The sequence below is a fragment of the Anomaloglossus baeobatrachus genome, chromosome 1 (genome assembly GCF_048569485.1).
Source record: "Anomaloglossus baeobatrachus isolate aAnoBae1 chromosome 1, aAnoBae1.hap1, whole genome shotgun sequence".
Classification (NCBI taxonomy): Eukaryota; Metazoa; Chordata; class Amphibia; order Anura; family Aromobatidae; genus Anomaloglossus; species Anomaloglossus baeobatrachus.
In genome coordinates, this window is record NC_134353.1 from 930,275,108 (window position 1) to 930,419,286 (window position 144,179).

The following is a 144,179-nucleotide window of genomic DNA, read 5'->3' on the forward strand; positions in this document are numbered from 1 at the left end:
AGTCGGTCACCAGAAACTGGCAAACTGGTTAAGCACTTTTTGGACGCAGAATCTGCTTTCCATTCCCTTAACCACAAGGCTCTGCGTAAAACCACGGAGTTGGCGGATGCCACTGCCGTACGGCTCGTAGAGTCCATCCAGAACCGCATTAATCGCGTAAGACGCAAATGCAGACATTTGAGAGGTTAAGGATGCCACCTGCGGAACAGATGTACGTGTGACCGTGTCAATCTGTGTAAGACAAGCTGAAATAGCTTGGAGTGCCCATACGGCTGCGAATGCTGGAGCAAACGACGCGCCGATAGCTTCATAGATGGATTTCAACCAGAGCTCCATCTGTCTGTCAGTGGCATCTTTAAGTGCAGCCCCATCCTCCACTGCAACTATGGATCTAGCCGCAAGCCTGGAGATTGGGGGATCCACCTTGGGACACTGGGTCCAGCTCTTGATCACGTCAGGAGGAAAGGGATAACGTGTATCCTTAAGCCGTTTGGAGAAACGCTTATCTGGATAAGCGTGGTGTTTCTGGATTGACTCTCTAAAGTCAGAGTGGTCCAGAAAAGTACTTAATTTACGCTTGGGATACCTGAAATGGAATTTCTCCTGCTGTGAAGCTGACTCCTCCACTGGAGGAGCTGGGGGAGAAATATCCAACATTTTATTGATGGACGCGATAAGATCATTCACTATGGCGTCACCATCAGGTGTATCCAGATTGAGAGCGGTCTCAGGATCAGAATCCTGATCAGCTACCTCCGCCTCATCACACAGAGAATCCTCCTGCTGGGACCCTGACCAGTGTGATGAAGTAGAGGGCCGCTCATAGCGAGCTCGCTTAGGCTGTCTGGGACTGTCGTCCGTGTCAGAGCAGTCACCCTGGGATGCATGGGACACCCCCGGAGCCCGGAGCTGTTCCAACTGAGGGGGGCCAGGGAGCAATGAATCAACAGTGCTCATGGTCTGAGTTACTGGTCTAGACTGCAAAGTTTCTAGAATCTTAGTCATAGTCACAGACAATCTATCAGCAAAGATTGCAAACTCTGTCCCCGTCACCTGGCCAGTATTCACAGGTGGTTCTCCCTGGGACACCTCCAGCAGGGGCCCCGGCCGAGCAAGTGGCACAGGGGCCGAGCACTGCACACAATGGGGGTCAGTGGAACCTGCCGGTAGAACAGCCTCACAAGCGGTACAAGCAGCATAGAAAGCCTGTGCCTTGGCACCCTTGTTTTTTGCGGACGACATGCTGTAGTCTCCACTGAGCAATCTAGGAGGGTATATAGCCAAGAATCACCAGCGACCGTTTAGTGCAATGTATAGCATGCAAGCATAAAAATACAATTGTACACTTCGGCACTAGTGGGGTCAGCACCGGAGGTGCCGCTTACCGCCCGCTAAAAGCGGGTGTGTGGTCGCCAGAATCCCGTGCCTGGGTCTCCCAGAACTTGTCTCCCCTCTCCAGCTCAGACTGCATTCAGGAATGGCCGCCGGCGTTCTGTGAAGAGGGGCGGACCGTGGGCGTGCCTCAGACAAAGTGCGGGAAACTGGCGTCCCACTGTGCTCAATGTGAGGGCTGGAGTATGTAAAGCAGACTCCAGCCCTTGGCGCTGACGTTCTGTACCGCGTCCCGCCCTTCCCCTGACTGGCAGGCCTGGGGGCGGGAACGAAACGAAACTAGGCCGCAAAAGCCGGGGACTCTAGTAATAAGCGCGGCCGTCAAATATGCACGGCCAGCGCGGAAGTCCCCGGCGCACCACAAGTGCCAGCCGCGCCGCAGTGTAAACTGCCAGCAGCGGCCGGCGCGGCAGTTCCCAACACAACAACTCTCTCAGCAAGCTGTGAAAGTGTGGCACAAGCGCGCAGCGCTGTTGTCCCCGGCGCACTAACACACCCAGCAATGCTGCAGTGTGCGCGCGGTCTGTACGGGGACACAGAGTACCTCAACGTAGCAGGGCCATGTCCCTGACGATACTCCGCTCCATATCCAGCAGATTCCCCAGGGGCTGTGGATGGAGCACGGTCCCTTGTGCCTGGAGACCGGTAAAATCCCACTTCACCCAGAGCCCTAAGGGGGATGGGGAAGGATGCAGCATGTGGGCTCCAGCCTCCGTACCCGCAATGGGTACCTCAACCTTAACAAACACCGCCGACAAAAGTGGGGTGAGAAGGGAGCATGCTGGGGACCCTAGTATGGGTCCTCTTTTCTTCCATCCGACATAGTCAGCAGCTGCTGCTGACTAAACAGTGGAGCTATGCGTGGATGTCTGACCTCCTTCGCACAAAGCTTGAAAACTGAGGAGCCCGTGATCCCACGGGGGGTGTATAGGCAGAAGGGGAGGGGCCTTACACTTTTAAGTGTAATGCTTTGTGTGGCCTCCGGAGGCAGTAGCTATACACCCAATTGTCTGGGTCTCCCAATTATGAGCGCTAAAGAAACACACGTGTGCCAAAATCACGGCACACAGATGGACCATACACATCTTCACGACGGACCATCAAAAACATGTGTTTTTATCACGGACGTATGAAGGGGGCCTCAATTTGCTGTCTATACACATCCAGTGATTTGGCTAACTTCAGAGCAGCCCTTACAAGGTCTACAGCAAAGAGCTTGTAAATCCTGCATTCCTTGCCTATGCAACGAGCAGTAAACAATAGAATTAAGCAACCCTCTGTCCCTTAAGAATGAAGAGGATTTTTAATAAAAGATTATTTACAAAGTAGTTTTTTTTACAAGCATTTTGTAATATTAACCACTTTAACGTTAAAGCTGACGATTGGCACTGGTGTTCTCCATTTTTGTTAGAAAACTGTTATTCTTAAGAATTAATACTGTATTCGTCCAAAGAATAAAACCAATATAACAAACAAATATATTCAGTATGTATTTCTGTGAGCACACTTATAAATACCAGAAAGAATTCAGTATAAAATATATATATATATATATATATATAAAGTAGGCGATAATACAATAATGATTATCGCTATAATGTAACACTGAGCGCTCTGCTACGTCTGCAGACCCGGCTGATCCTCTTCCTTCTTCTTCAGGTCACAGTCTCCTACGAGCTCCTTGAGACGGGACAGATGGTGCAGAGCCCTGGAGAGGATAGAGGAAAACAGAGGCGACGTTACACCCCTGGAAGGAATCTGAACCTAACAGATCCAAAGTACCAGGCCCCAGATAAACAGCGTGGCCGCTCTGCGTTACTAGGACTGTACCCCTCTCCGGGGGATGTAAAATACTGACCGAACACCTATGTGTGAACATGGCCTTAGAAGAGAGCATTGCACATGTTCAATCACCCCCCTCCCGTCCATTATGTTATGGGTTACACCCTGATTTCTCCAGCAGTCCCATACAGCATGAATGGAGCAGGTGGTGGAGTGTGCCCTGTTCTACAAATCAGTGGGTGTCACGGGGTCCTTCTCCGATATCACACAATCAACAGAGCGAGATATGGGTGAAGAATCCAAAAAAACATTTATTCCAAGCAAATCAGAAGATCCATTATATAGTCCACAAAACAGAGGGTAAAATAGTCCAGTAATGGCATAAATGTCCAGGTCTCTCTGGGGAGCCGCAGCTACTGCCCCCGAGGATGACTCGTCCTGCGTCTCTTGAAGTTCTCAAATAGACTGACTCATTCTTCAGGTAAGCAGAGAGTTTAGGTGGATCCCAGGCCCCCCTCCCCCAGACTTAGGGACAGAAACACTACAGGGGGTGATTACCTACAGAGAATACAATGTACACACAAGTAATACAGAGAATGGACAGTGAACCACGCCTAAAATACCAACCTACACAACATGATACATAACCCCCATATTCCACCATCACAGTGGGGTTACCCACGGATCGGACCCACACAGACCTAAGAGGTCATCTATTCAAATAATTTAAAAAAAAGCAGCATCCGATTCCTTTCATTTTGATACGCAGCCAAGATAAGCGCACGGCTGGGGGCTGCAGCCTGTGGCCATGGCTTTATCTGTGTTGGTATTACTATAGGGGGGATCATACGCCATTTTTATGATTTATTTCTTTTACACTCCAGTATAAGCACACAGACTGCGCCTCTGTTTCCTACCAATCACAGTCTGTGTGCTTATACTGGAGTGTAAGCTGCTGACCAGCTCGGGCTGCTCAGCACAACGACACGCCATTATGACTAGTCAAACTGATAATTCTATGCAGGAATAAAAGATTAAAATGCAGATCTTACGTTTATACAAGCAACTTTCCCTTAACATTGGGGTTGCTTGAAAGCATTTAATGACAAATGAAGCCCTCTAATTAGTTATTAGGGGTAAACCCTGCTGTCGGGTTGCCTTTAAATGCCGCTAGCAGAGACTGACAGAGGCAGTTAACTGATTAACACATTGGCAATCCAACCAATTAAATCAGTTGTCAGGTGTTGGGAAAGATCTGGGCATGGCGTGCAAGCTCGCATCAAATGAGGGGGCACGGCATACAAGTCTGCATCAAAGGTGGGGCACAGAATGCGAGCCTGCATCAAAGGCAGGGGCACGGTATGCGAGCCTGCATCAAAGGCAGGGGCACAGTATGCGAGCCTGCATCGAAGGCAGGGGCACGGCACACAATCCTGCATCAAAGGCAGGGGCACTGTATGTAAGCCTGCATCAAAGGCAGGGGCACAGTATTTAAGCCTGCATCAAAGGCAGGGGCACAGTATGCAAGCCTGCATCAAAGGCAGGGGCACGGTATGCGAGCCTGCATCAAAGGAGGGGCACGGCATACAAGCCTGCATCAAAGGCAGGGGCACGGCATACAAGCCTGCATCAAAGGAAGGGACTTGATATGCAAGTCTGCATCAAAGGCAGGGGCACGGCATACAAGCCCGCATCAAAGGCAGGGGCACGGCATGCGAGCCTGCATCAAAGGCAGGGGCACGGTACGCAAGCCTGCATCAAAGGGAGGGGCACGGCATACAATCCTGCATCAAAGGCAGAGGCACAGTATGCAAGCCTGCATCAAAGGCAGGGGCACGGTATGCGAGCCTGCATCAAAGGCAGGGGCTTGATATGCGAGTCTGCATCAAAGGCAGGGGCACAGCATACAATCCCGCATCAAAGGCAGGGGCACAGTATGCGAGTCTGCATCAAAGGCAGGGGCACGGCATACAATCCCGCATCAAAGGCAGGGGCACAGTATGCGAGCCTGCATCAAAGGCAGGGGCACGGTATATTTACTCCTCTTCTTCTTCCAAGAGCCATAACTTTTTATTTTTCCGTCAATATAGCCATATGAGGGCTTATTTTTGCAGGATGAGTTGTACTTTTGAATGACACCATTCATTTTAACATATAGTGTACTGGGAAGTGGGAAACAAATTCCAAATTTGGAAAAATAGTGAAAAAAGTGAAATTCAACAATGGTTTTGGGGGTCTTTTATTCACCCTGATTGCTGTATGGTAAAACTAAGATGTCCGTATGATGCCTCAGGTTGGTGCGAGTTTGTAGACACCAAACATGTAAAGTTTTACTTTTATATAAGGGGTAAAAAAACCTCAGAAGTTTGTCCAAAAAAAGAATTGCGCTTTTGTCGCCATTTTCCAAGACCCCGTAGTGTTCTCATTTTTCGAGCTCTGGGGCTCAGTGATGGCTTATTTTTTCCGTCTTGTGCTGACATTTTTAATTATACCGTCTTTGTGTAGCTGTAATGTTTTGATTGACTCCTATTGCATTTTAAATAAATGTTGCGGCAACCAAAAAACGTAATTTTGGCGTTTGCAATTTTTTTTCCCGCCACACGGTGTACCAATCAGATTAATTGATTTTATATTTTGATAGATCGGGCATTTCTGAACGCGGCGATACCAAATATGTGCGTATTTTTTAGTTTTTTAACCCTTTAATTTTCAATGTGGCAAGAGGGGGATGATTTGAACTTTTAGGTTTTTTTATTTTTTAAAACTTTTTTGAAACTTTTTATTTTACTAGGTCCCCTAGGGAACTATAAGGATCAGCAGTTTGATATTTCTCAACTCAGCGATACCAAATATGTGTATGCCTCAGCAGTTAGCACTGCACTCTTATGGTGGCTGAGTGGTCAGCACTGCACTCTTATGGTGGCTCAGTGGTCAGCACTGCAGTCTTATGGTGGCTCAGTGGTCAGCACTGCAGTCTTATGGTGGCTCAGTGGTTAGCACTGAAGTCTTATGGTGGCTCAGTGGTTAGCACTGCAGTCTTATGGTGGCTCAGTGGTTAGCACTGCAGTCTTATGGTGGCTCAGTGGTTAGCACTGCAGTCTTATGGTGGCTCAGTGGTTAGCACTACAGTCTTGCAGCGCTGGGGTCCTGGGTTCAAATCCCACCAAGGACAACATCTGCAAGGAGTTTGTATGTTCTCCCCGTGTTTGCGTGGGCTTTCTCCCACACTCCAAAAACATACTAATAGGGAACCTAGATTGTGAGCCCCACCGGGCACAGTGATGCTGATGTATGTAAAGTGCTGTGGAATTAATAGTGCTATGTAAATGAATACATATATTATTATATTTTTTTTAACTGTATTTTTGTCAATGGGGTGTGATTTGAACTTTTAGGGTTTTTTTTATTTTTTGATATTTTTTTTTAATTTATTTTACCAGTCACCCTGTGCATTTCTGCTGATCTGAGCAGCATAGCTCTGATCAGCAGAAATGCTCATCTCCTGTGAGTGGCAGCGGTCTATTCGGCTCTCACAGGAAGTGAATGATGGCAGCGTCAGGAGTCATCAGCTGACCCCGGGTTACCACTGCAACACATTGGCGCCCCGTCATCGTGCCACCCCACTTGGAATTTTCCCGTTTTTCAGGACATTATACGGTAAAGTGAATGGCGTCATTCCAACCTACAACTCGTCCCGCAAATGAACAAGCCGTCGCACGGGTCTATCCACAGAGTTAAAAAAGTTATGGCTCTTGGAAGAAGAGGGCGGAAAACCAGGAATCTGTCTCCACCAGGGTGGGGGACTCGGGGACCGAAACTTACTTTTGTAGTGACTTATTGACTGGGAAGACCTCTTGGTCCACCTTCTGGATCTCAGACTGCACTTCTGTAGAAACCTAAAAATAAAATAAAAAAAAAAAAAGCTTATTTGAAGTCAATAAATGATCTCATTACTGTGATTTTATCAGTGGTGACTAAATTGATACCTTACAGCTATAAAACTGCTGGGTCTATTATGGGAGATAACGTCAGGTCTGTTTCCTCATTCCGATTAGTGATAAGGACACAGTCCAGCCTTTAAAGGGAATCTGTCAGCAGGATTTTCCTATGTACTCTGGCAGCAGCATCATGTAAAGGCAGAGACCCTGATTCCAGTGATGTGTCACTTAGTTTACTGGGTGCAGCAGTTGTGATACAATCACAGTTTTCTCTGCTGCAGATGAAGCAGAGCTCAAACTGCTAAGCTGTGTATACCACTTCCACACCACTAATTTGCAGCTGTGTATAACCCCCACCCACACCACTGATTGGCATCTTTCTGTGTATAACCCCCACCCACACCACTGATTGGCAGCTTTCTGTGTATGACCTCGCCCATACCACTGATTGGCAGCTTTCTGTGTATGACCTCGCCCATACCATTGATTGGCAGCTTTCTGTGTATGACCTCGCCCATACCACTGATTGGCAGCTTTCTGTGTATGACCTCGCCCATATCACTGATTGGCAGCTTTCTGTGTAGAAACCCTTCCATACAACTGATTGGCAGATTTGTGTATAACCCCGCCTACACTACTGAATGGCAGCTTTGTGTATAACCTCACCCATACCATTGAGTGGCAGCTTCCTGTGTATAACCCCGCCCACACTACTGATTGGCAGCTTTGTGTATAGCCCCTCCCACACCACTGATTGGCAGATTTGTGTATAATCCCGCCCACACTACTGAATGGCAGCTTTCTATGTATAACCTCCCCCATACCATTGATTGGCAGCTTTGTGTATACCCCCCCCACACCACTGATTGGCAGCTTTCTGTGTACATTGTACATTGATTGAAATCTGCTAATCAGTGGTCGAGATGTGGCTGGACCAGGAGGCACGAGACACCTAGTCCTGTAGTAATAATCTCCTGCTGATAAAACAGGGATTGTATTGAAATAGCAAAACACAGCCCAATAAGTGACATCACTGGAATTAGGGTCTGTGCCCCTATATCATGGTGCTGTCAGAATACACAGCAAAAATCTGCTTACATATTCCCTATAACAAGTACCTCTTCAATACAGGGGTTGACACATTATACTAAGGTCGGTAAAACAGGCCAATTTCAAGGGGATATGTCTTTGGGGGTGTTAGTGTACAAAATGCTGGCGACGAGCTAGCAAAGCGCGCACGGTCAGTGAGCACTGTAATGAAAAGACGTGGCAAGCAGAGATCAGCTCCATACCCAAAAGTGATTTCTGTTTGGGGGTTGGTGCTTGTTTCCTGTTTTCTTGTTCTCTTACAATGCACAGTGACAGTGCACTCCCATCACTTCTCATTAGAACTGGTGAGGGAGTGCACTGACACTGTGCATCCAAAGTAATATCTCACAGTGAGAACGCATCTGGTACTGAGTATACATTGGAATTGACAACCAATGCGTAGTCAGTAGAGCAGGGACAAGCTCAGCCCCTAAAACACGTCACTGATGACGCTTCATTTCAGGGAGGGGACAAAGGCTGAGTCAGTGCCCGCAGCCTCTGCCCCCTGATGTCTCATTTGAGTATCCCAGCATGCATTGGGTTATCAAAACAGAAGTAGGTAAAATAAAGAAATAAAACACTTACAATAGTTTAGAGAGGGAACGGTAGGGACTTTGTAATTAAAGTTTATTAGAAAATTGATTAGATTATTGCAATAAATAGACAAGACATTTAAGATTAAAATCAATATTAGTTTCGGAACACCCCTTTAAGGCTCATTCTGGCCTGGTCATTATGGGTTTAAAATGAAAAAGTCTTCAGACCCTGCTGACTTTAGTGGGACCAACTGCACAGCGCATGTGTATAGGGGAAGGGGGGGTCTCCCGACTCTCCACTGATAGATGATGTCGGGAAAGAGAAAGATCGACCCAAGGGATTTCATGGGGACATAGAAGGAGTCTGACCATGACTTACACATGAACACTCGGCCGACCTGAGCACTCGTGTGTATGGGGAGTCGGGAGAGATAGAGGACTGCAGAATGAATGTGTAACCTACAGCTCTGATGTGTATAGCCAGCTATAGACTAGACTAAAGGACGTTGTGGTGTCAGGTGACCAGGAGGACCCTCCTGAAGATCACAAAGCCGACACTCACTTTCTGGATCTCCTTCAGGTGCTCGGTGCTGGTCTCCTGGCTGATGTTTTGCTGGAAGGCTTGCAGATTGAAGAGCATGTGCTTCAGAGCCTCCACCGGGCCGTGGTGATTCCCCCCTGAAAAAGGATTGGCCTGGAAGATAAAAAGCGGAACGCGCTGTCTTCAAGGAGATAGTGAAAGGTTTCCCAAAGGTTTGTCAGCTTTGGACAATCGCTGTTTGCTAGAAGGGTCCCCAGAAAATAATGAGACCCCCACCAATCAATCATTCTCCTGCAGCGCCACCACTCGGGAGCCCCGACAGCGCCACCACTCGGGAGCCCCGACAGCGCCACCACTCGGGAGCCCCGACAGCGCGACCACAGGGGAGCCCCGACAGAGCCACCACAGGGGAGCCCCGACAGCGCCACCACAGGGGAGCCCCGACAGCGCCACCACAGGGGATCCCCGACAGCTCCACCACAGGGGAGCCCCGACAGCTCCACCACAGGGGAGCCCGACAGCGCCACCACAGGGGAGCCCCGACAGCGCCACCACAGGGGAGCCCCGACAGCGCCACCACAGGGGAGCCCCGACAGCGCCACCACAGGGGAGCCCCGACAGCGCCACCACAGGGGAGCCCCGACTGCGCCACCACAGGGAAGCCCCGACTGCGCCACCACAGGGAAGCCCCGACAGCGCCACCACAGGGGAGCCCCGACAGCGCCACCACAGGGGAGCCCCGACTGCGCCACCACAGGGGAGCCCCGACTGCGCCACCACAGGGGAGCCCCGACAGCTCCACCACAGGGGAGCCTCGACAGCAGCACAATAATGCCTTTGGTCCGGACTGTCCATCAAACAAAAGTACACAGCAGGAGGGGTGCCTTTCTGGAGAAGATATCAAGAATACCCGTTTTAAGAACCATAGCTGTGACAGTAGTGTAAACAGAGCCAAATTCTGGAAGAAAAAAAAAATCTATGAAAAATGGCTGCAGCAGGAGCCTCCCCCCTCTGTCTTTTTCAGCCACTGGACAGCCCCATATCTAAAGCATGGAACAAAAGGGTAATTCAACAGGTCAAATCCCTCTCTTCCCCAACACCATCTTTTGGGAAGCGTCAGGAGGCCCCCCATACACAGTAGATGGGAGGCTGGTGGCGCTGATAAGGACAACTTTGGCCGAATTTTATCTAATATATAAGGAGCCTTAAGAGTAGAGATGAGCGAACCAGTCGCGGTTCGGCTCGAGTTCGGTTCGCCGAACGGAGGTTCCGTTCGAGTTCGGTTCGGCGAACGTTCGACGAACCAAACTCGAACCAATAGGCTATAATGGGAGGCAATCACAAACACATAAAAATGCATGATAAATGTACACAAACAGTTAATAAACATTGCCATAACACTTACCGGTCCCCGCGATCCCTCCTGCACTCTGTCTCCTGCCGCTATTCCATCCGATGATCGCTGAATCCTCCCGGTGACGGCACTGCCAGCAGTGATGCAGGACCTATCGTGACGTCAAAATAGCCATGTGACCAGTCACGTGGCTATTATCTCATTGGCTACAGACTGGTCACATGACTATGACGCGTCATGTAGGACCTGTCATTGCACTCTCCGGTACACGGTGCACATTTGTGTATCGCCGTGTACCGGCGACATGCTCTAGCACACGGTCGACTCCCCGTTCCGTTAGGGACCGGCTGACACAGCCGGTCATTAACGGAGATCACCGTTGCCATAGCAACGCAGTTAGCGGTGACGTCACCGCTAACCGCGGCTCCGAGAGCACCCTTGCTATGGTAACGCTGTTACCGCTGACAGCCAGCAGCACTGATCTCTCACGGAGTGAAGGCTGCACGCTGCTTCCCGATTGTAGTGAGGATGAGGTGCCCCAGCCCATCAAGTGATGAGCTGGGGCACCTCATCCTCACTACAATCCTGAAGTGCAGTTTTTTCAAATTCATTTAAAGGCACTTGGAACGATGAAATTGCTGCTTATAATTTAAGCCTCTATTAAAAACCTTTTTGCTTATGGATTGAAAAAAACTCTCCAGGTATCTGAAAAATCATATTGCAGTGATAGTTTCAATTGGCATTAAATATCATATGCCTTGAAGCATCACTTAATATACTATACTAGATTTAATAATTGCTCTACTACCGGCCGGGGTACTGCAACCAGACACCTGGTATCTGTTTGCTGCACTATCAATTACTTATTCTTTATTTTTACTTTTATTTTTATTTCTACCATATGTGGTTTATTCTTTCTTTTTCCTTGTTCTATTGTGTGAATTGTTTTGAATAAATTTGTGTCTAAAACAAGGATAGCAATAAAAAGTATAAAATATTAATAAAAAAACTTCTTATCAGCGCTGGTTTATTGGGGATTTATTGGGCTGACAGGGGGTAATAAAGATGGAGTCTCTAATGTGTCTGTGTATTTATTTCTATTAAAGTATTTTTTCTCTGTGTGGTGTCTTTTTTTTAACCCTTTATTGGAGATTCTTAATGGCCGGGTCAAACGTGCCTGACATTAAGAATCTCTGGCTTAATACTGGCTAGTAAAACAAAGCCAGTATTAACTCATGATTACCCAACAAGCCACCCGGCTCCAGGGCTGTTGGAAGAGTTGGATACAGCGCCAGATGATGGCGCTTCTATGAGCGTCATTTTCTGGGGCGGCTGCGGACTGAAATTCGCAGCAGAGGCGCCCAGAAACCTCGGGCTAACCTGTGCTGCGGATTCCAATCCCCAGCTGCCTAGTTGTACCTGGCTGGACACAAAAATGGGGCGAAGCCCACGTCATTTGTTTTTTAATTATTTCATGAAATAAGTGAAATAATTAAAAAAAACGGGCTTCCCTATATTTTTGGTTCCCAGCCGGGTACAAATAGGCAACTGGGGGTTGGAGGCAGCCCGTGGCTGCCTGCTGGACCTGGCTAGCATACAAAAATATGGCGAAGCCCACGTCATTTTTTTGGTGGGCAAAAAACTTCTGCATACAGTCCTGGATGGAGTATGCTGAGCCTTGTAGTTCTGCAACTGCTGTCTGCTCTTCTCCATACAGACAGACAGCAGCTGCAGAACTACAAGGCTCAGCATACTCCATCCAGGACTGTATGCAGAAGTTTTTTGCCCCCTGAAAAAATTATGTGGGCTTCGCCATATTTTTGTATGCTAGCCAGGTACAGCAGGCAGGTACGGCTGCCCCCAACCCCCAGTTGCCTATTTGTACCCGGCTGGGAACCAAAAATAAAGGGAAGCCCTTTTTTTATTATTTCATGAATTTCATGAAATAATTAGAAAACAAATGACGTAGCGCTCCGCGGTATTTTTGATTCTCAGCGCAGATAAAGCAGACAGCTATAGGTTGCCACCCCCATCTGCCTGCCGTTACCTTGGTTGGCAATCAAAATACAGGGAAGCCCATTAATTTTTTCTATTTAAAAAATAGTTAAAAAAAAAAATTACGTTGGGTCCCCCCATTTTTGATAGCCAGCTAGGGTAAAGCAGACGGCTGTAGCCTGAAAACCACAGCTGACAGCTTTACCGTGGTTGGGGATCCAATGTGGAGGTCCCCTCAGGCTCTTTTTTTATAATTATTTTATAAATATTAATAATTACACAATAAAAGTAGGGTCCCCCCCACCAGCCAAGGTAAAGCGGACAGCTGTGGTCTGGTATTCTCAGGGTGGGAAGGTCCATAGTTATTGGGCCTTCACAGCCTAAAAATAGCAGGCCGCAGGCACCCCAGACGTGGGGCATCCACTAGATGCGCCAATCCTGGCGCTTCACCCCAGCTCATCCCGTGCCCTGGTGCAGTGGCAAACGGGGTAATAAATCGGGTTGATACTAGCTGTAAAGTCACCTGAGATCAAGCCCAGCAGTTTGTGATGTCATGGCGTCTATTAGATACCCAACATCATAAACTGTCAGTACTAACAAAAAAAAAAAAAAATCGACAAAAGAAATTTATTTGAAAAAACAGTCCCCAAAACATTTCCTCTTTCACCAATTTATTGTAAGAAAAAAAATAAAGGGGTCCCACGACGACTCTGGACCGTCTAGAATATGGGGGGGGGAGACACTCAGGGAACGTATCCCCCATTTTCTAGGAGTGCAGACCCTTCATGTGAGGAGTGTGGGTGCAATGAATCTGCACTCACTCTTCTCGGGTCCACAGCAGCAGAGTCCATGTCGTAATGGTTTCTACCAAAGCTGCAATGCCCTGCTCATGAGGTAAGGGCATGCCTAATCAGGAGAACTACTGTAGAGGAAGCTCTGCTCACTGGTATATAGGTGCTCAGAGGTAATAATAGATAAAATTAGTGAGTAGCCTCGGCACTCTAAATCTCCCAGACTAAGTCAGTAAGTCACAACGGATAGTAATGCAAAATCACTCTTTATTGGCCCGTATTAAGAAAAAATATTTTTTCATAAGCATATATGTTTTTGTCCAAAACAAGTTACAAATGACGTTTCGGCCTGAGCCTTCGTCAGATTGGACTTATCTGCATGTAATCATGAAAAATGACAATAATCAGTATCACATAAGAGTGAGAGAACAATAACATAAACTCGAACAATGTAGAGGTACAATTGGGATGCAGCAAAAAAATTGCAACACAGCAAGAAATGAAACACATGATACAAATGTCATAATACAGTACAAGGACAATATAGTAATGACAAATATGGGGTCAGAGTAGGCTTAGACAGCTCTGGTACGAAAGAGATGTCAATCATAAAGTAACATGTGCAGTAGGTGTAGAGCTACAGTATGCATGGCAGAGCTAATGGGTAGACTGACCATAGAAAAAGAACGGAGAAAAAGTGGAGAAAAAGTGGAGAAAAAGTGGAGAAAAAGTGGAGAAAAAGTGGAGAAAAAAATGTAGAAAAAGTGGAGAAAAAGTGGAGAAAAAGTGGAGAAAAAGTGGAGAAAAAAATGTAGAAAAAGTGGAGAAAAAGTGGAGAAAAAGTGGAGAAAAAATGGAGAAGAAGTGGGGAAAAAGTGGAGAAAAAGTGGAGAAGAAGTGGAGAAAAAGTGGAGAAAAAGTGGAGAAAAAAATGTAGAAAAAGTGGAGAAAAAGTGGAGAAAAAGTGGAGAAAAAATGGAGAAGAAGTGGGGAAAAAGTGGAGAAAAAGTGGAGAAGAAGTGGAGAAAAAGTGGAGAAAAAAATGTAGAAAAAGTGGAGAAAAAGTGGAGAAAAAATGGAGAAGAAGTGGGGAAAAAGTGGAGAAAAAGTGGAGAAAAAGTGGAGAAAAAGTGGAGAAAAAAAATGTAGAAAAAGTGGAGAAAAAATGGAGAAAAAGTGGAGAAGAAGTGGAGAAGAAGTGGAGAAGAAGTGGAGAAAAAGTGGAGAAGTGTTTGTTCATGCCAGATGGGAGATAAATAATTTTTTACCGGCGCTGTCATTTACTGTAACGTGATCATCGGTGTACGGTGTATACCTGTGATCACATGAGCGGGGACCGGAAAAACCGTCCTGAATCATGATCTGCAGGGTCTCAGCTAGCCCTGAAACCCCGGAGATTTTCTGACGCTGGGGGGGCGTTATTCACTTATTTCTGCCTGCTGTTTATAAACGGCAGATCAGAATAAGGCTACATTAACACGACCGATCCATTTTTGCGGTCTGCAAAAAAACAGTCCGTTTTTTTTCACGGGTGCATCCGTGTGGCATCCGTTTCCGTTCCGTAGACGGTCTGTATGTCATCTGTTTGTCATCCGTGTGCCTTCCGTTTTTTTTGTGTACTGCAAAAAAACTGAAGGAGGGTAAATGCATAAATTTACCCAGGATCCATAGCTTCATCCTACATGAGGCGGTCACATGTTCACTCCAGTGCCATTTTCTACTGCTTTTCACAGCGTAGAGTGCTCTGGTGATTTTCTTGTGCTTGTGCACTTCATATCAGTCTTTTCTGTCATTATAATGGCAGAAAGACACATAATGTCCCACTCTCCTGCATTTTGTAATTTTGCACCCTTTGGTGCCTTTCATGTGGCACTAAGGGGTGCTTAGCTTTCTATTTAGCCAAAAAAATGAAAAAAAAAATGACGTAGGGCTCCCCCTAGTTTTGTAGCCAGCTAGGGTAAAGCAGACGGCTGCAGCCTGCAAACCACAGCTGGCAACCTCACCTTGGCTAGTAATCCAAAACTGAGGGCACCCCACGCTGTTATTTTAAATTAAATAAATAATTAAAAAAAAAAAAACACGTAGGGGTCCCCCCAAAACTGGATCACCAGCCAAGGTAAAGCAGACAGCTGGGGTCTGATATTCTCAGACTAGGGAGGTCCATGCTTATTGGACTCTCCCCAGCCTAAAAATAGCAGGCCGCAGCCGCCCCAGAAGTGGCGCATCCATTAGATGCACCAATCCTGGTGCTTCGCCCCAGCTCATCCCGCGCCCTGGTGCGGTGGCAAACGGGGTAATATATGGGGTTAATACCAGATGTGTAATGTCACCTGGCATCAAGCCCTGGGGTTGGTGAGGTCAGGCGTCTATCAGATACCCGACATCACCAACCCAGTCAGTAATAAAAAAAAATAGACGACAAACACATTTTTATTTGAAAAAACACTCCCCAAAACATTCCCTCTTTAACCAATTTATTAGAAAGAAAAACAAATCCAGGTCTGGTGTAATCCAAGGGGTTGCCATGACGATCCACACTGTCCCAGTCAATGAAGAGCAGGATGTTCCCCATTGGCTGGGAGAGCAGTGCAGTGACCTGAGCTAACATCAATGGGTCAGCCCAGGTCACTGCAGGGCATGACAAGTGCTGCTGTCAGGTACATTACCTGCGCTGATCTCCAGCACACTGACAGCCCCTGTCACTGAGTTCAATGACCGCCGCCTTCACACCAAGTATCGCGAGAGGCCCGTGACGTCACCGCTAGTCAGTCTCGGGTCGGAAGCGAGAGAAGGTGATGTGACAAGCGGCGGCCATGGAGGACAGTGACAGCGCTGAGGTCGGGATGGCGGGACTTCATCACCGCAGGTAAGCCGAGCGGGACCATGTGTGCAGAGTGTGTGTGTGTGTGTGTGTGTGTGTGTGTGTGTGAGTGTGTGTGTACATGTTGCGGGCAGGAGGGGGCGGAGCGAGCTGAGCGGGGAAGTGTGGGCTTCCTGCACGTAACTAGGATAAACATCGGGTTACTAACCAAAGCGCTTTGGTTGGATACCCGATGTTTATCTTGGTTACCAGCTTCTGGCAGGCTGCCAGCGATGGCTCCTGCACACTGTAGCTGTAAAAAGCCCTGCTTTTTGCTGCTAGAACCGTTCTCGAACGTATCTAGAACTATCGAATTTTAGCAAAAAAGCTCGAGTTCTAGTTTGATCTAGAACAGCCCCAAAATCACTCGAACCGCGAACTGGAGAACCGCGAACCGCGCTCAACTCTACTTAAGAGAAGATCAAAAAGCGATAAAATCTATTGTATTTTTCGGATTATAAGACGCACTTTTCCGCCCACAAATTTGGGAGGAAAATGAGGGGTGCGTCTCATAATCCAAATGTAGCTTACCAGGAGGGGGGTGGGGGTGGAGAGGGGTCACAGGAGACAGGGGCAATGCTGCGGGACACTGTGCTGGGGCTGCAGGCAGTGAGGGCTTCAAATAATGGCACATGCGCAGATGTAGCTCTTGGCTCAAGATCTCATCTGTGCACGCGCCGCCTCCGGCCCACTTGATCTCCCAGCAGCAGACTTAAGAAAAACGGTGCCTGGAGGTGGCGCATGCGCAGAAGAGACCTCATCTCGTCATTGAGCCGATAGCATAATCTGCGCATGCGTCGCCTCTGGGCGCTATTTCTTTGAAGCCCGCACCACCGACAGTATCTGGATATTGCCTACGTCACACCGCTCGCAGCGAGGATCTGGGACACCCGCCGCACCGCCCTACTCCCCCACCACCCCTGCCTCCTTTGACCCCGCTCCACCACCGTTGCTGCCTCTCCGAGTAGGACACCACTGGATTATAAGACAGATTCCATTTTTTTCCCTCTAATTTTGGGGTGTGTTTTATAATCCAAAAAATATGGTAATTTCCTTTTTTTTTCATAAGGCTGCGTATACACATCAGTTTTTGGCCATCAGGCGCAATCTGGCAGAAACATGAAAAAACGCATCCGGCGTCTGTTGTCGCCGGATGCGTTTTTCCCCCATAGACTTCTATTAGTTCCGGATTGCGCCGGATGGCCTTGCGTTTTTCCCCCATAGACTTCTATTAGTGCCGGATTGCGCCGGATGGCCTTGCGTTTTTCCCCCATAGACTTCTATTCGCACCGGATTGCGCCGGATGGCGTTGCGTTTTTCCCCCATAGACTTCTATTAGCACCGGATTGCGCCGGATGGCCTTGCGTTTCATCCGGCTTTCGCCGGATCCGGCAAAATTTGCTTGTCCGGCGGCCGGATGGCACGTTGAGGTGAACGTTTTTGTGTCCGCTAAAAAAAAAGTATCGAGCCGACGTGTTTTATAATGGAAGCCTACGGACGCCGGATCCAGCGTAATAGGGCAAAAAACTGACTACGGCCGCCGGATCCGTTTTTTTGAACTGAGGATGCTCAGTATCAAAATGGATCCATCAAAAAACGGAAGAAACGGATGGAAAAAACTGAAGCGACTGATCTGTTTTTTCGCCAGATCCGTGGTATCACTTTTTTCGCCGGATCGTGCCTGATGGCAAAAAATTGATGTGTGAAAGTAGCCTAAGGCGGGCTTTGCACACTACGACATCGCAGGTGCGATGTCGGTGGGGTGAAATCGAAAGTGACGCACATCCGGCGTCACTTGCGATGTCGTAGTGTGTAAATCCTAGATGATACGATGAACGAGCGCAAAATCGTCGTCATCGTATCATCGCTGCAGCCTCCGACATTTCCATAATGCCGGGGGAGCGACAGGTACGATGTAGTTCCTCGTTCCTGCGGCCGCACACATCGCTGTGTGTGAAGCCGCAGGAGCGAGGAACTTCACCTTACCTGCCTCCCGGCTGCAATGAGAAGGACGGAGGTGGGCGGGATGTTTACATCCTGCTCATCTCCGCCCCTCCACTTCAATTGGCCGCCTGCCGTGTGACGTCACTGTGACGCCGCACGACCCGCCCCCTAAGGAAGGAGGCGGGACGCCGGCCAGATGGACGTCGCACGGCAGGTATGTGCGTGTAAAGCTGCCGTAGCGATAATAATCGCTACGGCAGCTTTCACTATATATCGAACGTGCGACGGGGGCGGGACTATCGCTGCAGCATCGGTAACACATTGTTACCGATGTTGCAACGTGCAAAGCCCGCCTAAGAGCTAAAAAGCAGAAGACCCTGCGAGTCTTTAATTACTGAGAATTTTAGCAGGAAATTCTCCGAAAAAAACATCTCTACAACATGAAACTTACCGTTTTCTCCTGCAGCACAGAGTCTTTAAGGAAATCCTCCAGGAGATTCGATTTTAATGCCTTCAACCCTTTATTTTCCTCGTCTTCACACAGGACATGGACAGGACACTTGCTGATAATAATAATAATTAAAGGGTCACTGTTTTATTACAGTTTCCACAAATCAATAGATCAGGCGAATATAAGAAAACATTTTAAGTGTTTTATCTCTCCCAGAGCTGGATTCACAGCTACACCGCTCAGTACTTCTGTATAACGCCCTCCATCCTGCTGCTAAATGAAGGGAATTTTGTTTACTTACCGTAAATTCCTTTTCTTCTAGCTCCTATTGGGAGACCCAGACAATTGGGTGTATAGCTTCTGCCTCCGGAGGCCACACAAAGTATTACACTTAAAGTGTAACCCCTCCCCTCTGCCTATACACCCTCCCGTGGATCACGGGCTCCTCAGTTTTGGTGCAAAAGCAGGAAGGAGAAAACATATAAATTGGTCTAGGGTAAATTCAATCCGAAGGATGTTCGGAGAACTGAAAACCATGAACCAAAAGAACAATTCAACATGAACAACATGTGTACACAAAAGAACAACCAGCCCGAAGGGAACAGGGGCGGGTGCTGGGTCTCCCAATAGGAGCTAGAAGAAAAGGAATTTACGGTAAGTAAACAAAATTCCCTTCTTCTTTGTCGCTCCATTGGGAGACCCAGACAATTGGGACGTCCAAGAGCAGTCCCTGGGTGGGTAAAAGAATACCTCAATAAAAAGAGCCGCAACGGCCCCCTCTTACAGGTGGGCAACCGCCGCCTGAAGGACTCGCCTACCTAAACTGGGGTCTGCCGAAGCATAGGTATGCACTTGATAGTGTTTCGTGAAAGTGTGCAGACTAGACCACGTAGCTGCCTGACACACCTGCTGAGCCGTAGCCCGATGCCGCAATGCCCAGGACGCACCCACGGCTCTGGTAGAATGGGCTTTCAGCCCTGAAGGAAGCGGAAGCCCAGAAGAACGGTAGGCTTTGAGAATCGGTTCCTTAATCCACCGAGCCAAGGTTGACTTGGAAGCCTGCGAACCCTTACGCTGGCCAGCGACAAGGACAAAGAGCGCATCTGAATGACGCAGGGGCGCCGTGCGAGACACGTAGAGCCGGAGTGCTCTCACTAGATCCAAAGAGTGCAAATCCTTTTCACATTGGTGAATTGGATTAGGGCAAAATGAAGGCAAGGAGATATCTTGATTGAGATGAAAAGGAGATACCACCTTAGGGAGAAAATCCGGGACCGGACGCAGAACCACCTTATCCTGGTGAAACACCAGGAAGGGGGCTTTGCATGACAGCGCTGCAAGCTCAGACACTCTCCGGAGTGACGTGACTGCCACTAGGAAGGCCACCTTCTGCGAAAGACGTGATAAAGAGACATCCCGCAGCGGCTCGAAAGGTGGTTTCTGAAGAGCCGTTAGCACCCGGTTAAGATCCCAGGGTTCCAGCGGACGTTTGTAAGGTGGGACTATGTGGCAAACTCCCTGCAGGAACGTGCGGACCTGCGGAAGCCTGGCTAGGCGCTTTTGAAAAAATACGGAGAGCGCCGATACTTGGCCCTTGAGAGAGCCGAGTGACAACCCCTTGTCCATTCCGGATTGAAGGAATGAAAGAAAAGTGGGTAAGGCAAACGGCCATGGAGGAAAACCATTATCAGAGCACCAGGATAAGAAGATTTGCCAAGACCTGTAATAGATCTTGGCGGACTTAGGCTTCCTGGCCTGTCTCATGGTGGCAATGACATCCTGAGATAACCCTGAAGACGCTAGGAGCCAGGACTCAATGGCCACACAGTCAGGTTGAGGGCCACAGAATTCAGATGGAAAAACGGGCCTTGTGACAGCAAGTCTGGGCGGTCTGGAAGTGCCCACGGTTGTCCCACCGTGAGATGCCACAGATCCGGGTACCACGACCGCCTCGGCCAATCTGGAGCGACGAGAATGGCGCGACGGCAGTCGGATCTGATCTTGCGTAACACTCTGGGCAGCATCGCCAGAGGAGGAAACACGTAAGGCAGTCGAAACTGCGACCAATCCTGAACTAACGTATCCGCTGCCAGAGCTCTGTGATCCAGAGACCGAGCCATGAATGCCGGGACTTTGTTGTTGTGCCGTGACGCCATGAGATCGACGTCCGGCGTTCCCCAGCGGCGACAGATCTCTCGAAACACTTCTGGGTGTAGAGACCATTCCCCCGCATCCATGCCCTGACGACTGAGAAAATCTGCTTCCCAGTTTTCTACGCCCGGGATGTGAACTGCGGAGATGGTGGAGCCTGTGGCTTCCACCCACTGCAGAATCCGCCGGACTTCCTGGAAGGCTTGACGACTGCGAGTGCCGCCTTGGTGGTTGATGTATGCGACGGCAGTGGCGTTGTCCGACTGGATACGGATCTGCCTGCCCTCCAGCCACCGATGGAAAGCCAATAGGGCTAGATACACTGCCCTTATCTCCAGAACATTGATCTGAAGGGAAGACTCTATCGGAGTCCAGGTTCCCTGAGCCCTGTGGTGGAGAAAAACCGCTCCCCACCCTGACAGGCTCGCGTCCGTGGTGACCACAGCCCAGGTTGGGGGTAGGAAGGATTTTCCCTGCGATAGAGAATTGGGAAGGAGCCACCACTGAAGAGACGTCTTGGTTGCAAGGGAAAGAGAGACTTTCCTGTCGAGGGAAGCCGACCTCCTGTCCCATTTGCGGAGAATGTCCCATTGGAGTGGCCGCAGATGGAATTGCGCGAACGGCACTGCCTCCATCGCTGCCACCATCTTCCCCAGGAAGTGCATGAGGCGCCTTAAGGGGTGTGACTGACCCCGAAGAAGAGATTGCACCCCTGCCTGCAGAGAAAGCTGTTTGTCCCGCGGTAGCTTGACTACCGCTGACAGTGTATGAAACTCCATCCCGAGGTAAGTCAGTGATTGGGTCGGTGTCAACTTGGATTTCGGGAAGTTGATGATCCACCCGAACTGCTGGAGAGTCGCCAGAGCGACGGTAAGGCTGTGTTGACACGCCACCCGAGAAGGGGCCCTGACTAGGAGATCGTCTAAGTAGGGAATCACCGAGTGGCCCTGAGAGTGTAGGACCGCCACAACGGATGCCATGACTTTGGTGAAAACCCGTGGGGCTGTCGCCAGGCCGAAAGGCAATGCCACAAACTGAAGGTGTTCGTCCCCGATGGCGAAACGCAAGAAGCGTTGATGCTCGGGTGCGATCGGCACGTGGAGATAAGCATCCTTGATGTCGATCGATGCTAGAAAGTCTCCTTGTGACATCGAGGCGATGACCGAGCGGAGAGATTCCATCCGAAACCGTCTGGTTCTCACATGTCTGTTGAGTAGTTTGAGGCCCAGAACGGGACGGAATGATCCGTCCTTTTTTGGCACCAAGAACAAGTTGGAGTAAAAGCCGCAACCACGTTCCTGAAGGGGAACGGGGATCACAACTCCTTCTGTCTTCAGAGCGTCCACTGCCTGAAAAAGTGCGTCGGCCTGAGCGGGGGGCGGAGAGGTTCTGAAGAAACGAGCCGCAGGACGAGAGCTGAACTCTATCCTGTAACCGTGAGACAGAATGTCTCTCACCCATCGGTCTTGAACATGTGGCCACCAGGCGTCGCCAAAGCGGGAGAGCCTGCCACCGACCGAGGATGCGGCTAGGGGATGCCGAGAGTCATGAGGAGGCCGCCTTGGAGGCAGTGCCTCCTGCGGCCTTTTGGGGGCGTGACTTGGACCGCCACGCATAGGAGTTCCTCTGGCCTTTCTCCGGCCTGCTGGACGAAGAGGATTGGGGCTTGGCGGAGGGACGAAAGGACCGAAACCTCGATTGTATTTTTCGTTGCTGAGGTCTCTTAGGTATGGATTGGGGTAAGGAGGAGTCCTTTCCCTTGGATTCCTTAATAATCTCATCCAATCGTTCGCCAAACAAGCGGTCGCCAGAAAATGGCAAACCGGTTAAGAACCTCTTGGAGGCAGAGTCTGCCTTCCATTCGCGCAGCCACATGGCCCTGCGTACTGCCACAGAGTTAGCGGATGCCACAGCTGTACGGCCAGCAAAGTCTAGGACTGCGTTCATGGCGTAGGAAGAAAAAGCTGACGCTTGAGACGTCAAAGACGCAACTTGCGGAGCAGAATTACGTGTGACAGCATTAATCTCAGCCAGACAAGCCGAGATAGCTTGGAGTGCCCACACGGCTGCAAAAGCCGGGGCAAAAGACGCGCCCGTGGCCTCATAGATGGACTTCACCAGAAGCTCTATCTGCCGGTCAGTGGCATCCTTTAGCGATGAGCCATCTGCAACCGATACCACAGATCTAGCCGCCAATCTAGAGACTGGAGGATCCACCTTGGGACACTGAGCCCAACCCTTAACGACCTCGGAGGGGAAGGGGTAACGCGTGTCAGTGAGGCGCTTAGTAAAGCGCTTGTCCGGAACCGTTCTGGGCTTCTGGACAGCATCTCTGAAGTTAGAGTGATCGTAAAACGCACTACGTGTACGTTTGGGGAACCTAAACTGGTGTTTCTCCTGCTGAGACGCCGACTCCTCTACAGGAGGAGGCGGGGGAGAGAGATCCAACACCTGATTGATGGACGAGATAAGATCATTCACTAAGGCGTCCCCTTCAGGTGTATCAAGGTTAAGGGCGACGTCAGGGTCAGAGCCCTGAGCTGCGACGTCCGCCTCGTCCTCCAGAGAGTCCTCAAGCTGGGAACCCGAGCAGCGTGAAGAAGTCAGGGAAGATTCCCAGCGAGCCCGCTTAGCCTGTCTAGGACTGTGGTCCGGGCAGGAGTCCTCCACGTGAGACCTAGGGCCCAACCTGGGAGCGCGCTGCGGCGCGGACCGAGAGGGGCCTGGAGGCGACGATCCAACAGGCGCCGGGGCCTGTGTAAGGACCGGTCTGGACTGCAAAGCTTCTAGCAGCTTGGCAGACCACTTGTCCATAGACTGAGCCATGGATTGTGAAAGTGACTCAGAGAGTTTCTCAGCAAAAGAGGCAAACTCTGTCCCTGCCGCCTGGACAGGGGGAGCAGGGGGGTCTACATGAGCCGAGGGGCCCACTAGTGACCGAGGCTCCGGCTGAGCAAGCGAAGCAGGGGTCGAGCATTGCTCACAGTGAGGGTAGGTGGAACCCGCAGGTAACATAGCCCCACAAGAGGTACAGGCCGCAAAAAAACCCTGTGCCTTAACAGCTTTGCTCCTTGTGGACGACATGCTGTTGTCTCCTAGGAGAATGATCACTGAGGGTATATGGGCAAAAAAAGGGTATACAGCCCGACCGAACAGAATATATATATATATATAAATACGTATCTATTCCGGCACCCTAGGGGGACCAGCACCGGGTGACCGGTGTGGCTTACCGACCGCTAAAAAGCGGAGTGTGTGTCCTCCAGATTCCCTGCCTTAGGTCCCCCGGAGCTGCAGAGCTCTTCCTGAGAATCCTCCACCGGCAGAATGCCAAAAAAATGGCTGCCGGAGCTCTCAAGGGAGGAGTGGAGCTGTGGGCGGCGCCAGGAAAGTGCGGGAATCTGGGGTCCCCACAGTGATCAGAGAGGGGGGAGGAAACATGCAGGATGGTCCGGCCCTCACATCGGCCGTCCCGCCCTTACCCCTGACAGGCAGGCCCGGGGGCGAGATTTTTGCGACTATGCCGCGATGAAGCCGGGGACTAAATTTGAGACCGCGCCCGACAAGCAGGCACGGTCGGCGCGGAAGTCTGCCGGCCTTCTCAATTCAGCAGCTGCCGCAGCGTCCGGGAGGAAGGTGCTTTCCCTGCACAGTCCCCTATGGGGACACAGAGTACCTTAGAGTTGCAGGGCCCGGTCCCTGAGGTTGAATAGACTCCGGTCCGGCAGATTCCCACAGGGGCTGCGGAGGGAGCACGGTCCCAGTAAATGGATGACCGCTCAGGATCCCACTTCTCCCAGAGCCGCTAAGGGATGGTGAAGGAGACGGCATGAGGCTCCGGCCTTTGTACCCACAATGGGTACCTCAACCTTAACAACACCGCCGACTTAGTGGGGTGAGAAGGGAACATGCCGGTGGCCCCGTGGGGGCCCTCTTTTCTTCCAACCGACATAACTAATATGAGAATGCATGAGTGGATGTGTGCCTCCTTCCACACAAAGCATAAAACTGAGGAGCCCGTGATCCACGGGAGGGTGTATAGGCAGAGGGGAGGGGTTACACTTTTTTAAGTGTAATACTTTGTGTGGCCTCCGGAGGCAGAAGCTATACACCCAATTGTCTGGGTCTCCCAATGGAGCGACAAAGAAATGTTATGTATAGAGACTGGAGAGCAGGGATCCTTCATGTCTGTGAGTGCTGTGAATGGTGAGGTTAAAGGAACAGCCCAAGGAGCTCAGAGACAGAATTGTGGCAAGGCACAGATCTGGCCAAGGTTACCAAAGAATTTCTGCAGTACTCAAGGTTCCTAAGAGCGCAGTGGCCTCCATAATCCTTAAATGGAAGAAATTTGGGACCACCAGAACGCTTCCCAAACTGAGCAATCGTGGGAGAAGAGCCTTGGTGAGAGAGGTAAAGAAGAACCCCAAGATCACTGTGGCTGAGCTCCAGAGATGCAGTAGGGAGATGGGAGAAAGTCCCACAAAGTCACCTATCACTGCAGCCTCCTCCACCAGTTGAGCCTTTATGGCAGAGTGGCCGACGGAAGCCTCTCAGTGCAAGACATACAGTGCCTACAAGTAGTATTCAACCCCCTGCAGATTTAGCAGGTTTACACATTCGGAATTAACTTGGCATTGTGACATTTGGACTGTAGATCAGCCTGGAAGTGTGAAATGCAGCAAAAAAGAATGTTATTTCTTTTTTTTTTTTTTAAATTGTGAAAAGTTTATTCAGAGAATCATTTATTATTCAACCCCTCAAACCACCAGAATTCTGTTTGGTTCCCCTAAAGTATTAAGAAGTATTTCAGGCACAAAGAACAATGAGCTTCACATGTTTGGATTAATTATCTCTTTTTCCAGCCTTTTCTGACTAATTAAGACCCTCCCCAAACTTGTGAACAGCACTCATACTTGGTCAACATGGGAAAGACAAAGGAGCATTCCAAGGCCATCAGAGACAAGATCGTGGAGGGTCACAAGGCTGGCAAGGGGTACAAAACCCTTTCCAAGGAGTTGGGCCTACCTGTCTCCACTGTTAGGAGCATCATCCGGAAGTGGAAGGCTTATGGAACTACTGTTAGCCTTCCACGGCCTGGACAGCCTTTGAAAGTTTCCACCCATGCCGAGGCCAGGCTTGTCCGAAGAGTCAAGGCTAACCCAAGGACAACAAGGAAGGAGCTCCGGGAAGATCTCATGGCAGTGGGGACATTGGTTTCAGTCAATACCATAAGTAACGTACTCCACCGCAATGGTCTCCGTTCCAGACGAGCCCGTAAGGTACCTTTACTTTCAAAGCGTCATGTCAAGGCTCGTCTAGTTTGCTCATGATCACTTGGAGGACTCTGAGACAGACTGGTTCAAGGTTCTCTGGTCTGATGAGACCAAGATCGAGATCTTTGGTGCCAACCACACACGTGACGTTTGGAGACTGGATGGCACTGCATACGACCCCAAGAATACCATCCCTACAGTCAAGCATGGTGGTGGCAGCATCATGCTGTGGGGCTGTTTCTCAGCCAAGGGGCCTGGCCATCTGGTCCGCATCCATGGGAAGATGGATAGCACGGCCTACCCGGAGATTTTGGCCAAGAACCTCCGCTCCTCCATCAAGGATCTTAAGATGGGTCGTCATTTCATCTTCCAACAAGACAACGACCCAAAGCACACAGCCAAGAAAACCAAGGCCTGGTTCAAGAGGGAAAAAATCAAGGTGTTGCAGTGGCCTAGTCAGTCTCCTGACCTTAACCCAATTGAAAACTTGTGGAAGGAGCTCAAGATTAAAGTCCACATGAGACACCCAATGAACCTAGATAACTTGGAGAAGATCTGCATGGAGGAGTGGGCCAAGATAACTCCAGAGACCTGTGCCGGCCTGATCAGGTCTTATAAAAGACGATTATTAGCTGTAATTGCAAACAAGGGTTATTCCACAAAATATTAAACCTAGGGGTTGAATAATAATTGACCCACACTTTTATGTTGAAAATTTCTTAAAATTTAACTGAGCAACATAACTTGTTGGTTTGTAAGATTCATGCATCTGTTAATAAATCCTGCTCTTGTTTGAAGTTTGCAGGCTCTAACTTATTTGCATCTTATCAAACCTGCTAAATCTGCAGGGGGTTGAATACTACTTGTATGCACTGTATGAAAGCCCGCATAGAGGTTGCAAAAAAACACATCAAGGATTCCCAGACTATGAGAAATAAGATTCTTTGGTCTGATGAGACGTAGATAGACCTTTTTGGTGATAATTCTAAGCGGTATGTGTGAAGAAAACCAGGCACTGCTCATCACCTGCCCAATACAATCCCAACAGTGAAACATGGTGGTGGCAGCATCATGCTATGGGGGTGTTTTTCAGCTGCAGGGACAGGACGACTGGGTGCAATTGAAGGAAAGATGAATGCGGCCAAGTACAGAGATATCCTGGAAGAAATCCTCTTCCAGAGTGCTCTGGACCTCAGACTTGGCTGAAGGTTCACCTTCCAACAAGACAATGACCCTAAGCACACAGCTAAAATAACAAAGGAGTTGCTTCAGAACAACTCTGTGACCATTCTTGACCGGCCCAGCCAGAGCCCTGACCTAAACCCAATTGAGCATATCTGGAGAGACCTGAAAATGGCGACCACCAACGTTCACCATCCAACCTGACGGAACTGGAGAGGATCTGCAAGGAAGAATGGCAGAGGATCCCAAATCCAGGATCCCAAGAAGACTCATGGCTGTACTAGCTCAAAAGGAGGGTGCTTCTACTCAATACTGTGCAAAGGGGCTGAATACTTATGACCATGTGATATTTCAGGTTTTCTTGTTTAATAAATTTGCAAAAATTTCTATATTTCTGTTTTTGTTCTGTCAAGATAGGGGATGGGGTGCAGAGTGTACTTTTTGGAATTTACCAAATGGCTGCAATGAAACGGAGCGAAAAACTTAAAGGCACTGTAATAAATAAATATATATATATATATATATATATATATATATATATATATATATATAAAAAACACAATGCATATGCGTGTGAGGGGGGGGGGGGGAGAAAAAAAAAGTGCAATAGACTGTTGACATCTGCTGGATTGAATACAGCCCTCCCTGATCATAAGATGGGGGTTTTGATCTTCCCATCAGAATGGAGAGGTGGCCGGGTATAAGCGCTCCGCTCCATTCATTGACTATAAGGCTGTCGGAGTTAAGTGCAGCCCTCGGCCTTTTTTCCCTCCATTCCTAAGAGGTATTTTAGAGTTGTGGGTTTTGGGATCAGTGGAGGTCCGACCTCAGTGATAACAATAGGAATAACCCTTTAAATAATGATTTTTGGCACAACACCCATTCTCAGCAATCTCTTAGCTTAGATCCAACATAATAGGGGCCGGCTGTGATGATTGCAATATGTTATAATAAGTGATGAGTGGGCACTGACATGCTCGTGTGGTCATAACTAGTTACAAACTCACAAACATGGTAGTGTCCGCTCATCACTAGTTACCAGTACTGAGCACCGAGCATGGTAGTGCCCGCTCATCACTAGTTACTAGTACTGAGCACCGAGCATGGTAGTGCTCACTCATCACTAGTTACTAGTACTGAGCACCCGAGCATGGTAGTGCCCGCTCATCACTAGTTACTAGTACTGAGCACCCGAGCATGGTAGTGCCCGCTCATCACTAGTTACTAGTACTGAGCACCCGAGCATGGTAGTGCCCGCTCATCACTAGTTACTAGTACTGAGCACCCGAGCATGGTAGTGCCCCGCTCATCACTAGTTACTAGTACTGAGCACCTGAGCATGGTAGTGCTCACTCATCACTAGTTACTAGTACTGAGCACCCGAGCATGGTAGTGCCCGCTCATCACTAGTTACTAGTACTGAGCACCTGAGCATGGTAGTGCTCACTCATCACTAGTTACTAGTACTGAGCACCCGAGCATGGTAGTGCCCGCTCATCACTAGTTACGAGTACTGAGCACCTGAGCATGCTAGTGCCCGCTCATCACTAGTTACCAGTACAGAGCACCCGAGCATGGTAGTGCCCGCTCATCACTAGTTACCAGTACTGAGCACCCGAGCATGGTAGTGCCCACTCATCACTAGTTACCAGTACAGAGCACCCGAGCATGGTAGTGCCCGCTCATCACTAGTTACCAGTACTGAGCACCCGAGCATGGTAGTGCCCACTCATCACTAGTTACAAGTACTGAACACCCGAGCATGGTAGTGCCCGCTCATCACTAGTTACGAGTACTGAGCACCCAAGCATGGTAGTGCCCGCTCATCACTAGTTACGAGTACTGAGCACCCGAGCATGGTAGTGCCCACTCATCACTAGTTACAAGTACTGAGCACCCGAGCATGGTAGTGCCCGCTCATCACTAGTTACAAGTACAGAGCACCCGAGCATGGTAGCGCCCGCTCATCACTAGTTACAAGTACTGAGCACCCGAACATGGTAGTGCCCGCTCATCACTAGTTACGAGTACTGAGCACCCGAGCATGGTAGTGCCCACTCATCACTAGTTACGAGTACTGAGCACCCGAGCATGGTAGTGCCTGCTCATCACTAGTTATGAGTACTGAGCACCCGAGCATGGTAGTGCCCACTCATCACTAGTTACGAGTACTGAGCACCCGAGCATGGTAGTGCCCGCTCATCACTAGTTATGAGTACTGAGCACCCGAGCATGGTAGTGCCTGCTCATCACTAGTTACAAGTACTGAGAACCCGAGCATGGTAGTGCCCGCTCATCACTAGTTACGAGTACTGAGCACCCGAGCATGGTAGTGCCCACTCATCACTAGTTATGAGTTCTGAGCACCCGAGCATGGTAGTGCCCGCTCATCACTAGTTACGAGTACTGAGCACCCGAGCATGGTAGTGCCCGCTCATCACTAGTTACGAGTACAGAGCACCTGAGCATGGTAGTGCTCGCTCATCACTAGTTATGAGTACTGAGCACCCGAGCATGGTAGTGCCCGCTCATCACTAGTTACCAGTACTGAGCACCTGAGCATGATAGTGCCCGCTCATCACTAGTTACGAGTACTGAGCACCCGAGCATGGTAGTGCCCGCTCATCACTAGTTACGAGTACAGAGCACCTGAGCATGCTAGTGCTCCCTCATTACCACTTACTAGGAAACTGGGACTTTTTCCCAGGACCGCTCGGCCTCCAGGACGTCTTCGGTTCGGGGGCTGTGGGACAGGTCTTTGTGCGTGGTGCCGCCTGTCTGTTCAGATATCGGCTCGGGACGACCTATAATGAAGGAATAAAACAAGTTACGATAAAGTTTGATTAGCAAAGTGTGCCCGGAGGAGGAAGCGTCTGCTGCCAGGAAGAGCAGAGGGAGGATGCTTACCTTTCCCCAGCGTATGTAAATGCCGCATGATATCCAAATCAGTCCCGGCTGAAGACTTCACCCCGTCTATGAAAATGCTGGAATTAACCATTTTATCACCTGCTTGGTCATAACGTGGCATTTGTGAACGGTCCAATGGGCCAGACGGGTAGTTGGGAATATTAATGGTCGCCCCCTCGCTGTGCACAGTCCTGCGGGTATGTATGTCACCCAGGAGTCTGTGGTCCCCTAACCACAATGGATATCTGACGTCCGGTATACTGGAGAGGCCCGACACCCCCAGTTCGGACTTGTGACTGGTCAGCCAGCGTGGATAGTCCCTATAGGGCAGAGAGTTCGCGTTATTGTAAAGTCCGGGGTCGTTTTCTCGCTCCCGTTGACTTTTTTCTTTCCGCCTCTGAAGCTCCTGAGAGCGGAGTCTGTGTTCCCGAATATCCAGAGCCGACACGTCCGTCCCTCTCAGTGAGGAAGGGGTTAACGGAGAAGTCAGAGCCATCACGTGAGGAGAAATTCCGAGTTGTTTTTTCAGATTTTTTTGACGTTTTCGCTCTTGGGAAGCTCGAGAGAAGGGCAGCGATCCGTCAGGGGGGAAGCCCAGGAGGTCGTCCGTGGTCAGGCTGAGCAGGTCCGGATCGCGGGCCACGTATCCGCTCCGCGTCAGGGACCGCGTGTGCCGAACAGAGGGGCGCGCTGCAAACGGGAGAGAAACAATGCGGACGTCAGTTTGACCCTTTAAGAATCAAATAATTTTTGGGTTACATACCACTTTTTGATCTTTTTTTTTTGGGGGGGGGGGGGGGGGGGAGAGGTACATTTTGCTCTAGCACCAGCCGCAGCAAGGGCGGCACTTGTGCACATTCATCTCATGGGAATCTTTAGCAAAATGGTGCCATGGGCAGCGCATGTGCACGCTGACATCCACAGGCTCCAGAAAATGGCACCACAGGCCCTGAATATGCATGCGGACATACAGAGATTTCGGCAAAATGGCGCCACGGCCAGCGAATTTGCCCATTGACAGCCATAAGCTTTAGGAAAGTGGTGCCACGGGTGGTGAATATGCAGGCCTCATCCACAGGCTTCAGTAAAATGGCTCCACAGTCGGCCCATACAGAAATTCATACCTCGGCTCAATAATGACCCGAGATCTCAATCTGCGCATGCGCCGCCCGTGGCACCATTTTGCCGAAGCCTGTGGATGTCAGTGTGACTCCCTGACAAAATCAGGGTGTCACAGGAGACTGCATCCATCTTCCAGATGCAGGATACCCTCCTCCTTGGCCTCCAACACAACCCCACACAGGTACAAACACCAGCCACAAAAGCCTAGTTACCCCCCTAGGACAATAGGGACACACCAGTGGACGGGGCCAGGCAGATGGTGACGCCCACCTAGGGGTCCTGAGGTGTCAGGGGAGGGAACAAGACAGTTTAGTTGAGTGCTGACAGTGGAAGTGAGAGGAGTGAAGTGGTAGTCGGGTGTTGTAGCTACCGGACTACCTGAGCTGACTAGGTGGCAGACGGCAGAGCAGGACCACAGGCGATGGAGATCCGGTCACGGGAGACCTTAAGTGGACTGGGGCAGGGTTGTAGCCCGCCGGTGCTGACAGCGGGAATCCGGTCCGGAGGCCGTGCACAGTCAGGGTTCCTGGACCCTAGGGCGAGGACAGCTGCAAGCACCTTTCCAATTAACCAGCAGGGGACAAGATTCCAAGTCATGTTCCACTAATAGCCTAGATAGAGTGAGACGGAAGCCCAACGCGGGGGATAGGGCGTCTGCAAGTGCCTGCAAAAATCCCAAGGGTCAGATCTCGTGGGCCACAGCTCCCACAGCAAAGTCACCGGGAGCGGACTTACCCCGTTTCATGCGGACTAGTCAACACACGAGACATCAAACTAGAAGTGCAGGAGGAAGGGCCCCTGTTCTGTTCACCGGTGTGCGGGACCCGGGCACACCCCTCTGGAGGCTACCGGTATCCGGCACTTGGTTTACTATCTGGACTCTGTGTGATTTATTAAAAAACAGTGAGTACACCGGTATCATCCGGTCCAGCCCTGTAAACTGTGCCCCGGCATCCTACGCCACCTACACCTGGGCCCCGGGACAACACCTCCCCTACCCGTGGAGGGGATCCCACCTTGCTGTCCCGCTCCATCAGCCCCGGGCGTCCCATACCAAGGCAGCGGTAGTGTCACCAACTATTCACCGCAACCCACGGGTGGCGTCACTGACAAACTCTCCCCTGTAAATAAGCCCTTTATTCCGTTGTGGGCGACGGACGGCTGCACGAGCCCCGGATCCGGCTGCCACTCGAGCCACAGCCACGATCCCGGATCCGAGCGTCTCGAGCAGTCCCCCTGCCGTGGTCTGTGCCCCTGCCCGCGACATCAGCATGCACATGCGCCGCCTGTGGCGCTATTTTGTAGAAGCCTGTGGATGTCAGTGTGCACATGTGCCGCCCGTGGCACCATTTTGCCAAAGCCTGTTGGATGTCATCGTGGGCAAGCGCCACTCGTGGTGCCATTTTGCTGAAGATCACCAGAAGACAAATGTGCGCAACTGCTGCCCTTGCGCAACATTTTAAAAAAAAAAGAGGCTTGTAGAAATGCAGAGAAGCCGCGGCACAGCTGAAGAACCTGCCAACAGTCCTGCCCCGATGCACGGTATATTGCACCAGAACTTGTATCATGAATTAAACAAGAACCAGGAGGCTGCAGGTTTCTGCACTAATGCGGGGGATTTGTAGCTGAAGGGGTAACTAACCACGTAAACGTTGAACTTAGTGACTGACAGTGGGTTAAACATCAGACATCGGTGCAAGCTCCGGTCGCTGCTGGTAGAGGAGGGTGCCATCTGTATAATACAGCCAGCACCTGCCCTGTATGGAGGGGGCACAGCTCTTGACTCCGTGTCTTACACTGCACCTGACATGCAAGTTACATGTTGTGAAGGGGTTAAATCAAGGTAATAGGGTCGGTGGTCACAAAGTGGTCAACATCTATGTCAGCTAGGACAAAAATAGAAGCCCTCCTCTGACAGACTGGGAGGACTGAGCGATGCCCCCTATAGTCACACATACAGTCAGGGCCAGAAATATTTGGACAGTGACACAAGTTTTGTTATTTTAGCTGTTTACAAAAACATGTTCAGAAATACAATTCTATATATAATATGGCTGAAAGTGCACACTCCCAGCTGCAATATGAGAGTTTTCACATCCAAATCGGAGAAAGGGTTTAGGAATCATAGCTCTGTAATGCATAGCCTCCTCTTTTTCAAGGGACCAAAAGTAATTGGACAAGGGACTCTAAGGGCTGCAATTAACTCTGAAGGCGTCTCCCTCGTTAACCTGTAATCAATGAAGTAGTTAAAAGGTCTGGGGTTGATTACAGGTGTGTGGTTTTGCATTTGGAAGCTGTTGCTGTGACCAGACAACATGCGGTCTAAGGAACTCTCAATTGAGGTGAAGCAGAACATCCTGAGGCTGAAAAAAAAGAAAAAATCCATCAGAGAGATAGCAGACATGCTTGGAGTAGCAAAATCAACAGTCGGGTACATTCTGAGAAATAAGGAATTGACTGGTGAGCTTGGGAACTCAAAAAGGCCTGGGCGTCCACGGATGACAACAGTGGTGGATGATCGCCGCATACTTTCTTTGGTGAAGAAGAACCCGTTCACAACATCAACTGAAGTCCAGAACACTCTCAGTGAAGTAGGTGTATCTGTCTCTAAGTCAACAGTAAAGAGAAGACTCCATGAAAGTAAATACAAAGGGTTCACATCTAGATGCAAACCATTCATCAATTCCAAAAATAGACAGGCCAGAGTTAAATTTGCTGAAAAACACCTCATGAAGCCAGCTCAGTTCTGGAAAAGTATTCTATGGACAGATGAGACAAAGATCAACCTGTACCAGAATGATGGGAAGAAAAAAGTTTGGAGAAGAAAGGGAACGGCACATGATCCAAGGCACACCACATCCTCTGTAAAACATGGTGGAGGCAACGTGATGGCATGGGCATGCATGGCTTTCAATGGCACTGGGTCACTTGTGTTTATTGATGACATAACAGCAGACAAGAGTAGCCGGATGAATTCTGAAGTGTACCGCGATATACTTTCAGCCCAGATTCAGCCAAATGCCGCAAAGTTGATCGGACGGCGCTTCATAGTACAGATGGACAATGACCCCAAGCATACAGCCAAAGCTACCCAGGAGTTCATGAGTGCAAAAAAGTGGAACATTCTGCAATGGCCAAGTCAATCACCAGATCTTAACCCAATTGAGCATGCATTTCACTTGCTCAAATCCAGACTTAAGACGGAAAGACCCACAAACAAGCAAGACCTGAAGGCTGCGGCTGTAAAGGCCTGGCAAAGCATTAAGAAGGAGGAAACCCAGCGTTTGGTGATGTCCATGGGTTCCAGACTTAAGGCAGTGATTGCCTCCAAAGGATTCGCAACAAAATATTGAAAATAAAAATATTTTGTTTGGGTTTGGTTTATTTGTCTAATTACTTTTGACCTCCTAAAATGTGGAGTGTTTGTAAAGAAATGTGACAATTCCTACAATTTCTATCAGATATTTTTGTTCAAACCTTCAAATTAAACGTTACAATCTGCACTTGAATTCTGTTGTAGAGGTTTCATTTCAAATCCAATGTGGTGGCATGCAGAGCGCAACTCGCGAAAATTGTGTCACTGTCCAAATATTTCTGGACCTAACTGTACATATGTCGTCTTCTGTCCTCCGATGCAACCTGCCCCCTCACTACCTTACCTACCTCTTCTGGTCGGAGTCGGTAGTGTTGTGGACGGGCGGACGGTGATCCTTCCGGTGCTGGCCGCCTCGTAGTCCACAATGTAGTCCTCCAGGGCTTTGGACGCGGAGTCGTACAGCCGGTCCTTGTACTGTATAGAGGCCAGGGGTCGGTCAGCATCACTGCGACTATTAATCCCCAGGCTGCAGCTGGCCAGGAGCGACGAGATGGAGATGGACGAGTCCGGAGAGCTGGGTCCGGCCATTTCTCCAAGGACGCGTCAGTCCCCGTCATACAGCAAGGCTGGAAGATAAGATTATAAGTCAGAAAACTGCGGAGATGTCCAGCAGCCACATCTCTGGGGGGCAATCAGTGCCCCTCTGTCTGACCTCCAGTGCTCTACTGTCTGACCTCCAGTGCTCTACTGTCTGACCTCCAGTGCTCTACTGTCTGACCTCCAGTGCCCTACTGTCTGACCTCCAGTGCCCTACTGTCTGACCTCCAGTGCCCTACTGTCTGACCTCCAGTGCCCTACTGTCTGATCTCCAGTGCCCTACTGTCTGACCTCCAGTGCCCTACTGTCTGACCTCCAGTGCCCTACTGTCTGACCTCCAGTGCTCTACTGTCTGACCTCCAGTGCCCTACTGTCTGACCTCCAGTGCCCTACTGTCTGACCTCCTGTGCCCTACTCTCTGACCTCCAGTGCCCTACTCTCTGACCTCCAGTGCCCTACTCTCTGACCTCCAGTGCCCTACTCTCTGACCTCCAGTGCCCTACTGTCTGACCTCCTGTGCCCTACTGTCTGATCTCCAGTGCCCTACTGTCTGATCTCCAGTGCCCTACTGTCTGACCTCCTGTGCCCTACTGTCTGACCTCCAGTGCCCTACTGTCTGACCTCCAGTGCCCTACTGTCTGACCTCCAGTGCCCTACTGTCTGATCTCCAGTGCCCTACTGTCTGACCTCCTGTGCCCTACTGTCTGACCTCCTGTGCCCTACTGTCTGACCTCCAGTGCCCTACTCTCTGACCTCCAGTGCCCTACTGTCTGACCTCCTGTGCTCTACTGTCTGACCTCCAGTGCTCTACTGTCTGACCTCCTGTGCTCTACTGTCTGACCTCCAGTGCTCTACTGTCTGACCTCCAGTGCCCTACTCTCTGACCTCCAGTGCCCTACTCTCTGACCTCAAGTGCCCTACTCTCTGACCTCCTGTGCCCTACTGTCTGACCTCCAGTGCTCTACTGTCTGACCTCCAGTGCTCTACTGTCTGACCTCCAGTGCTCTACTGTCTGACCTCCTGTGCCCTACTGTCTGACCTCCTGTGCCCTACTGTCTGACCTCCAGTGCCCTACTGTCTGACCTCCAGTGCCCTACTGTCTGACCTCCAGTGCCCTACTCTCTGACCTCCTGTGCCCTACTCTCTGACCTCCTGTGCTCTACTGTCTGACCTCCAGTGCCCTACTCTCTGACCTCCTGTGCCCTACTCTCTGACCTCCAGTGCTCTACTGTCTGACCTCCAGTGCTCTACTGTCTGATCTCCAGTGCCCTACTGTCTGACCTCCAGTGCTCTACTGTCTGACCTCCAGTGCCCTACTGTCTGACCTCCAGTGCCCTACTGTCTGACCTCCAGTGCCCTACTGTCTGACCTCCTGTGCTCTACTGTCTGACCTCCTGTGCCCTACTCTCTGACCTCCAGTGCCCTACTGTCTGACCTCCAGTGCCCTACTCTCTGACCTCCAGTGCCCTACTCTCTGACCTCCAGTGCCCTACTCTCTGACCTCCAGTGCCCTACTCTCTGACCTCCAGTGCCCTACTCTCTGACCTCCAGTGCCCTACTGTCTGACCTCCTGTGCTCTACTGTCTGACCTCCTGTGCTCTACTGTCTGACCTCCAGTGCTCTACTGTCTGACCTCCAGTGCCCTACTGTCTGACCTCCAGTGCCCTACTGTCTGACCTCCAGTGCCCTACTGTCTGACCTCCAGTGCCCTACTGTCTGATCTCCAGTGCCCTACTGTCTGATCTCCAGTGTCCTACTGTCTGACCTCCAGTGCCCTACTGTCTGACCTCCAGTGCCCTACTGTCTGACCTCCAGTGCCCTACTGTCTGATCTCCAGTGCCCTACTGTCTGACCTCCAGTGCCCTACTGTCTGACCTCCAGTGCTCTACTGTCTGATCTCCAGTGCCCTACTGTCTGATCTCCAGTGCCCTACTGTCTGATCTCCAGTGCCCTACTGTCTGATCTCCAGTGTCCTACTGTCTGACCTCCAGTGCCCTACTGTCTGACCTCCAGTGCCCTACTGTCTGACCTCCAGTGCCCTACTGTCTGACCTCCAGTGCCCTACTGTCTGATCTCCAGTGCCCTACTGTCTGACCTCCAGTGCCCTACTGTCTGACCTCCAGTGCTCTACTGTCTGACCTCCAGTGCCCTACTGTCTGATCTCCAGTGCCCTACTGTCTGACCTCCAGTGCCCTACTGTCTGACCTCCAGTGCCCTACTCTCTGACCTCCAGTGCCCTACTCTCTGACCTCCAGTGCCCTACTCTCTGACCTCCAGTGCCCTACTCTCTGACCTCCAGTGCCCTACTGTCTGACCTCCTGTGCTCTACTGTCTGACCTCCTGTGCTCTACTGTCTGACCTCCAGTGCTCTACTGTCTGACCTCCAGTGCCCTACTGTCTGACCTCCAGTGCCCTACTGTCTGACCTCCAGTGCCCTACTGTCTGACCTCCAGTGCCCTACTGTCTGATCTCCAGTGCCCTACTGTCTGATCTCCAGTGTCCTACTGTCTGACCTCCAGTGCCCTACTGTCTGACCTCCAGTGCCCTACTGTCTGACCTCCAGTGCCCTACTGTCTGACCTCCAGTGCCCTACTGTCTGATCTCCAGTGCCCTACTGTCTGACCTCCAGTGCCCTACTGTCTGACCTCCAGTGCTCTACTGTCTGATCTCCAGTGCCCTACTGTCTGATCTCCAGTGCTCTACTGTCTGATCTCCAGTGCCCTACTGTCTGACCTCCAGTGCCCTACTGTCTGACCTCCAGTGCCCTACTCTCTGACCTCCAGTGCTCTACTGTCTGACCTCCCTCATTCACGGCCTGAAAACTTAAGTAAAGGGTTGCAGCCTCTCCTCACTGCTGCCCATGGGGTCAGAGGCATTTTGTAGAGGTCAGATCCCCCTGAAGAAAAAGAACGGTGCTAGTGACTATTATGCCAAGACCCTCCAAACGTTCATTTGGCTTAAAGGGTCTGTCCACCTGTGGAGACATGTTATATGGTATTTTTATTACTTTCTGCACAGTGAAGTTTCCTCCATGTCATTAGTATTTGGTGGCATTTCCCTTACACTGTGTGACTCAGGGGAAACATTTTGGATCCTTCCACAGTTTCTCACAATAGTTGGTGGAATTTGGGCCGATTTCCCCTGACAGATCTGGTGTAACTGAGCCATATTTGTAGGTCGCCGCTCGTACCGGCCTTTTCAGCTTTTCTCATACATTTTCAATAGGATTGAGATCAGGGCTTTCTGATGGCCATTCCAAAACATTGACTTTGTTAAGCCAATTTGTAACCAGTTTGGCAGTAGCTTCAGGTCATTGTCCATTTGGAAGAACCATTTCCACCCAAGCTTTAAGTTCCTGGCTGATGTCTTGAGATGTTCTTCAGTATTACCACATAATCTTCTTTCCTTATGATGCCATCTATTTTGTGAAGTGCACCAGTCCCTCCTGCAGCAAAACGACCCCACAACATGATGCTGCCCCCCGTGTTTCACAGTTGGGTTGGTGTTCTTAGGCTTCAAAGCTTCTCCCTTTTTCCTCCAAACATAACCATGGTCATTATGGCCAAACAGTTCAATTTTAGTTTTGTCAGACCACAGGACATGCCTCCAAAAATTAAGGTCTTTGTTCCTGTGTGCATTTGCAAACATTAATCTGGCTTTTCTATGTTTCTTTTGGAGTAATGGCTTCTTCCTGGCAGAGTGGCCTTTCAGCTCCTGTTGATACCGTACTTGTTTCACTGTGGAAATGACACAATCTTACCAGCTTCCGCCAGCATCTTCACAAGGTCTTTTGCTTTTGTTCTTGGGTTGATATACACATGTCTGACCAAAGCACATTCATCTCTAGTACACAGAACCGTCTCCTTCCTGAGCGGTATGATGGATGGACATTCCCATCTTGTTTGTACTTGCGTATAATTGTTTGTACAGATGAACGAGGCACCTTCAGGTATCTGGAAATTGCACCCAAGGATGAACCAGACTTGTGCAAGTCTACAATTCTTTCCCTGAGATCTAATTAACTCAGATGTTGCCAATAAACCTATCAGAAGCTTCCAAAGACATGACATCATCATATGGGCTGTCCCATATTGTTTAAAGGCATAGTACTATTAGTGTATGGAAACGTTTCACTTTGCAGAAAGTAATAAAAATGTCTTAAAACATTCTGTCTCATTATTCTGGCATTTGGCAAACATAAATAATTTTGGTTCCTAATTCACAGGAAAGGTTTATTCTGATTTCATGTCAGATAGTGAGAAAAACCTGCAGATGTGTCTGTATAGAGAGCAGAGGGAAAAACCTGCAGATTTGTCTTTATAGAGAGCAGAGGGAAAACCTGCAGATGTGTCTTTAGAGAGAGTGGAGGGAAGAATCTGCAGATGTGTCTGTATAGAGAGGGGAGGGAAAAACCTGCAGATGTGTCTGTATAGAGAGGGGAGGGAAAAACCTGCTGATGTGTCTGTATAGAGAGTGGAGGGAAAAACCTGCAGATGTTTCTTTATAGAGAGCGGATGGAAAACCTGCAGATGTGTCTGCATAGAGAGCGGAAGGAAAACCTGCAGATGTGTCTGTATAGAGAGGAAGGGAAAAACCTGCAGATGTGTCTTTATAGAGAATGGAGGGAAAAACCTGCAGATGTGTCTTTATAGAGAAAAGGGAAAAATCTGCAGATGTGTCATTATGAAGAGCGGAGGGAAAAACCTGCAGATGTGTCTTTATAGAGAGGAGGGAAAAACCTGCAGATGTGTCTTTATAGAGAAAAGGGAAAAACCTGCAGATGTGTATTTATGGAGAGCGGAGGGAAAACCCTGCAGATGTGTCTTTATAGAGAGGAGGGAAAAACCTGCAGATGTGTCTGTATAGAGAACGGCGGGAAAAACCTGCAGATGTGTCTTTATAGAAAGGGGAGGTAAAAACCTGCAGATGTGTCTGTATAGAGAGGGGAGGGAAAAACTTGCAGATGTGTCTTTATGGAGAGCGGAGGGAAAAACCTGCAGATGTGTCTGTATAGAGAGCGGAGGGAAAAACCTGCGGATGTGTCTTTATAGAGAACAGAGGGAAAAACCTGCAGATGTGCCTTTATGGAGAGCGGATGGAAAAACATGCAGATGTGTCTGCATAGAGAGTGGAAGGAAAACCTGCAGATGTGTCTTTATAGAGAGCGGATGGAAAAACCTGCAGATGTGTCTTTATAGAGAATGGAGGGAAAAACCTACAAATGTGTCTTTATAGAGAATGGAGGGAAAAACCTGCAGATGTGTCTTTATAGAGAAAAGGAAAAAACCTGCAGATGTGTCTTTATAGAGAGGAGGGAAAAACCTGCAGATGTGTCTTTATAGAGAGGAGGGAAAAACCTGCAGATGTGTCTTTATAGAGCGGAGGGAAAAACCTGCAGATGTGTCTGTATAGAGAGTGGAGGGGAAAAACCTGCAGATGTGTCTTTATAGAGAGGGGAGGGAAAAAACCTGCAGATGTGTCTTTATAGAGCGGAGGGAAAAACCTGCAGATGTGTCTTTATAGAGAGGAGGGAAAAACCTGCAGATGTGTCTTTATAGAGCGGAGGGAAAAACCTGCAGATGTGTCTGTATAGAGAGTGGAGGGGAAAAACCTGCAGATGTGTCTTTATAGAGAGGGGAGGGAAAAAACCTGCAGATGTGTCTTTATAGAGAGGAGGAAAACTTCAGGTTTCAACAGTACAAAACTCAGACAGGAAGAATGGGGCAGCGTGGGGGCTCAGGAATCAGGCTTGGAGGTCAGTACGAGGGCTGCGGGTCAGCAGGCGGGTTCAGGGGCCAGTGGGGGCGCCGCTACATTCAGCCCTTGGGATCAAATCCCACCAAGGATGACATTTGTATGGAGTCTGTATGTTCTTCCCGTGTTTGTGTGGGTTTCTTCCCACATTCCAAAGACATACTAATAGTGAATGTAGATTGTGAGCCCCAATGGGGACAGTGACGATGTCATCTGTACAGCGCTGTGGAATATGATGCACTATATAAGTAAAATATATAAAAAAATGGGCTCACTGACAGATCCTCAGTTACCTCACTCTGCAGCAGTAATGCACCGTGCAGCACACAGGCTACAGATGACACAAGGTGCAATATTTTAAATAAAACCCAATTACAAAAATTATTTTATTATATAGAAAGTGGATATTGGGGCAAAAATAATGAGGATAAAATCAGAAATGGGAATAATAACAGCAAAATATAGGACCAAATATCTGAACGGCTCAATAGAAGCAGATAACAATAAAAATTCAAGAGTACAACTCGTCCGCAAAAAAATAAATAAAACATAAAAAAAAAGCTACGAAAAAAGTTAAAGCGTTAATTGTCTTGTAAGAAGAGTAGTAAAAAAATCATTAAGAAAAATCACCCGGTCTTGAAAGGGTTATATGATTATTTTTGTATATAGACATGTACGATGTGAGTATTTCACGCACAAGTCACTGATAGGGACTGGGATCTCCTCTGTATGGAAAGCCCCTTTAATAATGGGAGAGGCTCAGCTGTAAATTGATGACCAATCACAGGACACGAAACTAACTTCATCAGCCAATTGACACGAATTAAGAAACATTCAGCCAATCAGCAAGTTACAAATAAGCACCAATCAGAGGTAAAGAGTCATGGCAGAAAGGCCGCCAACCAATGAGATACGCATGCAGAGACAAACCAGCCTATCAGAGACGTGCAAGGTAACGCTTGTGAAGTTCTCCAGTTGCTGTCAGTTATGGTCCGGTACCTACGGTAATGTCCGTTACTCACGCGGAGCGGTCACCTCTGCCTCGGTCCCCGCACAGCTCCGGCCGCGCCATCCTCCGCCTCCAGTCCCAACCATAATCCACACAAGAGCCTATCCGGTGCACTGGCTCCCGCCTGACATCTCACAGCTCCGGGGGTCACAGCGCAGCCTAGCAACGCAATACTCTTCCGCATGTTAGTCCCGGCACAGTGGCGGAGGGATATAAGAGAAATGAGTCCCAGTTTTGTGCAGTAGTGATGTGAGTAGGCTGTCAGGAGGAGCTTTGTGGTTTCATCCGGGACTGCTGAGCTGTGTATCTAATCCTCATGTGGGATACAGTACGTTGAGCTGTGTATGTAATCCTCTCGTGTGATACTGTCTGCTGAGCTGTGTATCTAATCCTCTCCTGTGTGATACTGTCTGCTGAGCTGTGTATCTAATCCCCTCCTGTGTGATACTGTCTGCTGAGCTGTGTATCTAATCCCCTCCTGTGTGATACTGTCTGCTGAGCTGTGTATCTAATCCTCTCCTGTGTGATACTGTCTGCTGAGCTGTGTATCTAATCCTCTCCTGTGTGATACTGTCTGCTGAGCTGTGTATCTAATCCTCTCCTGTGTGATACTGTCTGCTGAGCTGTGTATCTAATCCTCCCCTGTGTGATACTGTCTGCTGAGCTGTGTATCTAATCCTCTCCTGTGTGATACTGTCTGCTGAGCCGTGTATCTAATCCTTTCCTGTGTGATACTGTCTGCTGAGCTGTGTATCTAAAACTCTCCTGTGTGATACTGTCTGCAGGGCTGTGTATCTAATCCTCTCCTGTGTGATACTGTCTGCTGAGCTGTGTATCTAATCCTCTCCTGTGTGATACTGACTGCTGAGCTGTGTATCTAATCCTCTCCTGTGTGATACTGACTGCTGAGCTGTGTATCTAATCCCATCCTGTGTGATACTCTGCTGAGCTGTGTATCTAATCCCATCCTGTGTGATACTCTGCAGGGCTGTGTATCTAATCCCATCCTGTGTGATACTCTGCAGGGCTGTGTATCTAATCCCAACCTGTGTGATACTCTGCTGAGCTGTGTATCTAATCCTCTCCTGTGCGATACTCTCCGCTGAGTGGATTCCTCCCTGCTGCTTTGCTCTTGGTTGTTGCACATTACACAGTCTGCCATCTGCTGGAGAAAGGTGGTTATTACAGGGGACATACTCTCCTTTCACCAGCAGATGGCAGCCTGCGCTACATGCAGACAGCACTGGGGTCAGAAACAGAGGAGGTCCTGCCCTGCTGTGCCCGTGCATAGACACACGCTATGTTCTTATCCTCTGCATGCACAGACGGGCGGAGTGTGCACGGTTACTTTAATCAGTGCGGGACATGAGCTGATGCCAGACACTTGTTTCCTGCAATTGTTATGATCACACCATAAAAGTTATGGGGTCTCCCCGAACGTGTAAAATAAGCATCAGCTGTCAATTTTGATGGGATCATCCAATGATAAAGTGGTCCTCTTGATCGGGGACCAAATGTAGCCTAGGATGGAGTATAAGGCTATGTGCGCACGTTGCGTACTTCACTGCAGAAATTTCTGCAGCGATCTGAACAGCACACGTGCGCTTCAAATCGCTGCCGAAAATGTCCGTAGTGAAAAAAAAAAAGCCGATTCCATGCGCTCTGCCTGCAGCTCATCCCATAGACAGAGCAGGGGCTGCAGGCAAAGCGCACCGAAGAAGTGACATGTCACTTAGAACGCGTGCTCCGGGCAGCAGCCGAAGCGCTGCGCTCTAAGACGCCACGTGCGCACGGCCCCTGCACAATCTCCATAGATTATGCAGGGGACGCAGGACGCATTCAGTTATGCTGCGCTACAAAGCGCAGCGTAACTGCATGTAATTACGCACATAGCCTAAGGGCTTATATCATCCCTTGGTGCCACTGTTCTTTCTTCCAGGGTCGCTACTCTTCTTCCCCACCGTAACTCGCGCTATTCTCAGATGACGCACACTGTCTGTGCCCCCCCCCCCCTTTCCCGATTACAGACTATTCTGTACCCCAAATTTCCAAAATGTAACCCAGAGGCGTATCTAGGCTTTCCAGCACCCGGGGCAAGAATTCAGTTTGGCGCCCCCCACCAAGCAATTTGGGTGGTCGTCATGTGACCAATCACTCATATGATTTGCATACACAGTCGTGTGGTAACGAGCTTCTCTTAATAATTCTCTCAATGTTCAATGAGAAACGTATGAAGAAAAGCGAATTGTCACATGCAAGTATGAAAATCACATATGAGTGGAGTGGCCATGTGGTGACCAGCGAGCAGAGCTGAATTGTGACAGTGGGTATATTACACGCTGTTAGAACTGAGGATACTACACTACTTAATTTTGTAATTAAAGGGATTGTCCAGATTAGAGATGAAAATCTGCAGTGACTCTATTCGTGACTTCAGGCTTCTGAATTCTGCTCTGCACTCTTTTAGGATTCTCCGGTGCCAGTGACGAGAATGGACGATCATGTGAGCAGAAGTATGAGATTTGTACACTTGTGGCCACATGCTGGTTTGACGTGTCCGGCCTCAGTCAAACCATTTTCATTGAGCATGTCGGTTCAGCACGTGACCACATCTGTGTAAATCGCATACTTGCAGCTTCATAACCTCCCTCTCTCACCGCCGGCACCAGAGAATCCTGACAGCGGGCAGTGTGCGCACTGTGAGAATTCACAAGTCTGCAGTCACATAGATTGACACAAGGAGTGACTGCAGGCTCATCACAAACTTGCACAACCCCTTTAATACTCCTAACATAAAAACATAGTAACCCTTAACTTGACAGACGTCACAAGCCTTTATTAAAGAGATTGTCCACCACTTTAACACTGAAGGCCTTTCCTTAGGATAGGTCACCAATGTCTGATTGTTCAGGATCCGGCACCTGACACCCCCGCCAATCGCCTGTTCTAGTTGTCGTGCCGGTGGTGGCCGGAAGTGCTCAGTTCTGGATCTGCTCTATCTTCTGATAGTGGCACCAGATTCCTAATAAAATCAATGAGGCGGATGTGCAGTACCCGGCCGCGGACACTATCAGAGGACGAAGCAGATCCAGAAATAAACATTCGCGGCCACCTGCACCAAGAACAATTGATAAGCGGGGGTCCCATTGTGCTCCCATCAGAAGCAATGCGCAAGTGGCACCGAGGCCTAATGATGGGACACAGTATCACAAATAAACATTTACATTCAGGTACCTTTATAGATGATGTTGTCTCTAGTCATTTCTTTCTATTCACCTTGTCCTGACACCATGATGACTTTTCACATTCACATCTCGTCTCTGCAGATTTCCATCTTCTCCGGTCTTCTGCAGCACATCCCATCACGATGCCCCTGAAAATAGCACAATAATTATAATACTTCTATTTAAAAATATCTTCCCTACACTGTGCCCCAGAATAAATAATGGCCCCTCATTGTGTTCTCTGCACAAAATATGACCCACACACTGCCCCTCTTATGGTACATGCCCTCCATATTCCCTCTCCTTTCCATACTACTCTTCACACTGTGCTCTCACTGTGTCACCCTATACTGCCCAGTCTTTATACAGTGCCCCCTCATCACACCCCCTCCTCGCTATGGCCTCACACTGTCCTCTCCAATTCTGCCCCCTCTCCATACCACGTCCCTCCACTACCCAGTCTATATTCTGTGCCCCCTCACATTTTTCTCATCCCTTGCTGTCTCCGCACTACCTCCTGCGTGTCCATATACTTTTCCCCTCACTCCCCATCCTGCCCACTTGCTCCACATACCATGTCACGTTTTATTCTGTGTGGTCAAAATTTCTTTCCGATTTGCTCCCCATACCATGGCTGTATACATCAACCCTCCCTCTCCCCATACATCACCCTGCATCCTCCCTCTCCCCATACATCACCCTGTATCCTCCCCATACATCACCCTGTATCCTCCCCCTCCCCATACATCACCCCGCATCCTCCCTCTCCCCATACATCACCCCGCATCCTCCCTCTCCCCATACATCACCCCGTATCCTCCCCCTCCCCATACATCACCCTGCATCCTCCCCCTCCATCGCCCCTCATCATTTCTCTCCCCATAATCACCCCTCATCATTTCTCTCCCCATATTGTGTCCAAAGATGTTTCCATCCCCCATCCTCTCTTCCCACCATACTGTGTCCAAAGATGGTATCCTCTCACCCCTACTGTGTCTAGATACTGCTCCCTTCCCATCATCACTCCTCCATGCTGTGTCTTTAGATACTCCCCTACCCCCCACTCTATACCCTCATACTGTGTCCAATAATAGTTCCCTCTCCCCACCCTCTGCACCCCCATTCCCTGTGCATAGCTACCTCCCCCATCACCCCATAATATTCCTTCTTCGCGTCTTCAGCTCCACACTGGAGCACTAAACAGCGCTTTCTGCCGCCTCCGCGCTGTGGCCCTGACTTCCGGGTCAGCAGTGTGATCAGCTGACCAGATCACATGACCGCCGTCACTCTGACCCGGAAGTCAGCGCCGGCGTCACGGCTCCAATTGTCCTCGCGTCTGACAGATGCAAGGACAATTGATCAGTGGGAGCCGCGCGCTGCAGATTCTATGAGTGCGGCTGTCAGCGTGACAGCTGCGCTCAGAGACTGGCGGCTCCCACTGCAGAGCGGCAACCGCAGCCTCCGGGGAGACTTTACACTGCCGCATCAGGCAGCCCGACAGCGCCCCCCCTAAAAGCTGCGCCCGGGGCAGATGCCCCGCCAGCCCCCCCTAGATACGCCCCTGAACCTATGATTAGGTTTTGATTATTGAAATAAGAAACTGAAACTGGTAACAAAAAAGAAAGACCCTCAATATCTTCTTCCTATGCTGAGATCTAATTGATTGAGGCTTCAGGCCCAGGCCCTGAGGCTGCACCACTGCAGGCCGCCACTACCAGGCCCGATATCTGCACCACCTGCCTCATTAATGAAGGCTACGTGACACAGGGGCCAATGTATCCAGGTTTGACCACAGAGGATGAAAGAAGACGTCTCAGTGGTGCAGCCTCAGGCCTGTAACTTCATGGGTCAATGTGAGGCTGTAGGTTGAAGTCTATGGACTTAAGTCTTAAATCAAGAGGGAAATAAGATATTAAGAAATGGGGGCTTTTTATTGGAAGGTTATCTTTAATTACAATCTGCTATTTAAAAAAAAAAAAAAAAAATCTTCAGGACGGTCATTCCTCCATGTTGATCGGCACGGAGTTGCGAATATTTGGAGTTTCGGAAGTTCGGTTCAATGATCCAGAAGGGAAGAGGTGAACGGCATCACCCAAATTAAGAGGCATTAAGCAAAAATAATTTATTTTTTTTCCATTCTATAAGTTATTCTAAAAGAGTCTTCAGGCCTTCGCGAACGTCGGTGATGAGGCTGACAACGTTGTTTGGTATCGCCGACTCCACCAAGGAACGCGGCAGTAGACCACCCAGCTCCGGCTGAATATACACCCCGAACGTGCAATGTGCAGGGTTCCTAAAGGATGGAAATGGGTTATTAATGAGTTTTGTTTGTCTCTCTCAGTAATATAGGCTGGATGTGAGATCTGTGTGTGTCTCCCAGTAATATAGGCTGGATGTGAGGTCTGTGTGTCTCCCAGTAATATAGGCTGGATGTGAGCTCTGTGTGTCTCTCCCAGTAATATAGGCTGGATGCGAGGTCTGTGTGTCTCTCCAGTAATATAGGCTGGATGTGAGGTCTGTGTGTCTCTCCCAGTAATATAGGCTGGATGTGAGCTCTGTGTGTCTCTCCCAGTAATATAGGCTGGATGTGAGCTCTGTGTGTCTCTCCCAGTAATATAGGCTGGATGTGAGGTCTGTGTGTCTCTCCAGTAATATAGGCTGGATGTGAGGTCTGTGTGTCTCTCCCAGTAATATAGGCTGGATGTGAGGTCTGTGTGTCTCTCCCAGTAATATAGGCTGGATGTGAGCTCTGTGTGTCTCTCCCAGTAATATAGGCTGGATGTGAGGTTTGTGTGTCTCTCCCAGTAATATAGGCTGGATGTGAGATCTGTGTGTGTCTCCCAGTAATATAGGCTGGATGTGAGATCTGTGTGTCTCTCCCAGTAATATAGGCTGGATGTGAGATCTGTGAGTCTCCCAGTAATATAGGCTGGATGTGAGCTCTGTGTGTCTCTCCCAGTAATATAGGCTGGATGTGAGCTCTGTGTGTCTCTCCCAGTAATATAGGCTGGATGTGAGGTCTGTGTGTCTCTCCCAGTAATATAGGCTGGATGTGAGGTCTGTGTGTCTCTCCCAGTAATATAGGCTGGATGTGAGGTCTGTGTGTCTCTCCCAGTAATATAGGCTGGATGTGAGGTCTGTGTGTGTCTCCCAGTAATATAGGCTGGATGTGAGATCTGTGTGTGTCTCCCAGTAATATAGGCTGGATGTGAGATCTGTGTGTGTCTCCCAGTAATATAGGCTGGATGTGAGGTCTCTGTGTCTCTCCCAGTAATATAGGCTGGATGTGAGCTCTGTGTGTCTCTCCCAGTAATATAGGCTGGATGTGAGGTTTGTGTGTCTCTCCCAGTAATATAGGCTGGATGTGAGATCTGTGTGTGTCTCCCAGTAATATAGGCTGGATGTGAGATCTGTGTGTGTCTCCCAGTAATATAAGCTGGATGTGAGCTCTGTGTGTCTCTCCCAGTAATATAGGCTGGATGTGAGGTCTGTGTGTCTCTCCCAGTAATATAGGCTGGATGTGAGGTCTGTGTGTCTCTCCCAGTAATATAGGCTGGATGTGAGGTCTGTGTGTCTCTCCCAGTAATATAGGCTGGATGTGAGGTCTGTGTGTCTCTCCCAGTAATATAGGCTGGATGTGAGGTTTGTGTGTCTCTCCCAGTAATATAGGCTGGATGTGAGGTCTGTGTGTATCTCCAGTAATATAGGCTGGATGTGAGGTCTATGTCTCTCCCAGTAATATAGGCTGGATGTGAGGTCTGTGTGTCTCTCCCAGTAATATAGGCTGGATGTGAGGTCTGTGTGTCTCCCAGTAATATAGGCTGGATGTGAGGTCTGTGTGTCTCTCCCAGTAATATAGGCTGGATGTGAGGTCTGTGTGTCTCTCCCAGTAATATAGGCTGGATGTGAGGTCTGTGTGTGTCTCCCAGTAATATAGGCTGGATGTGAGGTCTGTGTGTCTCTCCCAGTAATATAGGCTGGATGTGAGGTCTGTGTGTCTCTCCCAGTAATATAGGCTGGATGTGAGGTCTATGTCTCTCCCAGTAATATAGGCTGGATGTGAGGTCTGTGTGTCTCTCCCAGTAATATAGGCTGGATGTGAGGTCTGTGTCTCTCCCAGTAATACAGGCTGGATGTGAGGTCTGTGTGTCTCTCCCAGTAATATAGGCTGGATGTGAGGTCTTTGTGTGTCTCTCCCAGTAATATAAGCTGCTAACAATACCCACTCTACCAACTAGTCATAATATTACACATGTACTTACTCGGGTAACGGTGTACAAATGTATCCACATGGGTTATTAAAGCCACGGACATGGGAGCTGGTTACAGGGCATTTGTCATACTCCACACTGATCGCTGCGAACAGTAAAATTATACAAAATTGTAAGTGACGGGTACTGGGCACAACACTCTCTACGGAATAGCGAAAATCTACGAACATTTTTTTGGTTTGTAACTCTTCCCAATGTCAAGTTGCAGCTGTAAAGGTTACTGTCAGCCAATCAGATGTCTCCTCTACATGTTTCGCCATCCTCGCTCTCTCTCGTGCTCTTTCACTGAAGGAAACTGCAGCTACATCTCCCTCCTCTCTTACTTTTTTTGGGTTACTTTTTGATAAATATTTGGGCAACAAAGGAGGTTTTTAAACATTGACAGAGACTTCTTGATCTCGTGATGGTTGGGATCTCGGCACAAAGAGGCATCTGATGGTTTTCCAAGACCTAACATATCTAGCATTGATAGTGGTCACTGAAAAAGGACTGACTTCCCCTGCGGCTCCGGCTACCATGGGAAATCAGATCCTAAAAGATAAATTGTAAACTAATAAAGCCCCCCACCCATCTTTTGGCAAGGACCGTGAACAGTCCCATAATAAGTGTATATAAAAAGAAGAAATGATACTTACAATTAGTGGTGATCACTCCGGCATCGTACCGCCTGACATGAATTAAATCCACAAATTCTCTGGGTGAGATGATCCCTTTGGCAAAACTGTGTGTGATGCAGTGACAGATGACTGTGTCCTTCAGAAAAGAAAGGATGGGAAGTTGGAAAAATAGTTTCCCTTTAAATGGTGTTATTACCACCACCACCACTAGGGGGAGCTTAGGAGCCTCCTGCATAGGGAGCCAATACTGAATTCAATGTATGCGGTGAGCTCCCTCTAGTGGTGGTCGCAGGCAGATAACATTTTATCATTCAATTCTATGTTTATGCGGCTGCCCTAAAGACGTATTACACAGCACACCAAGTCAGATCTAAGAATGCCGCAATGTTAAAAGCTTAAGATATGCTTTAAAGGGTTTTCCACTTTCAGAAAATGTAGACGTCTCAAGCCGCCGAGGTCAGTGATTGGTTGCAGCGTTAATGCGTGCAGGTTAAGTACAAGTTTATAGGAAGGGGTTAATGTCTTTAGGCCTGCCAAATCTCATAGGGTGTCGTAATTTTTGGAAAATTCACTGAAATAAAGATTGGCTTCAGGGAGAGGCTTATTACACAGCTATGTATTCTGCTATGTGCACATTTAGGCAGGGAACGCCTATATCCACGAAGGGTATAAATAAACAGACTCTTCAGATATTGGGGAGTTTTTTGGAGATCACACGCCTGTGTTTTTCTTCGCCCTCATTGGTCATAAACTGAATCCCAGAACCTTTTACATTGGAGTTAGAACTTTTCCAACAAAGAAAATATAGGAAACTTTGTAACATATGTATGTATTCTGAGAGAACTTAGCTATTTTTTGCACTTATGACCCAAACTTCTCCCCGCCGCCTTCTAAACTGATCATTCACATGGTAAAAACAGCAAAAATTGATTTTCAGAGGAGACAGACTATCATCGATTTAGATTGCAGCTGCCTATAGAAGTCTATGGTGATGAAAAGTAGAATGAGAGGCTGACACAGGCAGTGTTGCTGCTCTTTAGTAAGTGTTTATCTCAGTTCCAGAGCTGGATTCACAGCTACACTGCTCAGGTCACTGTATAATGTTCTCCATGCTGCTGCTGCTCTTGAACATGTGCTACATAGAGACATGAGAGCAGGAATCCCTCATATCTGTGTCACGGTTGACAGACCATTCTATGGTGTCCGGCTGCAGAAGGTCGCTGTGTACTCCTTGATATTACATACTTTCCTCTATGGTGTGAATGGAGTTTTGTGTCTTCTCTGTTAGGGTTTACTCTTTCCCCTTTAGGACCCTGCAGAGATCTTTTCCTTACAGCTGCTATCAGTATCTCTCACCCTCTTTGTCTTTATATACATTCATTCCCCCTTGGTATTTTCATTTATGTTTCTGAACAGTCTTGATTGCAAGCAGTTGGCTTGTAATCATCTGGAGACACTTTGTATGTTGCTGATCTTCTCCCTAAGGGTCCTGTCACACATAGCGACGTTCCAGTGATCCAAGCTGGCAGTGATCGCTGGAGCGTCGCTACATGGTCGCTGGTGAGCTGTCAATCAGGCAGATCTCCACAGCGATCAGAAACCAGCCACCCTTGACCCGTGTAACGACGCTGTGCTTGGTAGCCAGGGTACACATCGGGTATCTAAGTAAAGTGCTTTGCTTAGTTACCCGATGTGTACCCTGGCTACGTGTGCAGGGAGCCGGCATCTTGCAGCCTGTAACTGGCGTACCCTGGTAACCATAGCTCAAATCGGGTAACTAAGCAAAGTTACCCGATGTGTACCATGGTTACCAGCGTACCGCCGCTTACAGGCTGCCAGACGCCAACTCCCTGCACATTTAGATCGTTGGTCTCCCGCCATCAAACACGCCGATGCATACTGCACAGCGGGAGACCAACGAGCAAAAAATGGTCCTGATCGTTTTGTAATGATCAGCGACCTCGCAGCAGGGGCCCACTCGCTACTGCTTGTCACACACAGCGATATCGCTGGTGAGGTCGCTGATCGGTCACAAAACGTGACGTTTCAGCGATCTTGCTACCGATCTCGCTGTGTGTGACAGGTGCTTAAGTCATCTTGGAGATAAGTTTATTTGCTTTCCCCTGTTTGTTTTCACTGTGTGTTCTTTAGGACTTAAGGTACCGTCACACTTAGCGACGCTCCAGCGATCCCACCAGCGATCTGACTTGGCAGGGATCGCTGGAGCGTCGCTACACGGTCACTGATGAGCTGTCAATCAGACAGATCTCCACAGCGATCAGAGATCAGCCACCAGCGACCCGTGTAACGACGCTGTGCTTGGTAACCATAGTACACATCGGGTTACTAAGCAAAGCGCTTTGCTTATAGTTACCCGATGTGTACCTTGGCTACGTGTGCGGGGAGCAGGGAGCCGGCTTTTAGAAGCTGCGGACGCTGGTAACCAAGGTAAATATTGGGTAACCAAGCAAAGCACTTTGCTTGGTTACCCGATGTGTACCTTGGTTACCAGCGTCAGCAGAAGCTGGCTCCCTGCACATTCAGATTGTTGCTCTTTCTCTCTGTCAAACACAGCGATGTGCGCTTCACAGCGGGAGAGCAACAACCAAAAAATGGTCCAGGACATTGAGCAACAACCGGCGACCTCACAGCAGGGGCCAGGTCGTTGCTGGATGTCACACACAACGACATCGCTAGCAAGATCGCTGTTGCGTCCCTAAACACAAGGTTTCCCTCTTTCCTCCTCTCCCTTTCATTGTTTGCTCGGTATTTTCCCACACCTAGTGTGACAGTCTGTGTGTGCTGTGTATGGGGGACATCATAGCAGCCAATCTTCAACCAACAGCTCAGACACAGAAGAGCAGGAATCCCTTATGTCTGTGTGTGCTGTGTATGGGAAAGATATCAGCCAGTCTACACCCACCAGCTCTGAGACAGAAGAGCAGGAGACCCTCATGTCTCCCATATACAGCACATACGGACATCATGTCAGATGGTCTCTACCCACCAGCTTAGAGGCAGGACAGCAGGAATCCCTCATGCCTGTGTGTGCTGTGCATGGGAGACATCATGGCAGATGGTCTCCATCCATCAGTTCAGAGGCAGAAGAGCAGGAATCCCTCATGTCTGAGTGTGCTGTGTATGAGAGACATCTTGGCAGATGGTCTTCACTCACCAGCTCTAAGACAGAAGAGCAGGAAACACTCATGTCCCCCATATACAGACATCATGTTAGATGGTCTCCATCCACTAGTGCAGAGGCAGGAGAGCAGGAATCCCTCATTTGTGTGTGCTGTGTATGGAATACATCATGGCAGATGGTCTCCACCCACCAGCTCAGAGGCAGGACAGCAGCAATCCCTCACGCCTGTGTGTGCTGTGTATGGGACCCATCATGGCAGATGGTCTCCACCCACTAAGTTAGAGGCAGGACAGTAGGAATCCTTCATTTGTGTGTGGGAGACATGTTAGGCGTTATCCTCCACCCACCAGCTCAGAGACAACTGAAACTTATAGAGCGCCTGCAGAGAGGTAAACTGGTGAAAATGCAGAATACAAGTCACATAAGGGCCAGAAATAGTGTTATTTCTCATGTTTACATACAAGATTTTAAGTTTTATTTCAGAAAAACTAAATTAACAGATTTATTTGTTAATTTAAATTAACTGAATTTACAGGATTATATGAAAATACCTCATCGATCTCCTCTACAATGGAGTAGGACTTCAGGGTTTTGTCCCACTTTGATCTGTATTTGGCGAGATACAGAAACGGAATAACTTTTTCTGGGATTTCTTCTATTATTGCTTCTCCGCGATATCTGGGTTTACAGGAAAAAAATAAGATAATTTCATATAAAAAGATGAAAAATCATCTGTTTCTACACCCCCTGGCGATGGTGTGATGGTGCTTTTCACATTTTTGAAAACTCTTTCAGGACTCCCGAAATTGATGTATCAAGACTTCATCAGAAAATATAACTTTTTTTTTTCCAGGATTTCTTTAGTTATTATTTCTCAACCCTTCAATTATCTGGAAACCCAGTTAGTAGAACAGGATTCCAGTTTCTCCATAGTTCAACTTTCGTACTTGGACTTTGCTACTTACATATTTCCTGAATATTCATTTGATGGCTTCCATGAGACAGTAATATTTTTCTGAAGGAGACATAAAATCTGTATGTTATTATTATTAAAGAAGAAAAGTGAAGAGAAATATCGGAAAGGATAGGAAAAGTTAGGACAAACAAAAGACAGAAGGGAAGGAAAAAGAAACAAAAGAAGGCGAGAAAGAGAAAAGACAGAACGGGACAAAGGATACAAGAATAAGAAGAGAAGCAATGGACGGATCAAAAAGTGAGAAGGGAAAGGATAATGAAAGAAACACAAAATGGAAGGATGGGAACAAGAAGCGAAAAAAGGAGAAAGTGTAAAAGGATAGGATTGGATTGAAAAGAAAATGACAAAAAAAGAAGGGAAGGGATAAAATGGCCAAAGAATTGGATACTTACAGAAATAAAAAAAAACTATTAGGCAGGGAAGAGAAGACAAGAGAAATGACTGAAGAATGGGAAAGGAGAAGTTGGGAAGGAAAAGTAAAGGATAGAAAATGTTAAAGAACAGGAAATGGGAAAGAAGAATAGAATGGGAAATGTAAGGAAGAGGAGATAAAAGAATTGGATAGAGGAAAGAAAGCAAGAGAAATTACCAAAAGATGGGACAGAAAATAAATAACAGAATAATGGGAAAGAAAGGAGAAAGCTATGACCGAAAAATGGGAAAGGAGATAAATGGCAGAAGGTTGGGAAAGAACAAAAGGAAGATGAATGGGAAATGAGAAAGGAAGATAGATTATCAAAGTAAAAAGGAAGAATAGGATAGAAAACAGATAAAGAAATGGAAATGTCAGAAAAAGGGGAAAGGATAGAAAATGTTAAAGGACAGGAAATGGGGGAGAAGAATTGGATATGGGAAAGAAAGCAAGGGAAAAGGCTAAAAGATGGGACAGAATAATGGAAAAGAAAGAAAGAGAGAGCTATGACCGAAAAATGCGAAAGGCGATAAATGGCAGAAGGGTGGGAAAGAAAAAAAATAAAAGATGACTGGGAGATGAAAAAGGAAAGAAGACAAATGATAAAAGTATATAAAAGTGAAGAGGAAGGAGAAAGTATAAAAGGATAGAAAAAAAAATAAAGAAATGGAAATGTCAGAAAAAGGGGAAAGGATGAAAATGAAAGGTAGATGAAAGGAAAGGTAGAGGATTGAAAGAATTAAAGATAAGGAAAGGAAGAAGATAAAAGGAATGGGAAATGTAGAGAAATGGAAATAACAGGAACATTGGACATTGGGGAGAAGGTGAGGAAAATGATGGGTGGGAAAGAAAGGGAAGAGAGATACAGTGGGTATGGAAAGTATACAGACCCCTTTAAATTTTTCACTCTTTGTTTCATTGCAGCCATTTGGTAAATTTAAATTCCTATTTTTCTCATTAATGTACACTCTGCACCCCATCCCACATCTTGACAGAACATAAACCCCAGAAATGTAGAAATTTTTGCAAACGTATTCAAACATATATTTAAACAAGAAAGCCTGAAATATCCCATGGTTATAAGTATTCAGACCCTTTGCTCAGACACTCGTATGTAAGTCACATGCTGTCCATTTCCTTGTGATCCTCCTTGAGATGGTTCTACTCCTTCATTGGAGTCCAGCTGTGTTTAATTGAACTGATAGGACTTGATTTGGAAAGGTGCACACCTGTCTATATAAGACCTCACAGCTCACAGTGCATGTCACATCAAATGAGAATCATGAGGTCAAAGGAACTGCCCAAGGAGCTCAGAGACAGAATTGTGGCAAGGCACAGGTCTGGCCAATGTTACAAAAGAATTTCTGCAGTACTCAAGGTTCCTCGGAGCGCAGTGGCCTCCTTTATCCTTAAATGGAAGAAGTTTGAGACCACCAGAACTCTTCCCAGACCTGGCCGTCCAGCCAAACTGAGCAATGGTGGGAGAAGAGCCTTGGTGAGAGGTAATGAAGAACCCCAAGATCACTGTGGCTGAGCTCCAGAGATGCTGTAGGGATATGGGAGAAAGTTCCACAAAGTCAACTATCACTGCTGCCCTCCACCATTCGGGCCTTTATGGCAGAGTGGCCTGACGGAAGTCTCTCCTCAGTGCAAGACATATGAAAGCCGCATAGAGTTTGCAAACAAACACAAGAAGGACTCCCAGACTATGAGAAATAAGATTCTCTGGTCTGATGAGACGAAGAAAGAACTTTTTGGTCATAATTCTAAGCGGTATGTGTGGAGAAAACCAGGCACTGCTCATCACCTGTCCAATACAATCCCAACAGTGAAACATGGTGGTGGCAGCATCATGCTATGGGGGTGTTTTTCAGCTGCAGGGACAGGACGACTGGGTGCAATTGAAGGAAAGATGAATGCGGCCAAGTGCAGAGATATCCTGGAAGAAAACCTCTTCCAGATTGCTCTGGGCCTTAGACTTGGCCGAAGGTTCACCTTCCAACGAGACAATGACCCTAAGCACACAGCTAAAATAACAAAGGAGTGGCTTCAGAACAACTCTGTGACCATTCTTGACCGGCCCAGCCAGAGCCCTGACCTAAACCCAATTAAGCATCTCTGGAGATACCTGAAAATGGCGTCCACCAACGTTCACCATCCAACCTGACGGAACTGGAGAGGATCTGCAAGGAAGAATGGCCGAGGATCCCCAAATCCAGGATCCCAAGAAGACTCATGGCTGTACTAGCTCAAAAGGGAGTGAGCTTCTACTCAATACTGAGGAAAGGGTCTGAATACTTATGACCATGTGATATTTCAAGTTTTTTTTTGTTTTAATAAATTTGCCAAAAGTTCTACATTTTTTTTTTCTGTCAAGATGGGGGACGGGGTGCAGAGTGTACATTAATGAGAAAAAAATTAACTTTTTCGAATTTACCAAATGTCTGCAATGAAACAGAGTGAAAAATATAATGGGGTCTGAATACTTTTCGTACCCACTGTACATGGCAGGAGGTTAGCAAAAAAGAAAGAAATGGAGGAGAGAAAGGAAGGTAAAAGGAAGCGAGGAAAGGAAATGAAAGAAGCATGGGAAAGTGAGAAGAATTGGTATGAGGAAGGAAGGGAAATATCGAGAGAATAAAAATATGGTTAGGAGAGAAAGGATGGAAGGATGGGAAACGGCGGATAATGAAAGAGAACGGACAAAAGGCAGGAAAGAGAAACCATGAAACAAAGGATGAGATTGTAAAAAGGAAGATGAGGAAATGGCAAAGGGATGAGAAAGGGAACAAAAGGTAATGGAAGAGGAAAGAATCGAGGAAAGGGAAAAGAAATGAAAATGTCAGTCATGCTAGACAACAAATGGAAAGGGAAGGAAATGAATCAAAAGAGGAAAAACAAAAAAGAAACGTGAAGATTCTCTGCACATACCCTATAAATTCTAGATCCTTACCGTAGATTTGGTCACTTTCCATCCCGACGTATCCTGACTGTATGCTAGAATCTTCTTGGAGACATCATCGGCCATCTTCTTATAGTCCATCCTTTATGGAGACCAATCACAAAAGCACATAGTTGTAGTCCCCGGACGTAAGATAACGCGGCCCACTGAGGCTGATGCATTATTACAGCTCTGGGATGGAACGATCTAATACTATAATGGACCAACTACTTACCTGGACCTGAGATTTCGTGGTCCTCTACTGCTCAGTGGCCCCCCCTGCACGCAGAGTCTTGTCACTGCACTGTGCACTGCTAAGAAGAAATATATGAAACGCAACGTTTTATAACCTTGTATCATAGGGGATATGACCAATGCTGGGCCCCTGTCTCCAAGGGCCCCGTTCTAGTGGTGCTGTGTAATCACTATTGTGATATTACTATTCACGGCCACAGCAATGAGGAGAAGCTACAAGACGACAGCACTTATTTTGCTCCAACTTCTAAATTTGGTGAGTTAATGAATTTTTGCAAAAAATAAAAGTTTCCGCTCTTGGGTAATAAAATCCGTAATAGTTTCTTGAAAAAGTCTTCAAAAATAAGAAGTAACGAGGGTTAGAGTAACGCGTTTCGAAACGCTATCCGGTGTTCTTGGTTTGGGCAAAAACCGCCGGATAGCTTTCGAAACGCGTTGCTTTTTTCTTCCTCTACCCCACGTTACTTGTCATTTTTTTAAGAATTTTTAAAAAATGCAATGAGGGATAGAGGAAGAAAAAAACAAAGCGTGTCAAGTGTATCCGGTGTTTTTTGTCCAAGCTTGGACAAAGAGCACCAGATAGCATTCGAAACGCGTTACTTTTTCCTTACCCTAAGCCTCGTTACTTGTCAGTTTTAAAACACAGTTCAACAAAGTATCATGAATTTTACCAATCAGGAGCCGGACCAAGTTTTAATTTTGTATCTGCCTTCCACGTTCTTGGTCTAAACGGAATTCTGGTCACACACAACCATTCGATACACAGCTCTGGCAAAAATTAAGAGACCACTTCCACATTTTCAGTTTTTCTGATTTTTCTCTTTATATTTTTGAGTAAAATGTAAATGGTTCTTTCATTCTATAAACTACTGACAACGTCTCTGAATTTCCAAGCAATACATTTTTTATTTAACTTCTGAAAATGAGAAATGGTCAAAATAACAGAACAATGCATTGCTTTCACACCTCAAATAATGCAAAGAAAACAAATTCATAATCATTTAGAAACAACAATACTAATAATGTTTTACCTCAGGAAGAGATCAGAAATCAATATTTTATGGAATAACCATGATTTTTAATCCCAGCTTTCATGCGTCTTGGCTGCTTTCCACCAGTCTGTCACACTGCTTTTGGGTGGCCTTATGCCACTCCTGGTGCAAATAATTAAGCAGTTCTTTGTTTGATGGCTTGTGACTATCCATCTTCCTCTTGATTACATTCCAGAGGTTTTCAATGGGGTTCAGATCTGGATGGCCATGACAGGGTTTTGATTTGGTGGTCCTTCAAGACCTGCCGTATACCGAGAACACCCCACAAGACTGCCAGAACCTGAGGTTCCACAGTAGAACACTGCCCATGAAGCGGCCTCTGCCGCCTTGTGACTATCCATCTTCCTCTTGATTACATTCCAGAGGTTTTCAATGGGGTTCAGGTCTGGAGATTGGGCTGGCCATGACAGGGTTTTGATGTGGTGGTCATTCATCCACACATTGATTGACCTAGCTGTGTGGCATGACACATTGTCCTGCTGGAAAAACCAGTCCTCAGAGTTGGGAAACATTGCCTGACCAGAAGGAAGCAAATGTTTTTCGAGGATAACCTTGTATGCGGCTTGATTCATACGTCCTTCGCAAAGTTTAATCTGCCCAATTCCAGCCTTGCTGAAGCATCCCCAGATCATCACCGATCCTCCACCAAATTTCACAGTGTGTACAAGACACTGTGGCTTGTACGCCTCTACAGGTCTCCGTCTAACCATTAGATGCCCAGGTGTTGGGCAAAGCTGAAAATTAGGTAAAGAAAATTCAACAAACATCTTTGCGAAGGACGCATAAAGACGTATAAGGACGAATAAAAGAACAATTTACGTTTTACTCAAAAATATACCTATAAAAAGAAAAATCAGAAAAACTAAAAATTTTGCAGTGGTCTCTTAATTCTTGCCAGAGCTGTATATGGCAAGCTGGCTCTATATTTTCCTCCATTTTCATGCATTTTGCACACAGTGACAGATGCTCTTTAGTTCGGTCTTTTACCTTTTTTACGTCTTTTTAGAGCACGAAAAACAAGTGACAGGATTTGGTAAAAAGTCGAATGTGACTAATATTTGAGCAAAAATTTCTGATGCACAGAAAGAAAAAAATCACTACAGAAGAGGGGGGGAGTTGAGGACATTTTCAAAAAGTTCCGGTGCCCTTTTAAAACGTTGAAAATAATTGACTGCAAAAACTTGTCAACAAAGAAAATAAAATAAACTTAGAAGAATTTGGTGCAAAAAAACAGGAAAAACGTAAAAAAACAAAAATAGGCACAAATACAATAACAATAAGCCTTTTCTGCTACATTTTCAGCTTGTAAGCGGGGGCTGATAGACTATTGGGACAACCTGTGCAGCCAGACAGGGCCCTGAGAGGTAAGGTGGGCCTTTCCCTCTCCAAAACGACTGTCACAGGCATATAATAGGGGCATTGGGATGAACGTTTGGAGTGTGAAGGTTCCAGATACTGTTGGTGCCCATGACCCTTCTCCTCTCGGTGCCTCCTTTGGTCATCAGTGAAGGTCACACACTTTACATTCAGAGACAATAAACCTATAAATACCCGGTATATCAGTGGCTGCAGAAATCTCTCTCTAATGTATGTGTCCAAAGTGCAATGTTCATCTAAAAGAGCAGAGATCAGAGAGTTACCTTGATTTACAGTTTTACAGTGATCAACCATAACATTAAAACCCCTTGTGTCTCCTAAACTACATCTGAGGCATCGAGGGCTGGACTCCAAAGGTGTCCTGTGGTGACGGATACAGATTTTATGTCCTGTACCTCCACGGATCAGACTTTGGGGAATTTGGAGACAAGTCGTCACTATGATCTCGTATGGTCCTCCATTCCTGGACAGCATTTGCAGTATAGAGGGCATAATCCTCCTATAAAAGGCACTGACATTAGGGAACCCATCAGCCTCGTAGCAGAGCATTCACATGATGCCAGAACCAGAGATTCCCCAGTAGAACACTGCCCATGAAACGGCCTCCACCACCTTGTCTTCTTCCGACAGTGCATCCTACTGCCATCTGTCCCTCAGGTAATGGCCGCACATGCACCTACATTGCTCCATGGATCAGTTCACATGTCCATTGTAGGTTCTGCAGGCTGTGGACATTGGTCAGCATGGACGCCGTGACTAGTCTTCGGATGTGCAGCCCCATGCACACCATGGTGCTCTGTGTTTTCTGACACCTCAGATTACCTGACGTATACCGGGAACAACCTACAAGACCTGCCATATACCATGAACACCCCACATGACCTGACATCTACCGGGAACACCCTACAAGACCTGCCATATACTGGGATTACCCGAACAGGTTTGTATACCGTGAACACCCCACAGGACTTGCCGTATACCGGGAACACCCTACAAGGACCTGCTGTATACCATGAACACCCCACATGACCTGACATCCACCGGGAACACCCTCCAAGACCTACCGTATACTGGGATTACTCCAACAGGTTTATATACCAGGAACACCTCACAAGACTTGCTGTATACCAGGAATACCCCACAAGACCTGCGGTTTACCGGGAACACCCCACAAGACTTGCATTATACCAGAAACACCTCACAAGATCTGTCGTATACTGGGAACATCCCACAAGACCTGCCATATGTCGGGAACACCCCACAAGACCTGCCGAATAACAGGCACACACTCAAGACTTCCCTTATATTGGGAACACCCCACAACACCTGACAAATATTGGTAACACCTCACAAGGCCTGCCATATACCTGGAATCCCCTACAAGATCTATTTTATGCCGGGAACATCCCACAAGACCTGCCGTATACCGGGAACACCCCACAAGGCCTGCCGTATACCGGGAACACCCCACAAGGCCTGCCGTATACCAGGAACACCCCACAAGGCCTGCCGTATACCAGGAACACCCCACAAGGCCTGCCGTATACCAGGAACACCCCACAAGGCCTGTCATATACCGGGAACACCCCACAAGGCCTGCTGTATACCAGGAATACCCCACAAGACCTGCCGTATACAGGGAACACCCCACAAGACCTGCCGTATACCAAGAACACTCCACAAGACCTGCTGTATACCAGGAACACCCCACAAGACCAGCCATACACAGGGAACACCCCACAAGATCTGCCGTATACCAGGAACACCCCACAAGACCTGTTTTTAATAGATGCTCTGATCCAATCATCTTGCCATCTCAATTCGCCCACCTCTTACATTCTGATGGTTGCCCATTTTTCCCACTTCCAACACATTGACTTCATGAGAGGACTGATCACTGGCTGCCTGATATACCCGACCCCTGACAAGACCTCGGTGATGCCAGATAATCAGCGTTGTCCACTTTTCACGCTGCAGCCAATCACTTTGCATAAAGCCAGAAAAGCCCTTTAATCAGAGAAGTCTCGTTACAGATTCTCTCTGCACAATATAGGATTATGCAGATCTGGAAACAAGTGCTGGATTAGGAGACTCTCTGGATTATTGGATGCCATTAAATAATAATTCTGCACTGCCCCTTAGATTTTTCCTGTAGCACTAAGCTGACATTTGCTGTCAACGACCTAGGCAGAATCATCAGAGTCTTGGACTTGTCCTTTGAGAATGAGTGAGGACTGGACTCCAGTCATCCCAGTCTCTGCACTATGTGACCGGTCTACAATGGACGCAGGGATCACTACATACAATACTGGCAGGGCTGCCAGCCTGGAATTCCCTGGCATCATCACAAGTCTTACCCCAGTGTCAGGAGGCTGCAGGAGAAGCTGCGGCATTGGAGCATCGCCTCCTCCTCTTCTGTACTTTGCTCTCGCTCCTGACAGCCAGTGACATAACACTGCAAAAGACGTGCCCAGGGAAGTGCTGGAAAGAAGCCAGATCCCCCCACCCCTTGCGTCATGTGATTTGTCTATATGAAGCTGAAGTCGGCCATTTTGCTTGAGGGCATAAATATTATATAGGTTAAAAAAACAAAACAGGTCCATCGAGTCCAACCTTATTCTCTATGACTACACTGTGTGCAGAATTATTAGGCAAATGAGTATTTTGATCCCATGATACTTTTTATACATGTTGTCCTACTCCAAGCTGTATAGGCTGAGAGCCAACTACCAATGAAGTAAATCAGGTGATGTGCCTCTCTGTAATGAGGAGGGGTGCGGTGTAATGACATCAACACCCTATATAAGGTATGCTTAATTATTAGGCAACTTCCTTTCCTTTGGCAAAATGGGTCAGAAGAGAGATTTGACGGGCTCTGAAAAGTCCAAAATTGTGAGATGTCTTGCAGAGGGATGCAGCAGTCTTGAAATTGCCAAACTTTTGAAGCGTGATTGTGACGCCCTGGACCAGCCAGGTAGTCACAGATAGACCCCCCGCACAACACCAGTCCCCTAACAAGGTGACAGCAGCCAACCATTAAAACCTGGTCACCTCCCTCAGGACTTGATGGACACACCAGGGGGCATGCCCAGGCGGTTGGACACGCCCACCGAGGAGTTCAGAGAGCCTGAGGCAGGAAAAAGCAGGCAGTCAGGTTTTAGTTTTGGAGGTGAAGTAAAGTGAAGGCAGGCCTGTGTGTCAGGTCTGCAACTAACTGACAGGTGCCAGGGTAGGAGCCCTGGTACCTCTGGCTAGGAGGCATACGGAGGCCTCTGTCTGCAGGAGCCAGGAAGACGGCTCGGTGGAACTGAGGTGGACCGGAACAGGGTAGTGGCCCACCGGAACCGACCCGGAAAACGGAGCACAAAGGGGGGCACTCAGACCCTGAAGCTAGGTCCAGAAGCTACTGGGGACTAGCTAATTAACTGATTGAGGCTAGGACTTCTGGTCCTTTCCCACCCAAAGTCCCGAAAGAAGACAACAGCCCAGTGAGGGGGATAGAAAGCCACTGCCACGGCAGAGAGATCCCACGGGCCAGCGTCTGCGGGCATAGCGCTCCTCTGACAACCACAAGCCGGGGAGCGGACTCCTGACGTTGCAGGTGCAGGTAGTCCACCATCACAAAGCAGGTGCGGGAGAAAGACAAAGACCACCAACCGGGTGGGGGACCAGACTGTAGCCAGCAGCGAGCACCGACCACCATCACCTTGGTTTACCAGAGACTTGTGTGTTTACATCAGTGCCCTCCGGCCACTCATCTCCCTGCACCAGCTCCAGCCCACCGGGTCCCGGGGCCACCATCCCTGCCCACGGAGGGGTTAACATCTTGCTGCGCAACATCTCCCCAGGGTGCCCATAACCGCAGCGGTGGTGTCAACCTTCACCACATCCCGTGGGTGGCGTCACAAACTTGACACGGCTCCGGCCGTACACCTACGTCCCAACACCGCCAGACAACCTATTTATCGTAGTGACCGCAGGACCCCCGGGTCCGGAGACACTCGAGCCACCCACCGGAAGGCCCGGACCCGAGCAGCTCGGTAGCTGCCGAGCACGGGGGCGGCACATGATCACGGAACAATCAAGTGTTTCATGGCAAATAGCCAACAGGGTCGCAAGAAGCGTGTTGGGCAAAAAAGGCTCAAAATAGCCCATGAATTGAGGAAAATCAAGTGTGAAGCTGCCAAGATGCCATTTGCCATCAGTTTGGCCATATTTCAGAGCTGCAACGTTACTGGAGTATCAGCACAAGGTGTGCCATACTCAGGGACATGGCCAAGGTAAGGAAGGCTGAAAAACCACCACCTCTGACCAAGAAACATAAGATAAAACGTCAAGACTGGGCCAAGAAATATCTTAAAACTGATTTTTCAAAGGTTTTATGGACTGATGAAATGAGAGTGACTCTTGATGGGCAGATGGATGGGCCAGAGACTGGATCAGTAAAGGGCAGAGAGCTCCACTCCGACTCAGACGCCAGCAAGGTGGAGGTGGGCACTGGTATGGGCTGGGATCATCAAAGATAAACTTGTGGGACCTTTTCGGGTTGAGGATGGAGTGAAGCTCAACTCCCAGACCTACTGCCAGTTTCTGGAAGACAACTTCTTCAAGCAGTGGTACAGGAAGAAGTTGGTATCGTTCAAGAAAAACATGATTTTCATGCAGGACAATGCTCCATCACATGCATCCAGCTACTCCACAGCGTGGCTGTCATTAAAGGCCTAAAAGATGTAAAAATAATGACATGGCCCCCTTGTTCACCTGATCTGAACCCCATAGAGAACCTGTGGTCCCTCATAAAATGTGAGATCTACTGGGAGGGAAAACAGTACACCTCTCGGAGCAGTGTCTGGAGGCTGTGGTGGCTGCTGCACGCAATGTTTATCGTAAACAGATCAAGCAATGACAGAATCTATGGATGGTAGGCTGCTGACGGTCATCATAAAGAAAGGGGGCTATATTGGTCACTCATTTTTTGGGGTTTTGTTTTTGCATGTCAGAAATGTTTATTTCTAAATTTTCTGCAGTTATATTGGTTTGCCTGGTGACAATAAACAAGTGAGATGGGAATAGATTTGGTTTTTATTAGTTGCCTAATAATTTTGCACAGTAATAGTTACCTGCACAAACAGATATCCTCCTAAGATAGCCAAATCTAGAAAACCCCTCCAACTTCCAAAAATATTAAGCTTTGATATTTATGAGTCTTTTGGGCTGATTGAGAACATAGTCGTTGATCAATAATAAAAAGAATCCTCTACTTACAACTTGCCTAATAATTCTGCACACGGTGCAGATCATTTATAATCTCCAATGCCATTCGTTGTGAAAAAAATCATCCTATTATGCATACTGTTATAGTGTCAGCAGAGGCGTAGCTAGGTGTTAGTCTGGGGGGGGGGGGGTGAACCTTATGAATGGGCCCCCAACAAGGTAACCGTATTCACCCCACTGTTACAGTCTGTGCCCCCTTGTCACACCCTGCACCACCCCTCTTTCACATGCTAAACTCCTGTCATACCCTGCACCGCTCTTTCACAGCCTGCCCCCTCTTTCACAGTTTGCCCAGTCACAGTTTTCACCCATGTCACACTCTGCCCCTCACACTTTGTCCCTCTCGGTCACATTCTGCCCCTCACACTTTGTCCCTCTCGGTCACACTCTGCCCCTCACACTTTGTCCCTCTCGGTCACATTCTGCCCCTCACACTTTGTCCCTCTCGGTCACATTCTGCCCCTCACACTTTGTCCCTCTCGGTCACATTCTGCCCCTCACACTTTGTCCCTCTCGGTCACATTCTGCCCCTCACACTTTGTCCCTCTCGGTCACATTCTGCCCCTCACACTCCGCCCCCTCTGCCCCCAGTAGCTACGCTACTGAGTGTCAGCCATTAATACCTTTTCTGGCTGGCATTACACAGTCTGACTGCTCTAACTATAAAGAACCCTTTCCTATTTAGCTACTGGAATCTCTTTTCTTCCTCTCGTAGTGTGTGTTCCCTGGTCCCTAGTATTGTCTTTGGAAGGAATAAGTCATGTGCCAGTCCTTTGTATTGACCGCACATGTATTTATACATATACAGTTGTGCTCAAAAGTTTACATACCCCGGCAGATTTTTTTGCTTTCTTGCCCTTTTTTTCAGAGAATATGAATGATAACACAAAATCTTTCTTCCCACTCATGGTTAGTGTTCAGGTGAAGCCATTTATTGTCACACTACTGTGTTTTCTCTTTTTAAATCATAATGAAAACCAAAAACATCTAAATGACCCTTATCAAAAGTTCACATACCCCGGTGAATTTGGCTGATAACATGCACAGAAGTTGACACAAATGGGCTTGAATGGCTAATAAAGGTAGTATGCAATATCCTCACCTGTGACCTGTTTGCTTGTAATCAGTGTGTGCATAAAAGCGGAGTGACTTTCTGGAATCCAGACAGACTCTTGCATCTTTCATCCAGCCACTGATGTTTCTGGACTGCGAGTCATGGGGAAAGCAAAAGAATTGTCAACAGATCTACAGGAAAAGATAGTTGAACTGTATAAAACAGGAAAGGGATACAAAAAGATATATCCAAGGAATTGATAATGCCAGTCAGCAGTGTCCAACTGTGATTAACAAATGGAAAATCAGGGGCTCTGTAAAAACCAAACCACGATCAGGTAGACCAACAAAAATTTCGGCCACAACTGCCAGGAAAATTGTTCGGGATAAAAAGAAAAACAAATAACATCAGCTGAAATACAGGACTCACAGAGAACTAGCGGTGCGGCTGCTTCAAGATGCACAATAAGGAGGCACTTGAAGAAAACGGGCTGCATGGTTGAGTCGCCAGAAGAAAGCCATTACTGCGCAAATGCAACAAAGTATCTCGCCTACAATACGCCAAACAGCACAGACACAAGCCTCCAAACTTCTGGAACAAGGTAATTTGGAGTGATGAGACCAAAATCAAATTTTTTGGTCACAACCATAAATGTTACATTTGGAGAGGTGTCAACAAGGCCTTGGAAGAAAGGAACACCATTCCTACTGTAAAGCACGGAGGTGGATCGCCGATGATGTGCGGATGTGTGAGCTACAAAGGCACAGGAAACTTGGTCAGAGCTGAAGAAAAGATGAATGCAGCAAATACTGGAGGCAAATTTGCACTCATCAGCCCGGAAGCTGCGCATGGGGCGTACTTTGACGTTCCAACATGACAACGATACAAAACACAAGGCCAAGTAGACCTGTCATTGGCTACAGCAGAACAAAGTGAAGGTTCTGGAATGGCCATCTCAGTCTCCTGACCTCAATATCATTGAGCCACTCTGGGGAGAACGCAAGCGCACAGTTCATGCAAGAAAGCCCAGGAATTTACAGGAACTGGAGGCGCCAAGAAGAATGGGCAGCTTCACCACCTGAGAAAATCCACAACTACCACAAAAGACTTCAAGCTGTCATTGATGTTAGAGGGGGCAATACATAGTATTAAGAACTGGGGTGTGTGAACTTTTCATCAGGGTCAGTTGGATGTTTTTGGTTCTCATTATGAATTAAAAACAGAAAACACTGTGGATTGACAATAAATGGCTTCACCCAACCACTAACCATGAGTGGGGAAAAAAAAGATTGTGTTCTCATTCATAATCTCTGAAAAAAGGCCAAGAAAGCAAAAAAAAAAAATCAGACGGGGTGTATAAACTTTTGAGCACATTGAGCCATTTCTCCCCACCTTCCCTTCCTAAACTCATCTTTTATTCTGAGGGAGTGCTAAAATCGGTACGGTCAAGACTAGAGGGACTGCAAGCATCCTGAGGTATAAGACTGCAGCTGCTTTTTGAGGTCTATGGAAAAGAGAGAGACTACTGTTGCTTTCCAGTAAGTGTTTTCTTTCACCCAGAGCTGAATGCACAGCTATACAGCTCAGTACTGCTACATGATGCCTTCCATGCTGCTTGTGAACTTATAGACACTCATATCTGCGTCTGTTGTGATGTTATAGTAGCTCGTCTCCACCCACCAGCTCAGAGAGAACTGAAAATTAGAGGAAAACTGGTAAGTCCTTTTCATGACAGAGACTCCTTTTCTCTGTAGTTGGGTCCACCCTTGTAACGACCAGAGTTCAGTGTAAAAGTCCCTGTGAGCTGAGCTCCCCCTAGTGGTGGCCGCAGTAATCCAAAATGTATGATTGTGAGCAGGACACATGGAGGTCTCTGACAAGCGCTAAACTCTCTAAATGAATATTATGAAATACGACACAAGTATTGCTCTGATAATTGGGGATTATCTTCAGGAAAAATGACGAGTTCCTTATTGTCCTTGATTATACTCAAGCTGACCCCATCCAAGCATCCGACTGCTGGTTACGAGTACCGAGCACCTGAGCATGGTAGTGCCCGCTCATCACTAGTTACGAGTACTGAGCACCCGAGCATGGTAGTGCCCGCTCATCACTAGTTACGAGTACTGAGTACCCGAGCATGGTAGTGCCCACTCATCACTAGTTACCAGTACAGAGCCCCCGAGCATGGTAGTGCCCGCTCATCACTAGTTACGAGTACTGAGCACCCGAGCATGGTAGTGCCCACTCATCACTAGTTACCAGTACAGAGCACCCGAGCATGGTAGTGCCCGCTCATCACTAGTTACGAGTACTGAGCACCCGAGCATGGTAGTGCCCCACTCATCACTAGTTACCAGTACTGAGCACCCGAGCATGGTAGTGCCCCGCTCATCACTAGTTACGAGTACTGCGCATCCGAGCATGGTAGTGCCCGCTCATCACTAGTTACGAGTACTGAGCACCCGAGCATGGTAGTGCCCACTCATCACTAGTTACCAGTACTGAGCACCCGAGCGTGGTAGTGCCCACTCATCACTAGTTACCAGTACTGAGCACCCGAGCATGGTAGTACCCCGCTCATCACTAGTTACAAGTACTGAGAACCTGAGCATGGTAGTGCCCCCGCTCATTACTGGTTACGAGTACTGAGCACCCGAGCATGGTAGTGCCCGCTCATCACTAGTTACGAGTACTGAGCACCCGAGCATGGTAGTGCCTGCTCATCACTAGTTACGAGTACTGAGCACCCGAGCATGGTAGTACCCGCTCATCACTAGTTACAAGTACGGAGAACCTGAGCATGGTAGTGCCCGCTCATTACTAGTTACGAGTACTGAGCACCCGAGCATGGTAGTACCCGCTCAATCACTAGTTACAAGTACTGAGGAACCTGAGCATGGTAGTGCCCGCTCATTACTGGTTACGAGTACTGAGCACCCGAGCATGGTAGTGCCCGCTCATCACTAGTTACGAGTACTGAGCACCCCGAGCATGGTAGTGCCTGCTCATCACTAGTTACGAGTACTGAGCACCCGAGCATGGTAGTGCCCGCTCATCACTAGTTACGAGTACTGAGCACCCGAGCATGGTAGTGCCCGCTCATCACTAGTTACAATTGCTGAGAACCTGAGCATGGTAGTGCCCGCTCATCACTAGTTACGAGTACTGAGCTCCCGAGCATGGTAGTGCCCGCTCATCACTAGTTACGAGTACTGAGCACCCGAGCATGGTAGTGTCCGCTCATCACTAGATACAAGTACTGAGCACCCGAGCATGGTAGTGCGCGCTCATCACTACTGATTTTTGTGCATTACCCAAGAGCACATGCCCTTTAAAGTCCAACCCATCAGACCAAAGTAATTGGAAACTCAGTCTTCCTTCTATGAAATCTTTTATAACAAACTCTTCTCTGAACATATAAACATTATTTACAGATATAAACCGGTTATAATATCTAGCTCGGCTTGAAATACTTCAGCAGGCTGTTAGCACAGGAAGCAGAGCTCGGTTTTTGACTTTTTGGAGTCTTGGCTTTTTCGTGAGATTTCTTGACCTGGATTTTAGGAGAGAGTTTTCGGTTCTTCCAGTCGCTCATAAGTTCTCTCTGAAGTTCTGTCGGAAGCTGTGAAAAAACTTTCACATCGATGCTTTTAGGAAGTGGCGACCTGACGCCGACATCCCCAGATTCGGTGCAATCCATTGACAACCCAACGTTTGGTTCTGTACCCGGGGGACAAGCGGAGTCTGATCGATGAGAAGTAGCTATGACCGGATCAGGGGCAGCGCTGGTATCATCAGAGTCTTTTCTCAAAGTCTTTTTCAGCAGGGATGGCACCGTGCCGGGAGAAGGCCCCCTGTCTCCTGCAGAAGCAAGCAGATTCCCCGGATTTCCTCCCGTAAAGAAACGCTGTATTCCCCCGGGGGTTGAGGGTGGCCGGCTCGTCTGAATACTTCTTGTTGTACGTGGACTTTGGATAATCTCTCTCTTAATGTCCTCAGGGAGTTGACTGAACACCTCCATGTCGATGTTCTCCGGTAGCGACAGAAGAGCCCTCATCCATCGCCGCAGCCAAGGGAGAGGGACTCGGCTTTTCAGACAGATTCTCAGATTCAGATGTTGTACTGTGTCCTGAAAACTGACAACAAAAAAATCCCCAAAAATATTTCAAGCAATATAAGCATTCACATAGAGGATGTGTCCTGTGTGGTATAGTATATAGAGGATGTGCCCTGTGTGGTGTAGTATATAGAGGATGTGTCCTGTGTGGTGTAGTATATAGAGGATGTGTCCTGTATGGTGCAGTATATAGAGGATGTGTCCTGTGTGGTGTAGTATATAGAGGATGTGTCCTGTGTGGTGTAGTATATAGAGGATGTGTCCTGTATGGTGCAGTATATAGAGGATGTGTCCTGTGTGGTGTAGTATATAGAGGCTGTGTCCTGTGTGGTGTAGTATATAGAGGAATGTGCCCTGTGTGGTGTAGTATATAGAGGCTGTGTCCTGTGTGGTGTAGTATATAGAGGATGTGCCCTGTGTGGTGTAGTATATAGAGGGTGTGTCCTGTGTGGTGTAGTATATAGAGGATGTGTCCTGTATGGTGCAGTATATAGAGGATGTGTCCTGTGTGGTGTAGTATATAGAGGGTGTGTCCTGTGTGGTGTAGTATATAGAGGATGTGTCCTGTGTGGTGTAGTATATAGAGGATGTGCCCTGTATGGTGTATTATATAGAGATGTGTCCTGTGTGGTGTAGTATATAGAGGATGTGTCCTGTGTGGTGTAGTATATAGAGGATGTGTCCTGTATGGTGCAGTATATAGAGGATGTGTCCTGTGTGGTGTAGTATATAGAGGCTGTGTCCTGTGTGGTGTAGTATATAGAGGATGTGCCCTGTGTGGTGTAGTATATAGAGGGTGTGTCCTGTGTGGTGTAGTATATAGAGGCTGTGTCCTGTGTGGTGTAGTATATAGAGGATGTGTCCTGTGTGGTGTAGTATATAGAGGATGTGCCCTGTGTGGTGTAGTATATAGAGGATGTGCCCTGTATGGTGTAGTATATAGAGGATGTGTCCTGTATGGTGTAGTATATAGAGGATGTGTCCTGTGTGGTGTAGTATATAGAGAAAGTGTCCTGTATGGTGTAGTATATAGAGCATGTGTCCTGTATTGTGTAGTATATAGAGGATGTGTCCTGTGTGGTGTAGTATATAGAGGATGTGTCCTGTGTGGTGTAGTATATAGAGGATGTGCCCTGTATGGTGTAGTATATAGAGGATGTGTCCTGTGTGGTGTAGTATATAGAGGATGTGTCCTGTGTGGTGTAGTATATAGGGGATGTGCCCTGTGTGGTGTAGTATAAGAGGGACTTTGTCATGTGTGTGTGTAGTATATAGAGGATGTGTCCTGTGTGGTGTAGTATATAGAGGATGTGTCCTGTGTGGTGTAGTTTATAGAGGACTTGTCTTGTGTGGTGTAGTATATAGAGGATGTGTCCTGTGTGGTGTAGTATATAGAGGATGTGTCCTGTGTGGTGTAGTATATAGAGGATGTGTCCCTGTTGTGGTGTAGTTTATAGAGGACTTGTCCTGTGTGGTGTAGTATATAGAGGATGTGTCCTGTGTGGTGTAGTATTAAGAGGATGTATCCTGTGCGGTATATAGATGATGTGTTGCCACTCTATATCCTCTCACCCGGCTGACACTGCACTCATCTTCTACCAATGACTTTTTCTGAGTCAGGTAAAACCCGATTGAAGATCTTGAGGACGTCGAGGATTTAGAAGCTTTGAGGTTGGAGAAGCAAACGTTCAGCAGCGTGAGGTGGAAGGGAGACTTGACGTCAATCATCTTCTGGAAGAGTTTCACGAGCAGCTCCATCAGCGCGGGGACGACCGCGGCGCCGTCCGATCCTGAAGAAGAAACGTCTGCTCAATCAGCTCCGAAGAAAGCATAAGAAAATGGAAAAATGGTGGGGGCACGAGAGGGTTAATCGTGCCGTGACTCTTACCGCTGCTCATATTTTGGGCCACGTTTGTTGGGATGGGACACTGGCGACTTTCCCGGTTGAAATATTTATTGGGCGGTGCGAACTGGCGAATGGTTAGTCGCAGGGTGTGGGCGCTCCTCCCATCTGCGGACAGTCTGGAAAGGAAACAGTTAAATAGAATGACGACTGGATACAATGTATCGAAAGGTCACGACCTCTGAATACAAACATTGAAATCTGAACAGTGTCCTCCTTTATTGGACTTTTTTTTATTTTGTGCTTAGTTTTGCATTTCTTTTTTAGTGTCCTCTTTTATTGGACATTTTTTGCATTTCTTTTTTACAGTGGTTCTATACCAGTCTTGAGGGGTCTTTATTCTACCCCCGGCTGCAGTACCAGGGGGATCTCCTCCAACCCCATGTCTAGCCAATGTATCTAATTGAACGATCCAGATTAGAGCGCCCCCCCTCTGGATTAGGAGCCATCACCAGGTCACGTCCACTATTCCTTTCATGAAAGCCCCCAAATTGACGGTCCTCATGGTGCTCATTGTTTATATAGTGCTCGCCAAAAGTGTTGGCACCCCTGCAATTCTGTCAGATAATACTCAGTTTCTTCTTGAAAATGATTGCAATCACAAATTCTTTGGTATTATTATCTTCATTTATTTTGCTTGCAATGAAAAAAACACAAAAGAGAATGAAACAAAAATCAAATCATTGATCATTTCACACAAAACTCCAAAAATGGGCCAGACAAAAGTATTGACACCCTCAGCCTAATACTTGGTTGCACAACCTTTAGCCAAAAAAACTGCGAACAACCGCTTCCGGTAACCATCAATGAGTTTCTTACAATGCTCTGCTGGGATTTTAGACCATTCTTCTTTGGCAAACTGCTCCAGGTCCCTGAGATGTGAAGGGGCCTTCTCCAAACTGCCATTGTGAGATCTCTCCACAGGTGTTCTATGGGGTTCAGGTCTGGACTCATTGTTGGCCACTTTAGTAGTCTCCAGTGCTTTCTATCAAACCATTTTCTAGTGCTTTTTGAAGTGTGTTTTGGGTCATTGTCCTGCTGGAAGACCCATGACCTCTGAGGGAGACCCAGCTTTCTCACACTGGGCCCTACATTATGCTGTGAAATTTGTTGGTAGTCTTCAGACTTCATAATGCCATGCACACGGTCAAGCAATCCACAAAACATCACGGAACCTCCGCCATGTTTGACTGTAGGGACCGTGTTCTTTTCTTTGAAGGTCTCTTTTTTTTTCCTGTAAACTCTATGTTGATGGCTTTTCCCAAAAAGCTCTACTTTTGTCTCATCTGACCAGAGAACATTCTTCCAAATCGTTTTAGGCTTTCTCAGGTAAGTTTTGGCAAACTCCAGCCTGGCTTTTTTATGTCTCGGGGTAAGAAGTGAGGTCTTCCTGGGTATCCTACCATACAGTCCCTTTTCATTCAGACGCCGACGGATAGTACGGGTTGACACTGTTGTACCCTCGGACTGCAGGGCAGCTTGAACTTGTTTGGATGTTAGTCGAGGTTCTTTATCCATCATCCGCACAATCTTGTGTTGAAATCTCTCGTCAATTTTTCTTTTCCTTCCACATCTAGGGAGGTTAGCCACAGTGCCATGGACTTTACACTTCTTGATGACACTGCGCACCGTAGACGCAGGAACTTTCAGGTCTTTGCAGATGGACTTGTAGCCTTGAGATTGCTCATGCTTCCTCACAATTTGGATTCTCAGGTCCTCAGACAGTTCTTTGGTCTTCTTTCTTTTCTCCATGCTCAATGTGGTCACACAAGGACACAGGGCAGAGGTTGAGTCAACTTTAATCCATGTCAACTGCTGCTAGTGTGATTTATTATTGCCAGCACCTGTTAGGTGCCACAGGTAAGTTACAGGTGCTGTTAATTACACAAATTAGAGAAGCAGCACAGGATTATTCACACAGCGCCAATACTTTTGTCCACCCCCTTTTTTATGTTTCGTGTGGAATCCAATTTGGCTTTATGACAATTTTTTTTTTTCTTTCATTGAAGACAAATTAAACGAAGATAATAATACCAAAGAATTTGTGATTGCAATCATTTTCAGGAAGAAACTGAGTATTATCTGACAGAATTGCAGGGGTGCCAATACTTTTGGCCAGCACTGTAGATGCAGTGAGACACAGGCGCTTTTCTATGAAGTCGCCGGCACTGGTGGACGGGTGACGCCTGCACTCACCGATGTAGTAAAAGTAGCAGCAGTTCTTCTAGTTTAGTTTTCACATCGGAGACCGCGCAGCATTTCTTGAAGGAATCTTCTTCACTAAGAGACTGAAAATGAAGAAGAAAGAAGATTGGAGAATGGCAAATTAGATGAAGTCAGGTAATCCGAGGCTGCCGATCAAAAACCCTGGGATTCCTCTACTACCTGATGGCATCTCGGCTCCACTTCTTATTAGTTGATTTTAAGTGTCGTTTGAGGTGTGAGGCTGGGTGCGTTCTCAAGACAGAGGGTGATACAATTTTGGGATGGCAGGGGGTTTGAGCTCAAGATGGAGGAGGGCAATGAGAACCTGGGATGACGGGGGGATGGCAGGCAAAAATGTCGAAAGCCCGGGATGTCAGGGGAAATGTGGTGGGGGAACACAGAGCGCCCGGGGTGTGCGTGGGGGAACACAGAGCGCCCGGGGTGTGCGTGGGGGAACCAGAGCGCCCGGGGTGTGCGTGGGGGAACCAGAGCGCCCGGGGTGTGCGTGGGGGAACCAGAGCGCCCGGGGTGTGCGTGGGGGACCAAGAACGCCCGGGGTGTGCGTGGGGAAACCAGAGCGCAAGGGGTGTGCGTGGGGGGACCCAGAGCGCCCGGGGTGTGCGTGGGGAAACCAGAGCGCCCGGGGCGTGCGTGGGGGAACCAGAGCGCCCGGGGCGTGCGTGGGGGAACCAGAGCGCCCGGGGCGTGCGTGGGGGAACCAGAGCGCCCGGGGCGTGCGTGGGGGAACCAGAGCGCCCGGGGCGTGCGTGGGGGAACCAGAGCGCCCGGGGCGTGCGTGGGGGAACCAGAGCGCCCGGGGCGTGCGTGGGGGAACCAGAGCGCCCGGGGCGTGCGTGGGGGAACCAGAGCGCCCGGGGCGTGCGTGGGGGAACCAGAGCGCCCGGGGCGTGCGTGGGGGAACCAGAGCGCCCGGGGCGTGCGTGGGGGAACCAGAGCGCCCGGGGCGTGCGTGGGGGAACCAGAGCGCCCGGGGCGTGCGTGGGGGAACCAGAGCGCCCGGGGCGTGCGTGGGGAAACCAGAGCGCCCGGGGCGTGCGTGGGGAAACCAGAGCGCCCGGGGCGTGCGTGGGGAAACCAGAGCGCCCGGGGCGTGCGTGGGGAAACCAGAGCGCCCGGGGCGTGCGTGGGGAAACCAGAGCGCCCGGTACGTGCGTGGGGGAACCAGAGCGCCCGGGGCTTGCGTGGGGGAACCAGAGCGCCCGAGGCGTGCGTGGGGGAACCAGAGGCCCCGGGGTGGCGTGGGGGAACCAGAGGCCCGGATGGATTGGGGGAACCAGAGGCCCGGATGGCGGTAATCCGATAAAATAGATACCAGTCACTCAAAGATAGATTATGTACACTCATATTCCCCTTACACTGACATATTGGGGGCTACACTGTGTGCAGCCACATGATGGACTCCGTCCTCTACCTGCGGAGGTCCCGTTGATGTGACCGGTGAATTATCTTCCCCTCTGCTGAGTGTCTGGATACGATGAGCAAGTGCGGCTCCAAACTCCTTCTCCAGGACGGCGACCGGACAGCACTGCAGCGCAGTAACGCCGCTCAGCCCTAAACCCTCCAGACGCTGCGCGGTCTTATGTCCGATTCCTGCAAGTAACGAAGGCAATGAGGTTAAAGTAACACAAACGTCCGGAGACAAAGAATATAACACGGCTCATTGTGAGAAATAACATTATTCATCAGCTGGGTTGTAGTCTGGTTGTAGTACCTAAAAACCAACACTGGAGGGAGACAGCGCTCCATCACTGAGCCAAGCTCCTGCTCCCCTAGTGGCCACACCTGGTATCACAGACTCACCCGGAATCTTATGGGCGTGATTTAGGCCGTTGATTAAATGGCCGCGGCTCTCGGGAAGGAGAACGGTTTGTTGATTCGGCTTGAACGTCCCAGAAACAAGTTTTGCGAGCAGCTTATTAGCTGCGATCCCGGCACAGCCCGTCATCCCCAGCCGGCTGTGCACCGCTGCCCGGATGTCCGCTGCCACGTGAGAGCCCACCATGTAACACCGGTGTGTCCAATCACTGGGATCTATAACTAGGAATTTAAAAAAAATAAATAAATAAATAAATAATCCCTTTAAATGTGTTTTTCAGACGTTGTTGACGTTTTTATTTACATTTTGTGCCAAAAATCATTTTTGCAATTGGGTTTCATTAAACATTTTGCTCCATTTGCCTCCTACAGCCTCTGCGCTGCACTGTATTATTGGCTGCAGAATGAGTTAACTGAGGATCCATCAGTGAGCGCATTCGAAGAGTTGGTATCTCTTTAATCCGTCTGTTTCTCAGCTCCTCTCGGATGATTTATGACCACATCAAAGTTGAATGTGCAGGAAAAGCCGACATTTTTTAATGGCAAAACTTATTTTTAGCCTACAATACATGTATTTATAAAAAAAAACTTTTTTTTTTTACCTAAACTCCTTTACTATTAAGACATAAGAATGTGACACCCAGTCTTGTACAGATTGGCTGCAGCCTGCGTTGCCTTCATTTTTTTTTTTTTTTTACCGTGAACAGCGCCACACGTTTATAGTGGCCGAGGCCGGTATTACAGCTGCCATTCACTGTTCTCACCTTGATCATTGTACACGTGTCCGGACACCTCCATCGCTCGATCGCCCGGGGGGTCTCGCAGCCTCTTATCCACCAGCTCCGTGATATCCACAAAGTTCTCATCGAAGCCGAGACGCTCCACCTGCGGGCTGAACTCCTCCAGCAGACCTGGGACAACAGCAGACACCATCAATCGACTGATCACAGGCTCAATTCCCCTTAGGCTCCATGCGGCAAAAGCTGCAGCGTGCACATGGAGCCTTAGGCTATGTGGCTTCGGCGCAACTGTAACTGCTCCTGCAGCTGCTCATTAGGCTCATGCATATTCACTTCTTTCCCCGCCCACCAGTGTCTGTGATTGGTGACAGACAGTGCCCCCACCCTGACTGACAGTGTGTCTGACGCTTCCAATCACAGGCGCTGTCTGTGGGTCTATATCGCACAGTAAAAAATAAAATGGCTCAGGGTCCCCCCAAATTATGATACCCAGCACAGATAAAGCATACGGCTACAGGCTGCCGCCCTCAGCCGTGCCCTTATCTTGGCTGTGTATCAAAATAAGAGGAACTGCACACGGTTTTTGTTTTTTAACTATTTAAATAAATAATTTAAAAAAAAAACAGCGTGCGTTCCCCCCCCCCCCACCACCACCAATTTTGATACCCAGCCATGATAAAGTCCGACAGCTGGGGGCTGCTATACTCAGGTTGGGAAGACCTGTGCTTATTGGGCCCCCCCAGCTTAAAATTAGCAGCCTGCAGCCACCCGGAATTTTCACATCCATTAGATGAGACAATCCCGGCACTTTTCCCGGCTCTTCCTGATTACCCTGGTACGGTGGCAATAGGGGTAATAAGGGATTAATGTTAGCTCACAGCTGTCACTATAGCTGCCAGCTCTGCTACAACAATGGCCGCCCGTTGTAATTTAAAACAGAGAATGAATGAGCCGCGTGATCAGCAGTGTTGGTGACATCTCTCAGGTTAGTTGCAGTCACGACTGGAAGTTCCCACAGTCCTCTACTTGTGACTGCAGGTAACGTAACCTCAGATGATTTCAAGTTACCTGCGGTCACGGATAAAGGACTGTGGGAACCTCCAGCTGTGACCGCAAATAACTTGAGTGACCTCACGGCTGATCATGTGGTTCACTCATTCTCTGCTTGAAGCCCACAGCGGGTGGTCATTGTTGTATGGCCACGCAATGTGCCTTCTCTTCTCAGATGTAGCAGAGCTGGGATCGTCATGGGACCTCGTGTGGATTATGTTGGACCTTCAGGGGTGTTTTGGGGGTTAATAAAGGGGTGAAAGAGGGTGCTCTTATCTTTTATTGCAACTAAATGATTTTCAGCAATGGTCTTTTTTTCTTTTCATTTACAGATTAATAATGGGGGGGGTCTCAGACGCCTCCCATTACTAATCTAGGGCTTAGTGGCAGCTGTGAGCTGACATTACCCCGATTGCCACTGCGCCAGGGCAATCGGGAAGAAGCGGGTAAAGTGCTGGGAATGTCGCATCTAATGGTTGCGACAATTCCGGGCAACTGCAGGCTGCTATTTTAAGGCTGGGGGGGCGGCCCAATAGGCATTGGCCTCCCCAGCCTGAGAATACCAGCCCTCAGCTGTCGGAGTTTTTCATGGCTGGGTATCAAAATTGGGGGGGACCGCATGTTGGTTTTTTACAATTATTTAAATAATTAAATAAAGAAAAAAAAATTAAGCCACATGCGGTTCTTTTTATTAAATATTACAAACTGACTCCCGCCTCCTCCTGAACCCTGGAGCGTCCTGATCCCCCATCCCCACCTGACCCTCTTCCCCTCCTGACCCCCGCGGGCACCTGTGACCCTGTAGGACATCTCCCTGTAGTGGGTCAGGTCCTCCCCGCTGACCAACACCAGCTGCTGACACCGCTCCTTCGCCTCTCGGACGGACATACATTTGTTAACACCGAATTTCCTGGCTTCATAGTTACAGGTGACGATGATGTTTTTCTGTTGGACGCCTGAAAAGTGAAGCGGTTATCGGAGGGTTAATATTAATGCGGATGAGGGGGGACACGGACCCCCCCCCTGTCAATAAGGACGAATAAGGTACAGGGATGCTTCATTCTGATGTGGATTCATAGGCATTCATCAGCCCCCAAAATACAGTGCAGGCATAGCACCCCCCATATACAGTGTCATCACAGCAAACCCCCCCCCATGCACAGTACCAACACCCCCTCATACACAGTGCCAGTCACAGCACTCCTCCATACACAGTGCCAGTCACAGCACTCCTCCATACAGTGCCAACACAGCACTCCTCCATACACAGTGCCAGTCACAGCACTCCTCCATACACAGTGCCAGTCACAGCACTCCTCCATACACAGTGCCAGTCACAGCACTCCTCCATACACAGTGCCAGTCACAGCACTCCTCCATACACAGTGCCAGACACAGCACTCCTCCATACACAGTGCCAGTCACAGCACTCCTCCATACACAGTGCCAGCCACAGCACTCCTCCATACACAGTGTCAGCACAGCACTCCTCCATACACAGTGCCAGCCACAGCACTCCTCCATACACAGTGCCAGCCACAGCACTCCTCCATACACAGTGCCAGCCACAGCACTCCTCCATACACAGTGCCAGCACAGCACTCCTCCATACACAGTGCCAGCCACAGCACTCCTCCATACACAGTGCCAGCCACAGCACTCCTCCATACACAGTGCCAGCACAGCACTCCTCCATACACAGTGCCAGCACAGCACTCCTCCATACACAGTGCCAGCCACAGCACTCCTCCATACACAGTGCCAGTCACAGCACTCCTCCATACACAGTGCCAGTCACAGCACTCCTCCATACACAGTGCCAGCCACAGCACTCCTCCATACACAGTGCCAGTCACAGCACTCCTCCATACACAGTGCCAGCACAGCACTCCTCCATACACAGTGCCAGCCACAGCACTCCTCCATACACAGTGCCAGTCACAGCACTCCTCCATACACAGTGCCAGCACAGCACTCCTCCATACACAGTGGCAGCCACAGCACTCCTCCATACACAGTGCCAGCACAGCACTCCTCCATACACAGTGCCAGCCACAGCACTCCTCCATATACAGTGCCACCACAGCACTCCTCCATACACAGTGCCAGACACAGCACTCCTCCATACACAGTGTCAGCACAGCACTCCTCCATACACAGTGCCAGCACAGCACTCCGCCATACACAGTGCCAGTCACAGCACTCCTCCATACACAGTGCCAGCACAGCACTCCTCCATACACAGTGCCAGTCACAGCAACCCCCCCATATCCAATGGCAGACAACAACCCCCTCATATACAGTGTGAGACACAGAAACCCCCCATATACAGTGTCAGAGAAAAACCCCGTATATACAGTCCCAGGGCACAGCACCCCCCATATACAGTGCTAGTTACAGTAACCCCACATATACAGTGTCAGAAAAGCACAACACCCCCTCCACCCATATACAATGCCAGTCACAGCAACCCCCATATACAGGGACAGCACAGCAACCCCCCATATACAGTGCCAGACACAGTCTCCCACCCCCCATATACAGTGCCAGGCACAGTCTCCCACCCCCCATATACAGTGCCGGACACAGCCTCCCCCCATATACAGTGAAAGACACAGTCTCCCACCCCCATATACAGTGCCAGACACAGTCCCCCCCATATACAGTGCCGGACACAGCCCCCCCCCCCATATACAGTGCCAAACACAGCGCTTCCATATACAGTGGAGGAAACAGCGCCCCCATATACAGTGCCGGAAACAGCACCCCCCATATACAGTGCCGGAAACAGCACCCCCCATATACAGTGCGGACACAGCCCCCCCATATACAGTGCCGGACACAGCGCCCCCATATACAGTGCCGGAACAGCACCACCCCATGTACAGTCTCCCCCCTTATACAGTGCCGGTCACAGTCTCCCCCTCCATATACAGTGCCGGAAACAGCCCCCCGGGCCTCCATATACAGTACCGGCAACAGCGCCCCCCATATACAGTGCGGGCACAGCGGCCCCCCATGTACAGTGGCGGCCACAGTCTCCCCCCCCCCCATATACAGTGTCAGAAATAGCCCCCACCCCCCCTATATACAGTGCCGGGCACAGCCCCCCCCCCCCCATATACAGTGCAGGACACAGCCCCCCCTTCCCCCCATATACAGTGCCGGAAACAGCCCCCCTCATATACAGTGCCAAACACAGCGCTTCCATATACAGTGGAGGAAACAGCGCCCCCATATACAGTGCCGGACACAGCACCCCCATATACAGTGCCGGAACAGCCCCCCCCATATACAGTGCCGGACACAGCCCCCCCATATACAGTGCCGGACACAGCGCCCCCATATACAGTGCCGGACACAGTCTCCCCCCCATATACAGTGCCGGAAAGAGCCCCCCTCCTCCCATATACAGTGCCGGAACAGCGCCACCCCATGTACAGTCCCCCCCCCCCTTATACAGTGCCGGTCACAGTCTCCCCCTCCATATACAGTGCCGGAAACAGCCCCCCGGCCCTCCATATACAGTATCGGCAACAGCGCCCCCCATATACAGTGCGGGCACAGCGGCCCCCCATGTACAGTGGCGGCCACAGTCTCCCCCCCCATATACAGTGTCGGAAATAGCCCCCACCCCCCCTATATACAGTGCCGGCCACAGCCCCCCCCCCACATACAGTGCCGGCCACAGCCGCCCCTCCCCCCCATATACAGTGCCGGACCCCATAAACAGTGTTATCAACATCACCCCCACATTCAGTGTCATTACAGCACTCCCTATATATAGTTCCAGAAACTGCTACCTCACATATACAATGTCAATTACAGAACCCCCCATATACAGTGCCAGACACAGCCCCCCATATACAGTGCCGGCCACAGTCTCCCCCCCCATATACAGTGCCAGACACAGCCCCCCATATACAGTGCCGGCCACAGTCTCTCCCCCATATACAGTGCTAGACACAGCCCCCCTAATACAGTGCCGGCCACAGTCTCCCCCCCATATACAGTGCCGGACACAGCCCCCCTAATACAGTGCCGGCCACAGTCTCCCCCCCATATACAGTGCTAGACACAGCCCCCCTAATACAGTGCCGGCCACAGTCTCCCCCCCATATACAGCGCCGGCCACAGTCTCCCCCCCATATACAGTGTCAGCCACAGTCTCCTCCCCATATACAGTGCCGGCCACAGTCTCTCCCCCATATACAGTGTCAGCCACAGTCTCCTCCCCATATACAGTGCCGGCCACAGTCTCCTCCCCATATACAGTGCCGGCCACAGTCTCCCCCCCCATATACAGTGGCGGACACAGTCTCCCCCCCATATACACTGCCGGAAACAGCCCCCCGGCCCTCCATATACAGTACCGGCAACAGCGCCCCCCATATACAGTGCGGGCACAGCGGCCCCCCATGTACAGTGGCGGCCACAGTCTCCCCCCCCATATACAGTGTCGGAAATAGCCCCCACCCCCCCCATATACAGTGCCGGCCACAGCCCCCCCCCCCCCCATATACAGTGCCGGCCACAGCCGCCCCTCCCCCCCATGTACAGTGCCGGACCCATATACCGTGTTATCAACATCACCCCCACATTCAGTGTCATCACAGCACTCCCTATATATAGTTCCAGAAACTGCTACCTCACATATACAATGTCAATTACAGCACCCCCCATATACAGTGCCAGACACAGCCCCCCATATACAGTGCCGGCCACAGTCTCCCCCCCATATACAGTGCCAGACACAGCCCCCCATATACAGTGCCGGACACAGTCCCCCCCCATATACAGTGCCGGCCACAGTCTCCCCCCATATACAGTGCCAGACACAGCCCCCCATATACAGTGCCGGACACAGTCCCCCCCCCATATACAGTGCCGGCCACAGTCTCCCCCCATATACAGTGCCAGACACAGCCCCCCATATACAGTGCCGGACACAGTCCCCCCCCCATATACAGTGCCAGACACAGCCCCCCATATACAGTGCCGGACACAGTCCCCCCCCATATACAGTGCCAGACACAGTCCCCCATATACAGTGCCGGCAACAGTCTCCCCCCATATACAGTGCCAGCCACAGCCCCCCTAATACAGTGCCGGCCACAGTCTCCCCCCCCCATATACAGTGCTATACACAGCCCCCCTAATACAGTGCCGGCCACAGTCTCCCCCCCATATACAGTGCCAGACACAGCCCCCCATATACAGTGCCAGACACAGCCCCCCATATACAGTGCCGGCAACAGTCTCCCCCCCATATACAGTGCCAGACACAGCCCCCCTAATACAGTGCCGGCCACAGTCTCCCCCCCATATACAGTGCTAGACACAGCCCCCCTAATACAGTGCCGGCCACAGTCTCCCCCCATATACAGTGCCAGACACAGCCCCCCATATACAGTGCCGGTAACAGTCTCCCCCCATATACAGTGCCAGACACAGCCCCCCATATACAGTGCCGTACACAGTCTCCCCCCATATACAGTGCCAGACACAGCCCCTCATATACAGTGCCGGCACAGTCTCCCCCCATATACAGTGCCAGACACAGCCCCCCATATACAGTGCCGGTCACAGTCTCCCCCCATATACAGTGCCAGACACAGCCCCCCATATACAGTGCCGGACACAGCCCCCCATATACAGTGCCGGACACAGCCCCCCATATACAGTGCCGGACACAGCCCCCCATATACAGTGCCGGACACAGTCTCCCCCCCATATACAGTGCCAGACACAGCCCCCCTAATACAGTGCCGGTCACAGTCTCCCCCCCATATACAGTGCTAGACACAGCCCCCCTAATACAGTGCCGGCCACAGTCTCCCCCCCATGTACAGTGCTAGACACAGCCCCCCTAATACAGTGTCGGCCACAGTCTCCCCCCCATATACAGTGCTAGACACAGCCCCCCTAATACAGTGCCGGCCACAGTCTCCCCCCCATATACAGTGCCAGACACAGCCCCCCATATACAGTGCCAGACACAGCCCCCCATATACAGTGCCGGCAACAGTCTCCCCCCCATATACAGTGCCAGACACAGCCCCCCCTAATACAGTGCCGGACACAGTCCCCCCCCATATACAGTGCCAGACACAGCCCCCCATATACAGTGCCGGAAACAGTCTCCCCCCATATACAGTGCCAGACACAGCCCCCCATATACAGTGCCGGCCACAGTCTCCCCCCCCATATACAGTGCTATACACAGCCCCCCTAATACAGTGCCGGCCACAGTCTCCCCCCCATATACAGTGTCAGACACAGCCCCCCATATACAGTGCCAGACACAGCCCCCCATATACAGTGCCGGCAACAGTCTCCCCCCCATATACAGTGCCAGACACAGCCCCCCTAATACAGTGCCGGCCACAGTCTCCCCCCCATATACAGTGCTAGACACAGCCCCCCTAATACAGTGCCGGCCACAGTCTCCCCCCATATACAGTGCCAGACACAGCCCCCCATATACAGTGCCGGTAACAGTCTCCCCCCCATATACAGTGCCAGACACAGCCCCCCATATACAGTGCCGTACACAGTCTCCCCCCATATACAGTGCCAGACACAGCCCCTCATATACAGTGCCGACACAGTCTCCCCCCATATACAGTGCCAGACACAGCCCCCCATATACAGTGCCGGACACAGCCCCCCATATACAGTGCCGGACACAGTCTCCCCCCATATACAGTGCCAGACACAGCCCCCCATATACAGTGCCGGACACAGCCCCCCATATACAGTGCCGGACACAGCCCCCCATATACAGTGCCGGACACAGTCTCCCCCCCATATACAGTGCCAGACACAGCCCCCCTAATACAGTGCCGGTCACAGTCTCCCCCCCATATACAGTGCTAGACACAGCCCCCCTAATACAGTGCCGGCCACAGTCTCCCCCCCATGTACAGTGCTAGACACAGCCCCCCTAATACAGTGTCGGCCACAGTCTCCCCCCCATATACAGTGCTAGACACAGCCCCCCTAATACAGTGCCGGCCACAGTCTCCCCCCCATATACAGTGCCAGACACAGCCCCCCATATACAGTGCCAGACACAGCCCCCCATATACAGTGCCGGCAACAGTCTCCCCCCCATATACAGTGCCAGACACAGCCCCCCCTAATACAGTGCCGGACACAGTCCCCCCCCATATACAGTGCCAGACACAGCCCCCCATATACAGTGCCGGAAACAGTCTCCCCCCATATACAGTGCCAGACACAGCCCCCCATATACAGTGCCGGACACAGTCTCCCCCCCATATACAGTGCCAGACACAGCCCCCCATATACAGTGCCGGCACAGTCTCCCCCCATATACAGTGCCAGACACAGCCCCCCATATACAGTGCCGGACACAGTCTCCCCCCCATATACAGTGCCGGACACAGTCTCCCCCCATATACAGTGCCAGACACAGCCCCCCATATACAGTGCCGGACACAGCCCCCCATATACAGTGCCGGACACAGCCCCCCATATACAGTGCCGGACACACAGTCTCCCCCCCCATATACAGTGCCAGACACAGCCCCCCTAATACAGTGCCGGTCACAGTCTCCCCCCCATATACAGTGCTAGACACAGCCCCCCTAATACAGTGCCGGCCACAGTCTCCCCCCCATATACAGTGCTAGGCACAGCCCCCCTAATACAGTGTCGGCCACAGTCTCCCCCCCATATACAGTGCTAGACACAGCCCCCCTAATACAGTGCCGGCCACAGTCTCCCCCCCATATACAGCGCCGGCCACAGTCTCCCCCCCCATATACAGTGCCGGTCACAGTCTCCCCCCCCATATACAGTGGCGGTCACAGTCTCCCCCCCATATACAGTGCCGGAAACAGCCCCCCGGCCCTCCATATACAGTACCGGCAACAGCGCCCCCCATATACAGTGCGGGCACAGCGGCCCCCCATGTACAGTGGCGGCCACAGTCTCCCCCCCATATACAGTGTCGGAAATAGCCCCCACCCCCCCTATATACAGTGCCGGCCACAGCCCCCCCCCCCCCCCCCGTATACAGTGCCGGACACAGCCGCCCCTCCCCCCCATATACAGTGCCGGACCCCATATACCGTGTTATCAACATCACCCCCACATTCAGTGTCATGACAGCACTCCCTATATATAGTTCCAGAAACTGCTACCTCACATATACAATGTCAATTACAGCACCCCCCATATACAGTGCCAGACACGGCCCCCCATATACAGTGCCGGCCACAGTCTCCCCCCCATATACAGTGCCAGACACAGCCCCCCATATACAGTGCCGGACACAGTCTCCCCCCATATACAGTGCCAGACACAGCCCCCCATATACAGTGCCGGACACAGTCTCCCCCCATATACAGTGCCAGACACAGCCCCCCATATACAGTGCCGGACACAGTCTCCCCCCATATACAGTGCCAGACACAGCCCCCCCATATACAGTGCCGGCCACAGTCTCCCCCCCCATATACAGTGCCGGACACAGTCTCCCCCCCCCATATACAGTGCCGGACACAGTCCCCCCCCATATACAGTGCCAGACACAGCCCCCCATATACAGTGCCGGAAACAGTCTCCCCCCATATACAGTGCCAGACACAGCCCCCCATATACAGTGCCGGACACAGTCTCCCCCCCATATACAGTGCCAGACACAGCCCCCCATATACAGTGCCGGCACAGTCTCCCCCCATATACAGTGCCAGACACAGCCCCCCATATACAGTGCCGGACACAGTCTCCCCCCCATATACAGTGCCGGACACAGTCTCCCCCCATATACAGTGCCAGACACAGCCCCCCATATACAGTGCCGGACACAGCCCCCCATATACAGTGCCGGACACAGCCCCCCATATACAGTGCCGGACACACAGTCTCCCCCCCATATACAGTGCCAGACACAGCCCCCCTAATACAGTGCCGGTCACAGTCTCCCCCCCATATACAGTGCTAGACACAGCCCCCCTAATACAGTGCCGGCCACAGTCTCCCCCCCATATACAGTGCTAGGCACAGCCCCCCTAATACAGTGTCGGCCACAGTCTCCCCCCCATATACAGTGCTAGACACAGCCCCCCTAATACAGTGCCGGCCACAGTCTCCCCCCCATATACAGCGCCGGCCACAGTCTCCCCCCCCATATACAGTGCCGGTCACAGTCTCCCCCCCCATATACAGTGGCGGTCACAGTCTCCCCCCCATATACAGTGCCGGAAACAGCCCCCCGGCCCTCCATATACAGTACCGGCAACAGCGCCCCCCATATACAGTGCGGGCACAGCGGCCCCCCATGTACAGTGGCGGCCACAGTCTCCCCCCCATATACAGTGTCGGAAATAGCCCCCACCCCCCCTATATACAGTGCCGGCCACAGCCCCCCCCCCCCCCCGTATACAGTGCCGGACACAGCCGCCCCTCCCCCCCATATACAGTGCCGGACCCCATATACCGTGTTATCAACATCACCCCCACATTCAGTGTCATGACAGCACTCCCTATATATAGTTCCAGAAACTGCTACCTCACATATACAATGTCAATTACAGCACCCCCCATATACAGTGCCAGACACGGCCCCCCATATACAGTGCCGGCCACAGTCTCCCCCCCATATACAGTGCCAGACACAGCCCCCCATATACAGTGCCGGACACAGTCTCCCCCCATATACAGTGCCAGACACAGCCCCCCATATACAGTGCCGGACACAGTCTCCCCCCATATACAGTGCCAGACACAGCCCCCCATATACAGTGCCGGACACAGTCTCCCCCCATATACAGTGCCAGACACAGCCCCCCCATATACAGTGCCGGCCACAGTCTCCCCCCCCATATACAGTGCCGGACACAGTCTCCCCCCCCCATATACAGTGCCGGACACAGTCTCCCCCCATATACAGTGCCAGACACAGCCCCCCATATACAGTGCCGGACACAGTCTCCCCCCATATACAGTGCCAGACACAGCCCCCCCATATACAGTGCCGGCCACAGTCTCCCCCCCCATATACAGTGCCGGACACAGTCTCCCCCCCCCATATACAGTGCCGGACACAGTCTCCCCCCCCCATATACAGTGCCGGACACAGTCTCCCCCCATATACAGTGCCAGACACAGCCCCCCATATACAGTGCCGGCCACAGTCTCCCCCCCATATACAGTGCCAGACACAGCCCCCCTAATACAGTGCCGGACACAGTCTCCCCCCATATACAGTGCCAGACACAGCCCCCCCATATACAGTGCCGGCCACAGTCTCCCCCCCCATATACAGTGCCGGACACAGTCTCCCCCCCCCATATACAGTGCCGGACACAGTCTCCCCCCATATACAGTGCCAGACACAGCCCCCCATATACAGTGCCGGACACAGTCTCCCCCCATATACAGTGCCAGACACAGCCCCCCCATATACAGTGCCGGCCACAGTCTCCCCCCCCATATACAGTGCCGGACACAGTCTCCCCCCCCCATATACAGTGCCGGACACAGTCTCCCCCCCCCATATACAGTGCCGGACACAGTCTCCCCCCCCCATATACAGTGCCGGACACAGTCTCCCCCCATATACAGTGCCAGACACAGCCCCCCATATACAGTGCCGGCCACAGTCTCCCCCCCATATACAGTGCCAGACACAGCCCCCCTAATACAGTGCCGGCCACAGTCTCCCCCCCATATACAGTGCTAGACACAGCCCCCCTAATACAGTGCCGGCCACAGTCTCCCCCCCATATACAGTGCATAACACAGCCCCCCTAATACAGTGCCGGCCACAGTCTCCCCCCCCATATACAGTGCCGGCCACAGTCTCCCCCCATATACAGTGCCGGTCACAGTCTCCCCCCCATATACAGTGCCGGTCACAGTCTCCCCCCATATACAGTGCCAGACACAGCCCCCCATATACAGTGCCGGCCACAGTCTCCCCCCCCATATACAGTGCCGGACACAGTCTCCCCCCCCCCATATACAGTGCCGGACACAGTCTCCCCCCATATACAGTGCCAGACACAGCCCCCCATATACAGTGCCGGCCACAGTCTCCCCCCCATATACAGTGTCAGACACAGCCCCCCTAATACAGTGCCGGCCACAGTCTCCCCCCCATATACAGTGCTAGGCACAGCCCCCCTAATACAGTGTCGGCCACAGTCTCCCCCCCCCATATACAGTGCTAGACACAGCCCCCCTAATACAGTGCCGGCCACAGTCTCCCCCCCATATACAGCGCCGGCCACAGTCTCCCCCCCCATATACAGTGTCGGTCACAGTCTCCCCCCCCCATATACAGTGGCGGTCACAGTCTCCCCCCCATATACAGTGCCGGAAACAGCCCCCCGGCCCTCCATATACAGTACCGGCAACAGCGCCCCCCATATACAGTGCGGGCACAGCGGCCCCCCATGTACAGTGGCGGCCACAGTCTCCCCCCCATATACAGTGTCGGAAATAGCCCCCACCCCCCCTATATACAGTGCCGGCCACAGCCCCCCCCCCCCCGTATACAGTGCCGGACACAGCCGCCCCTCCCCCCCATATACAGTGCCGGACCCCATATACCGTGTTATCAACATCACCCCCACATTCAGTGTCATGACAGCACTCCCTATATATAGTTCCAGAAACTGCTACCTCACATATACAATGTCAATTACAGCACCCCCCATATACAGTGCCAGACACGGCCCCCCATATACAGTGCCGGCCACAGTCTCCCCCCCCATATACAGTGCCAGACACAGCCCCCCATATACAGTGCCGGACACAGTCCCCCCCCATATACAGTGCCGGACACAGTCTCCCCCCATATACAGTGCCGGACACAGCCCCCCATATACAGTGCCGGACACAGTCTCCCCCCATATACAGTGCCAGACACAGCCCCCCATATACAGTGCCGGACACAGTCTCCCCCCATATACAGTGCCAGACACAGCCCCCCATATACAGTGCCGGACACAGTCTCCCCCCATATACAGTGCCAGACACAGCCCCCCATATACAGTGCCGGACACAGTCTCCCCCCATATACAGTGCCAGACACAGCCCCCCCATATACAGTGCCGGCCACAGTCTCCCCCCCCATATACAGTGCCGGACACAGTCTCCCCCCCCATATACAGTGCCGGACACAGTCTCCCCCCATATACAGTGCCAGACACAGCCCCCCATATACAGTGCCGGCCACAGTCTCCCCCCCATATACAGTGCCAGACACAGCCCCCCTAATACAGTGCCGGCCACAGTCTCCCCCCCATATACAGTGCTAGACACAGCCCCCCTAATACAGTGCCGGCCACAGTCTCCCCCCCATATACAGTGCATAACACAGCCCCCCTAATACAGTGCCGGCCACAGTCTCCCCCCCCATATACAGTGCCGGCCACAGTCTCCCCCCATATACAGTGCCGGTCACAGTCTCCCCCCCATATACAGTGCCGGTCACAGTCTCCCCCCATATACAGTGCCAGACACAGCCCCCCCATATACAGTGCCGGCCACAGTCTCCCCCCCCATATACAGTGCCGGACACCGTCTCCCCCCCCCCATATACAGTGCCGGACACAGTCTCCCCCCATATACAGTGCCAGACACAGCCCCCCATATACAGTGCCGGCCACAGTCTCCCCCCCATATACAGTGCCAGACACAGCCCCCCTAATACAGTGCCGGCCACAGTCTCCCCCCCATATACAGTGCTAGACACAGCCCCCCTAATACAGTGCCGGCCACAGTCTCCCCCCCATATACAGTGCATAACACAGCCCCCCTAATACAGTGCCGGCCACAGTCTCCCCCCCCATATACAGTGCCGGCCACAGTCTCCCCCCATATACAGTGCCGGTCACAGTCTCCCCCCCATATACAGTGCCGGTCACAGTCTCCCCCCCATATACAGTGCCGGTCACAGTCTCCCCCCCATATACAGTGCCGGCCACAGTCTCCCCCCCATATACAGTGCCGGTCACAGTCTCCCCCCCATATACAGTGCCGGCCACAGTCTCCCCCCCATATACAGTGCCGGTCACAGTCTCCCCCCCATATACAGTGCCGGTCACAGTCTCCCCCCCATATACAGTGCCGGTCACAGTCTCCCCCCCCATATACAGTGCCGGTCACAGTCTCCCCCCCATATACAGTGCCGGTCACAGTCTCCCCCCCATATACAGTGCCGCTCACAGTCTCCCCCCCATATACAGTGCCGGCCACAGTCTCCCCCCCATATACAGTGCCGGTCACAGTCTCCCCCCCATATACAGTGCCGGTCACAGTCTCCCCCCCATATACAGTGCCGGTCACAGTCTCCCCCCCATATACAGTGTCGGTCACAGTCTCCCCCCCATATACAGTGCCGGTCACAGTCTCCCCCCCATATACAGTGCCGGACACAGTCTCCCCCCCATATACAGTGCCGGTCACAGTCTCCCCCCCATATACAGTGCCGGTCACAGTCTCCCCCCCATATACAGTGCCGGTCACAGTCTCCCCCCCATATACAGTGCCGGTCACAGTCTCCCCCCCATATACAGTGCCGGTCACAGTCTCCCCCCCATATACAGTGCCGGTCACAGTCTCCCCCCCATACACAGTGCCGGTCACAGTCTCCCCCCCATATACAGTGCCGGTCACAGTCTCCCCCCCATATACAGTGCCGGTCACAGTCTCCCCCCCCATATACAGTGCCGGTCACAGTCTCCCCCCCATATACAGTGCCGGCCACAGTCTCCCCCCCATATACAGTGCCGGACAGGCTCTTACCCAGCGGGCTCCCCCTCAGCTCTGGGCTCCGGATCATCTCCACCTGCGCGTAGAAACAGTCCATGTCCAGGTGCAGGACCAGCCGCGGGGCCCGGGAGCCTGCGGAGAGGAGACGTGTGAGGACAGCGCGGAGCCCGTATGTGAGGAGCCTCTGCTGTCACTGAATGGAAAAGTGTGCGCATGCGTGAGCCTCGTCTACCACAGCTGAGGGTCTGCAGCAATGTACACAGCGCCAGTCCTGAGCGCTCCGCTCGGAGTGCGGCAGCAGGGGGCGCTGCACCCACGGACCTGGGGATACTTACTATTAATATCTGCCGCCTCCTCCCGGCTCCGCCACTCCGCCTCGTCCTCCTCCTCCTCTTCCCGCGGGGAATCCATCCCGCACAGCATGGACGACAAGCGGGAAGCCTCACCCTACACCCGGCCTGAGAGCGAGGAAACCCGCGGGAGCAGCGAGCACGGACCGGGCCGCACGTCACCTCCGCCACACGGTGCTGCGCACTATACCGCCACCAGAGGGCGCTGACTGCAGAGTAATGCCACGAGGTGGCGCTGTGCACACAGAGAATCACCCATGTCACTATCGATGTAATACATCATCCATCTCCACTGAGCGAAAGCTGAACTCACTGAGCTCACACTTTATCTATGGGCACAAAACACCCTTTTCTCTCAAATATTGTTCACCAATGTGTCTGAATCTGTGTTAGTGATCACTTCTCCATTGTGCACTAATGTCCCTCATCCTGGGCCCATCCAGATGTATGTGTCCCCCATCCTGGGCCCATCCAGGTGTATGTGTCCCCCATCCTGGGCCCATCCAGGTGTATGTGTCCCCCATCCTGGGCCCATCCAGGTGTATGTGTCCCCCATCCTGGGCCCATCCTGGTGTATGTGTCCCCCATCCTGGGCCCATCCTGGTGTATGTGTCCCCCATCCTGGGCCCATCCAGGTGTATGTGTCCTCCATCCTGGGCCCATCCAGGTGTATGTGTCCCCCATCCTGGGCCCATCCAGGTGTATGTGTCCCCCATCCTGGGCCCATCCAAATGTATGTCCCCCATCCTGGGCCCATCCTGGTGTATGTGTCCCCATCCTGGGCCCATCCAGGTGTATGTGTCCTCCATCAAACCAAAAGAAAACTTTTTATGCTAAATAAAAAAACACTATGTGTGGTGGAACACTAACCCTGTACGTCATCCTCCCCACAGTCACACATGGTGGTGGCAGCATTCTGCTGTGTGGAGGCTTTTCTTCAGCAGGGGCAGGGAAGATGGGAAGATGATTGGAGCTAAATACAGGGAAGTCTTGAAGGAACACCTGTTGGAGGTGTAAGAGTGGTGGACCATGGCTGTCCCATTCTAACAAGTTTTTGTATAAATTAAGTATTTGATACAATAGAAGAACAGAACTTCATATTTGGTAGAAACCTTTGCAGGTACAGAGGTCGGACGTTTCCGGTAGCTCTTGACCAGGTTTACACACACTGCAGCTGGGATTTCGCTGAATCCTTCATACAGATCTTTCAGGTCACTCCTCCATACAGATCTCCAGATCTTCCAGATTTCAGGGCTGTCACTGGACAACATTGAGTTTCAGCTCCTCAGGGCTGGAGACTGGCTAGGCCACTCCAGGACCTAAACATGCTTCTTATGGAGCCGCTCCTTAGTTGTCCTGGTTGTGTGTTTCGGGACACTGTCATGCTGGAAGACCCAGCCACGACCCACCTTCAATGCTCTTACTGAGGGAAGGAGGTTGCTGGCCAAAATCTCATGATGCATGACCCCATCCATCCTCCCTTCAATGTGGTGTAGTCATCCTATTTGCTTTGCAGAAAAGCCCCCCCCCCAAAGTATGATGTTTCCATCTCCCATGGTTCAAGGTTAGGACAGTGTTCTTGGGGTTGTACTCATCCTTTTTCTTCCACTAAACACGGCGAGTGGAGTTGATACAAAAAAGTTCTATTTTGGTTTCATCTGACCACATGACCTTCTCCCATGCCTGCTCTGGATCATCCAGATAGTCATTGGCAAACTTCCAATGTGCCTGGACATGTGCTGGCGTGAGCAGGGGGACCTTGTACAGCCTGCAGGATTTTATTCCATAATTGCTTAGTATTACTAACAGTAATCTTTGAGACCGTGGTCCCAGCTCTCCTCATGTCCTCCCATGTACATCTGGGCTGATTCCTGACCTTTCTCAGAATCATCCTTACCCCACGAGGCAAGATCTTGCATGGAGCCCCAGACCAAGTGAGACTGACAGTCATCTTGTGTGTCTGCCATTTTCTAATAATTGCGGCAACAGTTGTTGCCTTCTCACCAAGCTGCTTGCCTATTGTTCTGTAGCCCATCCCAGCCTTGTGCAGGTCTACAATTTTGTCCCTGGTGTCCTTAGACTGTTCTTTGGTCTTGGCCATGGTGGAGAGGTTGTAGTGTGATTGATTGTGTGTTTCCTGCGTCCGTAGAACACTTGCCATTAGCAACAAACAACATTTTAAAAACATTTATTAGACACACAAGGCTTTCATGTGATGTAACATTCGTTACCATAGAAACAAAAAAAATCACAAAGCCAAAGACTTCTCAGCAGCCCCTCGTTCTTCCTACTTTGTGTTGGCATATCATATAAAATGCCAATAAAATACATTTAAGTTTGTGGGTGTAACGTGAAAATGTTCACAGGGTATGAATACTTTTTCAAGGCAATGTATATGTGAGCAAAAAAATGTATGTGTCTCAGCTGCTCTCTCACAGCTGTCAGAAACCGAAGGCTTCACCCCGTCGTCGTCTCATTCGCACTGGCAGGTATCACATATCAGCTATAGGAGGTTAATAATTAGAAGCTGATATCACCGTACACCGAGCGCTCTGTCTGGTAAGGTTAACTGGATAGGGTCGTTGTGTGGTCTCATCCGAGTCCCAAGTAAAGGGGTCTCCTGCCGTCCCACTAAACCTCTGTGCATTTCAGTATGTGATTCCATATGTATCCGGCATCTGTCTAGTGCTACAGATCCCATTCACTTCAATGGGAGGAAATCTTCATTACCAGGCCTGGGGATGGTCCTGGGGAAATAATAAAGGGGGCTTCCTCACTCAACTGTGGTGCAAGAAAGACAGGCTGTCAGGAATATAGTCTCAGAAAACCCCATTAACCCCTTTAAGGACATCAAAAAATACATGCAATTAAAGGGGTTGTCCATAATATGTTTCTAATCAATTGTTATCACAAACAGCAACATACAAGTGAGCAGGGCAAAACGGCAAGTGTTCGTGTTCCTCTTTACTAAACTGCGTAGATGCCACGGTTGCTATTGATTGTTGCGGCTAACGGTCAGCTGTGCCAATCCAGACTGCCCGTCCTACACACTCCCTCCTGATGGGTTTGTCCTTGGAACCAGCAGTGAGAAGGGAAACCTTGTTGTGGTGCAAAATTGCACTTTCCATTAAAATATCTCAAAAAGAGGTTGCTGGCAGAAGGAGTTCGATGTATAGCAATCGAAGCTCCGTCTCACCTGCAGTTGCTACTAGGGAAACATAGTGAATATAGATTTATAAATGGAGTTCTAAACAGGCTGCATGAATTCATATATAGTGAGCTCCCCCTAGTGGTGTCTGAATAAATCCACATGTAGTGAGCTCCCTCTGGTGATGGCTGTATAAATCTGCATGTAGTGCGCTCCCCCTAGTGGTGTCTGAATAAATCCACATGTAGTGCGCTCCCTCTGGTGGTGTCTGAATAAATCCACATGTAGTGCGCTCCCTCTGGTGGTGTCCATATAAATCCACATGTAGTGCGCTCCCTCTGGTGGTGTCCATAAAAATCCACATGTAGTGCGCTCCCTCTGGTGGTGTCCATATAAATCCACATGTAGTGCGCTCCCTCTGGTGGTGTCCATATAAATCCACAGGTAGTGAGCTCCCTCTGGTGATGGCTGTATAAATCTGCATGTAGTGCGCTCCTTCTGGTGGTGTCCATATAAATCCACATGTAGTGAGCTCCCTCTGGTGATGGCTGTATAAATCTGCATGTAGTGCGCTCCCTCTGGTGGTGTCTGAATAAATTCACATGTAGTGCGCTCCCTCTGGTGGTGTCCATATAAATCCACATGTAGTGCGCTCCCTCTGGTGGTGTCCATATAAATCCACATGTAGTGCGCTCCCTCTGGTGGTGTCCATATAAATCCACATGTAGTGCGCTCCCTCTGGTGGTGTCCATATAAATCCACAGGTAGTGAGCTCCCTCTGGTGATGGCTGTATAAATCTGCATGTAGTGCGCTCCTTCTGGTGGTGTCCATATAAATCCACATGTAGTGAGCTCCCTCTGGTGGTGTCTGTATAATTCTTTATGTAGTGAGCAATCCCTGATGGTGATTGTATAAATCTTTATGTAGTGAGCTCCCCCTGATGGTGGCTGTATATATTCATATGTCATAAGTTTTTCCTAGTTGTGTCTGTATAATTCCATATGTAGTAAGCTCCCCCTAGTGGTATCTGTATAAATCTGTATGCAGTTATCTGCTCCTAGTGGTGGCTGTATAACTCTGTATACATTGAGCTCCCCCTAGTGGTGTCTGTATAACTCTGTATGCAGTGAGTTTTCCCTAGTGGTGGCTGTATAAATCTATACACAGTGAGCTCCTCCTAGTGGTGTCTGTATAAATCTGTATATAGTGAGCTCCTCCTGGTGGTGTCTGTATAACTCCATATACAGTAAGCTCCCCCAAAAGGTGTCTGTATAACTCTGTATACAGTGAGCTCCTCCTAGTGGTGTCTTTATAAATGCATGTAGGGAGCTCACACTAGTGGTGTCTATATACATTTATCTGCAGTGAGCTCCCCCTGGTGGTGACAGCATGCCACCATGACACATATCACCTCATGCAGACTACAACTCAAAAATATCTCCCAGATCCGTGCTTTCCTTAACCAAGAATCAGCAAAAACATTAGTGCATGCCCTCATCATCTCCCGCATCAACTACTGCAACCTCCTGCTCTCTGGCCTCCCTTCCAACACTCTTGCACCCCTTCAATCTATCCTAAACTCTGCGGCCCGATTAATCCACCTCTCCCCGCGCTATTCCCCAGCCTCGCCACTCTGCCAATCCCTTCACTGGCTTCTCATGTCCCAAAGACTCCAGTTCAAAACATTAACCATGACATACAAAGACATGCACAACCTGTCTCCCCCCTACATCTGTGACCTAGTCTCCCGGTACCTACCTGCACGCAACCTCAGATCCTCACAAGATCTCCTTCTCTGCTCCTCTCTTATCTCCTCTTCCCACAATCGCGTACAAGATTTCTCCCGTGCCTCCCCCATACTCTGGAACGCTCTACCACAGCATATCAGACTCTCCCCTACAGTGGAAAGCTTCAAGAGGAACCTCAAGACCCACCTCTTCCAACAAGCCTACAACCTACAATAGCCCTCAGTCCAGTACACCCCTGCGCAACCAGCTCTGTCCTCACCTATTGTACCATCACCCATTCCCTGTAGACTGTGAGCCCTCGCGGGCAGGGTCCTCTCTCCCCCTGTAGACTGTGAGCCCTCGCGGGCAGGGTCCTCTCTCCCCCTGTAGACTGTGAGCCCTCGCGGGCAGGGTCCTCTCTCCCCCTGTAGACTGTGAGACCTCGCGGGCAGTGTCTTCTCTCCTCCTGTATCCTCACCCATTCCCTGTAGACTGTGAGCCCTCGCGGGCAGTGTCTTCTCTCCTCCTGTATCCTCACCCATTCCCTGTAGACTGTGAGCCCTCGCGGGCAGAATCCTCTCTCCCCCTGTAGACTGTGAGACCTCACTGGCAGTGTCTTCTCTCCTCCTGTATCCTCACCCATTCCCTGTAGACTGTGAGCCCTCGCGGGCAGGGTCCTCTCTCCTCCTGTACCCTCCCCCATTCCCTGTAGACTGTGAGCCCTCGCGGGCAGGGTCCTCTCTCCCGCTGTAGACTGTGAGCCCTCGCATGCACAACCTGTCTCCCCCCTACATCTGTGACCTAGTCTCCCGGTACCTACCTGCACGCAACCTCAGATCCTCACAAGATCTCCTTCTCTGCTCCTCTCTTATCTCCTCTTCCCACAATCGCGTACAAGATTTCTCCCGTGCCTCCCCCATACTCTGGAACGCTCTACCACAGCATATCAGACTCTCCCCTACAGTGGAAAGCTTCAAGAGGAACCTCAAGACCCACCTCTTCCAACAAGCCTACAACCTACAATAGCCCTCAGTCCAGTACACCCCTGCGCAACCAGCTCTGTCCTCACCTATTGTACCATCACCCATTCCCTGTAGACTGTGAGCCCTCGCGGGCAGGGTCCTCTCTCCCCCTGTAGACTGTGAGCCCTCGCGGGCAGGGTCCTCTCCCCCTGTAGACTATGAGACCTCGCGGGCAGGGTCCTCTCTCCCTCTGTAGACTGTGAGCCCTCGCGGGCAGGGTCCTCTCTTCCCCTGTAGACTGTGAGCCCTCGCGGGCAGGGTCCTCTCTCCCCCTGTAGACTGTGAGCCCTCGCGGGCAGGGTCCTCTCTCCCCCTGTAGACTGTGAGCCCTCGCGGGCAGGGTCCTCTCTCCCCCTGTAGACTGTGAGACCTCGCGGGCAGTGTCTTCTCTCCTCCTGTATCCTCACCCATTCCCTGTAGACTGTGAGCCCTCGCGGGCAGTGTCTTCTCTCCTCCTGTATCCTCACCCATTCCCTGTAGACTGTGAGCCCTCGCGGGCAGAATCCTCTCTCCCCCTGTAGACTGTGAGACCTCACTGGCAGTGTCTTCTCTCCTCCTGTATCCTCACCCATTCCCTGTAGACTGTGAGCCCTCGCGGGCAGGGTCCTCTCTCCTCCTGTACCCTCCCCCATTCCCTGTAGACTGTGAGCCCTCGCGGGCAGGGTCCTCTCTCCCGCTGTAGACTGTGAGCCCTCGCGGGCAGGGTCCTCTCTCCTCCTGTATCCTCACCCATTCCCTGTAGACTGTGAGCCCTCGCGGGCAGGGTCCTCTCTCCTCCTGTACCCTCCCCCATTCCCTGTAGACTGTGAGCCCTCGCGGGCAGGGTCCTCTCTCCCCCTGTAGACTGTGAGCCCTCGCGGGCAGGGTCCTCTCTCCCCCTGTAGACTGTGAGCCCTCGCGGGCAGAGTCCTCTCTCCTCCTGTAGACTGTGAGCCCTCGCGGGCAAGGTCCTCTCTCCCCCTGTACCAGTCTGTTTTGTACTGTTAATGATTGTTGTACATATACCCTCTTTCGCTTGTAAAGCGCCATGGAATAAATGGCGCTATAATAATAAATAATAATAAAAAAAAAAAACAATATCACTTATGAAATGGGAAAACAAAAGTACACAGCATATACATAGTATGATATTATAATATATTCGGAAATCATTTCTCCCAATCACTGTAAATGGAGCACAGACTGTCGTAGTGATAGCGTCTCGGGTGGAGCTCACACTCCCACGGTGCTGTAACGTGCGGGGAGACGTCTGGTCTTGTCTCTTGTGACTAATTGTATTCTCGGAGTTAATTTTCCTACTACACAAGTTCCATAATTCCCAGGATCACAATTATCCAAATGTCTCCATCACAGATTATGTGTCTATTGGGGAAAAGATTCAGTATAAATGATATTAAAAATGATATATTCTTATTTTTTCCTGCTACTCCACCCTAATCTCCGGTGTATAATCACCTCTTTCTAAGTTGTTGAGGGTAATTATAGTAACCCTCTCTTTTCACACGAAACCCGTAGAAAAGCATATTCTTGGTCACCTTTTCCCTCAAAATAAGGTAAAACTGCTTTTGGGGAATTTACCCATCAAATTTGTCCAGGAAGTGTCCCAATTCTAATGCTCTATAGTCCACTATGTTTTAGCGGAGAGTTCCTCTTTATCGGCATTCTGCCAGCAGATAGGTGCTGGAACTTACAACTTATTTTATCTTATTTCCCAATATACACTGCTCCTACTATTGCCCTTAAAATTGCCTGCCCTGAATTGAGAGCTTTTTACCTGTTATGCCTGTTTGGATTTGGAGAGAAAGGAGGAGAGGAGCAGAGAGACAAAATTAGCCCTCACTTCCTATGTCAAGTTTAGGGGTAATAAAGACCCACCGCTATGTCAAGTTTCGGGATAAAGACCCACCCCTATGTCATATTCAGGGCTAAAGACCCACCCCTATTTCAAGTTTAAGGATAAAGTCCCACCCCATGTCAAGATTAAAGATAAAGACCCACCCCTATGTCAAATTTAGGGCTGATGACCTGCCCTATGTAAAGTTTAGGGATAAAGAACCATCCCTATGTCAACTTTAGGGTTAAAGACCCACCCCCATGTCAAGTTTAGGGATAAAGATCCACCCCTATGTCACGTTTAGGGATAAAGACCTACCCTTATGTCAAGTTTAGGATTAAAGATCCACTCCTATGTCCCGTTTAGGGATAAATACCCACCCCTATGTCATATTTAGGGATAAAGACCCACCCCCTATGTCAAGTTGATGGCTAAAGACCCTCCCCTATTTCAAGTTTAGAGATAAATACCCACCCCTATGTTACATTTTGGGATAAAGACCCACCCCATGTCAACTATAGGGATAAAAAAAAACCTATGTCAAGTTTAGGGATAAAGATCCACTCCAATGTCACGTTTAGGGATAAAAACCCACCCCTATGTCAAGTTTAGGGTTAAAGATCCACACCCCTACTTCCTGTATAAATATAAGCCCCACCCCTACTTCCTGTATAACTATAAAGCCCCACCCCTACTTCCTGTATAACTATAAAGCCCCACCCCTACTTCCTGTATTACTATAAAGCCCCACCCCTACTTCCTGTATAACTATAAAGCCCCACCCCTACTTCCTGTATAACTATAAAGCCCCACCCCTACTTCCTGTATAACTATAGGCCCACCTCTACTTACTGTATAAATAAAAAGCCCCACCCCTACTTCCTGTATAAATAAAAGCCCCACGTCTACTTCCTGTATAACTATAAAGCCCCACCCCTACTTCCTGTATAAATAAAAGCCCCACCTCTACTTCCTGTATAACTATAAAGCCCCACCCCTACTTCCTGTATAAATATAAAGCCCCACCCCTACTTCCTGTATAAATATAAAGCCCCACCCCTACTTTCTGTATAACTATAAAGCCCCACCCCTACTTCCTGTATAAATATAAAGCCCCACCCCTACTTTCTGTATAACTATAAAGCCCCACATCTACTTCCTGTATAATTAACAAGCCCCACCCCCACTTCCTGTATAATTATAAAGCCCCACCTCTACTTACTGTATAATTATAAAGCCCCACCCCTACTTCCTGTATAACTATAAAGCCCCACCTCTACTTCCTGTATAACTATAAAGCCCCACCTCTACTTCCTGTATAACTATAAAGCCCCACCTCTACTTCCTGTATAACTATAAAGCCCCACCCCTACTTTCTGTATAAATTAAAGCTCCACCCCTACTTCCTGTATAAATAAAAGCCCCACCTCTACTTTCTGTATAACTATAAAGCCCCACCTCTACTTTCTGTATAAATTAAAGCTCCACCCCTACTTCCTGTATAAATAAAAGCACCACCCCTACTTCCTGTATAACTATAAAGCCCTACCCCTACTTCCTGTTTAATTATAAAGCCCCACTTCTACTTCCTGTATAAATATAAAGCCCCGCCCCTTACTTAATGTATAATTTATTGTATGCACCTTTTTTGATTGGATCCGGCCCATTCTCTTTATGTGTCACTACTTCCATACTGAAGCTGGAATTTCCAAAATGAAGTCCTGTAAGTGGAAGTAACATGGTCACACAATGCACAGGCAAATGCCGCCATACAGTGCTATAAGGAATCACATGCAGTGACCGTACGGCAGTGTACGCCGCCTCCTGCAGGAGATAATGCAGGACCTCTGGAGGGGGGTGCAGAGGGGCCGGGCAGGGGGACGTCACGTCACTCTCTCAGTGTAAAGTTTTTGAAGAATTATTGGAATAGCTGCCACAATATAAAAAAATGCTGTCCGCCATGAGTAATGCGAGGCCGCGCCGCCCCGACCTCTGATCTGGCAGAACAACTTGTGCTATAGGAAAGAACGGCAAACTCTGCCTGAGACACTTAACTCTTTGTTTCCTGCTGCGGTCGGAGTCGAGTGATTTTATAGCTTTAGGGCTTTTTTTTGTTTTATAAAAGGTGTAAAACGTTTTGCGCGATATTGCATAACTGCAGAGTGAGTCACCGAGGGCTGGAGGCCAAAGAGATAGTTCAGGCGGTCAAGAGCGTTTTACGGGAAGTGTGACAGAATGCGAGCATGTGATTTGGTAATTTGGTGTTAACTCTTTCACTCCCGTCACCAGTCAACGTCGTAGAGCCTGACGTCCGAAATAAAACCTCATATGGGAAGTGGGGTCAACTGATTCCGCAGGAGGCGTTTCTTTTAAAACTCAATTCAATGTCATGAGGTTTTAAGTCACCCCCTGAATATAAAGGGTCACAAGATAATTTCCTGACCTCCCCTGTTCCAAAATTGTTGGGAGTCTCAACTTAATATTTGGTTGCCCACCCTTTTAAATAAAAAACTGCACTCAATCTCTCCAGTGGTGTAGCTAGTGGTTCAGCTCAGGGGGGGCGAAACATCTGAATGGGCCCCTAACCTGGTAACAACTATAGTATCACGCCTTAATAATGGGTATAGAGGAACCTCAGCAGATGACCGCGCTGTTACTGAAAATAAATTTACACAAAGGCCAACACTGATATTACCGCCATATGGTGACCATATAGTGGCAGATATCAGTGCTGCAGCACGTGAGAGATTATAGTACAGTTATAGGTCGTGACTTACAGCTAATGTTCTTTCTCATTCACTTTTCTCGTCTTTTCTTTCCGGCCCAGCCCAACATGACGACTTCTCCAGCCAGGGCTCGTCTGCAGAAATTACAACACACACTTATCTGACTTCTCACATTTCCAGCCCTGACCCCATCTATTCCCAACCTGCACAAACCCCTCATCCTCCTGATACCCCAATACTGAGCCACTGCTGCCATGTGTCCCTATTACTGCACCTGCTGTGTGGTACAATAACAGTGCTCCTCTTACTACCCCACATACTAATGCCCCCGCTGTACCCCCACATGGTAATAATGCCCCCGCTGTACCCCCACATGGTAATAATGCCACCCCTGTACCCCCACATGGTAATAATGCCACCCCTGTACCCCCACATGGTAATAATGCCCCCGCTGTACCCCCACATGGTAATAATGCCACCCCTGTACCCCCACATGGTAATAATGCCACCCCTGTACCCCCACATGGTAATAATGCCCCCGCTGTACCCCCACATGGTAATAATGCCACCCCTGTACCCCCACATGGTAATAATGCCACCCCTGTACCCCCACATGGTAATAATGCCCCCGCTGTACCCCCACATGGTAATAATGCCACCCCTGTACCCCCACATGGTAATAATGCCCCCGCTGTACCCCCACATGGTAACAATGCCCCCGCTGTACCCCCACATGGTAATAATGCCTCATTTGTGCTCTGTAGATGGTAAAATTAGCCCCTCAAAATTATTATTGACCTTGAAAGTGCCCTAGAAGAGTGTCCACATTTGCCCCTGGAATGTAATAATGCCCCCAGTGTGCCTGTGATGGTCACAATACCCTGAGTGCCCCTATAACAATAATGCTTCTTAAGTGTCCACTACTTAACATGTAAAAATGTCTCCTCAGACTCCCAGGTACACAATATGATGGCCCCATAGCTCTCTATATAAAGTATGATGTCCCCACAGTTCTCTATACATTATTATTATTATTATTATACACAGTATAATGGGCCCACAGCTCCTCTATACACAGTATAATGGGCCTACAGCTCCTCTATACACAGTATAATGGGCCTACAGCTCCTCTATACACAGTATAATGGGCCTACAGCTCCTCTATACACAGTATAATGGGCCTACAGCTCCTCTATACACAGTATAATGGGCCTACAGCTCCTCTATACACAGTATAATGGGCCTACAGCTCCTCTATACACAGTATAATGGGCCTACAGCTCCTCTATACACAGTATAATGGGCCTACAGCTCCTCTATACACAGTATAATGGGCCTTACAGCTCCTCTATACACAGTATAATGGGCCTTACAGCTCCTCTATACACAGTATAATGGGCTTACAGCTCCCCTATACACAGTATGATGAGCCCACAGCTCCTCTATACACAGTATAATGGACCTACAGCTCCTCTATACACAGTATAATGGGCCTTACAGCTCCTCTATACACAGTATAATGGGCCTTACAGCTCCTCTATACACAGTATAATGGGCCTTACAGCTCCTCTATACACAGTATAATGGGCCTTACAGCTCCTCTATACACAGTATAATGGGCCTACAGCTCCTCTATACACAGTATAATGGGCCTACAGCTCCAATATACACAGTATAATGGGCCTTACAGCTCCTCTATACACAGTATAATGGGCCTACAGCTTCTCCATACACAGTATAATGGGCCTTACAGCTCCTCTACACACAGTATAATGGGCCTTACAGCTCCTATATACACAGTATAATGGGCCTTCGGCTCCTCTATACACAGTATAATGGGCCTTACAGCTCCTCTATACACAGTATAATGGGCCTTACAGCTCCTCTATACACAGTATAATGGGCCTTACAGCTCCTCTATATGTGACGCCCTGGGCAAGCCAGGGGTCACAGGTCACAACATCACATGCACCCCACATTCCCTGCAGGTACACCAAGCTAACCCAAAATCCTTGTTGCCTTCCTCCAGGGGCTGATGTCCACACCAGGGGGTGGGCCAGTCAGTTGGCTCCGCCCACCAAGGAGTTCACAGCCCTGGAGGCGGGAAAACCAGGCAGTGAAGCTAGGGAGGTGAAAGTAGAAGGAGGTGAAGTGGTAGAGGAGCTTAGGAGAGAAGCTGAAGTAAAGTGAAAAGAAACAGTTTTGTAAAGCCTGAAGTTGGTCCGGGTGTGTGCCCCGGACAGTGACAGCAAGGTCAGCAGACGGCGGTGATAGTCTGCAGGGGGACTGCTCGGAGGTTGCTGGAAGGACCGCGGACGGGTGGTGACCCGGCGGTACCGGAGAAGTATACGAAGAACAGTCAGCACCAGGGCAGGGGCCTTTCGGATCCCGGCAAGGCTAGGAGTCGCCATAATTTGCCAAATCCGTCAGTGAAGGGGATGTCTGTCTCCTAACAACCAAGTCCCGATTGAAGGCAACAGCCCGACCGTGAAGGGGAGACACCGCCACCGCCAGGGCACCAGTTTCCCAGGGCCAGCGCCTGCGGGCAAGAGTAGAGCTCCTTCGGCCCAGCTTGAAGCCGAGGAGTGGGTAACCAGTGGGAACCCATCGCTACCAAAAGGACTTTACATAGGTGCAGGGAAGAGACCGTCACCGCTAACTGCAGGGAACATCAGCACCGTGAACCGTCCGAGGGACCCGTCCAACCAGCCGTTTGTTTACCGAGAACTGTGTCGTGTTTACTGGCTGAGTGAGTACCTCCGTGCCGTGCGGCACAGCGCTGTCCCTGCGCCCCTGCACCTCCACAGGCCCCATCCCCGCCTGTCCACCATCCCAATCCCATCACCGGGCTCCGGGAGCACCACAACCCCTACCCACGGAGGGCACATCAACAACTGGCTGCTCCATACCATCACTCCCGGGCTCCCCATACAGAGCAGCGGTGGTGTTAACAAATCACCACAACCGTGGGTGGCGTCACGGACAATAAACTATCCCAAAACTCCAATTCCCCTTTTCACTCATGGGCGAGGAGCGCCGCTCGAGTCCCCGGGATCCGGCCCATCGCTTGAGCCACCGAGCAGCGGCAGGCCGCAGCAGCCGCGGCAGCCGGACCCGAGCAGAGGGAGAGCGCGGCGTCCCCTCCTCCGCCCGCGACAACTTGGCGTCACGAACAGGATCTTACCGCTCTGCCGTTGGGTAGAGGTGCGCCTTGTGACTGCCGGAGGTATCCGGCTGAAAAATTTCAGAAGTCGCCATCTTTGGCGCGAAAAGTTCCCGCTCGAGCATCTTCTCGAGTAGTAGAGGCGCGAAGGCCAAAACCCCCGCCCCGAGAGAGGAGGGGCCGGAAAGAGGCTAAGGGGGACGCGATGGCGGCTGGCTGCATGTGAACGCAGCTATAAAAGCAGGGACGCCATGACTCTGCGGACATCTTGTTCCTGGGAGAAGCCGCCAGCAGCATGTGGATGCCGTCCCGCAACACCGTAGCCCCCGCGCCTGGAACCGCGGCGTGGGTGGAGATCCGTACCGCGCAGCTCTACCAACGGCTGCAGGTTAAGATGCAGCTCCTCATGGAGGAGTGGGAGACCGACATGGCGGACGTTATAGCAACCGTGCGGAGACACGAGGAGGAAGCGGAGGAAGGGAGGATGAGTGACCCACGCCCCGATGCCCTTGAAGGGCCGGTCATCGCGGCTGCGGGACCCGGTCCAAGCCCTCTCCCCCCGCTGCCTCCCTCGCCACCCGTCTCGGAAGCCGTGACCCCGCCATTAGGCCCGCTACCACCGCAACTGGTAGCGATACCCAGCATGCCCGACCAGGCGGGCCGACCTGTAGCCGGAGCCCGTAGTCGACCGGAGGTGTTGCCCTGGAAAGCCCCGAAAACCGAACCGGAGGCGTCTCCCGAGAAAGTCCCCGAGCCGGAGCCGATGACCCGCTCCATGCCGAAGGCCCAACTGCGGAAAGCCCCTGTGCCCATCCCCCACACCTCGGCTGAGGTTGCGCCGGGTTGCAAGGCAGCGTCTAAGGCCACGTCACCGCGAGACCTGTCGCCCAGAGTACCTGCAGTTGGCAATGTCAAACAGGTCTTGCGTGGCCCGACCCGTGCGCCGGAGCTCGCAGCAGCGCCGTACTGGGACAGGGAGCTGGTACCGTTGGGCCCGGAGATCTGTGAGAGAGAGAGGAAGAAAGCGGAGCTGGTGGCCCGTGCAATCAGAGAAAAAGAGAGCCTCCGTCAGGCAACGTTCCGTGTCCGGGGCCCACTGTACGAAGGGCAGGTGAGGCGGTTTGATGTCCGCCGGGGCTATGGGTTTATATATGAACCGGGCCTGGAGGCCGAAGTGTTTATAGCCCGGCGGGATGTGAATGCTCACCTGCCTGAAGAGCATCCCGGCCGTAACCTGATGCCGGGCGACATCATGCAGTACACCCGGCACTGTGGGGAGAGGGGGTGGTTCGCGCTGGACGCTAAGCTAAGGGGCAGCCAGGAGTCCCGTGTGAGCGCCGCGCCCCCTCCCTCAGGTGATGCCGAAGAGTATGAGTAAGGGCAGCGGAGCACCGTTGCACCGTCCCCGTTGGGACCACCAGTGTGTTTGTTGAAAAGTTTGAAAGTTTAAGGTGATGATAAGTAAATGGAACCGAACAGTCATCTGATTAACCGTGATTTGCAACCGGCGGTGGCCGGCACCGTTGTCGCCGTGGGGACCGTTTGAAAAGAGTTTGCATGAGGAACTGCTCATGGACAAGCCTGTGAACTTGCAGGGCAACCACAAACGTTAAGTGGCTTGTAAATAAGTTCTGTTACCGTTACCGTTTCTGCAATTGCTGCCTCCGGAGAGGCAGGTTGGAGGGAGGGCCCACAGCAGAGCAGGCTGGGGCCCAGCCACCACAGGAACCGGTGGCTACCCTCTGGAGGGGAAGGACAGATCCCGCTCGGGTAACTTGTGCTGGACTGGGTTCAAGGGGTGCTGCCTGGGCTTTAGGGGCAGCATCAGGGCCAGGTTGCTTGGGTGGGAGAGAGCGGAAACCGTAACCGTACACCGTTTGAAACCGTTTAAGAAATGTGCCTCCCGATGTGGGATGATGTCATAACTTGTAAATATGTTACCGTTTTTTCCTATCTTTTCAGAAAAACAAAAAGGAAAATAAAACCGGTGTTGGACGGGCAGCCCGAGGACGGTCTGCGTTTTGCTAAGGGGGAATGTGACGCCCTGGGCAAGCCAGGGGTCACAGGTCACAACATCACATGCACCCCACATTCCCTGCAGGTACACCAAGCTAACCCAAAATCCTTGTTGCCTTCCTCCAGGGGCTGATGTCCACACCAGGGGGTGGGCCAGGCGGTTGGCGCCGCCCACCGAGGAGTTCACAGCCCTGGAGGCGGGAAAACCAGGCAGTGAAGCTAGGGAGGTGAAAGTAGAAGGAGGTGAAGTGGTAGAGGAGCTTAGGAGAGAAGCTGAAGTAAAGTGAAAAGAAACAGTTTTGTAAAGCCTCAAGTTGGTCTGGGTGTGTGCCCCGGACAGTGACAGCAAGGTCAGCAGACGGCGGTGATAGTCTGCAGGGGGACTTCTCGGAGGTTGCTGGAAGGACCGCGGACGGGTGGTGACCCAGCGGTACCGGAGCAGTATACGAAGAACAGTCAGCACCAGGGCAGGGGCCTTTCGGATTCCGGCAAGGCTAGGAGTCGCCATAATTTGCCAAATCCGTCAGTGAAGGGGACGTCTGTCTCCTAACAACCAAGTCCCGATTGAAGGCAACAGCCCGACCGTGAAGGGGAGACACCGCCACCGCCAGGGCACCAGTTTCCCAGGGCCAGCGCCTGCGGGCAAGAGTAGAGGTCCTTCGGCCCAGCTTGAAGCCGAGGAGTGGGTAACCGGTGGGAACCCATCGCTACCAAAAGGACTTTACATAGGTGCAGGGAAGAGACCGTCACCGCTAACTGCAGGAAACATCAGCACCGTGAACCGTCCGAGGGACCCGTCCAACCAGCCGTTTGTTTACCGAGAACTGTGTCGTGTTTACTGGCTGAGTGAGTACCTCCGTGCCGTGCGGCACAGCGCTGTCCCTGTGCCCCTGCACCTCCACAGGCCCCATCCCCGCCTGTCCACCATCCCAATCCCATCACCGGGCTCCGGGAGCACCACAACCCCTACCCACGGAGGGCACATCAACAACTGGCTGCTCCATACCATCACTCCCGGGCTCCCCATACAGAGCAGCGGTGGTGTTAACAAATCACCACAACCGTGGGTGGCGTCACGGACAATAAACTATCCCAAAACTCCAATTCCCCTGTTCACTCAAGGGCGAGGAGCGCCGCTCGAGTCCCCGGGATCCGGCCCATCGCTCGAGCCACCGAGCAGCGGCAGGCCGCAGGAGCCGCGGCAGCCGGACCCGAGCAGAGGGAGAGCGCGGCGTCCCCTCCTCCGCCCGCGACATATACACAGTATAATGGGCCTTACAGCTCCTCTATATGTCGCGGGCGGAGGAAGGGACGCGGCGCTCTCCCACTGCTCGGGTCCGGCCGCTGCTGCTGCGGCTGCTGCTGCTCGGTGGTGGCTCGAGCGGTGGGCCGGATCCCGGGGACTCGAGCGGCGTTCCTCGCCCGTGAGTGAAAAGGGAAGTTTGATTGTGGGGATTAGATATTGTCCGTGGCGCCACCCATGGTTGTGGTAAGATTGGTGACACCACCGCTGCTCTGGATGGGGATCCCGGGAGCGATGACAGGGAGCAGCTTGGATGTTAGTCCTCCCCTCCGTGGGTAGGGGGATTGGTTGTCCCGGGGCCCGGTGAGGGAGTAGGGATGGATGGCAGGTGGGTTACGGGGCCTGGCCAGGTGCAGGGTCGCGGGGGAAGCGCTGTGCCGCACGGCGCGGTGGTACTCACTTAGCCAATGATGTACACCGAGTCTCCGGTAAAACAAACGGATGGATGGACGGGTCCCACAGACGGCCGCGGTGTTTCTCTTCCCGGCAAGTTGATGGTGACTGCCTTTCCCTGCACCTGTGTAGTGTGTACAGTTCCAATGGTTCCCACCGGTAACCCGCTCCCCAGCTTGGATGGGTGCTGAAGGAGCCCCTTTTGCCTGCAGGCTCTGGCCCTGGGAACTTTAGCCTTGGCGGTGACTGTGTTTCCCTCTCTCGGTTGGACTGTTGCCTTCTGTCGGGACTTGGCTGCTGGGAAACCCAGGAAGTTCCCTTCGCTAACGGATTTGACAAATTCACGGCGACTCCTAGCCTTGTCGGGGTCCATAAGCCCCTGCCGGATGGTGCTGGCTTCTCTTTGCGTACCGGTCCAGTACCGCCGGGCCACTGCCCGTCCACGGTCCTTACGGCTAGCTCCAATAGGCCACTCCTGCAGACGGTCACCACTGTCTGCCAACCTTGCTGTTCCGTCCGGGCCACACACCCGGACCAACTTCAGGCCTCTCAACTGCTACTTCCCTCCTTCCACTTTCACTTCCAAACTCTATCTGCCTGCTTTTCCCGCCTCCAGGACTGTAAACTCCTCGGTGGGCGGGACCAACCGCCTGGCCCACCCCCTGGTGTGGACATCATCCCCTGGAGGAAGGCAACAAGGGTTTTTGTCTGACTTTGGTGTGCCTGACCGGGAGTGTGGGGTGTGTTGGTGTAGTGCTTGTGACGTCCTGGCTTGCCCAGGGCGCCACATTTACACAGTATAATGGGCCTACAACTCCACTATACACAGTATAATGGGCCTTACAGCTCCTCTATACACAGTATAATGGGCCTACAGCTCCACTATACACAGTATAATGGGCCTACAGATCCACTATACACAGTATAATGGGCCTACAGCTCCAATATACACAGTATAATGGGCCTACAGCTCCTCTATACACAGTATAATGGGCCTACAGCTCCTCTATACACAGTATAATGGGCCTTACAGCTCCTCTATACACAGTATAATGGGCCTTACTGCTCCACTATACACAGTATAATGGGCCTTACAGTTCCTCTATACACAGTATAATGGGCCTTACAGCTCCTCTATACACAGTATAATGGGCCTTACTGCTCCACTATACACAGTATAATGGGCTTACAGCTCCTCTATACACAGTATAATGGGCCTACAGCTCCTCTATACACAGTATAATGGGCCTACAGCTCCTCTATACACAGTATGATGGGCCCACAGCTCCTCTATACACAGTATAATGGGCCCACAGCTCCTCTATACACAGTATAATGGGCCTACAGCTCCTCTATACACAGTATAATGGGCCCACACCTCCCCCATACACAGTATAATGGGCCTACAGCTCCTCTATACACAGTATGATGGGCCCATAGCTCCCCCATACACAGTATAATGGGCCCACAGCTCCTGTATACACAGTATAATGGGCCTATGTCACGGGCGGAGGAGGGGACCTTGCGCTCTCCCACTGCTCGGGTCCGGCCGGTGCTGCTGCGGCTGCTGCTGCTCGGTGGTGGCTCGAGCGGTGGGCCAGATCCCGGGGACTCGAGCGGCGTTCCTCGCCCGTGAGTGAAAAGGGTGGGGATTGATTGTGGGGATTTGAGATTGTCTGTGACGCCACCCACGGTTGTGGTGAGGTTGTGACACCACCGCTGCTCTGGACGGGGATCCCGGGAGCGATGACAGGGAGCAGCCTGGGTGTTAGTTCTCCCCTCCGTGGGTAGGGGGTTGGTTGTCCCGGGGCCCGGTGATGGGGTAGGGGTGGATTGCAGGCGAGTTACGGGGCCTGGCGAGGTGCAGGGTCGCGGGGGCAGCGCTGTGCCGCAGGGCACGGTGGTACTCACTCAGCCAATGATGTACAAAGAGTATCCAGTAAAACAAACGGCTGGATGGACGGGTCCCACAGACGGCTGTGGTGTTTCTCCTCCTGGCAGGTTGATGGTGACTGCCTTTCCCTGCACCTGTGTAGTGTGTACAGTTCTAATGAGTTCCCACGGGTAACCCGCTCCCCAGCTTGAAGGTTGCTGAAGGAGCCCTTTTTGCCCGCAGGCTCTGGCCCTGGGAACTTTAGCCTTGGCGGTGACTGTGTTTCCCTCTCTCAGTTGGACTGTTGCCTTCTGTCGGGACTTGGCTGCTGGGAAACCCAGGAGGTTCCCTTCGCTAACGGATTTGGCAAATTCACAGCGGCTCCTAGCCTTGCCGGGGTCCGTAAGCCCCTGTCGGATGGTGCTGGCTTCTCTTTGCGTACCGGTCCGGTTCCCGCCGGGCCACCGCCCGTCCACGGTCCTTATGGCTAGCTCCAATAGGCCACTCCTACAGACGGTCACCACCGTCTGTCAACCTTGCTGATCCGTCCGGGCCACACACCCGGACCAACTTCAGTCTGCTCCTCTACCACTTTCCTTCCTCTCACTTTCACTTCCAAACTGAACTCCTTATTTTTCCCACCTCTAGGACTGTGAACTCCTCGGTGGGCGGGGCCAACCGCCTGGCCCACGCCCTGGTGTGAACATCAGCCCTTGGAGGAAGGCAACAAGCGTTTTTGTCTGACTTCGGTGTGCCTGACCGGGAGTGTGGGGTGTGTTGGTGTAGTGCTTGTGACGTCCTGGCTTGCCCAGGGCGCCACATTCCCCCTTAGTAAAATGCAGACCGTCCGCGGGTTGGCCGTCCATCACCGGTTTTATTTTCACAAACTGGAAAAGATAACGGTAAAACAGGTTACAAATATATTAACTTCTTCCCACATCGGGAGGCATGTGTACTTAAACGTTACTAAACATTTTCGGCTTCTGCTCTCTCCCACCCAAGCAACCTGGCCCTGATGCTGCCCCTAAGCAAATGGGCAGCACCCCTTGACCCCAGTCCAGCACAAGTTACCCGAGCGGGTTCTGTCCTTTTCAGGGGACCCACGTCCATGGGGAACCCCTGAAACCCCCCGGAGGATCGCCACCGGTTGCGGTAGTGGCGGGCCTGGGCCATCACTTCCCTCCAGGCCCATCCTCCAAATCAGCCTCTCCGGAGGCGGTAACGGTAAAGCCAACATTTTTATTTACATGCCACTTAGTTTGTGGTTCCCCTGCCAGTTCTCGGGCTTGTCCGTAGCAGTTTCTACGCATTGATTGCAAACAGTCCCCACGGGGACAACAGTTGCCGGCAACGACCGGTTCAATCAGGGCTGAAAATCAGGTAACATCTCGCTAATTATTTACTTATCATTTTCAAAACTTGTAAACGGTATTCTGGTGGTACCAACGGGGACAACTTGCAACGGGACTCCGCTGCCATCACTCAGATTCTTCGGCGTCGGTCGGGGGTAGGGTCGCGGTGAACACTCGGGCCTCTTGGCTGCCCCTCAGCTTTGCATCCAACGCAAACCACCCCCTCTCCCCGCAGTGGCGGATGTACTGCACCAGGTCTCCTGGCATCAGGTTGCGGCCTGGGTGCTCCTTCGGCAGGTGGGCATTGACATCCCGCCGGGCTATAAAGACTGCGGCCTCCAGGCCGGCTCGTAAATAAAGCCATAGCCCCAGCGGACATCAAACCACCTCACCTGCCCTTCATACAGGGGGCCCCGGACACGAAAGGTCGCTTGCCGGAGGCTCTCTTTTTCCCGGATCGTGCGGGCCACCAATTCTGCCTTCTTTCTCTCCCTTTCCGCGATCTCCGGGCCCAGCGGTGTCGGCTCCCTGTCCCAATACGGGGCTGCTGCGAGCTCCAGCGCACGGGTCGGGCCCCGCGAGACCTTCTAGACACTGCCCACTACTGGCGATCTGGGTGGAACGTCCCGCGGTGATTTGGCCTGGGGTGCTGCCTTGCAGCGGCAACCCGGCGCAACCTCAGCCGAGGTGTGGGGGATGGGCACAGGGGTCCTCTTCCGCTGGGCCTCCTGCACGGAGCGGCTTGTCGGCTCCGGCTCGGGGGAAGTCTCCGCAGATGCCTCCGGTTCAGGCTTCGGCACCTTCCACGGTAGCTGTTCTGGTCGATCAGGGCTCCGGCTGCAGGCCTATCCGCCTGGGCGGACGTGTGGGGTACCGCTACCGGTTGCGGTGGTAGCGGGCCTAGTGGCGGGGGCGCGGCGGCCAATACGGGTAGCGTGGGAGGTAGCTGGGTGAGCGGGTGTGGACCGGGTCCCTCGGCCGCAATGACCGACCCACTAGGGGCACAGGGGCGTGTGTCACTCACCCTCCCTTCCGAAGCTCCCTCTTCCTCGCGTCTCCGCACGGTCGCCACAACCTCCGCCATGTCGGCCCCCCACTCCTCCAGGAGGAGCTGCATCTTGACTTGCAGCCGTTGTTGGAGCTGAGCGGTCCGGATCTCCACCCACGCCGCGGTTCCAGGCACGGGGGCTACGGGGGCTGCGGGACGGCATGAACATGGCTCTGGCGGCCTCTTCCAGGAACCAGCAACAAGATGGCCGCAGGGTCCTGGCGTCCCTGCTTTTATAGCCGCGGGCTACATGCGGCCAAACGCCAATGTGGTGCCCTGGACAAGCCAGGGGCCACAGAGAACAACACCCACACACCCCACACTCCCAGCAGCCACACCGAAGTCAAACACAAAACCCTTGTTGCCTTCCTCCAGGGGCTGATGTCCACACCAGGGGGTGGGCCAGGCGGTTGGCCCCGCCCACCGAGGAGTTCACAGTCCTGGAGGCGGGAAAAGTAAACAGTTTAGTTTTGGAGGTGAAAGTGGAAGGAAGTGAAGTGGTAGTGGAGCAACTAACTGACAGCGTCCGGGTGTGTGGCCCGGGCGGTACAGCAAGGTTGGCAGACGGTGGTGACCGTCTGCAGGAGTGACCGATTGGAGTCTACCGTAAGGACCGTGGACGGGCGGTGGCCCGGCGGTATCGGACCGGTACACAAAGAGAAATCAGCACCATCTGGCAGGGGCTTACGGACCCCGGCAAGGCTAGGAGTCGCCGTGAATTTGCCAAATTCGTTAGTGAAGGGAACCTCCTGGGGTTCCCAACAGCCAAGTTCCGACAGAAGGCAACAGTCCAACCAAGTGAGGGAGACACCGCCACCGCCAAGGCAACCGTTTCTCAGGGCCAGCGCCTGCGGGCAAAAGGGGCTCATCCGGCCTATATCCAAGCCGGGGAGCGGGTTACCGGTGGGAACCCATTGGAACCATCTACCGTATCTAGGTGCAGGGAAAGGCAGTCACCATCAACCTGATGGGAGAAAACAACACCGCAGCCGTCTGAGGGACCCGTCCATCCAGCCGTGTGTTTTACCGAGAACTGTGTCCTCATCATTGGCTGAGTGAGTACCACCGTGCCGTGCGGCACAGCACTGCCCCTGCGACCCTGCACCTTGCCAGGCCCCGCAACCTGCCTGCCATCCATCCCTACCCCATCACCGGGCCCCGGGACAACCAACCCCCTACCCACGGAGGGGAGAAATAACAACAAGCTGCTCCCTGTCACCGCTCCCGGGATCCCCGTCTAGAGCAGCGGTGGTGTCACCAATATCACCACAACCGTGGGTGGCGTCACGGACAATAATCAAAACCCCCACAATCAAAATCCCCTTTTCACTCACGGGCGAGGAGCGCCGCTCGAGTCCCCGGGATCCGGCCCACCGCTCGAGCCACCACTGAGCAGCAGCGGCGGCCGGACCCGAGCAGTGGGAGAGCGCAACGTCCCCTCCTCCGCCCGCGACAACTTGGCGTCACGAACAGGATCCTACCGTTCTACCGACTGGTGGAAGTGCGCCTTGTGTGACCGCCGGAGGTGTCCGGCCGGAAAATTTGAAAAGCCGCCATCTTGGGCGCGAAGAGTTCCCGCTCGAGCGTCTCCTCGAGTAGTGAAGGCGCGAAGGCCTAAGCCCCGCCCGATAGAGGAGGAGCCGGAAAGAGGCTAAGGGGGACGGAAACAAGATGTCTGCGCCCGACGAAGCCGCTGGAGGAGCGGCGGACGCAGCCGCGGGAGCACCCGTAAATGGAAATGTGCCTGCCCAGGTCCTGGCCGCGTTGGCGGGGGCGCCCCGGCCCCAGCTCTCGCTCAGGTGATGCCGTTCTCTTTGCCCTATGTGCCCGGAGCTGCCTGGCTACCGCAGTACAATGGGAAACCTGATGCATTGCAGGTTTTCCGGAAAAAACTTAGTCCGCTGCTAGAACTGTACCCCCTGACTGATAAGCAACGTGCAGCGCTAGTGCTGGGGCAGCTAACCGGCGCGGCTGAGCAAGAGGCGGAGACCTGGGCCGAGGGGGACCGGTCCTCTGTAGCCACCATATTTGAAAAGCTGCAGACTGCATTTGAGACCCGTACCGAGGCAGAGTTGTGGATGCAGTTCTATCAATGCCGACAACGGCCCGCAGATAGCATTCGGGACTATGCTCTGCACCTGCAAACCGCACTCTGCACACTGAAGCGGGTGGACACCATCAGCAGTGTGGACAGTAACAAGATGTTAAGTGAGCAGTTTGTGCAGGGGATGAGGTCCTCAGAGGACTGTAAGCAGCTTCGGCTGTGGGCCCTAGAACACCCTGACGTGGACTTTGCCATATTAAAGGAACGGGCCATCAAAGCTCTACAACCCCCCGCATTGGAAAGCTCCTGAGCCAACCCCGTGGCCAGTTGAGACCGTTGTGGTGGCTCCTACCCCACCGGCACCTCCAGTGCCTGCAGCCCCAAGCGGGACGATGGAAGAGCTCGCTGCTCGAGTTCGCCGCATGGATGGGGACCTTGCTAAGATTCTCGCCGCACTCCAGCCTCCAACCAGATCCCAGGCACCGGTGGAGATGCAGCTCGCCGACAGCCCGGAGGACGTCCCCTGGATGCAGCGGAGAAGGGCCAATGGCTCACGGAACGGGCCCCCAATCTGTTACAGGTGCAGCAAACCCGGCCACTACTCCCGACGGTGTCCGTTAAACGAGCAACCCCTGGGGCCACGGGCCAATCCTCAGGAGTAGAACCCCATGGGCCCCCAGACTGGCGGGACCGGTACATCGGAGCCCGGCCAATCATCCCTGTGGCTGTGGTCGGCATACCGGTGATGGCTCTCCTGGACACTGGATCACAGGTAACCACTATACCATACACACTGTATCAACGGTATTGGGGAAAAGACGAGCTGGCTCCCCCAGATGCCAGTATAACACTGATTGCTGCTGATGGACTCCCATTGACCCAAGTGGGATACAAGTAAGTGGCCATGACTGTGGGACGAGCTGAACTGCAACACCAGGGTATGATTGTGATAATGAATGAATCCAGTGATCATAACCCGAAGATAGTGCTAGGAACTAATGTGATGGAGCACTGTATGAGTGATGTGCTGACCCTACTGCAGCAGCTGGCCGCCACGGCGGCGGGGAGCCGACAGAGGGCTGTGTAGCGAGAGATACGAGCCTTGATGTACCGCCAGCATGTGAACTCAACAGGAGGAGAGATTGGTGGGGTGAGAGTGATGGATGTTGCCCCGTTGATTGTGCCCCCTAGGAGTGAGATGATGATTTGCTGTAGGGCAGCAGTAGGGCCCCAGGGGCGTGACTACCCCGCCATGATAGAGCCCATGCCCTCCGAGCACTGGCCCACAGTAATGGCCACCCGAGGGGTGGTAGATGTAAAGAAGAGGAGAGTGCCTGTGAGAGTGCTGAACTGTGGGGAGGAAGAAGTCAGGCTTCCCCGGTATGCTACACTTGCCAAGTTGCTCACTCTGGATCCCCACACCATCCGCGAGGCAGTTCCCCCAACCTCACCACCGACTGCCAGCACTCGCCCGCCCCAAGGGGAGTTAGATGAGTGGCACCAACAGTTACATGTAGGCACTGACGATACCCCTACACATCACAAAGAAGGGGTATACCGGGTGGTACGGGAGTATGAGCAAGTTTTTAGCAAACATCCCCTAGACTTTGGGCAGATTAAAGGGGTCCAACACCATATCCCCACCAGTGAACACCCCCCTATCAAAGAGAGGTACAGGCCTATTCCCCCTGCACACTACCAATGTGCCAAGGACATGTTGAGGAACATGAGGGAGGCAGGGGTTATCAGGGACAGCTCTAGTCCCTGGGCCGCCCCGTTGGTACTAGTTAAGAAGAAGGATGGCACCATGCGGATGTGTGTGGATTACCGGAAGATTAACCAGATAACGCTTAAAGATGCTTACCCACTGCCCCGTATTGAAGAGTCCTTGGCTGCACTGAGAACCGCGAACTACTTCTCTACCCTTGACCTCACCAGCAGGTACTGGCAAGTGGCCGTGGCACCCGAGGACCGAGAGAAAACTGCCTTCACCACCCCAATGGGGCTCTGTGAATTCAATAGTATGCCGTTCGGGCTGTGCAACGCCCCTGGAACCTTCCAACGGCTGATGGAATGCTGTCTGGGGCATCTAAATTTCGAGACCGTCCTGTTATACCTGGATGATGTGATTGTGTACTCCCAGACATATGAAGCCCACCTGGAGCATCTGGCCGAGGTGTTCGCGTCCCTTGCCAAATACGGGATGAAGTTGAAGCCCTCCAAGTGTCATCTGCTGAAACCCAGAGTGCAGTACCTGGGGCATGTGGTGGGTGCAGAAGGTGTCGCCCCCGACCCCGAGAAGATCACTGCCATCCAAGACTGGCCGAGACCAACCACAGTGAGGGAAGTAAGGCAGTTTCTGGGTCTGGTGGGGTACTACCGTCGCTTCATCAAGGGGTACACGAAGATGGCTGCCCCTATGCAAGACCTCCTCGTGGGACAGACCAAAGGTGGTAGACCCCTCGGAGCCCCACTGGTGTGGGAAGAGAGGCATGAGGAATCCTTCCGCCAGCTGAAAGCGGCCTTGACCGGAGAGGAGATCCTAGCGTATCCTGATTACAGCCACCCGTTCATCCTCTACCCCGATGCCAGCAATGTGGGCTTAGGGGCAGTCTTATCCCAGGTCCAAGACGGGAAGGAAAAAGTGATTGCTTATGCTAGCCGAAAGCTCCGACCGACTGAAAGGAATCCTGAGAACTACAGCTCTTTCAAGCTCGACCCCCTTTGCCCTGGTGTGGGCTATCACCGAGCGGTTCCGCCATTACCTGGCCGCAGCAAAATTCACCGCTTTCACGGATAACAATCCGCTGACCCACCTGGACACGGCCAAGTTGGGCGCGTTGGAACAGCGGTGGGTGGCCCGGCTAGCCAACTACGATTTCACCATCAAATACAGGGCCGGTCGTGCTAACGTTAATGCTGATGCACTCTCTCGGATGCCCCACTTGTCGGAAGAAGGGTGCGAGGATGACGACCTCGAGGAGATCGAGTTGCCTGCATTCCACCAGCCACCAACTGAGAAGGTGCATATCCACCAACAACGGGTGAACCTGGACCCGCTGCCCAGTCAGGAGTGGCAGGAAGCTTAGAACCAGGCGCCCGCTGTCCGCCTAGTCAAGATCCTGGTGGAGCAAGGCGCTGCTGGAATAGACCCTGCCGCCCCAGCTGAAGCCCAACGCCTGTGGCGAGAACGGACCCGGCTGTATCTACACCAGGGGAAGTTGTACCGTGAGCTGATTAACCCGAAGACTCATGAGAAAATCCGCCAGTTGGTGATTCCCCAAGCTAATGTGCCCACCGTTCTACAAGCGTACCATGATGGTGCCGGACACTTCGGATGGAAGAAGCTGGAAATGCTGTTGAGAGAGCGGTTCTATTGGAGCGGGATGCGGGAGTCTGTAGAGGCCTGGTGCCGAGAGTGCGGCCCTTGCACGCTGAGAAGGAAGGACGAGGCCAGCCAGAAGGCGCCCCTACACCCGATCGTTACACATCAACCGCTGGAGCTGGTCGCCCTGGACCATGTAAAGCTCACCCCCAGCCGAAGTGGGTACACCTACGCTCTAACCATAGTAGACCACTATTCAAGGTTCATGGTGGTTGTCCCAGTCAAAGACCTAACTGGCCGTACCGCCGCTAGAGCGTTCCAGGCTTATTTCTGTCGACCCCATGGATACCCTGAGAAGGTGCTACTGACCAAGGCCCGGCCTTTGAAGCGGAGGTGTTCCATGAGTTTTGTCAGTTGTACGGCTGCAAGAAGATCCGGACCACGCCTTACCATGCCCACACCAACGACATGTGTGAGAAGATGAACCACTTGGTCTTGGGCCTCCTCAAGACGTTGCCGCTAGAAGAGCGGAACCTGTGGCCGGAGAAGCTACATGACTTGGTCGATATGTACAACAATATTCCTTCCAGCTCAACGAAGTGCACCCCAGCATACCTGATGAGGGCTCGCCCCGGCCGACTACCGGTGGATCTGGACATGGGATTGGAAGCCCCAGAAGCACTCCCTTCGACAGCTGAATGGGAAACTTGGCGGAGGGTGCAATACCGACAGATTCAGGAATATGTTGAGAAGAACTTGAGTCGGAGTCGGGAACAGCAGGAGCAGCGCTTCAACCAGAAGGCGTCTGCTGGCCCTTTCCAGCCTGGAGATGTGGTGTTGAAGCGGAAGAGGAAAACCCACAAGCTGGATGATCAGTGGGAACAAACCCCATACGTCATACAGCCCACAGGATGGGAAGATGGGAAGGCCTACCAGATCAGTCGTGACCAGGGGGGCACTTTGGCCACGGTTTCCCGGGACCATCTAAAGAGGTGCCCACCAGAATTGAGGGCAGCGGCTAAAGTTCCGGTTCCTCTACCAGCGGAAGAGGCAAAAGAGGTAATCCACACCGTGATGGGTGACTTCCCAGCGGAGTGGCCTACACAGAACGGCGCGGTGATTCTTCCAGTGATACTGTTCCCACAACCCGTGGATGAAGAAGTGATGGAGGCGGTCAACCGTGAGTCAGTGCCAGTGCCCAGGGATGAACCTGTGCCCAGCTCCCCTATGCCTCCGCCTGCCCCACACGATAACAGGGAAGAGGAACTGATTGTTCCCTCTCCCCCGCTGCCTGTCACCACTGACACCGGACCCCGGAGGTCCACTCGCCCCAACCTAGGTAGGCCCCCACTTAGGTACAGGGAAACTACTATTTAGAGGGGGGGGAACATTGTGTGTTAAAAAATGCAGTTTGAAAAGTTTGAAAATGAATGATAAGTGAATGATACCGTGGAAAAGTCACCTGATTTGCAACCTTGATTTGAAACCGGTCGTTGCCGGCAACTGGTCCCCGTTGGGACCCCCTTCACCATTTTACATAAGGAACTCCTTATGAACAGGCACGAGAACTAGCAGGGCAACCACAAACTTGTGGCATGTAAATAAATATGTTGTTGTGGCTTTCACCGTTGCCGCCTCCGGAAAGGCAGATTGGAGGAAGGGCCCGCAGTGGAGCAGGCTGGGGCCCAGCCACTACCGCAACCGGTGGCGATCCTCTGGGGATTTCAGGGGTTCCCCATGGACGTGGGTCCCCTGAAAAGGACAGAACCCGCTCGGGCAACTTGTGCAGGACTGGGGTCAAGGGGTGCTGCCTGTTTGCTTAGGGGTAGCATCAGGGCCAGGTTGCTTGGGTGGGAGAGAGCGGAAGCCGTAACCGTAACGTTTAAGTAAGAGTACTTCCCGATGTGGGAAGAAGTTATTATAATTGTATGTGTGTTACCATTTTTCTATCTTTTCCAGTTTGTGAAAATAAAACCGGTGATGGACGGGCAGCCCGCGGACGGTCTGCATTTAACTAAGGGGGAATGTGGTGCCCTGGACAAGCCAGGGGCCACAGAGAACAACACCCACACACCCCACACTCCCAGCAGGCACATCGAAGTCAAACACAAAACCCTTGTTGCCTTCCTCCAGGGGCTGATGTCCACACCAGGGGGTGGGCCAGGCGGTTGGCCTCACCCACTGAGGAGTTCACAGTCCTGGAGGCGGGAAAAGTAAACAGTTTAGTTTTGGAGGTGAAAGTAGAAGGAAGTGAAGTGGTAGTGGAGCAACTAACTGACAGCGTCCGGGTGTGTGGCCCGGGCGGTACAGCAAGGTTGGCAGACGGTGGTGACCGTCTGCAGGAGTGACCGATTGGAGTCTACCGTAAGGACGGTGGACGGGCGGTGGCCCGGCGGTACCGGACCGGTACACAAAGAGAAGTCAGCACCATCTGGCAGGGGCTTACGGACCCCGGCAAGGCTAGGAGTCACCGTGAATTTACCAAATTCATTAGTGAAGGGAACCTCCTGGGTTTCCCAACAGCCAAGTCCCGACAGAAGGCAACAGTCCAACCAAGTGAGGGAGACACCGCCACCGCCAAGGCAACCGTTTCTCAGGGCCAGCGCCTGCGGGCAAAAGGGGCTCCTCCGGCCTATATCCAAGCCGGGGACCGGTGGGAACCCATTGGAACCATCTACCGTATCTAGGTGCAGGGAAAGGCAGTCACCATCAACCTGCCGGGAGAAAACAACACCGCAGCCGTCTGTGGGACCCGTCCATCCAGCCATGTGTTTTACCGAGAACTGTGTCCTCATCATTGGCTGAGTGAGTACCACCGTGCCGTGCGGCACAGCGCTGCCCCTGCGACCCTGCACCTCGCCAGGCCCCGCAACCTGCCTGCCATCCATCCCTACCCCATCACCGGGCCCCGGGACAACCAACCCCCCACCCACGGAGGGGAGAAATAACAACCAAGCTGCTCCCTGTCACCGCTCCCGGGATCCCCGTCTAGAGCAGCGGTGGTGTCACCAATATCACCACAACCGTGGGTGGTGTCACGGACAATCAATCCCCAAAACCAATCCCCTTTTCACTCACGGGCGAGGAACGCCACTCGAGTCCTTACGGCTAGCTCCAATAGGCCACTCCTGCAGTCACCACCGTCTGCCAACTTTGCTGATCCATCCGGGCCACACACCCGGACCAACTTCAGTCTGCTCCTCTACCACTTTCCTTCCTCTCACTTTCACTTCCAAACTGAACTCCTTACTTTTCCCGCCTCCAGGACTGTGAACTCCTCGGTGGGCGGGGCCAACCGCTTGGCCCACCCCTTGGTGTGAACATCAGCCCCTGGAGGAAGGCAACAAGGGTTTTTGTCTGACTTCGGTGTGCCTGACCGGGAGTGTGGGGTGTGTTGGTGTAGTGCTTGTGACATCCTGGCTTGCCCAGGGCGCCACACCTACAGCTCCTCTATACACAGTATAATGGGCCCACTGCTCCCCTATACACAGTATAATGGGCCCACAGCTCCTCTATACACAGTATAATGGGCCCACAGCTCCTCTATACACAGTATAATGGGCCTACAGCTCCTCTATACACAGTATAATGGGCCTACAGCTCCTCTATACACAGTATAATGGGCCTACAGCTCCTATATACACAGTATAATGGGCCTTCGGCTCCTCTATACACAGTATAATGGGCCTACAGCTCCTCTATACACAGTATAATGGGCCTACAGCTCCTCTATACTTTGCTGCCCCCGGGCTGTTGTTTTTCCCGCCTAAAAATGGCGGCTAAAATGGCGACTTCCAAAAATTTTTGCAACGGATCACCGCTGACTGTCCAAATCAAGGCGCACTTCCACTGGGTAGGTGAATGGGTTACAATCCTGTTCGTGATCGTGTGCCGCCCCCGTGCCAGCAGCTGCTGCTCGGATCCGGACCCGCTGTGTGTGTGTGTGGCTCAAGGGATCCTCCGGATCCGGGGGTCACGCGGACTCGCCGAATGAAAAGGGGGGGCGTAGTTGTACGGGCTTGGCCGTATTAAGTTCGTGACGCCACCCATGGTGTGTGGTGAAGTGGGACACCACCGCTGCTGTTGTGGGACACCCGGGGAAGATGTAGTGGCAGTTGGATGTGTCGCGGGCGGAGGGGCCGAGCTCGCTACGCTCGGGTCCAGGGCTGCTGCTGCTCGGTGGCTCGAGCAGTGGGCCGGACCCGGGGACTCGAGCAGCGCTCCTCGCACACAAGTGAAAAGGGGGTGGTTTGTTTTGGGAGATAGTTCATGACGCCACCCACGGGTCGTGGTGATAATGGGCACCCCCGCTGCTGGTGACGGGGATCCCGGGAGCGATGGCAGGGAGCAGTTAGGATGTTGGTTCCCCCTCCGTGGGTAGAGGTTGTTTGTGATCCCGGGGCCCGGTGGCGGTACGGGGAGGCAGGATAGCTGGGGTGCAGGGTTGCGGAGGCAGCACGGCGCGGTGCCGGATGGCACTGTTGTACTCACTCAGGCACAGATTCACGAAGTCTCTGGTAAACCAAACGGCTGGATGGACGGGTCCCGCAGCCGGCTGCAGTGTCTTTGCTCTCCCCGGACAGGTTGATGGTGGCTGTCTTTCCCTGCACCTTTGTAGAATGTATTGACTCCGATGGTTTCCCAACGGTAGTCCGCTCCCCGGCGTATATGTACCGAAGGAGCCCGTTTTGCCCGCAGGCTGCTGTGACCGGACCCCAGCCTGCTCTGCTGCGGGTCCTCCCTCCAATCTGCCTCTCCGGAGGCGGCAACGGAATACAGCCCACAAATTATTTACAAGACCACAACTTCGTGGTTGGCCTGCAAGTTCTCGGCCTTGTTCATGAGTAGTTTCTCATGTGGGCTGTTAGTACGGCAAACAAGGGATAAATATACTGATGGTCCCAACGGGGACAACTTTCTCCTTTTACGGATGGTACAAATCAGGTAAGTCATTCGGATCATTGGTGTTCATTCATTCAGATAAAACAAGGTGCTTAGGGTCCCAACGGGGACAATTGGGTTGCAACAGAAGACCGCTGCCATTATTTGAGGTTGCCCTATTCATATGCCTCCTCCGGCTCCACATCCGGACGGGACGGCGTTGGAGAGGACTGGGACCGCATCTGGACACCGCGGCCTTCCCTCTGCTTCACATCCAGGGCAAACCAGCCCCTCTCCCCACAATGTCGGGTGTAAGTCACCAGGTCGCCCGGTTGCAGGTCACGACCTGGGTGGCCCGTTGGTAAATGGGAGTTCACATCCCGGCGGGCCACAAATATCTCGGCCTCCAGGCCCGGTTCGTAGACGAAGCCGTATCCGCGTTGCGGGTCAAACCTTCTGACTTGGCCTTCGTAAACCGGGCCCCGCACCTGGAAGGTGGCATTGTGGAGATTGTCTTTTTCTCTTATGGTGCGAGCCAGCACTTCGGACCTCTGCTGCTCTCGGGCGGCAATCTCGCGGCCCAGCGGGCTCGGGGCTCTCTATCCCAGTAGGGGGCGTTGGCGTGCCCCTGCGCGCGGGTCGGGGCCTGCTGGACCTCCCCCACACCGGCCATGACCGGTATCCTCTTCGGGGGGACCTGCGGTGACGCGGCCTGGGATGCTGTCTTGCAGTGACAACCCGGCGCAGCCTCAGCCGAGGCGTAGGGTTTTGGGACAACCGGCCTCAAAGGCGGGGCCATCCTGCCCAAGTCTTCCACTTCTTCCGGAGCCCGAGGGACTGCCGGAACCGGGACTTTCGTGGGTGCTGCCACCTCCAGGACCAACGGCTTCCTTTCACGGACGGGCACCTCCCTCGGGATCTTCCATGGCAGCGGGATCAGTGCGGGCCATTCACGGACAACGCCTACAGGCTGGTCCTCAAGGGCGGACGGGCTGAACTCCGCTACCGGTGTTGGAGGCAGTGGGCCTAATGGCGTGGCAGCAACAACCGAAGCGGATGGCGGGGGAATCAGCAGGGTGAGCGGACGCAGACCGGGCCCCTCAGCCGCAGCGACCGGTCCTTTAAGGACACAGGAGCATGGGTCGCTTACCCGCTCCTCCAGCACTGTGTCCACCTCGCGTCTTCGCACGGCCGCCACTACTTCCTCCATTTCGGCCACCCATCTCTCCATTAAGAACCGGACCTGGGCCTGCAGGCAGCAACACATTTGCGCGGTCTGGGCCTCCACCCACGCCGCCGTTCCTGGCGTGGGCTCCGGGATCTCGGCATTGCCGGACGGGACGGACATACTGGCGCGTGTGCTTCCAGGAACCGGATGTAAATCAGAGTCCTGGTGTCCCTGCTCTTTATGCCTTCGGCTACATCAGGCACACCTGCACCTGCCCCCCCTTGGTTCTTTCCAGCACTTCCCTCTTCTGGGGGCGGGGCTTCACTTTCGCGCCTTCCCTGCTCGGGAAAGACGCTCGAGCGGGAAATCTTCGCGCCAAAGATGGCGGAACTTCAAGTTTTTCGTCCGGACGCTGTCGGCGGGGACTGCAAGGTGCACTTCTACCGGTAGGTAGATTGGTTCTAATCCTGTTCGTGACACTAAGTTGTCGCGGGCGGAGGGGCCGCGCTCGCTACACTCGGGTTCGGGGCTGCTGCTGCTCGGTGGCTCGAGCAGTGGGCTGGACCCGGGGACTCAAGCAGCGCTCCTCGCCCACAAGTGAAAAGGGGGTGGTTTGTTTGGGGAGATTGTTCGTGATGCCACCCACGGGTCGTGGTGATAATGGGCACCACCGCTGCTGGTGACGGGGATCCCGGGAGCAATGGCAGGGAGCAGCTAGGATGTTGGTTCCCCCTCCGTGGGTAGGGGTTGGTGATCCCGGGGCCCGGTGGCGGTACGGGGGGGCAGGATAGCTGGGGTGCAGGGTTGCGGAGGCAGCGCGGCGCGGTGCCGGATGTCACTGTTGTACTCACTCAGGTACAGATTCACAGAGTCTCTGGTAAACCAAACGGCTGGATGGACGGGTCCCGCAGCCGGCTGCAGTGTCTTTGCTCTCCCCGGACAGGTTGATGGTGGCTGTCTTTCCCTGCACCTTTGTAGAATGTATTGACTCCGATGGTTTCCCAACGGTAGTCCGCTCCCCGGCGTATATGTACCGAAGGAGCCCATTTTGCCCGCAGGCGCTGGCCCTTGGATCTCTAGCCTCTGGCGGTGGCTTTTTATCCTCACTGTGTGGACGGTTGACTTCTGTCGGGTCTTGGGTGTTAGGGAACCCCTGGGGTTCCGGTCACTCTCGGATTTGACCGTTGTCGGCGGCTCCTAGCCTAGTCGGGGTCCGATGGCCCTGCCTTTGTGTGTTTGGTACAACTCTGCTCCCCGGTTCAGTACCGGCAGGCCACCGCCCGTCCCCGGTCCTACGGTTCCGCTGACTTGTACCACCTCCTGCAGACAGCCACCACCGTCTGCCGACCTTGCTGACAGTGTCTGGGCTCCTACCCAGACACTAGCAGTTTCTCCTCTCACTCTCAACTCCAAACTTCAACTCCTCCACTCCACTTGAACTCCAAACTTAACTAACTACTTTTTCCCGCCTCCAGGCCTGTGAACTCCTCGGTGGGTGGGGCCAACCACCTGGCTCCGCCCCACCTGGTGTGGACATCAGACCTTGGAGGGAGGCAACAAGGATTTTGTTTGACTGATGTAGGCTATCAAGGGGGGGGTGTGTGTGTGATGTTGTGTTTGTGACTACCTGGCTAGTCCAGGGCGTCACAGATGTTAACCCCTCCGTGGGTAGGGATGGTTGCCCCGGGACCCAGTGTCTCTCTGCAGGGTATGGCAATGGCAAGGGCCTGCGCGCCCGGACGTGCGAGGGAAGGTTTGGTTACGCACAAGTAAATGAATAACACGAGTCTTTTGGTAAACCAAGGTGCTGGTTGCCGGCCGCCTCGGCCGGTTGTACTCTACTCCCCCACCCGGGCGGGTGGTCGCTGTCCTTTCCTCTGCACTGTTTTGTGTATTTGTGGACTGCCTGGTCTGGAACTCAGGAGTCGTTCCCGGCTGGTTGTGTGCCTAAGGAGCCGTGCCCACTAACGCTGACCCGTGGGATCTATGGGCCCTGGCGGTTGCCCAATCCCTCTCTGTGGGTGGTTGTCTGCTTTTGGGACTTTGGTTGTAAACCTTCCCTCAATCGGTTGATTAGCTAGGCCGTTGGTTCTGGTCCTGGTTTCAGTGTCCGAGTACCCCCTCTGTGCATGGTTTCCGGGTCAGTTCTCCAGTGTCAGTACCGGCGGGCTAAAACCCTGTTCACCTCGGATCTCCCGAGCCATCTTCCCGTCTCCTGCTGATGGAGACCACCATCTGCCGCCTAGCCAATGCACCAGGGCTCCTACCCTGGCACCGTTCAACTTGAGCTTCTCCTCCTGCTGGAGCTACACCTAGCCCCAGCCTCCACTCCTCTGAACATGAACTGTAAACACAAACTGACGCCTCACTGCCTGTTTTTCCTGCCCTGGGCTGACTAGACCCCTAGGTGGGCGGTTCCTAACTGCCTGGTCCCGCCCACTGGTGTGTCTATCTTTCCCTAAGGGGGGGTGACCAGGGTTTCAGGTCGGCTGTGTGTAACCCTGTGAGGGAAGGTGTTGTGCGGGGGCCTATGTGTGACTACCTAGTTTTGCCAGGGCGTCATAATACACAGTATAATGGGCCCACAGCTCCTCTATACACAGTATAATGGGCCTACAGCTCCTCTATACGCAGTATAATGGGCCCACAGCTCCTCTATACACAGTATAATGGGCCTACAGCTCCTCTATACAAAGTATAATGGGCCTACAGCTTCTCTATACACAGTATAAGGGGCCTACAGCTCCTCTATACACAGTATAATGGGCCTACAGCTCCACTATGCACAGTATAATGGGCCTACAGTTCCCTAAACAGTATACAGTGCCTACAAGTAGTATTCAACCCCCTGCAGATTTAGCAGGTTTACACATTCGGAATTAACTTGGCATTGTGACATTTGGACTGTAGATCAGCCTGGAAGTGTGAAATGCACTGCAGCAAAAAAGAATGTTATTTCTTTTTTTATTTTTTTTTTTTAAATTGTGAAAAGTTTATTCAGATGGTCATTTATTATTCAACCCCTCAAACCACAAGAATTCTGTTTGGTTCCCCTAAAGTATTAAGAAGTATTTCAGGCACAAAGAACAATGAGCTTCACATGTTTGGATTAATTATCTCTTTTTCCAGCCTTTTCTGACTAATTAAGACCCTCCCCAAACTTGTGAACAGCACTCATACTTGGTCAACATGGGAAAGACAAAGGAGCATTCCAAGGCCATCAGAGACAAGATCGTGGAGGGTCACAAGGCTGGCAAGGGGTACAAAACCCTTTCCAAGGAGTTGGGCCTACCTGTCTCCACTGTTGGGAGCATCATACGGAAGTGGAAGGCTTATGGAATTACTGTTAGCCTTCCACGGCCTGGACAGCCTTTGAAAGTTTCCACCCGTGCCGAGGCCAGGCTTGTCCAAAGAGTCAAGGCTAACCCAAGGACAACAAGGAAGGAGCTCCGGGAAGATCTCATGGCAGTGGGGACATTGGTTTCAGTCAATACCATAAGTAACGTACTCCACCGCAATGGTCTCCGTTCCAGACGAGCCCGTAAGGTACCTTTACTTTCAAAGCGTCATGTCAAGGCTCGTCTACAGTTTGCTCATGATCACTTGGAGGACTCTGAGACAGACTGGTTCAAGGTTCTCTGGTCTGATGAGACCAAGATCGAGATCTTTGGTGCCAACCACACACGTGACGTTTGGAGACTGGATGGCACTGCATACGACCCCAAGAATACCATCCCTACAGTCAAGCATGGTGGTGGCAGCATCATGCTGTGGGGCTGTTTCTCAGCCAAGGGGCCTGGCCATCTGGTCCGCATCCATGGGAAGATGGATAGCACGGCCTACCTGGAGATTTTGGCCAAGAACCTCCGCTCCTCCATCAAGAATCTTAAGATGGGTCGTCATTTCATCTTCCAACAAGACAACGACCCAAAGCACACAGCCAAGAAAACCAAGGCCTGGTTCAAGAGGGAAAAAATCAAGGTGTTGCAGTGGATTAGTCAGTCTCCTGACCTTAACCCAATTGAAAACTTGTGGAAGGAGCTCAAGATTAAAGTCCACATGAGACACCCAAAGAACCTAGATAACTTGGAGAAGATCTGCATGGAGGAGTGGGCCAAGATAACTCCAGAGACCTGTGCCGGCCTGATCAGGTCTTATAAAAGACGATTATTAGCTGTAATTGCAAACAAGGGTTAGTCCACAAAATATTAAACCTAGGGGTTGAATAATAATTGACCCACACTTTTATGTTGAAAATTTATTAAAATTTAACTGAGCAACATAACTTGTTGGTTTGTAAGATTTATGCATCTGTTAATAAATCCTGCTCTTGTTTGAAGTTTGCAGGCTCTAACTTATTTGCATCTTATCAAACCTGCTAAATCTGCAGGGGGTTGAATACTACTTGTAGGCACTGTATATATTTATATAATATTATTGATCATTCTTATCAATAACTTAATAATACTAACATATATATATATATATATATATATATATATATATATATAGTCTATTTATACCTTACATATATTCAATATATATTATAGGTATCAATCCCTTTCACATTACTGAGTGTTTTAGGGAATTTAAGCTATGACTGTTAAAGATGTCAACATTATAGATTAGCTGCAACAAATATTTATATTGGCGTAGCTATCCCTTTAAAGGGGCCATTAGTGCAATCTTACACAAACTATTTAGTAATATTTAATGAATAAATTCTGTGTAAAGAGGAAAAATGATTTGGGTCACTTTCTCTTTAAAAGTGCAATATGCACAAAAAATAAATATTATATACATTAAGTGCCTAAGTTCTGTGCAAAAGGAAAGTTGCATATTGTGGCATATTGAGGTCGCTATCCCTTTAAGAAGAATGTTCATGTAATTTCATACAATTAAACCACTTAATCTATCCAATGATTAAATTATATCCAAAAAACATATATTAGGATATTGTACCAATCAAATAAAAAGCTGGAGTTTTCCCAAAGGTTTATCTAAAAATACATATTTTATTGGGAGTTGTAGAAATCGATAAAAAAATATAATTATTGTCATTTGTGTATATTTCATAAAATTTCCATATATTTTCTTTTGTTATAAGCCGAAGTTTCAAAAAATGATTTGGATTGTTTAAAAAAATAAAAATGTGAGGTCTCTTCACCATGATCACAACATCAGCCATTAGCAGCTGGGCCTGGGGCTGTGATGTCACAATCTAATGGAACTCTGATGTCACCTTCCACTCTATGACATCACAATGGGATTATTCTATGTAAAGCCTGAGCGCAGGGCCAGAGCTGTCTTTTGTGACTCCCTGTTGTTGGTTTTACACAGCTACAGGAATACGAAGGAAAAATAAATCAACGCTACTTCAGCGCGATTTCAACGCTATTTCAAAGCGATTTCAACGCTATTTCAAAGCGATTTCAACGCGATCATGAGGATGTATAGGCGTCCACATTATGGCCAGCGGCTGCTGGTCAAGGCTCTCTCGTCCTGCATGTCAATTGGCTCCAAAATTGTGACCCAATTCAAGAAATCCTATCGCAAGAGGACAACACTGATGGGAAATTTCTTCCTGGCCATGAAATCCGCCACCGTTCCAGCGATCAGGAGCTTCAGGTTGGTTGCAAGAAAAAGACGTGACGACAACGTCATCAGCCAAGACAGAGGTGAGAAGAGCCCAACCTACACAGTAGGTGATACTGGATCCACTTCCAGCATTACAGAAAGTGGAGAGAATCCTGCACATCCAGAATGTGCTGGAGATACACACGAGAGGCTGCCAGAAGAAAGACCCCGGGACAGTCTGAAAAGAAAAGCATCAACATCCGAGGACACTCAGTCCGAGATGCTGCCACCGGCAAAAAGAGCCGCTACAGAAAACTTTACGGATCTATGTAGAGAAGGATCCCCGGACCAGAAGACTCCACCAGTCAAGATGACTAATTTCAGGAATCAGGAGGACAACCTGTCTCCAGAGCAATTACTCATCCTTAGGAGCAGAGGCCCGGCGGGCATGCTGGATGATGACATCATTAGCATGGCCCAGGAGCTGCTGCAGAATCAGTTTGAGGGTTTTGATGGCCTGCATCCCCCGGCTGTTCTTTTAGTGCCAGGGTGCAGCGTACTGAAGAATGCCGTACAGATCCACTACGATGAGGAAAGGGTGCACTGGCTGACTACCTGCTTCAAAGATGGCAAAATCTTGGTGGCCGACAGCATCAATACTAGAAGACTGTCTCCATCCATCCGTCAGCAGATTATAAACATGTACAATGAAGTGGTCAAGGAGCCCCTAAAACATCTGAGCTTTCTCAATGTGGATCAACAGAAAAACGGCTATGACTGCGGGGTGTTTGCTACAGCGTTTGCCTACGAGTTTTTGGCAAATGGCGGTGACCCCACAGCTCAGTTCCAGCATCAGAAGATAAGAGCTCATCTACTATCCTGCCTGCAGAACGGCAGGATCAGTGAATTTCCAAAACAGGTCAGGAAATGACTCCATGTCTATAAACGACATGTAAAGTCTATGACGGTCCAAAAGACCGCCCCGACCTTCAACCGGGCACAACCCTGGGCCCAGAGACAAGTCTGCACGGGTAAGTAACCATGGAATTTCCATTCTGCCTCAATATAGTGAATGTAGAAATATGGTAGCTGGTGGGCGGGGGGGGGGGTGGGGTGCTGACATTATTGGGGGCGTCTGATCGTCATTGCTTTTACTTTTTATTAGAAAAAGAGCACAAAGCGAGTAAATTCGCCATCTTGGAGGCCCAGAGATGGATCACAATGGACACCCTCAGCAAACCCTAAATCACGTAAGTTCCTTCTTACAGGATTAATAATTTGTAGTCTCATATCTTCTCATTATATATAACTTTCCAGTAAAAGGGGATTTTTCCTTCATTATTTACAAAAAGTCCCAGATTCCTTTGCTGGGAACATATCAGGGACAATCAGAGGACAGGGGTCACATAAGGGGCAGAACTATATAACACCAGGATGGGGGTCATGTAATACCAGGATAGGGGCCATGTAATACCAGGATGGGGGCCATATAATACCAAGATGGGGGCCATGTAATACAAGGATGGGGGCCACGTAATACCAGGATGGGGGTCATGTAATACCAGGATGGGGGCTACGTAATACCAGGATGGGGGTCATGTAATACCAGGATGGGGGCCATGTAATACCAGGATGGGAGCCATAAAATAATAGGATGGGGGCCATAAAACAACCGGATAGGTCCACGTAATACTAGGATGGGGGGGCCATATAATTCCAACATGGGGGCCATATCATACCAGAATGGGGCCAAGTAATACCAGGAGGGAGGCTATGTAATATCAGGATTGGGGCCATGCAATACCAGGATGGGGGCCATGTAATAACAGGATGTGGACACATATACGAAGATGGGGGACAAAGATACAAGCATGGGATGGGAAAGCTGATTGGTGAGGGAAAGAGGGTATTTCCTTCTTCACCCAGCTTTCTATGCTCTGCTCTGCTTCTTTCTCTCAGAACCCAGCTTTCCATACTCTGCTATACATCTTTCTCTCAGAACCCAGCTTTCCATACTCTGCTATACTTCTTTCTCTCAGAACCCAGCTTTCCCATACTATGATATCATGGGAAAGCTGGGTGTTGAGGGAAAGATGTATAGCATAGCATGGAAAAGCTGGGTGATGAGGTAAAGATGCATATCAGAGCATGGGAAAGTTGGGTGCTAAAGGAAAGATGTATAGCAGAGCATGGGAAAGCCGGCTGCTGAAGGAAAGATATATAGCAGAGCATGGAAACCCTTAGTGTTGAGGGAATGATGTATAACAGAGCATGGGAAAGCTGGGTTGTGAGGGAACGATGCATAACACAACATAGGAAAACCAGGTGGTGAGGGAAAGATGCATAGTGGAATATAGGAAAGTTGGGGGGGGTGCCTAGGTCCAAATATTGCATTAGGGTCCATCAAACTGTAGTTACGCCACTGGGTCACATCCATGAAAAGGCCTTAAACATCTCCGGTGGAATGAAAGCTGCATTCTGATTGGTTGCTATGTGTACGGCCAGGTTTCCTGTCAGATATGTTTGAGCATCTGTCTCATTGTATCCTCATTGTATATTGATGTTCTGTCACTTTCTGTATAAATATATTTATATGTTTTCTGTTTCACCACAGTGTGTAATGGACAAAGCGAGGCGCAGAGTCCGACCCTCACCTGATCTCAGCAGTGACTCCCGACCAGAGACGGGTCACATCATACGACCACAAAACCTTATATAAGGTAAGATCATCAGTATCAGTATGTAATGTGATTAATGACAGGAGCTGATATTAACAGCGGCCATGACGCCACATTGTGCTGACACAGAGTAGTGAAGATTCTCCTGGAATATGAGAGGAGAAGTGATCATTAGTGTCCATTAATAACCTGCCTGCAGCCACCACTAGGGGGAGCTCCCATTCACCCCAATGCACAGGCTCCACTGCTCCCCCTAGTGGCATTCAGATTTTTGACCAGTGACAGAGAGCAGAGAATTCGGAGCTGTTTGTCAGAAAAACTGAGCTCCAGCTCCGAAAAATATAGTATGAGATTAATCAATGCAGAATTATAAAGTGATGTCTGTTATTTTGTACACAGGGATGTGAACAAGAACAACTTCAAAGACGCGGCTATAATAAATGTCGGTGTGTCACCATAGACCCAAATATATTCCAGGTAAGAAGAATATAATAACTGGTAGAGTATGGGAGTAGGAGGAGTAGCCAACACTAGAGAGGAAAGAGAGCGGATTCAAAAGGATCTAGACTTACTAGAACAATGGGCTGAGGAGGACAGAATGGGGTTTACCAGGGACAAATGCAAAGTCCTACATCTGGGAAAAAGAAATGTAAAAAGCAAATATAGTATGGGAGGAATAGAACTAGGTGATAGCATCGGGGAAAGGACTGGGGCAAAATAGTAGATCCCAAATTCAACATGAATCTGGGATCTACAGTCCTTCATCAGGACTGGGAAAATATCAGGGACATTCAGAGGACCGTAGTCACATCCATGAAAAGACACTAGGCCTCATTTATCAACACTGTCCATAGCAACCAATCAGAGCTCAGCTTGCATACCTTAAACATCTCTGTTAGAATGAAAGCTGCGTTCTAATTGGTTGCTATGTGTAAGGACATGTTTCCTGTCAGATATGTTGGAGCATCTGTCTCCTTGTATCCTCATTGTATATTGATGTTCTGTCACTTTCTGTATAAATATATTTATTTGTTTTCTGTATCACTAGAGTCTGTAATAGACAAAGCGAGGCGCAGAGACGACCCTCTCCTGGTCTCAGCGGTGACTTTCGACCAGAGACGGGTCACATCGAGCGACCACAATACATAACATAAGGTAAGATCATCAATGTGTGATGTGATTAATGACAGGAGCTGATAATAACAGCGGCCATGACACCACATTGTGCTGACACAGAATAGTGAAGATTCTCCTGGAAGACGAGAAGAGAAGTGACCATTAGTAATTTGCGTGCAGCCACCACTAGGGGGAGCTCCCATTCACCACAATGCACAGGCTCCACTGCTCCCCCTAGTGGTACCCAGATTTATGACCAGTGACAGAGAATTCAGAGCTGTGTATCAGAAAAACTGAGCTCTAGCTCCGAAAAATATAGTATGAGATTAATCAATGCAGAATTATAAAGCGTATTCTGTTATTTTGTACACAGGGGTTTGAACAAGAACAAGAACAACCCCCAAGACGCGGGACCCATGGACCCCAATATATTCCAGGTAAGATGAATATAATAACTGGTGGTGACCAGATGGGGGTAAATCGTGTGCCCCTCTCTGATGTGTAATATTCGGCTACTCCATGACCAGTTCTGTTTCTTCTTCCTACAGATCACTGCTCCAGAGCGGGGGGTCCGCTATGCCCCCACAATGAAGATGGGGTACGGCCAGGGAAGACGACTATGACAAGTCAATGATGTGGCAGCCGCCATGTCAGGAGCAGATGACGCTCCTCAGTACAGGGCAGATTCCGGGCTCGGTCTCTGTTCTCATTACTTTCCGCAGTCAGATGGAATCACAGAGTAAGTGACTCTTCTGCTGCGTCCACCACGATCGACGGCACATGCTGCCATGATCCAGCACATGGGCGGCACGGTGGCTCAGTGGTTAGCACTGCAGTCTTGCTGGTGTCCTGGGTTCAAATCCCACCAAGGACAACATCTGCAAGGAGTTTGTATGTTCTCCCCGTGTTTGCGTGGGTTTCCTCCGGGGTCTCCGGTTTCCTCCCACACTCCAAAGACATTACTGATAGGATGTAAAGCGCTGAGGAATTAATGGCGCTATATGAGTGAATAAATATTATTATTATTATTATAACCGGCCGTGTACGAGTCTCCTTCATCTGCATATTTAGTATGGAAGGTGGTGACCCCAGGATATTTTGGGGTGCAGTATTGTAATAGTGTTACTGTCTTTTATATATGTAACCCCCCGCTTGTTCCCCGCTGCCATACACATGTTCTGTATACAGAGTAGACGCCTCATAATATATTGTATATACTGATCAGAGGGTTTCTGGTCGGCCATGATTTTCTTCCCTCAGAATGAGTTTATGGCTCCTGCCTGATAACAATAATCAGATTCCTCCCATCAGAGAAGCAGACTTATTTCCCTCCAAGCTTCTGCCTACAAAACACCCTAGAATTAGTTTTTATTGTGACGCCCCTGGACTATCAGGTTGTCACAAGGTACTGCACAAGCTGCCCTTCCGAGCAGTATCCACCTCCCTCTTTGTTCTGGGTCCCAGTCTTAGGGTGTTGCCTCCAACAGCAAATCAAATCCTAGAGACACCTTGCACCACACCCACCAGACACACCAGTGGACGGCTTGAGTGGAATAGAGTCGCCCACCTGGGGGAGTCAGGGAGGGAAGTTGAGGAGTGTAGCCTGTCAGTTAGTAGTGAGTGGAGTGAGTAGAAGCCCTCGAGCTGTGAGGAGCTCAGAGGAGGTTGGGAGTAGTGGCCCCAAAGAGAAACTGTCTAGGTTACAGACGATGGTCTGGACCTAGAGGAGTCGGACCCCCGGTCGCAGGGGATTGCGGCTAGGTGCCTCGACCTGTCAAGGAGGACGGTCAGCAGCCTGGCACTATCACCGGAGCGGGACCGAAGGCATGGCGGGGTACACGGACCCTAGGTCGGACAGAAGATTCAGGCAACCCAGCAATTAACCTGGGGAGAACGGAGCCTTTATGATCTGTTTCCACTCACTCCAGAATCGGGGCACTAGCGTAACGAGGGGGTTAGGGCCTTCCAAACAAACGGTACAGAAAATCCCAAGCGTGAGCCCTGAGAGTAGGCTCCTACACAGAGGGGAGTGGGGGCCGGCAAGTTTCAGACTACTGGGCCACCACGTTGAAGTTAAACTTAGTGCCAGGAGGCAGGCCACGGATCACCAGGCAACATCATAGGGGACGGGACCCGAACGAGCTCCCCTCAAGCGACAGCGATACCCTGAGATTTGGATTACCCAGTTGTCAGCGTCTACTTATTGACTGAGTGAGGATCTGAGTGACCCCTGCATCCCACGGCATCCCACCGAGCCCTGGGGCCTTCCCCTGCCCGTGGAGGGTGACGACATCTAGCTGCCCCACTCCATCACCCTGGGTACCCCCAACAGCAGCGGCAGTACTCCCAATTACCGTACACCACGGGTGGCGTCAAAAACTATATCTCCACTGTAAATACTCCCCCTGTCCATTTGAGTGTGGCCCCTAGTCCCCGGGTCCGGAGACCCTCAAGCCACGAATAACCACCCCCCGGATCCGAGCGGTTCGACCGCTGAAAAGGTGGCACATTATCACAGGCAGAAATGGCCAGAAACCACTTATCAATGTCTTTCCAGCATTAGGAGGTCTCAAGTGGAGGACTACTGCATGACATCCATATTACACAGTAACATATGGGCAGAGCTTGTCTTCATGGTGAACATTACCTGTCTGGTAGATCATCCATAGAAGTGTAAAGGCCCCGTCACACACAACGAGATCGTTAATGAGATCGTTACTGCGTTACTATTTCTGTGACGTAGCAGCGATCTCGTTATGTGTGACACCTACCAGCGATCAGGCCCCTGCTGTGAGATCGCTAGTCATTGCTGAATGGTTGGGACTATATTCTTCAAAGGCGACGTCCTGCTGGGCAGGACGCATCGCTGTGTTTGACGCCTACCAACGACCTCCTAACACAGTCCCAACGCCCGCCGAGATCGTTATACAGGTCGCTGATCGTTACTGTGTCGTTGGTAAGATCTGACTGTGTGACATCTCACCAGCGACCTCCCAGCGACTTACCAGCGATCCTTATCAGGTCACATCGTTTTTGGGATCGCTGGTAAGTCGTTAAATGTGACGGGGGCTTAACTGGTGGAGGCTCAAATTCCCGATCCCCATCACTGCTGAGAATAAGAGGCCGCATGAAAGCTCCCTGCGCTTCTCACTATTCCTGTAGACCAGGGGACTCCCATCTGCGGCTCCCAGGCCAGCCATGTGGGGCTCATGGCTGTCAACAACATTCTATGAAGAGCAGGTCTTCAAATAATAACTTTTGTGAGCAGCCTCGCACAGAAAAGCAGATCTGGATGTTTGACTGGCAGAATCCTTCCATCCCAACATGAGGAGTGCATAAAACTGGATGTAATAGTGCGGTGGGTGGGAGAATACTGAAGATAACTGAGGATCAGTGCAGGATAAGTAATGTAATGTAATAGGGTGACCAGTACCCTACCGCCCCCAGGCTGATGTGGTGACCAAGAGTACTGCAACTGTTAATCTTAACTGTATTGTTCTGATATGTTTTGCTGCATTGTATTTGGTGCATGTGTGGCGCCTTGGACTAGCCAGGGGCCACAGGTAACAACACCCCCCCCCCCCCCCACCCCCAGCAGGTCACAGTAGTCATCTCCAGTGAGACCTGATTTCCTCCCTCGGGTTCAGACAGACACTCCAGGTGGGCGGAGTCAGGCAGATGGACACGCCCACCGAGGGGTCTAGCTGATCTGAGGCAGGAAACAACGCAGACAAGTCCAGGCAGAGGAAGGGAGAGGAGGTGTGCAGAGTGGCAGAAACAGTCAGGGGACTAGGTTGGAGCCTAGGACCCTCTTGAAGTCAGTCAGGCAGGCGGTAGTGGCCGTCTGCAGGGGCCGGGAAGACAGTCCTGTTGGAACCGTAGGTAGCCGGGACAGGGTGGTAGCCCGTCCGGTACCGAACCGGAGAGCCGACTGGAAATCAGAGCACAGGAGGAGCATACAAAGAAAGTGCAGGAAAGGACGCACACTATTAGTCTGGAGTCAGGGGAGAAACTACAGCAGCCGGCTGCGGGACCCGTCCATCCAGCCGTTTGTTTTACCAGAGACTCCGTGTACGTTACTGGCTGAGTGAGTACCACCGTGCCGTCTGGCACTGCGCTGGCCCTCACGACCCTGCACCTCGCCAAGCCCCGCAATCCACCTCCCAGTCGCCATCACCGGGCCCCGGGACCACCAAACCCCCCTACCCACGGAGGGGAGAGAAACATCTCAGCTGCTCCCTGTCATCGCTCCCGGGATCCCCGTCCAGAGCAGCGGTGGTGTCCCATTATCACCATAAACCGTGGGTGGCGTCACGGACTACATCCCCAAACCAAACCACCCCTTTCACTCACGGGCGAGGAGCGCCGCTTGAGTCCCCGGATCCAGCCCCCCGTTCGAGCCACCGAGCAGCAGCAGCAGCCGGACCCGAGCCGCAAGCACGGTCGAGCAGCGCACCACCCGCCCGCGACACATGAGTTTTCCTGTGTAACATATCCGGCTCTGCCACTAGGTGTCACTAGGGCCTTTAAGGTGAGGGAATGTTGAGGGAGTGACAGGAGCTAAGTGAGGGGAGGAGGGTCCCCAGCAAAGGAGAAGACATAGGAGAAGGAACCTCCTGTTACAAGGCAGATAGGGAGATGCTGTTGTAGTGTGCAGAACACAAGAAAGAAAGGAGCGGAAGGGTCAGAAGAGCAGAGTGGAGTGAACAGGGTGGAGGTGGCTGAAGCAGGACAGAGACAGGACAGAAAGGAAAAGGAGAAGAAAGCAGTAAAGATATTTCAAGGGGGCTCATCTGCAGTGGAGTGTAAGTCCAGTGTGTCATGGAGACATAAAAGGAGAAGTTGGGGCGCCTCTACCTTACGCTAGCATCTGCCAGTACCTGCAGGAAAGCAGTTGCAGCGGGAGGACAAGTGCGTCCATCCATCTGTGAGCCGAGCTGAACAAATCACCATCACGCTAGGGGAGTGGGGTTGAAGCGGGAGGATAAGTCGCCCCATTATGGCCGTCCCTGTAGAGTGGAGCCGGTTGCAGAAACAATTGTATATGAAGAATGATGATGATGACGTCTCTGTCCTAAGAAAATGGAAAGTAAATGTAAAGCACTTGCTCAGTAAAATCGTTTAAGTTTTACCTGGTGTTTGTCTGCTTATTGAGCGTATGGAGTGCGAGGCCCATGGAAGTGAATGGGAGCCAGCTGAAGATACAGAAGCGCAGTAGTCAGCAGGTACCACCTCCACCCCTACCACACACACACCACTATGCTCCCTTCTGTGTCTGTGTAACGCCCTGGACTAGTCAGGGTGTCACAGGAAACTGCACTCCTGCCCTTATAGTGCAGAACCCACCCTCCATGGTTCTGGGATCCTAATCTTTGGTGTTGCTTCTATCAGCATTAAAATCCTAGTCACCTCACACCACACCCTGTCAGGCACACCAGTGGGTGGTCTAGCTGGCATAGGACCACCCGCCTAGGGGTCAGGCAGACTGGTGAGAGGGACTTAGGTCAGTTCAGTGTCAGCTTTCAGTGAGAGACGAGCTGAAGTGGCAACTCCTGGGGAGCTGGGAGAGGAGTTGAGTGGTAGCCCTTGGAAAGTGAGGGGCTAGAAGCGGGAGGAGAGGGAGAGTTGGAGCTCCCTGGGAGACCTTGGCTAGGTCGCAGACGGTGGTCTGGGACCGGAGGAGTCGGAGACCCGGTCGCAGGGTATTGGAGAAAGGAGCCAGGCTTAGTTTTGGAGAACGGTCGTGTCAGGTTTCCAGGTTTTCCAGTTCTCTTTTGACTGCCCTTGCCCTCGGTTAACATGGAGGTTACCGTTCTGTTGCCCTACTTCCTGTCCAGCAGCTTAAAAGGCCGCCTCCCAGCCCAGTCCAGTGCCTGAGTATACTGCCTGCTGTGTTTGCTGCTTATTCCGGATTGCCTCGGGATTCCCCTAAAGGACTACCTACCGATTGTCTCAGGACTGTACCCGGCTCTTAAGGCTGTGCCCGGATTCCGTTTACCATCTTCGGTCAGCACTCCGCCTGGTTCTCTTTTGGTTCGTAACCATCCTGGATAAACATTTCCGTACGGACACTCATTGACTTTACCGCTTGCTCCTTATCCCGGCCGCTGCGCATTTAGGCCTTCCGGGGTAGATTGTCGGACAGTCCCTGTATAGGGGTTCGCTCCGGTGGTCTCCCTGGGGGAGTCCGGTGCGTGGTCCCGGGAATCCCCTGCGCGTCTATTCCGGAAAGTATTGTATGTGTTATTGTATTGTTGTGTTTGTTCTGTTTCTACCGTGGTGACATACTATAAAACATCTTGTACCCGGAACTCGTCTCTGATTGTCATTGCCCTACGCTATCGAAATCCTCAGAATATAGAATAAGTATTACATTATACTCAGGCCTTTAGAGGATTTCGCTGGGGCAATGACTGAGACACGAGTAGATCAGCTGTTCTCCATGATTAACTCCCTGCAGCAGGAGATGGAGGTGGTGCAGACTAAGCTTAGAGATGTGGAAACGCAGCTGGGCCATGATCACCAGGTACTGGGTCCGGCTATACAGGATTTGCAAGTCAGAGTGGAGGCTCAGGAAGCCGTCCCCACTACGTCCGTACCAGCTGCCGGTATGCCTAGGTTACCCCCATTCCGTTTTAATGGTGATCGTAGTCAGTTCCGTGGATTTATTAACCAATGTATACTGTTTTTCGATGTACATGCTGAATATTACCGTTCTGACCGGTCAAAGGTGTTATGTATCATCATGTTATTAACCTCACGAGCACTGGCTTGGGCTAATCCGATGATAGAAAACCGGGACATCCGTTTAAATCACCTAGATGACTTTCTGAACGCAATGGCGCAGATGTTTGATGATCCGAATCGCCGTGCTACCGCTGAATCTGCTCTCCTTTCCTTACGTCAGGGAAAGCGCTCTGTCATTGAATACGCCACTGAGTTCAGGAGGTTAGTGGTAGACACCGACTGGGGAAACAATGCATTATTGTCCGTTTTCAGAAAGGGTTTGTCCGGTACCATCAAGGACGAGTTAGCCCGTTCCGAATCCCCAGGGGATTTTGACCTGTTTCTCCAGCACTGTGTGCGCATAGATACCCGTTTAACGGAACGTAGACAGGAAAAATGGGCAGCTATAAACCGTATAAATAATAATACATTTCCTTCCAGAGAACCGGCTTTCAGGACGCCACGGGAGGCTGAGGACGTTCCTATGCAAGTGGACTCTCTACAAAAGCGAGAGACCAACGAACGTCGTGAACACCGGCTCCGTGAGCGTTTGTGTTTCTACTGCGGTCAATCGGACCATTTTTTAATCGACTGCCCGAAACGTCCGAATCGCCCAAATAAGGTATTGGCAGCCATGGCAGAGTGTGATAACACGGACGCAGAGTCTGATATCTCTGAGGCAAGTGGACACTTGGATGCGGTATTTCCCTTGACGGTAATGTCTACCTCACCGAAGGACTCAGAAGGGAAATATACCCATTGTTCACTCCCCATTCAGATCCGGTGGGAGGGACAGCTAATTCCTACCTCTGCAATGATAGACTCTGGGGCAGGGGGAAATTTCATGGACTTTTCTTTTGCTAGTAAACACGGTATCCGGACTCAGCAAAGATCCTTACCGGTTACCATGGAGACGGTAGACGGATCTCCGTTAACATCTGGACCAGTGGATCGGGAAACAGTACCGCTAGAATGCGTGATGAAACCAGGTCAGCAGGAGACTCTTGTTTTCATGATGATCTCTTCTCCACATTTTCCGATTATTCTAGGTATTCCGTGGCTACGGTCTACAAATCCGGTCATCAATTGGGAAACTAAGGAGATATCCTTCCCACCGCAGAGTGATCCGGCCATTTGTCCAACTGTTCCGGTTCCGGTAACACCACATGCAGAAGGCACGGTACAGGTACCCGTTTTACCCTCGGTTTATCGTGACTTCGCTGACATATGCGACAAAAGAAAGGCCGATCGGCTTCCTCCGCATAGACCGTATGATTGCCCCATAGACTTACTCCCAGGGGCAGAAATCCCGTTTGGTCATGTTTACCCGTTGGCGGCACCTGAGCTAGAAGCCCTAAAGGAGTATATTGATGAAAGCCTGGCCAAGGGATTTATTCGCCCGTCTACCTCGCCCGCAGGGGCACCCATCTTTTTTGTGAAAAAGAAGGAGGGGACTCTGAGACCCTGTATTGACTACCGGGAACTGAATAAAATAACCATCCGGAACCGGTATCCGTTACCGTTGATTCCGGAGCTATTGGAGAGAGTCCAACAGGCAAAGATATTCACCAAATTGGACCTCCGTGGGGCATATAATCTGCTTCGTATACGTCCCGGAGACGAGTGGAAGACCGCGTTCCGATGTCGGTACGGACATTTTGAGTATTTAGTGATGCCTTTTGGACTTTGTAACGCTCCTGCGGCATTTCAACATCTAGTTAATGATATTTTCAGGGATATCATGGACCAATTCATGGTGATCTATCTGGATGATATTCTAATCTTTTCTGATTCTCTCCAGGAACACCAGGAGCACGTCAAGACCGTACTTACCCGGCTGAGGGACAACCACCTGTACATTAAACTGGAGAAATGTGAGTTCCACTGCTCACAAATACAATTCTTGGGTTATGTCATCTCTCCTCAGGGACTGAACATGGAATCTAGCAAGATACAAGCCATTCTCGACTGGCCGGAACCGGGAAACATCAAAGAGGTACAACGCTTTGTCGGTTTTGCCAACTTTTACCGACGCTTTATCCGTAACTTTTCAGAGATTGTTCGTCCCATCACCCTGTTGACTAAGAAAGGACAGAAGTTTGTATGGTCCGCCCAGGCTCAGGAAGCGTTCCATCGTCTCAAGGGATGTTTTACCTCAGCACCCATACTAGTGCATCCGAATCCCGCACTTCCCTTCATCGTGGAGGTCGACGCTTCCGACTACGCATTAGGGGCCATTCTTTCTCAAAGGACCGGGGACAAGAGTCTCCTGCATCCGTGTGCCTTCTTCTCCCGCAGGTTGTCCCCTGCGGAAAGGAACTACGACATTGCGGATAAGGAATTATTGGCGATTATTGCCGCCTTCAAGGAATGGAGACACCACTTACAGGGAGCCGCGCAGCAAGTGATAGTACTCACAGATCACCGTAATCTGGAATTTCTCAAGTCTGCCAGGTGCCTGTCTCCACGACAAGCCCGTTGGAGCCTATTTCTTAACCAATTCAATTTTGTTGTTACATACCG

General features: G+C 51.0%; 3 protein-coding genes and 1 long non-coding RNA gene across 8 annotated transcripts; 1 reads left to right on the plus strand and 3 right to left on the minus strand.

Annotated features, from left to right (window-relative positions):
• Window positions 1-2,681: 2,681 nt before the first annotated feature.
• C1H18orf54 (chromosome 1 C18orf54 homolog) lies at window positions 2,682-42,172 on the minus strand. Of its 4 annotated transcripts, none has more exons than XM_075343399.1 (8): window positions 42,011-42,172; window positions 34,972-35,250; window positions 30,187-30,876; window positions 29,963-30,083; window positions 18,674-18,785; window positions 9,300-9,431; window positions 6,997-7,070; window positions 2,682-3,100 (listed from the first exon to the last, which is right to left on the minus strand). In XM_075343399.1, exons 2-8 carry the CDS (start codon window positions 35,210-35,212, stop codon window positions 3,010-3,012), a joined length of 1,461 nt encoding a protein of 486 aa, XP_075199514.1. In that variant the 5' UTR covers window positions 35,213-35,250; window positions 42,011-42,172; the 3' UTR covers window positions 2,682-3,009. The 4 variants fall into 4 exon arrangements, with proteins under 4 accessions (XP_075199514.1, XP_075199509.1, XP_075199512.1 ...); XM_075343394.1 differs by having other exon boundaries at window positions 41,998-42,172; XM_075343397.1 differs by having other exon boundaries at window positions 41,979-42,172.
• Window positions 42,173-47,120: 4,948 nt separating this feature from the next.
• STARD6 (StAR related lipid transfer domain containing 6) lies at window positions 47,121-62,724 on the minus strand. 2 transcript variants are annotated; one of them, XM_075343413.1, is made up of 8 exons: window positions 62,609-62,724; window positions 57,803-57,878; window positions 57,580-57,670; window positions 54,204-54,253; window positions 53,790-53,916; window positions 50,115-50,232; window positions 49,471-49,564; window positions 47,121-47,501 (listed from the first exon to the last, which is right to left on the minus strand). In XM_075343413.1, the coding sequence occupies exons 3-8, from the start codon at window positions 57,667-57,669 to the stop codon at window positions 47,354-47,356; spliced, it is 627 nt and encodes a 208-aa protein (XP_075199528.1). In that variant the 5' UTR covers window position 57,670; window positions 57,803-57,878; window positions 62,609-62,724; the 3' UTR covers window positions 47,121-47,353. The 2 variants fall into 2 exon arrangements, with proteins under 2 accessions (XP_075199528.1, XP_075199521.1); XM_075343406.1 differs by having other exon boundaries at window positions 57,803-57,881.
• A 7,240-nt stretch (window positions 62,725-69,964) lies between these two features.
• POLI (DNA polymerase iota) lies at window positions 69,965-92,707 on the minus strand. Its single transcript, XM_075343417.1, is given in 11 exon segments — window positions 69,965-70,621; window positions 70,623-70,718; window positions 72,272-72,489; window positions 72,588-72,721; window positions 74,799-74,890; window positions 76,240-76,418; window positions 76,629-76,865; window positions 77,408-77,554; window positions 79,225-79,389; window positions 92,219-92,317; window positions 92,521-92,707. Coding segments are annotated over 11 exon segments (2,040 nt in total). The 5' UTR covers window positions 92,609-92,707; the 3' UTR covers window positions 69,965-70,036.
• A 39,602-nt stretch (window positions 92,708-132,309) lies between these two features.
• LOC142302364 (uncharacterized) lies at window positions 132,310-135,934 on the plus strand. Its single transcript, XR_012752952.1, has 6 exons — window positions 132,310-132,386; window positions 133,751-133,856; window positions 134,214-134,291; window positions 134,863-134,969; window positions 135,304-135,367; window positions 135,479-135,934. It is a non-coding gene; the product is annotated as an uncharacterized LOC142302364 (long non-coding RNA).
• Window positions 135,935-144,179: the final 8,245 nt, after the last annotated feature.

Coding starts and splice junctions, on each gene's coding strand:
- C1H18orf54 (XM_075343399.1), bottom strand. CDS start 35,212: ATGGCCGGACCCAGCTCTCCGGACTCGTCCATCTCCATCTCGTCGCTC. Junction 18,786..29,962: donor GAAAAAGTCCCAGTTTCCTA/GTAAGTGGTAAT, acceptor TATTATTATCAG/CAAGTGTCCTGTCCATGTCC. Junction 7,071..9,299: donor ACCTGAAGGAGATCCAGAAA/GTGAGTGTCGGC, acceptor TTTTATTTTTAG/GTTTCTACAGAAGTGCAGTC.
- STARD6 (XM_075343413.1), bottom strand. CDS start 57,669: ATGGACTATAAGAAGATGGCCGATGATGTCTCCAAGAAGATTCTAGCA. Junction 53,917..54,203: donor AATGAATATTCAGGAAATAT/GTAAGTAGCAAA, acceptor CTGTAAACCCAG/ATATCGCGGAGAAGCAATAA. Junction 47,502..49,470: donor ATTTGTACACCGTTACCCGA/GTAAGTACATGT, acceptor TCCATCCTTTAG/GAACCCTGCACATTGCACGT.